Here is a 144179-nt window from a genome sequence, read left to right on the forward strand (position 1 = left end):
GGCATATATTAGATTTTACTTTCTCTTTCTTCTCTCAAGGGTCTATTATCCCTTTGTTATTCATTTCATGATAACTAAGTGAGCATAACGTGGTATCCTTCATCGTTTCATCTTCATTTCTCTATATATTGTATTATCTTATAGTACATTTTTCTTTTTGGCTATGAAAATATTTGTTACATGAAGGATTGTGTGTCTATTGCCTAGCAAATATCTTTTTATACCTTGGATAGTGATATTTCTTATTTAATGATCATCTATAGTTTACTTCATAAGTGATATCTTTTCTAAACATTTTATGTTTTTTAGAGTTAGGTATCCTATGATGTTTCTTTGATCATCTATGGTGTTGCTTTACTATATAATACTTCTTGTTAGATATGGAATGTTTGAATTTTGTGCACAACTCTCAGTTGTTGCTTACTATTCATCTTTATATCTCATGATATGTTGTTCTATAATATTACAATAGACTTTCTTTCTTGTCTAACACTTGGGGGGAAATGCCTTTTTTTATATTCTTTCTCTCTATTTGTCTAAGGATCAACTTTCCTTATTGTAGTGGAATTTGTTTATTATGAGACATTATTTCCTTAAGGAATGATGTCTTGACCAGGTCTCTCTCTTTTATACAAGGGGTGCATGTCCTTGATCATCACTTCTTCTTTATTTTCAAAAATATGTTCATTATAAAAATTTACCGTTACTATGCACTCTAAAACTTGTCATCCTTCTTCCAAGTATCCCTATTTTCACCTATACAATGGAGTAAATAGGTGCATCCTTGTTACTCTTTGAAGTTGTATCTTTTTTCACGACACTCCTCTTGAAGGTAGATGTATTGTATGCAAGATCTCTTTCTTTTAAGGTTCTCTTCTCATTTGTGACATATCCTTTCATAATTTATCTATTTCCTTAGCTTATAAGAGTTCATGCTCTTTGCTAAGTTTATGGTATACATTGTTGATAGAGGATATCTCCTTTTTGATACAAGTAGTTATCCCTAATTCTCTTCCTTTATCTATAGCTACATATTCATCCTAAGGAGGGGGCATATATACACCATCTTTCTACATAGTTTTCAAGAAGTACAAACACAAATTATGAGTATGGCTTGGAGTACTTCAGCCATAAGCACTTGGTATGATTTCTAGGTTTCCCTTAAATCTATGCATTGTTGCTTCGTGTATCTTTTGCACAATTAAGAAGATATGCTAAATCTCATACATATGGGTAATGCATGACGTTTTCTAAATTCTCTAAAGGTATCAATGACACGTCTCCATCGTGAGGCCACACATCTTGTTTGTTTTTGTTTTTACTAAATCCCTCCTAGGGTAACACACACATATTTCTCACTTTGTGGTGTCACCAAGAAATTTATCCATAGGTGGACATGCATGCATGCACAAGCCATCAACGAGCACACATGATTGACTATTAGGCACACAAACCTACTAGACCATTTGATCTAGGTTTTTTTTAGAATTGACTATTAGACACACAAACCTATTATACTATTCCATCCTTCCTCATTGTGATTCATGGTAAGGAACACAAACCTTGATAATCAATCATTCCCTCTCACTTCATATTTTCATGTTAATGGGACATAATCATGAGGGACACAATCCTTTGTGGTGCTCTTTCCTTTCCTATATGGTCTCTTATGTTTTGTAATAGCCTTCCAAATATGATATTAGTGAGCGAGACATTTCTATAGCCAAGGTCTCTTTCACTAGTTGATTTGGGCTTTAGTACTAACTCATTTTCCATCTTTTTGGCTTTGTTTTCTTTGACTTTCTTTTTGCTTTATTTTTGTGCTGTTGTGTATGGGAATGAAGTTAGGATCTTGGGTTTGGGGGCTTATATGTCCTTAAGCTTAGTGGTGTTCTACCTTGATGTGAAATTGTCTTTCTTCTCTTCCTTCCTTTATTGAGAGTATGACTTTCCTCATACTCCCGCTAAAGTGGGGCTTCCTTCCTTTACCGAGAGTATGACTTTCCTCATACTCCCGCTTAAGTGGGGGTTAAATGTACCATCTTAAAATGGACACACTTCATTTTGAGACCTTTTATCCCTCCTTAGTGTGGTTTTATTTTATTTTTTGCTCCCTTCATCTTCCATTTAATGCTCCTTCATCATCTCTTTCTTTCTAACATGGTCTTCTAGGTATCGTCTTGATACCCTTTTGACCATATCTCTCATGCTGTCTATTATCTTCCAATTTCATCTGCACCACATTCTAGATTTTAATGTGGCCTTTATGACCTATCCACTAGGACTAGGTTGACCTTGGTCGACCTAGTTTCTGGTGATCATAGAGTTTGGGGCCTCAAAGTTCTCGAGTTTATCAATTAATTTATTTACTTCTCGAGTCAATCTGAGTTATTTCAGATTTCTCAAAAACTAGTATAAAAGGAGGTGTGGGGGCTTCATTTTCATATCTCACACTCAAGATATCTTCTCTTAGGAAAGAAAAGCATTCAAGCCATTCTTCAAGCAAGTATTTTCAAGCATTTAAGTCCAAAGCATCTCCTTCTTAAATCAAGCTTCTTCATTCAAGGTGATAGTGGAGTTTGGCTCTAAGGAGAAGATCCATCATTCCAATCCATTCAAGATCTCATATTATTCATCCACGATGTGTCACATACCCTTCCATACATGAGGTTTCAGCTTCTTTGATTTCCTTATATTTCTTTGAGGCACGGCTATTACACTTACATACTTGATCATATATCAAAGGCGATTGCATCTACAGAGGTAATTGTATCTTTCACTTGATATTGTTCAGATCTACTACATACAAACATTTCTTTTACATTTACATTTCTCAATTACAGTTAATTCCTTAACTTAGAGCTTGACCAAGGCAACCCCTCATCATACCCCAACCCCAAACCTTTATTTTCTACATTGATTTATAGGTTGGGAGCGAAAAGGATTACAGATGTAGAACCTACAATTCACAAGCTTTCTAGAGTCATCAGTTTCAAAGTTGTAGATTGCATCAACCTAGTTGTAGGACATCCTTCCAAGTCAACCTAGTCCTTTAGTCTTGGGTTCTAGGGAGATTTATGGGTTTTGTTCCTTTCGTCGTTTCATTCCAAGATCTGTAGACAAAAGTTCAAAAAATATTTAGATTGGAAAGTTCTTGACCAAAAATACATATTTCTCTATGCATTTCAAGGTAAGTCTTTCATATTTCATTTCCTTTCATATCTTTACCCTAGATTTGCATCTTAATTGGGATGATTGTATTCACATAGCATCTAGATTTACATTTCCTAAGAAATTAGTCCAATTTCACATTCACCTTATCCTATTAAGGGCCTGAGAGAGTGTATTTCTTTGTATTGCATTCCTCTTTATGACCCAGATTTAGTATTAGTACTCGTTTTCCTTTGGGTCCTAGCTAAATCTATTTGGATCATAAGTGGAATCATACTTAGAAATTCCCATCTTTCTCTCACACACATATTTGAATGACTCAGTGTCCCCTAAAGTGGAAGTCTACATCATATTTAAAGTGCTTCCATTTTACCACTAAATAATAGTATTGCTTTTATTTTATATTTATTATATTATTATAATAATACCTAAGATAGAGAGTAGGGGACATAGAGTAGTAGAGAGAGATAAGGGGAGGTAGAGAGAGACTCTAGATCCTACTCTCACCCTCCCCCCTCCCTCTCTCCCTCTCTCCCTCTCTCTCCTAAGTACTCTCTCTCTCTCTCTCCTACTCTCTCTCCTAGGTATTATTATTATGTACAAATAATAATAAATATGATACGAATTTACTAATATAATTAATAATAATATATAAATGCTAATACTAATATCATATTTTATAATAAATATAAAACTAGTATTACTAAATATCATACTAATATTAATATATTATAATACTACTATTATAATATTATACAATAATATGATACTAATGCTAATATCATAATAATGAAATCTATAACAAAATTAAAAACTAAAATCAAGATTGAAAAAAGTGAAAATTAAAAATGTTGAAATTTGAAATGAAAAGCAAAATTGGTGGGACTAATAAAAAATCCAATTTGCTTTCAGATATCTAATCAGGCTTGGTATTTTCCTTAAGTTTTGGCTTTGGAATGCCAAATGTAGATGGTCAACTCAAAAAATGTCTTTAGCATATTTCTCTAATCTCTAAACTTTGACATTGTAGCTTACAACCTTTTTCACTCAAAATTGATGAAACAAAAAGGGTTTCTTAAAAGATATCATCATCTTTCCATCAATATAACTGTCATCAAATTTTTAGTTCAGTAAGTGATTATTACTTATTTTCTAATTGATTTTCCTCTAAAGTCTTGATTGACAAGCTAATTGAAATATAACTACAACTTTCAAACAGTTTAACCTTTTTTGAAATCTAAAGCATGTGTCATATTCTATGCTTCACAAAGTTTTTAATCTTATAAGTTTAGAATTAGTTAAAATTATTAGACATGTGATTATTTTATTCTGAAAAGATGTAGCATAAAATTCATAATTAATTATTAAGTTGGGAAAAAATTAAACAAAAATATGTGTCACATATGGGCACAAGTCTACTACTTGAATCTAAAATATTGTGAAAAAATATCATCATTTGATTCTAGTTAAGGTGGTCATACATACATGTACTTTTTATCTTTTTCCTAAAATTTATGTACTATTGTATTGAAATCTAAAATTTTCAGCACTTGGATTAATTTGTTTTTAGCAAGTAGATCAATTTATTTTTAGAAAAGGGATTATAGTTTAGATACTATGTATTCAATTTCTTACAAATTATATTTAATTTTTTTTTTACATAAGGCAGATAAGATGTTCAATGTTTTACATCAAGTTGAGTGACTTTTATTTTTTTTAATTTCCACTTTCACTTAAGGCCATAGTTTGGTATATCATGATCCCACACATACCCAAAGGTTACATATCCCTCTTTTTCATTTTTCTCATAGCGTTTGATATCATATTGAGTATTAAGTCCATTGCAAAAAAATACATGCTTTCTCTCCACATGCTTTCAAGTAGTGTAATTGATAGAAATCATGTATCCTCTCATTTTCTCTTTCCATGAACTATAGACAAAATTATCAAACATAGGAATGCTTACTTTTTGCACAATTGGATCTTCCTAAATTAGTTGAGATCTCCTCCAAAGATCCAAGATCCGATATCAATTGTTAAATGGGTTGAATATCTGAGATGATGGCTAAATTAGTTATTCACAAACATTTATAAGAAACTTATAATGGATGTAAACATGAAAATAAAAAATCATCCACAATGAACACCATAATTTACATGGAAACCCAAATCAGAAAAAACCATGAAAAAGCTAATTCTCATGAAATGAACATCGATAAGGTGACTTTTACAAGGGCTTATTGTCTATTTTGTTCAATGTAGCTTGGCTAACTATTGGTCTAACTACCTTGAAATACGAATATGGTTAACTACCAATACAAGTAGGATCATTGCTAGAAAATAAGAAATGAGATTAAATCCACCACTGAGATCACTTTCACCAACACTGTGTAATACAAAAACGTGATATAATAGTTTGCTACCAGTTGCATCCACACATAGATCTTCTTAATTGGATTCAAATTCGCTTTGCATTTACTCGTATACACGCATCACAAAACAACTGAGATAATCACTCTTCTTATATAGATTAATGCTAGCAATCAAGTTAGAATAAACCAATTTGAAAAGGCTCACATTGAAGCATTCCGCAGTGGCAAGGAATGAAATGTGGACCACATTTCCCAATATAATTTGCTTTGTGTAAGCCATCATGCTACACTATCTTCGAGACTTTCGATACCAATGGATATAAACAATTCATCACACAGTAATCGTTAGGATTGAAAACAGTGAAGTATCCAGATTAGACCGAAACTAAAACAGCATTCCATTACATGTTGCACGCTAAGAGGGACCATCACTGACAAAAGTAAGGATAAATATTTAAAGAACATCCTTCAATGAACACTTGTACCAAGATACATCAATACTAAGTGCCAATATGCCAAAGATTTTGATAAACCAATAAAATAAAACAATCAAATCACAAATGAAACAACATTCATGCATCGAATATGTTGACATCAATGACAATCAATAATAATAACACCAACTTCACATTCCAACAAACATGTCATAAATACATATTACATACTTATATATCTATATATGATATAATCACACAAATTTACCATTTATTAAAACCATAATCTAATATTATGACTATTTTATTGTATTTGATTATTAATTCTTATTAAAATTATTTATCAAATTTCTTATATAAATAAAATGATAGTATTTTTATTTATTAAATTTGTATAAATACACATAATAAATATACAACACTTAATGACCAAATTATTATTATTTTGACAAAAGGCAAAAGCCTATATATAAAAATAACATTTAAAGATTTTAAATCAGTGCTTATATCAAAATTGGTCACATACCCTAAAAGAGCATAACAACAGACGATAACTTCAACAAAGGAAGAAACTAAACTATCAACTCCTAATACCCTGCTACACAATAATTATTCAAAAGCCACCAGATATTTGGAATACAAACTTGTGGCAGTTCAAGTATTCCTACTAAACTAGAACTCAAAAACTAACCAAACATCACAACAAATGATGTCACACTTGCCATAAAAGTACATGCTTTTAAATAAGTGAATTAGGGAATACAATTTGAAATATTTTTGAAAAGTAATTCACCATACACCAAGGCAAATCACTGAAGAGATCCAATTAAATGACTTGAATCCACCTCATATACTCGTGGGAACCCAACAAAGACAATCACTCAATCTTCAAGTCCCCAACTTTTATAGTCTTAATTATTTGCTTCTGAGGCTATTATTTCGGAAAAAAAATTGATATATTCTTTACATGACCAATCTAACGATCCCATCTCCATTGCACCATGATCAATTGCATAGTTGGCAAGATCATTTGTTGTTGAGTTTCTCTTTGTATACAATCTATTTTTGTTTTCATTTGAAGCTAATTGCTTTGTAACAAGCATATATTAATGATATGTTTTCACTTGAATTTGGTTGGATAATAAAGGAATGTACAACATGTACCTTAAAACCCTCCTATAAAGAAATGTCAACAAAAAATATGGAGAAAGATGTTACTAAGAAATTAGTTACTCAAAATGGATTACTTACTATATTATTGATTAGCTCAAGCTATTTTTGAGAAATTGTGTTTGAGTTAAATGAACAAAGTTTAATTCTATGACTCTAATTGATGTGGTTCTTTATTATATGAACCATTGAAGATAAAACCTAGACAAATGATAGTACCCCATATGATATATGTAACAGTGTAATATCTCCTTTAACGTATACCTAATTTTTGCTTGAAAATAACAATTCTAGTCATTTAACTTATTTACAAATAGTATTCTATATATAAATTGCATAATAACAAGTAAACTTGGAGAGAATTATAATCAATTAACATGAAGCATTATGGTAAGAGATAGTCCCTATTGAAAATAAAGTATCCTAAATTGATTGGGTTCATTTTACAACATATTTCCAACAATCAACCATAATAGGAATTTGAAAGGAAAGTGTGGTAGGATGCTTGAAGATTGTCCCCTACAACTAAGCCTACAAGCACAAAACAAACATCCAAGTCAATTCGTCCCCTTGGCCCACAATAAAACCAACTTGGCATGGGCTACTTAATTTAGGGAACTAGTACCACAAGATTTCCCTACCTAGTTTCTTCACTAATCCCAAATATGATTGCTTGGAGACAATCAGATATATAATGTATCCTCATATGATTCTTATTGGGATGCCTAAAGACTGTCTTCCTCAACCAAGCCCAATGGCACAAAATTAGCCTCCAAGTCATTCGACCCAATGGCCCACAAGAAAACCAACATGGGTTGGGGTGCTTAATGAGGGAAGTTCAATACTATGGTATCTTCCTAACACATTTATAAATAAATAGTAAAATTGATATTTCATATCTATGGCTTTCCTTAGTACTTTAGATTGTTGTAATTTTTATGATTCATATTCAAAACAGCCTTCAAGCATTTGATTGTTGTGGAATAGTTGATATTTGTATGAACGACTAATAGATTGAAAGAATTCCTTTGATTGTATGATTTTAGGTTTTGGCAAGTGATGATTAAGTGGTTGTTCATTTAGATGATTGATGAGCAATGATGTAATGAATGTTGCTTTGTATATTGGTGAATGATGATTGAATGAATATTGAAATTTGATAGAATGGTTTGTTGGTTGATTGCTTGCTTGATTTGATAAGTGATGATTGCTTTTGTGGATTCATGAGTAATTATTGATTGTGATTCTTGAATGCTTGGACTGATTTCTCCTTTATAGTTTATTGGTGAAAGGGTCACCACCTTTCATAAAGATTGAGTCACCTCCTCTATTTCTATCTTTTGAGAATAATAAATTATTTTTCAAATTGATCTCCCTTTGGAGTCTTTCTCAAATGAAACCTTCTCCCCTTATATCTTCCAATATGAGGGAGAAGCCACACCTCTTCATCATGTCTACACTTTGGCAAGAATCATAATTTTTTATAGCCACCACCCTTTGAATAGTACAACTCTTCATAAATTTTGTCCTACAAAGGAGGCAACCTTTCTTCTCACTTATTTCTTCTTTCATTAGTCCTTTCTTGATTCATATACTCCATTCTATCCTCTTCATACCTTGTCTCAAGAAACAATTTCCCTTTTGCACTTTTAATCATTAAATAGTCATAACTTTTTATTTTATTTTATCATTCACCACACTTAATTGAAATTTAAGTTATGTATATGTAGTATTAAAATTTATTATTAAATCTAATTTCAAAAGAGGCATAACAATCTGTCCTATCAAAAGGTATTTATCGCCAAACAATCACAAATTAGAATATTTTATAGATACTAGTACTCCAAATAATTCTTAGGAATGTTATAAATCTATCTAATGATGTAGTGTATTTGGTTTACCTACTTGTTTTTTATATAAAAGCAACCAAGACTATGGGGCTGGCCCATTAGAACAATGGTGACACAACTAGCAAAAAGCTAGCCAACAACCAGTAGACAACCACACACAACACCCTTAATGATTACATCAAAACAAAAGTAGTAGAATAACGGTAATTAAAAGTACTAGGGATCTAACCCTTAAGACCAGCAGAGTTTAACAGTTTAACAACAAACATATAGGTGGTCATCGCATCATACCACCTATAGTGCAGAACTAAGTTTAACCAAGAAAAAAAAACCATCACCAAAAGATGGAGAGTGAAAACCAATAGAGTACCAAACACAACAGAAAACAAAAGACCACTAAGTGGCATATTGTTTCTTTCATTTTCCAGCTACGAGCACCTTGGCCCAATCTTTAGCAAGGAAGCCATAGAGAAGCTTTGAGTCCTCCTTCCCCAATCTATCCTCCTTCGACTCATTAGTCAAGAACTGAAGAGTAGTGGCAGCCGCATGAGTCACCTTAAGGGTGAACTTAGAGAATAGGGAGAAGCCTTCCTCCACAATATTGCACCTGTCTTTCAGCTCCTGTAGATCCTTGTAGATAACCTCCCCTTTTTCCTCTATTCCCAACTAAAGCCTTGTTGTTCGCTAGAGTTTTGCTGCTATTTTGCATCACAAGATTGTGAGTGGAGGGCTTAGGTTTACCAGACCATCTTTTATGACCGGGGAGGACATGGTGTCAGGGGAGTCAAACATAGTTTTGGAGTTCTCGTGGTTGTCAGTTGGAGGCTGGGTGATGGTGGTAGAGACATGGGTGGGGTCAAGGGACGAGTCCTTGATGGGATTGTCCGTCTCAAGAACCCAAGTACCTCCCAGGTTATCATCCCATTTCTCCACCTCTTTGTTCGTTTCATCTTTCCCCTTCTCCTAGTCGTCGCCTGAGTTCTTGTCACTCTCCTCTGAGTTAGTGTCATCCTCCTCCTCCTCCTAAGAGTGACAAGCCAGTTGCTTAAATCTTCCATGGGTCTTAGCAATTCTTCTTGACCTTCTTCTACCCCCACCAACTTCCTCATCCGAATCCCCAATTTCCACCTCCACCCTCTGTTTCATTTTAATTCTCTTATTAACAGTCGATTCTGGGGCCATCTTGTTCTTCCTACCCTTGACAAGGGTTTGGCTAGGGGAAGGTTGAGGAGTGGGGGCATAATGGCCACCCAAAAATTCCAAGCGCAGGGGGGGCCCAAAGGGGAGGACATTGTCAATTGCAATCACATGGGGCGGGCAAAGGGCAAAGTGAAATTGGAAAAGGTGAAACATGAGCCCTCAGTGAAGGATAGTGAAGTTGGCTCCTTTCTTCCTTTTTTCTCTAACATCCATCACAGTCTCTTCAAGCGCATGCATTAAAAAAAAGGAATGCAAACAAGCTCCTTGTTACGAAAATGGTTAAGAAGCGGAATGTGATAAAAGTAATACACAGTGTATCTTCCTTCTAGCGTTAGGTATTTCATTATCATCAAACAAACATTGGCCCAGGGTTCCAATAGTTTATTCCTCTTAAAACCACCGCGGTAATGGTCCGGGACCTTATTGCCTCTGAAGAAACTAGTCATGCTTGCCTCATCCGCCACCTTTGTAACCTTCTGCCATTTCCTATTTGTTGCTAATTCTTGTTGAACAACTTTTTCTTTCATATCTACGATTAATTCTCCCTCATCAACAAATAGGGTAACTATGATTCTACCGTGATTTGGGCAAGTTATATGTATACTTTGTAATGCGTAATAGAATACTATTATCATGTTCTATTCAACAACACTGTCAATCAAGAGATTAATTTGGAAAATGCAAAAAGGTTGTTTTTTTTAACTACGTGAATTTGTTAATGTGAATTCTAAAGGTTGTCCCTCACTTTAGTGTGTTTGGTTGATTGAAATGCATCATCATGCAGATTTAGTTAAATCATCACTAAACAGATCTAAAGCTAAAGGTACTCAGAATAATGATAATAGTTGTTATAGGCATTTCGATATACCACATATCAGCTATTAGTACACAGAAAAACATATTATGCCACAGTTTTGTGTGCATGAAGGAAAAATCCACTTAGTTTTTTTGATACGGACAGTTATAAAATCTAGTTACAAATATATGGGAATGCTAAATTAATTATGACTTTATAGAGCCAGCTGAGTCTTATTTTCTTGATCAGACCAATCTTATCTCAACTGTCCAACACAAATATCATAGCTAATTTTATGATTGCCCTTTATTAATTTCCTATAAATTGAATACTGAGTCTGTATCCAGCAGAGTTCTTTTGTAAGTTTCTCCTCGAAACCATTCGTATACATGAATGACTGACCCACAATAATAATGTAGGCTTTGCCTCCAAGCCATTTTACAACTAGTACCTATTTTAATAAATGGATCATCTATTATATAATATGCAAGGTTGTGATCCTTGTTGAGTTGTATGTAGGTTAATTGTTAAGATATTAGTTTTTATGAGCATTAACTATACAATGGCTTAGAATTCATTGTAATCACTTCATGCTTTATTGCATTGGCTTTGTTCAGTTATACTACAGAGAATACGTGCACGTCATCAAGATATTTGATTCCATTCTTCAATACAATCACAGTGATTATATTTTTGAAATGCTTGCTAGTATAAATCAAAATAATTACCACAACAGCTCACCAATTGATGTTTGTCTTTACATCGTCTAAATTTTGTCTGCATAAAATGGAAACTGTAACTGAACAAAATTGTAAGATTTCTGTGAAAATGTGAAAATGCTTCAGGTAAGGAACAATCCAATTTTTTTGTTAAATAGGTTGGAGGATTAAGCGCCAGGTACAATCAGGGAAATCAAATGATATGATGATACAAAATCGAGGGTAAGCTTCCAGAAATTTGTTTCAAACTTTCTTTTAAGTTATTATATTTTCTTGATACAGTATAATTCCCCTTGATCTTATTATATTTTTCCTTTGTCAGTTTAAAAATTTGTGTCTGTATTCGTAGAACCTTTGTGTCATGTCCCTTTGTCTTATTGACAATTTATCTTTTAAAATAAAGAATTGCAAGACAACCACCAAATATTCCACGAGTCTAGTTTAATCAATATAATGTATTAAGTGATGTTGCTATTTACAGTTTCTTCTTATGGTTTTGTAACTTATCACAAAAAGAATATGATATAAGAAGTGTAGTGTTTGGTTGGACATGTGTCGCTACTACAAAGATAAAGTACCCCTCATCCATATTAGAAATATGATAATTTTAATATGGTTGGAGGAGTTTCTCACTTGTTGTAAAAAGTTAAAAACAGTTTTAAACAAGTTTTGCTACAAGAAAAGATTGATGGATCAAGAGAATGCAGACAAGTATTTCAAGTTACGGTGTGCATTTTGTAAAGGTTTTGTTCATTTTGCTGCAAACAACATGTTAGTTTAAATAAGAAATATTATTATTTTTGTCTATAACTTGTAGTTCAATTTTCCTTTCATTGTACTAGCATAAAACTAGTTAGAGACTTTTAAGAAGCTTTTGTAGTTTCCGTTTGATCTACAGGCTGGTAGGATCAAAGTTCTGATACCATTTGTAAAGTCCCCTTTTAGGATATACTTAATTTTTACCCAAAAATAACAATTCCAACAATAAAACTTATTTACAAAGAATATTTTATAAATAAATTACAGAAACACAAGATGTTGAAGAAGATATCTTTAACCAAAAAAGCAATAGTTTGCACATCATTATAGCTTGGAAGAAAAAGTTGCAAGGCATGATTGCTCCCGCTTAATATGGTCACAAGAACTAAAATCTAATTCATCAGCTCGTGATTCTTGAGCTAATATAAATTATTTATACAGGTTAGTTTCCCGCACCAATAGCACAAGTATGATGGTGTTTTTTGATTTACAGCATATCCCTGATCAAAAAATTACTCTTCTCGCCTGGGACGGTTGCGAGCAGGTGAAAGAATACGTTCTTCTTCTTCCATAATGTCATCCAAACTATCTTCTTGTATTCCACGTCTTTTCATCTGCGAGCGCCTTCTCACAATCTGTGTATTCCAGTGTCCACAGAACAAAATAATTATATAGATTTGACACAAGTACTGTGAGTGATATTTGAGCTTTTTGAGTTCGATATACATCATAAGAATAATATTTGCAAACCCAACATATGCCTTGTTCATCAATACACTGCCAAAAATGATAATCAACTATGAAATTGAAATAACAACGATAAATATTCACAGTTCTCCATCAAAGACAATCCAGACAAATGCTGTGCTCAACATATTTTCAAAGTTGTCTAATATTCAAGCAACTTACTGTAATAAACAAATGATGCTGCAGATTTTAATTAAGTTATTTATCCATTTCATTCATTGTTCTCACAAAAGAAGTAGCTCATATGGAAAAGGGCACCAACCACTCAGTGCTCTTATATTTCTACATTAAGGGTTCTTAAATATACATGATTTTCTAAGGCAGTTTCAATTTAATAGATATACATGCTACCAAATTTCTGGAAGACTATCATACACGCTAACCAGAGACCAGATGTCCCAAATATGAGGTCCTCATAGCTTTGTGTGTATGCTTAGCCTTTTCATTAGCTCTATCGAATATTACCCTCTACTCGTAGTCTATAGTAATGTGTGTTGATGGCAATTTTTGGACAATACAAGATCCAAGTGGAGGGCTCTCCAGAGGTTTGGAGTGACTAAAAACAATGCAAATACAGAGTGCGATAGATATCATCACAAGCTATATAGGAACTTCTACTTGAGCATAGTCAAAAGAAAACTGACGCTAGTGCTAAAATAGTCAAGATGGCATTCTGATTCAACCCATCATGGGAAATTTTCATCTTCTCAAACAGAAACTTGAAACCATTCACATTCCTTGCTACCAACTGATCTTCATTCTCCTTATGATCTAGTCTTATGAAATGCTCATAGCACATCAGTTTTTTCTTGTATTATGTTTCTTTGGTCTCAGTTTTAAATGGTCATAAAAGCTTTAATGATAGTGCAAACACATGACTTCCCTCTTAGGCTTGACTGCCATTTTGTTCCAAAACCTTATCCTATCTTTCCATATCATCTCCTAAATTGTCCATTATCTTTGCAACTTCAATTCAATCTCTTGGGTCTTAAAATTCCTCCCACTCAAAATACCTATCTCATTTTAAGAGTTTTATCCATATTTCTTTCATCTTCCTCAATCAATAACTTGTGCCATCAAGTGACCTTGTATTCTTTCTTGTCTTCACGTTTTGACTCACTACCAACAATTCTTTGTGCAGCCTTTCATCCTCTAGTTCTACGAACTCCTCCTTGCACCTTGTATTTCTTTATTTGGCAGAAGCCAGGACTTGTTTCCTTCTCATTCCCTTGACTCTTAAATTTTAGATGATTGATACTTGATTATACAAGAAACTATTACTTTGAATAATCACAAGTAAACGAAGTGCAAATGTTGATTTTTAAAAATATAAAGCACTCATCACTAGACAAGAACATTCACCTAAAAGAAACTATCATCTGATGTTCCCAACTCAAGCCAAGAACCTTAAGAGTACATTAGCTGTCCTTCCCTGGATTACCCAAGAGAAAGAGGACATACAGCATTATTGTAAGTGTTGGAGCCTTTGGCTTGTATTCTATCCTATTCTTGAGTTGTAAAAATGTTTTAATGCAACTAAAGTAAACTTGTGATTTTAGGTTGTGGGCACATCTTTTTAGCAACTTAAGTGACTCAGCCTAAAGAGTTAAGTTGTCCCCTTCTTTAAGATTAATGACCTATAAGACATACTGTAAATGATTTTGTTAAGTCTCTGCCAAAAATGTCAACGAGGCACAAGATTTCAAGAAGCCTATTGGCTTATTTTTACAGATCTTATTTGAAGCATTAGATTTCATTGGTAAATGTTCAAAGGCTGAGTTTAAATCATCCTTTTTGTAGTCATTATATAGCATTCTAGGGTTTCTTTGTAGCTCAGTATAATATTTTTCTTTATTGCTGCTGTAATCTTCAGCTTGAGGTTTGAAACCTTTGAGTGGCCCTGGCTTTAAAGAAACATATTGGCCCCCCCTACTCAAAAGGGGTGTGTCTCAATGCAAGGGCTTTGGTATTTAATGCCCTAGCACAACATTTTCAAAGCTGAATTATTTTTATTGAGTTTGCAGTCCATTTTTGAAGGTGAGCCTCAACCATCATGTCAACATTTGGATAATCTACAGCAAGGTGTTTTCTTATTACTAAGCATTAATGAAGATAGCAAGAAGAAAGACAAGTGGAGCACACCTAGCACTGCTTTTCTAAGAGTTTTAGCAAGGAAAGCTAGGGTTTGAAGAGATTTCTGAGGTATTTGTGTCTAAATCTGCACACTGTTAATCATCTTCAGCTCAGAAGAAAAAATAAAATCAATATAAATCATTTCTGAAATTTCCAAGCAGATTTAGAGTGTTTCTCTGTAACTTTCCTATACTAAAAAGTAAAGACTATGCAAATTTATTTTAATTTGGCAAGAATAATTACAAAAATATACAAAAATAATCTGTGTCTAAAGCTGAGTTTGTTGAAGGATATCTTATTTGCAAACAAACTTCTTTCTACTCTACCCTATTTAGGGATATTACAATGGTATCAGAGCTACAGGAATTGACAGTTTGTTTAGGTTGGTTGTACACATGGAAAGGGTGGTCATAGCTTTGAAAAACAGAAGGGAATGATGTGTAGTCATAACCATCAATGTCCAGTGAAGAGGAAGCCAAACAAATCTTCGCAGAAATACTTAAACAATTGCAAAACATCAATCTTATTTGAGTCAGATGGCTCATAACACAGCAAATGGAAAAAAAATGGTGCATATAGAAAGAGAGGAAAGTAGCAAAGCTGCAGAAAACAATGAATATTCTACTAGCAAACCTTTGGGTTCATCACAATCTAGATCTTTTGTTTCTACCTTTCTATAAGAGGATGAACTTATGCAGGAGGAACCCAAGAATTACAATGAGGATGCAAATTTTTTGGCTAAGAATCAAGCTTTGGGGATAGATTTTAAAGAAGCTATCTCTTTTAAAGATTATTTGAACGACACCATATAGATGGTTTGTGATTGGATTTTCTTCATTAACCATTCCTTTAATGGATTTGACTGACGAGGGTACTTTTTTTGGGCGAAAGAGATCAAAAGATCATGGACCATCTTAAGAAGGTAATGAGTACTTGTCCCATTTTGGCTTTATCGGATTTCTCTAAACCTTTTGTGCTTTAGTGTGATGCATCCAGTATTCGTATTGGGGATGTTATGATGCAAGACAAGCATTCAATTTCTTAGGAGAACCGCAAATTGCATGATGTTGAAAAGAGGTTCTCTACATACTGATACAACAAGAAATTGTTGGTGGTCAAGTGTGCACATTAAAAGTTATTTGAGCGTGGAAAGTTTACAGTGAGACTGATCATAATAGCCTCTAGTATTACATGGAACAAAAGGGATTAAATCAGAGACAACATTGGTGAGTAAGCTTCAAGGATATGACTTCGATCATAGCTGGCTATTGTCCTCAAACATATGGTCAAACAGATTTAAAGGCTACTTGATAAAATCATGATTCAGAGTAGCAAAATGTGTGGAAAAGGTGGTTACATTTGGCAGAATTATGCTACAACACTACATATCATATGAGCACAACTATGACCCCTTACAAATCTTTATATGGTTAGGAATCTTCTACATTTGTAGATTTGGTTTTTCCTGATTCTAAAGCTCAAAAAGTTCTTGAGTCAGCCAAAGAGAATCAAGATATCCTTAAGATGCTTAAGGATAATGTGCAGTCTGCAAATGAACATCAAAAGAAAATGATAATTGCCATAGAGTGAGAGATCTTTTAAGGTGGGAGATACCATATTTTTGAATCGTCAACCTTATAGACAATCCTCATTGAAAGTTAGTAGAGCAGAAAAGATTGAACCAAAGTTTTATGGGGCTTTCAAGGTGATTAAAATAATTGGTGAACAAGCATATGGATTGGAGCTTCCCCCTACAAGTAAAATCCACACCATGTGTCGTACCTCAAAAAGGCTCATGCAACACAAGTGATTCTTTTACAAGTATGCCCCTGTGGGTGAAGAATGTAAGTTGATACTCATTCTGGAAACAATTTTGCAAGGAAGAAAAAGTTGAGGATAAAGTAATTGCTAAATATCTCAGATGCGCTATGGGAAGGAATTTTTGAGGACAAGCATTCTTTGGGTGAGGACCGTGATGTTCCCAACTCAAGCCATGAGGCTTAATAGTGCATTGGTTGTCATCCTTGGATTACCCAAAGGGGAGAGGACGTAGAGGATTATTGGTTTAAGTGTTGGACTCTTTGGCTTGTATTCTATTCTATTCTCAAGTTGTGGGTACTTTTTATGCAATTTAAGTGAACTTGAGTGATTTTAAATTGTAGTCACGTCTTTTTATACAACTTAAGTGACTCCTAACCTAAAGATTTAAGTTATCCTCTTTTTCAATTTTGATGACTTAAGAAACATGTACTTTAAGCGAGATTATTAAGCATGTGCCAAAAAGGTCGTGGAGCATGGATTTCAAGGGTCCTATTGGCTCATCCATAGGGATTTTAATTGGAGCATTGGATTGAGTTGGTAATAGATCAATAAGCGAGGTTAAATCATCCTTCTGGGAGTTATGAAATTAACATTCTAGGGGTATTTTGGAGCTCATGATTAGGCTTCTCCTAGACAAAAGAGTGTGTTTAGGTGGAAGGACTTTGGTCTTTGATGTTCTGACACATCATTCTTAGAGCTGCTATTCTTTCTCAGGTTTAAATGCCATTTTTGAAGCTGAGATTCAAACATGAGGTTCATATTTCGATAATCTACAGCAAGGTATCTTCCTGTTACAGAGTGTCATTGAAGATGGCAACAAAAAGGACAAGTGGAACAAACCTAGCACTAGTTTTATGGAAGTTTTGGCAAGGAGAGCAAGGGATTGAAGACACTGCTAAAGTATTTGTGTCTAAATCTGCATACTATTAATCATCTTCATCTCAAAAAAGAAATAAAATCAATGTAAACCATTTCTGAAATTTCTGGGCAGAATTAGCATGTTTCTCTGTAACTTTTCTATACTAAGAAGTGTTCAGATATTTATTTAGATTAGCAACAAAAACAGATATATAATCTAAGTCTGAATCTGTGTATGTATTTTCTGTTGCATATTTTTGGAAATATTGTTGTTCTACTTATTTCTCTATCCCTATTTGGGATATTATATAACTATCATAATAAGTTTGTAATGAACTCTTAGTAAAATGTATGTAAAGTTAGAAACTTTGATCCTTCTGAAATTAATGTGGAGGAGGAAAATAAGATAGAAGTAAAGAACCTGCTTCCATCAGCTCTATTTCTGTATCGTAAGAAAAAAAGAACCTAATACCATCAGCTATATCACCCTTATCCTGATTCCTAACACTTTCTTGCATGTTTATTTGGTATATTTACAGTAGTTGCCCAGATCTACAGCATTCCAGCAGGCATCAGCTTCTACACCCACAAGGACTCCCAAATATTCATCCCATGCAAGATGCTATCAACTTGGATAATTTTTGGGACTAAACTGTACTTTTGAAATACCTAAAATGTTTCTGGCAAAGTCTCTCACTGAATCTGAATATTTCTATATTTCTTTTGCAGTAAAATATAGTCATTTGGAATATGGCTTGTGAAAGCTAGTGGTTCATTGTTATAATGATGATTTTGGAAAAAAAATCTAGTACTCTTAATGTACAGAATTCTCAATTTTCTACAACGAAACTTCATATACTTCGAAGCACTGCAGAGGGTATTCTGAAACTGTAATAGATAATAAGATATTCCATGCAATATCATGTATGCTCCTCTGTCAAATAACCTGACACCATGTAATTGTAATACTCTACATTCTAGCCTAATCATCCCTTTCAACTTACAAATTATAAATGGATAAGAACTAATGTCATGATTGTTGTAAATGCTTGACTTTGATTGCAGGGAACCAGGGCGAAGCTTTCTTAAGCTATAGAGAATAAGAAAATGATTGCAATAGAAGATAAGACCTTGGTTGAATATATACTTATTGTATATTGATGATCCTCACAAAATGCCAATTTTACAAGTAAATGAAAATTCTACAACATGATTGAACATTGAGAATATAGTCAATCATGTTCTATATAAATAGATCATCAACCTATATAAAATGTCAACGTTTTAACAGAAATCATGTACCCACAGCTGGAGCTTGTAAATAGCTTTAATGTGGCTCGTCATTTCTCTTAAGGAAAACATCATCTAAACAAGTGACAAACATGTGTTCAATTATCAAACAAATAATCCCACATCACAGGGGTCTGTGTGTGTGCATGTGTAGATCCAGCCATCACTTAGTTGGGAATTGGTTATAGTCAGATGAATTGACTGCAAAAGGTACACATTATAAAAGGCAATTCAAACAAGGTCAAATCTAAATGCAACATCAGGCCCCATTAAGATCATTATTCTTTTGGATGATGGAGAAGAAAATAAATCTTTTCAGAGGACATTAAATTGGATAGAAACTTGGGTCCTTTAACAATTGTTTCCAGTTCATGTTCAGAACAGTTTGAAGATATTCAAGATAGCATAGTTGAATCAATGTCCATTGAAGAGCCATAAAGATGCTGTACACTTCTGGTCAAGAGTATTACAAAGTACCATCCTACAATGACCATAGCATCAGATCTTTCCATGTTTCGCCAGCTGCAATCTCAGTTACTTTATCATTTTCTTGCAACACTTCATAGTGTCGTTGGCCACTGAAACCTAGAAATTTTATAACAGAACAACTCTTAGCTCACAGATATCCACAGCTCTAAGTTGCTTGAGTGTTGTCACAATATGCAGTTGCAGATGCCATTATTTCCTTTGAGTTGCTCCTATCTGAAGATCTGATGATATCTACCATGGCAACCAGGGAGATAGTTTAGATTTTCTGTTGTCATTGGTCATCCATATGAGTGTTTTCCTCTATTTCTACCGCTTCTTTCTGAACACTTCCAATATATCCCCTAGAAATTTTATAACAGAACAACTCTTAGCTCACAGATATCCACAGCTCTAAGTTGCTTGAGTGTTGTCACAATATGCAGTTGCAGATGCCATTATTTCCTTTGAGTTGCTCTTATCTGAAGATCTGATGATATCTACCATGGCAACCAGGGAGATAGTTTAGATTTTCTGTTGTCATTGGTCATCCATATGAGTGTTTTCCTCTATTTCTACTGCTTCTTTCTGAACACTTCCAATATATTCTTCTTATCTTTGACTATTTAAGGAATCACACAGATCCTTTCGGGGAGCATTCCCTTGCGTTCCTCGAATTAAATTGCTTTGCAATTAAAACAAAGCTCTTCCAAGATTAAATCAGCAACTGGAGAATGGTTTTATACTATTCCTTTTCACTAGCAATATGAGTAAGATATGTTTAAAAAATTCATTTCTCCCTTTCACTGTTGTTTTACAGTTTGATGGCAGCACTTTGGGGAAACCTATAGTCATCTTTAATTATGCCTTCTACATTTATATGGCAGTCTCAACAGCAGTTGACCTCTGTTAATGATTTTATAGCTGCAAGAGAAATCATCTTACCTGGGATAATCTGTCATCATGTTCAGGCTATGTTCTATTATGGTCACTCTGTCTCTTATCTGTCACCGTGCTCAAAGTGCTTTGAGCTGGCATCATATTTGGTATCAGTTTATTGTGTTCATGCAAGTGCCAACTTGGCACCATTTTTTACATATTATGGCACATCTTTTATGTACCGCTGACTGGGCTTTGTATGTGCATCAATATTCTTAACGGAGGTCGACCATTTGTGTTTAAGTCAACAATCACCCCATGGAGGCTCTTCCTATTACTGTCATTTCATTTCTGAGCAGTGAATTGTTAATGTTTATGTTACTGCTTATTATCTTTGTAACTGTGGCACTTGGAGTATATCATCCATCTTGGCAAATATGGTCGTGTGTGATACCAGGAAGATCATTATTGAGCAGCTTGGTCACTGTCTACATGATTACACTTGAGTTGATGATGTTGTTTATGTGATGTTATTGTTATGACAGAGAGTTGTCTGTCTGATCTACTGATTGTCATTGGGAGCTGCTTGTATGGCTGCTAGGCTTATCAGGAAATGCCTGTGTGCATGCTTATATTTTTGTGATATTCAATCGTATGCATGAAATTATTGTAATTTTTTTGAGTATAGAATACAGATTTTTGGGTTTGGCTGGGTTTTCCCTCTAGCAGGAGGGTTTTCTCAGGATAAGTTTGTGTGTTCTCTACTCTTTTGTGTTGGTTATTTCAGCTCCTTGCATTCTTATATATTCTAGTCCGAAAATTAACATGGTACTAGAGCCAGGTTTAATAAAGGATCCAGAGCCAAAACTCTTAAGCCCTGAGATATTCTATTTATGGAGATGTTCGTTGGCATTCCTTGTGCAAGATAGTATGCATGCAGTGCTATGATCATCATATGTTATTGTTATGACAGAGAGTTGTCTGTCTGATCCACTGATTGTCATTGGGAGCTGCTTGTATGGCTGCTAGGCTTATCAGGAAATGCCTGTGTGCATGCTTATATTTTTGTGATATTCAATCGTACGCATGAAATTATTGTAATTGTTTTGAGTATAGAATAAAGATTTTTGGGTTTGGCTGGGTTTTCCCTCTAGCAGGAGGGTTTTCTCAGGATAAGTTTGTGTGTTCTCTACTCTTTTGTGTTGGTTATTTCAGCTCCTTGCATTCTTATATATTCTAGTCCGAAAATTAACATGGTACTAGAGCCAGGTTTAATAAAGGATCCAGAGCCAAAACTCTTAAGCCCTGAGATATTCTATTTATGGAGATGTTCGTTGGCATTCCTTGTGCAAGATAGTATGCATGCAGTGCTATGATCATCATATGTTATTGTTATGACAGAGAGTTGTCTGTCTGATCCACTGATTGTCATTGGGAGCTGCTTGTATGGCTGCTAGGCTTATCAGGAAATGCCTGTGTGCATGCTTATATTTTTGTGATATTCAATCGTACGCATGAAATTATTGTAATTTTTTTGAGTATAGAATAAAGATTTTTGGGTTTGGCTGGGTTTTCCCTCTAGCAGGAGGGTTTTCTCAGGATAAGTTTGTGTGTTCTCTACTCTTTTGTGTTGGTTATTTCAGCTCCTTGCATTCTTATATATTCTAGTCCGAAAATTAACATGGTACTAGAGCCAGGTTTAATGAAGGATCCAAAGCCAAAACTCTTAAGCCCTGAGATATTCTATTCATGGAGATGTTCGTTGGCATTCCTTGTGCAAGATAGTATGCATGCAGTGCTATGATCATCATATGAATGCCGGTCTGTGATTATTGTTTAATATTGTTAAAAGAGATAGCTGTGCATTGACCAATATCTATGTGCATGCTGAGGTCCTTCTAGAGGAAAATTAGACAACAAAGAGATAAGTATACTATGATTATACTGTCAAATACTGATCATGAATTTTTGTTACAGCACTGCGAATAGTGTATGCTTTTGGCATTAATCTATATATTTCTAATCATGATAGGTTAATTTTATGAATTATTATAAATCTCTCCTGGTTGCAATATGGATCGAGAAGCAATGGGATGATGAGAGATTACATGCAAAGTCATGCAGGCTGTAGAAATGAACATGGAGACGCTGCTAGCAGCCATGGGACTGAATTAGTTATACATAACTTCATCAAAGAGGAAGAAATTATATTCAGAGGGAGCTTGTGTGGTAGAGGGAGAATGCGAAAGTTCCTTGCTTGGTCAATCATTGAAGTCAATCAATTTATTAAGATATTCAAACTGTGAGCTTGCTGCCCCTCTTGAGAGGGAGTCTTGGCTGAGAGGGAGCCTTCGCATCTGGATGATCTTTATGTGCTTGAATGACTTCTCCACCAGAGAAGTTTGAGGTGAAATCCCTTGTTAATGAGTTATCTATGAGAGAAGTTCAAGGTGAATTCCTTTGTTAATGAGTTCTCTGCAAGAGAAGTTTGAGGTGAAATCCCTTGTTCCACTCTCTAGGAGTAGCTATGGTGGATCCACTCTTTGCGAGTAGCCATGGTGGAAGTTGTGTGTGTGACTCCATGACTTCATTTATGCTTTTTCTTATTCACCCTCTAAGAGTAGCTTTAGAGAATATTGTTAAAATTGGATAACAATTTATTGAGAAAACATGAGATGAGATTTTATCATTGACACTATTTGATTGCAGCAATGTGCACTTGTCATAATATGATAAACTAATGATTTCTCTCTTGCTAAGAGGGAATGTTAATGTTTTAAAAGCTGTGAGAGAAATCATCTTATTTGTGATAATCTGTCATCATGGTTGGGCTATGTTCTACTATGGTCACTATGTCTATTATCTTTCACCATGCTCAAAGTTGTTGCATCCCAATTTTTGCTTGAATTTTAAACTACTCATATAGCCATTGTGCTTTTCATGTGAAGTCAGTTGACAGTTAGAATTGGTTATGAATCATGTGAGATAGTAAGATGGTTAGATCGTTAGGATTTCATGCGAAGATGACATGTTAGTTATCAATTAAGATATTGTTATATTGTAATTTTGAAATATTAGAAAGTTGGTTATTCTTTCATGAGAAGTGAAATGGTAGTTAGCCGTTATGATTTATGATTAAAAGCTTGTTAAAATAATTATGAATATTTTGAAGAATATGATATTATTGTGGAGGATTTCTTCTTGCAGGAGCACATCAAAGGGGGGAAGCATTACCAAGAAAGGAGTTAGGCAAGGGACACCACTTCATCTAGGAATCGCAAGGTATGAAACCTAACCACCAAGGCTAGGGGGTAAAATGGCTAGGCAAGCAAGAGTATGTTAAGGACTACCATGAGCTACCCGGTCAATAATTGTGCACAAATAAGAAAACACTAAGCATTTAATTAACATTGTAATACCTTTTGTCATGTGATGATCTCAGAACATCAAGTAAAGGATTGCTATGCTTCGTACATTAGTGTTACATCATTTACCTATACTTGTATATATATATATGTATATGTATGTATATATGTGTGTGTGTATGCATGTATGTATGAATGCGTGGATTAGACGTTTGTATCAGTCCACATTATATATGACATGTACAATAAATACGTAGTTAAAACACCATGTATGCATATATATGTGTGTGCATACATACACAAATATAGATAGGTGGCGGATGACACTAATGTACTAAGTGATATTTCTTAGCAATAATTTATTTTCTCCTTGAGTGGCCACAATTCTATATTGCTCTCATCAGCCTTTAATTACTTTATTATTTTTTGGGGTCATCCATACAATCAATTTTACTATTACTACATGAATTGATGACCAAAGAATCTTGTAACTCATGCCACCTTGTATCTTGCTCATAACTAAGCTACGTTTTACATGATGGCTCATGATTGTTTATATCTTTCATTTTTGCAATTGTAGACATTATTATTGCCTTATTCTCGAACTTTGTTCTACTCTCAATATTCTTTTGCAATTAATTCATCATTCTCAATATAGCTTCCTTTTAAAAGATTCTTACACCAATACGTAGCCATTCATTGCAATTCGAGGCCTTTTGGAGAAGGCTTTCCACACACGCGGTTGAAGCTACACATATTTTGCAATTTGACCAATACCAGATCATGTTGTTAACTTTTGCATATGTATCTATTTATATACTGCACATAGATCACAATGCTTGACTGAAGCAATGAAGATTTTCCTATTCTTTTTATTGATTGAAAATGAATCAATGATCTTTTTTTAATAAATGACAAAACCAAGCTGAAATGCATTTCTATTTGTGAAAGCAATAGTGAAATATAAGTCAACACAAAGCAAACTTATACAGGAACATCATACCATATGTTCCTGCGATGACGAAGTGAAATCACTTGTTCCATCCTCTAGGAGTAGTTATGGTGGATCCACCCTCTGCGAGTAGCCATGGTGGAAGTTGTGTGCGACTCCATGAATTTATTTTGTTTTTTTTATTCACCCTCTAAGAGTAGCTATAGTGAATATTGTTAAAATTAGATAACAATTTTATTGAGGAAATATGTGATGAGATTTTGTTATTGACACTATTTGATTGCAGTAATGTGCACTTGTCATAAGATGATAAACTAATGATTTCTCTCTTGCTAAGAGGGAATGTTAATGTTTTAAAAGCTGCAAGAGAAATCATCTTATCAGTGATAATCTGTCATGGTTGGGCTATGTTCTACTATGGTCACTCTATCTGTTATCTTTCACCATGCTCAAAGTTGTTAAATCCCAATTTTTGCTTGATTTTTAAACTACTCATATAGCCATTGTGCTTTTCATGTGCAGTCAGTTGACATTTAGAATTGGTTATGAATCATGTGAAATAGTAAGACGGTTAGATCGTTAGGGTTTCATGTGAAGATGACATGTTAGTTATCAGTTAAGATATTGTTATATTGTTATTTTGAAATATTGGAAAGTTGATTATTCTTTCATGAGAAGTGAAATGGTAGTTAGCCATTATGATTTATGATTAAAAGCTTTATAAAATAATTATGAATATTTTGAAGAATATCATATTATTGTGGAGGATTTCTTCATGCAGAAGCACATCGAAGGGGGGAAGCATTACCAAGAAAGGAGTTAGGCAAGGGACACCACTTGATCTAGGAATCTTGAGCTATGAAAACTAACCACCAAGGCTAAGGAGTAAAACGGCTAGGCAAGCAAGAGTATGTTAAGAACTACCATGAGCTACCCAATCAATAATTGTGCACAAATAAGAAAACACTAAGCATTTAATTAAATTGTAATACCTTTTGTCATGTGATGATCTTAGAACTTCTCATAAAGGATTGCCATGCTTAGTACATTAGTGTTACATCATTTACCTATACTTATGTGTGTGTGTGTGTATACACACATGTATGTATGAATGTGTGGATTAGACATCTATATGCGTCCACATTATATATGAGGTGTACAATAAATACATAGTTAAAATACCATGTATGCATACATATGTGTATACATACGTACACAAGTATAGATTTCTCCTTGAGTGGCCACAATTCTATATTGCTCTCATCGGCCTTTAATTACTTTATTATTTTTGGGATGGCAATATAATCAATTTTACTATTACTACATGAGCTGATGGCCGAAGAATATTGTAACTCATGCCACCTTGTATCTTGCTCATAACTAAGCTACATTTCACTGGATGCCTCTTTATTTTTTATATCAATGTACAGGACTCGAACTTGCCTCTGACTCAGAAAGTGAAAATCCGACTCGGTGACCAAACTCAGCAAGGACTTAGAAATTTGAAAAACCCATGAAATTCAAAGAGTTTTAAGGATTTTAAGATTTTTTCATGCATCTTTTAATTAATTAACATCAAAACACAATAATTAAGATATATAGAAGCTACTTAATACACACAATATAAAGTAATAAACATAGTGCCACTACAGTATCAAATGTCTACAATATTCATGGATTATAAAATCTATGGTATCAAAAGTTTAAAACATATATCAAATAACAACTACAGTGTAGAACAGTAGAAGACTAAGGCTCATAGTAGCCTATGTCCTCCTACGAGTATGTCTAAGATAAGTCATGGAAAATTGCAGAGCCGTTCTCTCTCCCTCTATCTGCGGTTGAACCTCATCCTCATCCTCATCCTCACCCTCACCCACATAATCTTCATCATCAGACTCAGATCCATCACTCCTAGCCTTAGGGTCCTACACTCTGTCTCCTTGCGCTCTAGCCTCCTCAATTGCCATCGCTACCACCTCAGCTTCCCAATTCACATGATCAACTCACTCCACGTCTTCATCACTAAAGACAAGATCAACAATCTCTGTGTTCCACTGTGCATGTGGATCAACATTCTCTAATACAATCGGTGCCCAAGATTTGTCTATGGCGAAGGCGAAGGTTGTAGTGAACAAAAACAAGATCATTCAATTTGTGCACTGCCAACCTATTGCGCTTCTTTGAGTGTATATGCTCGAATAGACTCCAATTATGTTCCCATCCTGATGCATTAGATGGCTAGCTCAAGATGCGAATTGCAATCTTTTATAAATTTGACACCTTAGTGCCAAACATCTCCCACCATGCATCTGAAACAAGAAAATTTTAAATCAATTCAATACTTTGACTTTATCAAATTAAAATGGTAATAGAAATAGAAATTAAGATGTAGAATCATAGATTTTAATTTTTTACTAGGCATCAATTCAATCCTATTTTTTTTGCACAACTCCCATGCAAATAAGTCCCCTTGAGCTTTCTTAAACAACTCAATCTCACGGACTACAATTGTTCCAATTTTTGAATTAGGTGACATTATCTCTACAACATCATAGAGGCCACTCCACACCTCATCATTAGCCTTGAAATATGAGTTGAATTGGTATGCTAGATTAAGAAAGTAGGCCGCTGCATATATAGGCCTTTGTAGTAGATTGTGCCAACGTCTATCAATGACATCTCATATAGGCCCATACCTATCTCGATTCCTTGCAAAAAAGAGTGAATTGCCTCCTTCACCCTATCCATGCCCTCATAAATGTAGCACATTGAGGGCTTCTCTCCATTAGCAATTCGTAGGAGAACAACAAGTAGTTTTATGAACTACATTCATTATGAAAGTTCAAAGAGAAACAATCAGCTTTAAGTTTTTCTTTAAAAAATGAACAATAATTTATAACATAGTTTCATAAACAAAAAAGTTGAAAGGAGGACAAAAAGGAAAATTTCTTTCACAATCTTAGGGATCGGTGTCCAAAAGGAAGCCTCGTCATAAATGCAATCAGCTATACAGTTCTTGCAGTGGTCTTTCCATATGATGATGCAATCCACTTCTCACTTACAAACATGTGTCTCAAACCTCCCTTTGAATCAAGCAAGGATTGCAATGTGAGAAAATTGCTTGAAAATCTAGTGACCCCTGGACAAGACAACTTCTTTTGTTTTGTGTATTTTCTTTTTGAATGAGGTTGAGGACCCATGTATTGAATTTGCATACACTCCTTCCTTGCTCTATAATTTTTTTTTATCCAAAGGAGTTTATCAAGATCCTCTAACATGAGGTCAATGCAGTAAGCAACACAAGGGGTCCAAAATAAGTGAGGGTGTCTCTCCATAAGAAGCTTTCCTGCAACAACATAATTTTCTGCATTATCCATAACTATCTGCACCACATTTTTCTCACCCAAGTCCTTTATCACTTCATCCATTACCTCACAAAGATATTCAGCATTCTTTTTTTCTCAGAAGCATCGATTGATTTTTAAAAAAATGTCACACCTGAAGAAAAGGAAACAATTTAGTATAATGATCAATGATCAATCATAAATTCATAATTTATAAACTTAATCGCTTAATCAAGATTTTGAATTTTGAAGTACAAGTTCAACTTTTAGATTTTTAATGTCTACAATTACCTGATGAGGAGACAAGATAGTTGAATAGTGTTCTACTCCTATCAGTTTAACCATTAGTCATGATGGTGCAACCCTTCATCCTCCACACCTCACGCTGCTCTTTGATTGCACCTTCTACATCAGCCACCCTTTGGGTCAAAATAGGGCCTCCTAGCTTGTCAGCATTAGGGACATTAAACCCCGAACCACAAACAGTAATAGCATCGATTGCAATTTGCCAATAAAGGGACCGAAAACAAATTAAATAAAATTTAAAGTTAAACAAATTAGTATATTATATTATTACTATTAAATTTGAAAACAAATTAAAATAAACAAAATAAGCATATTATTGTCTCTTGAAACTTGAAAGCAAAAGAAGTAAGACATAAATTAAAATTTTAATAAATAAATACCTTGCTGCATTGAATGAAATGTTGTTGTAGATGAAGAAGTCTCCAAGTGCAAATTTTGCATTATCATGCTTCTCCTTGTTCCAACCCATGCTCTCAAGTGATGGTTGTGCACCTGGAGCCATGTGTGGAAGAAAGATGTAATCAAGTGTCGATCTTTGCTTACGAATGCGAGGCCCAATGGTCACACTCGTAGAAGCAGTAGCAGTAGTAGGTGGAGCAGGGGATAATGGAGAGCAAAAACTAGAAGATCCTTGTTGAGCTAATTGTGTCATTTCTTCTTGTTCCTTCTTTTTCAATTCTTTTTTGTCTATTTTTTCCTCTAGAAGAGCTTGCATGTCTTGCATAACATCCTGGGTACTTTACATTTTTTAGCATCATGCCTAGGTATATGTGCTAGGTGATACTTCAATCTATTTATGCCTCCCCCATTATATATTACACCGCAAAGCCAACATGTTACAACTCCCCTTTTGTGGCCCGAGATGGCATGTTTCCAAGCCCTATTCCTTGCTATTGCAGTTGGGTCTACATCAGGGTTACATGCAGCCCTAGTTCCACTTCCACAAGGCTCACCCTGAGGCATGATGTCAATATGGGTGTTGCTACAATATGAATATATTATAAATAGAAAAAAGTTAGCATCAAATCAGATTTTTAAACTTTAGGGCCTTCTAGTTCTTACTTATCAAGTTTGTCATAGAGATAAATTAGAATAAATATAAATAGTAGAGACTAAATCAAATGTAAACAAAATGGAAAGTAAAAAATATGAATGTAAAACAATTTACAAAACAGCACAAAGAAATGCAACTTGTTGCCTACCTCCTCAAATTTGCACAAACAATGAAAATGCAAGTTTGTAGAAGCCTTCTCTTAATGCTTCCTTAAGCTCCTCTCAATGCTTAAGTGCAAGTTACAAAGTTGCACAAACCATCAACAATCGATATGGGAGAGCCAACCAATTTGTTAATTTCTCTCTGAAAACCCCAATACTATTCTCTAACTCTTTCCTCTCTATCACAAGCATTAGCAAAGGGTGGAATGACCTTTTTAGGTCAAATGGATGTTATATATAACAAAAAGAAGTCAACCTTTTTTTTTATATTGTTTTTTGCTCTTTTTTGTTGCACCCGCTAGCCAGAGTTCTGAGCTTGGGACTCGACAAGTCCATGTGGACTGTGGTGGGGCCCAAAATTTTGGGCATCCATTTGAAATGCATTTGCTAATCTTTATATCTTATATATTTCTCTCATAATTTTATCATTACTAAATATAGCATATGTTCCCTATACTCCTTAGTCAGATGGTTCGTACTAGGTTTTTACGATCTCATAATCAATACTATTTTTGGACAGATTAGTGGATCAATTTGCTCTTAATACTTATTGGGTGTTTTTGTCCTCCAAATAATCATGTTTGGAAATTCATTATAAGTATTCATTTTAGAAAGCAACAGAAGTAGCTTAATTAACCTATTAAGAAGAAAATAATGTTGTACTAAAATGGAACATGATGCATCCATTATACAGGAGAGGAATGTAGTTATTTCTAAAGTGCTTGATTATATTTGTCCAAAACAAGAATATACAAGGAGGTTGCTCATTAATTGGGTTTTAGATGATCAGCAGAGGCTTACATACATTGTTCTACAATCTGGAAGAGTAAGCACTAGTTTAACACAATCATGAAGGAGGAATATCCACTTCACATATTTAGGATTGTTACATTGAGAATTCTTGTACCCATGTAGTAAAGTTGTTAGTGCCTTGCAAGCAAATTTCTCCAAACCTCTGTGCATAGTTTTGTATAAATGATCATTGTGAAGGGGCACAATTGCCAAGGAAATGAATTACAACTTTGTCAAGCCTATCAGTGATCTTCAATATATGTGAAATACTGTTGCAAACAAAGAAGTATTGAAAAGCTTTGATCCTTGACGTCATTTCTGAGTACAAACAACAACAATCAAGCCTCCATTTTTATAGAGTGACGGCTTCAAAGGTTTATGCTTGGAATAGCAGTGTACAGGAGAGACTTAACCCATGCATCCGGAAACTTATCAAGGGTTACTGTGAATGTTTGCAGAATTAAACATGTTTTTATTTGTGAACGTTTGTAGGATTAGGGGTTACTATGAACGAAAATAGTTCTAAGAAATATATTCATATATAAATCGTTTTAACTCTATGTTGTTGTGGCAGGAAGAGCCATCACGAGTATTGACATGTTTACGAGATTCAAAAATTTGATCATGGTTTTAGCGGAGGGGTCTTCATGCTCGGATTGCCCTATGTTTTAACACTAGAAATCATATGAGAGTCAACATGCACAGGATATCTTCAACACCAAAGAAAGAATTTGAAACCGATTCATACAGAGCAGAAACATCACGTGAAGAAATACCATTACTGGAAATAAGACTGGAAGAGGAGTATGAACCTGCAACAAGCATAAACATATTCTTGGCAAAATCTAAATAATGTTAGAGGAATATGATGGACCGCAGTTCCAAAGTCTTATCTGCCCGTAGATTTCTTCAGTTCCTTAAACCTTTGTAGTTTCACGAGATTTGTATGAAGAAATCGCAAGTAATATCATGTGGAAGGCATGGGTATATATGTGTGAGGCCGCCAGTTATATTATAACACAACCAAGCTATGTTTGAACTATATTAAAAGTTTAATATTGGTTAGTTTTGTTTGTGAAAGGTTGCAATGTTTGATAATGCAATTGACATCCTTTAGTTTTCTATAAATATATGATATGAAAAATCAAACAACTACCATATATTCATTCAAAAATTTCTCTGCTTTCCTAAGGCATACAAGTTATTACAATTCCTTTGCTAGAAGAGATCGAATTTGAACTAAGCTCCTGGATGTTGAAATATTGAGCATACGTTGCGATATTCTATGAGAAATAATTGTGTTGAGTGGAGCATCTCTATTTTGACTATGTCCTCAAACACGAATTTCTCCACAGTATAATTAGTAAGAATTTTATTTGCTTTAGAGTACAAATATTATATAGTTTGTCCTTTATGATTTATTTGTTTTCTATTAATAATTTATTATTGGAATAAGTGGATTAAACTAATTGTTGCTGTGATAAATACAAATATTGTGGAATATTATAATTGTTTCTTTATTTGTATCTATTTTGTCCTTTTAAAGGTTAAAACATTATAGACTGGTTTTAATATGCATGAAACGAAATAATTTGACGCATCCCAATAATTGAATTGTTCATAGATTTAATATCATAATATCCTAAAGTTGTATGTGAAAACTTATAATAAACTCTCTCGCCCATTTGAATTTCAGGACTAATCTTTGAATTGCTCATTTTTCTCTATCTATTTGCTAGCAATATTTTGATCTTTTCATGTTAAAGGTTTAATATCTATTTGTTTTAGTAATTCATTTTTAATCATATTTCAGCACTCACAACTCTATTAAAGTAATCAAATTTTGAAGACTAATACTCACCATTCACAATCTAGAAGTTTTCCTTAGAATCTTGCCATTTAAGGAGATTGTCTTTGCATTATATCTATTTTCTATAAAACGTCTTGGATACAAATTTTGTTGTCCAGGATCAAGTGTAGAGGCCTTGGTTTTGCGAAGCCAAAAGCGCAGAGGATTTAAATCAAATTGATTAATCCTGTCAAGTTGGCCACAACCGATTAGATATCCCAACGTCGAGCAGGCAAGGCTTGTAGGATTCTAATCAATGGTTTTGATAACCAACAGACTCTGTCGAGTCCGAGTCCAGACTCAGAAAGGCTCACTTTGCCTCAAACTCGCAGAGTCCCGTGACTATGATTTATATCACTCTCATCTTTGCAAATCAGAGACATTATTATTGCCTTATTCCCGAACTCTGTTCTACTCTTGATATTCTTCTACAATTAATTCATCATTCTCGGCATGGCTTCCTTTTAAAAGATTCTTACACCAATGTGTAGCCATTCATTGCAATTCAAACCCTTTTGGAGAAGGCCTTCCGCACACGTAGTCGAAGCTACACATATTTTGCAAATCCGGCCAATACTAGGTCATGCTACTAACTTTTTCATATGTATCTATTTAGATTCTACATATAGATTGCAATGCTTGGCTAAACAATAAAGATTTTCCTATTCTTTTATTGATTGAAAATGAATTAATGATCTTTTTTAATAAACGACAAAGCCAAGCCAAAATGCATGATTTCTATTTATGAATGCAATACTGAAATATAAGTCAGTACAGAGCAGACTTATATAGGGAACATCATGCCATATGTTCCTGCGATGAGCATTTTGTATCATAGTTGGCACAAATAGATTAATCTGTGATTTTCCAATACTCGCCAAGTTAACCAGTCGGGCGAGTTTTTGGTGAAACAAATCACGGTTTGAAAAACTCGGCGCCTAGGATAAAATCACCAATTACTTGCAAGGTTTTCAGTGAGTTTTAATCAAAAACTCACAAGTTTTTAATTTAAAAACTTGTCCATGCACACAGGCCAGAGATATAGGCCAAAAAATAGATTTTTTCTTCATCAATTTGCATTTGTATGTTTTAGAGGCTTGAGGATTGGAAACAAGGGTTCCAAGGCATTCTTAAGTGATTGCAAGTTATTGAAGGTGGATTTGAGTGGATTTGAAGAGGATTCCAACTAGTTTTCGAAGACAAATCTCTTTCCCAAGTAGGCCTTTAAAAAATGTTATATTGTTTTCTTGTTGCATATAAATGAATTCAAATCATTTGAAAGCATTTCAACTCTATGTTTGACAATAAAATTGAAGAATATGTATGATTTTTTAAAAACAAACCCTAGCAGTTTGCTTAGTTAATGTTTAACTTTGAGTGACGTCTAACAACAATCAAACTTATTTGCCTAGTTTCTATTTCTAAGTTCTAACTTTGTTTATTCATTTTTCTATAAATTTATGTATAGGGAAGTGATTAAGTATTAACAATGCATAACAAGTTCACAGGAAGAGTGGCCACAAACACCATGTCCATCTGGATATATAGGCACTCGGCGTAGAAATGCAAGAGATAATTCATGGCGGTATGCCTATGAAGCTCCAAATGATGTTGGGAAGGTTATATGCGTTCCAAGTGAAAAATTTATTTCTAGAGGGATAAATTGCTTCAAATACAAATTGTTCTCTACCACAAGCCAAATAACTAGGACACTTTTTATTAAAAAAATTCTCTATTCGTAAACGCATAAACAATAGCAATAACAATTTTGTATCTATCAGTTAACCATATTAAACATTCATTAGAAATTTAAACATGAAAGCACACAAACACTAGCACCGAGAACACCAATATTTGCGTGGAAACCCTAAGTGGGGAAAACCCATGGAGAAGCTAATTTTCATGAAATAAACACTTGTTAAGGTGACACCATTAAGGTGATTTTTACAAAGGCTCACTACATATTGGCTTACTTTCAGTTGGCACACTGCTTATCAAGCAACTACCCTTATACAATAGAGATATCAAAATTGGATATTAAAAAACATGAACTAATAAAATTGCATCAGAATATGCGTGAAGAGTTCAATAATTAGGCTTTGTTATCAGAACCACCAGTAGATCTGTATGATGAATTCTTCTTCATATGCAACTTGTTAATCCACTGCTATTAGTATGTAAGCCCCTTCTAAATCTTCAAATAGATGCCTCAAATATTTCTTCTCACATACATCATTGCCACAAATTCGAACTACGAATCACACCTATGAGCCCTGCCCCCTCAGATACAAAAGATCATCTTTTATTTATATAGGTATCCACTCATGTCAACTCACACCAAATGTGTGTGATAGCCCCAAGGCAAAAGATATTACATTCACATTTAATGTGTAACATCAATCCTAAATCTAGACACACTTAAGAATACTTATCCACATGCTACAACACAAGACACAGATAGGTCAAGCGTAAGATATTACAGTTACCAAGGACATCTAAACACTACAACTAAGTCCAAAACATGAGCTATAAAATAATTGAAACCACCAATAGATAAATCTTGATAAGACCTATCTACAATGCGATATAGCTGATAAACCAAAGACATCTAATGAATTGCACCATTGTCCAGATATCTGAAATATCTAGAAGAACATCCATAGCAATCACCAAGGATTGATAGAATATTCAATGTAATAAAAGCCACCAAAAGCATACAAGTGTACCAAAACAAATACGTCATGTGGTAGAATAATGTACAGTTGCCATGGATACCAGGAACATCAAAAATGTTCATAATAGCCCTGTCATGTACATAACCAAAACTCTTGTTGCATAACCAACAACCAACAAGCATATATCCAAAATTGCAAATAACCAACCGATACCACTTGAGTGTTGGTATGAAGGTTTTTGACATCAATGACAATCAATGTTGACAACAACTCGATAAGTCTAACAATCTCCCCCTTTTGCATTGATGGGAAAACACCAAAGCATAAAAAAAACAAAAAGATCTCTAGAACCCATAACTGAAAATTCCAATCACCAAGAACTCAAAAACTCCCCCCGAGTAGATGCAACATATTTCATTTTTTTGTTTTCTCTTTCTTCTCCTCTCTTTTTGCTGCAATGGCAAAGGGCCAAAAACTAAAAACAAAGTCAAAGAAATATTATAGATTTAACTGAAAATAATTTCTTGTACCTCTCCTTCAAAATCAGAAGCTCCTTCTTCCACTCAACAATGGCTGCCTCGATTAGAGAACACAAACTGTCACACTCCACCAATTTGTCAAAAGATATTGTCTAGTCTAAAGATTGAAACCGTTACTAATCATCCTCTGCATCGATTAGGATGCCAAAAATAAACTCCAACAAAACCTCAATCATGTCTTTCACTAGCCAAAATGTCTAAATTAGATCTCCTCTGTCTCTGTTACAACAATAGCTCTGCCTAAAGTTCATTGATTCTAATTCTCTACTTCACATCTCTTTCTCTAAAAATATCAGATGTTTTCCCAATTTGATTTAGCTTTGTTTCGATTACTTCACTCTGACCTCTAAAATTATCAATAGCTACAGGCCATCGAAGACAATATCGGTTAATGCTAGTGATATCCTTTATTCATTCCCTTGTTTTACCAATAATCTAAGGGAGTCTTTACTTCGCATTATCACATTTATTCTCTATCTTATTTGCAATTTTCCAATAATCAACACTTTACGACAACAAATTGTTCTCTATCACATTAACCAGATTATCAACATACCAGATATACCAGACACCATGGTCCTTTTATTGATCAAATGATCAGTCAACAATTTCAACACCAAAGACTTGTTCACCAAGAAAAATCAATCAACAAACCACCAAACTCAATCACATTCTCTATCATGTAACAAATTTTTGACTATACTAGAATCGAAACGCTCAAAAATTGTTGGAGAAAGAAAAGTTTTCTCCTTATCCCTTTAATCTTCTGAAATTTTCATCTCTTCTTCAACTTCTTCCTCTATCTTCTTAATAATGACTACTTTTCCTTCCTCAGTGGTCTTCCTCTTACATGGTTCAGGAGATGAGCCACTGAAATCTTCTTTCGTATTTTTTTGTCTCGAGGAGGGACCTTCTTCACCATGACTTTCTGGTAAGGCACCAACAACATGCAAACCAAATCCAATATTTTCCTATATAGACAAGAAATATACCTGACATGCATCTTACTTATTCTCCAATACATTCAAGTTTCTAAAAATCTTCTTACCAATAGGAATACCGAATATCCACTCATCATTTTCTTTTCCACACAAAGACCTCATGATACTAAGCACATAACCAAGGACCCAAAACTACAACCATATCAACTCTCAACTAACATCTTTACATTCAATAGAAAGTTATCCAACAACATCTTACACAAATCCATTTGTACATTATCCTTCACAATCTTGTCTAACATTTAAATAGCTATAGCATGAGTTGAAGCATCACAATTTCAAGACTATATCTTATTAGAAATGTTGTAAAAGACACAAGTTACAATCAGATCCTTGAGAGTGTTGTTCAGAAAAGCACACTGATCCTTTGTCAATCACTATTAGTGCTTCTACTTCCTGATAGCTAATTGACTTCTTCCCAAATTATTCGCTGACACTGCATAGACCAATAATTTCCTCAATTACTTCCTTCGACATGATATAGGGTTTTTCTAACACCTAGGTTTCACCATGAAACTGACTCAGCACAAACAAAATGAACTCAATGTCATCACACCACAAAAATTCTCCCCAGATATCAAGTCCAATATTTTTGAATCTCTACATATCCTGCACAAGCAATCTGAATTCCAATTGTTGGATAGGATTTTGGCCAAATTCCTTAGGCTCAATCTCCTTTATTTTCCTTTTCACAGATGCACCAACACTGACTTGGGTGTCATACTCTCTTCACAAATCTTTCTTCTTAAGCTCTCTACAAATTTGCAAATTTCCTCTTCGCGTTTGTAACAACCTAGCTGCAATCAATATCCCTTTGGAGTAAGGGAGGTGAAAGATTTGATTTGTTAAAACTCCCTCTAAGCCAAAGCGTTTTGCTCAATTGTCAATTGAACTAGTATTGGGATCCAGTACCAACAAGCTTTCCATACTATCAGATTTCTTAATCCATTCTCTATTTTGGTCATGAGATCCACTAGATCCTACAACATGATTATCATCCCAGTATTTACTAAAACGCTACTAGATTTGCATGATTTAGAATAACGACCAATTTGTCCGCACTTGAAACAGTTAACATTCCTTTTACCAGGACTCGTTGATTGAACCTTAAACCAAATTTCTCATTGCATTCATCCTTTTCTAATTTGAAACTTGACTCTTGCACCGATCTGCTTTGTCACCAATCTTATGACAATCAAAACATTGAATCTTTTGTTTCTTTCTCATCTTGTAATCAATTGCCTTATGACCAAATTTCTTGCAAATATAATAACAATTATTAAAAGATAAATACCCAAGGCATTCGATTGTCTTACCGGAGGACATCAAGTAGATGTGTTCAGCCTTTGCATCATCTTATGTTATCTTATCCTTGCCTTTATCATTATGATTTGAGCATTCACCGGTAAATCCTAGAGCTCTATCCTTGTGACTTTTTTGCATGATTAATAATTGATACAAGATAGTATTGTTTTCAAATGCCTTTTCTTTTGACCTCAACTTCTTCAGTTCCAATTTTCCTTATTTTGTACTAAACTCTTCCTGATAATCTCCTTGAAATTTTCTTCAGTTTCTTTCTATTCTTCCATTGTGATTTCCAGTTTAGATCTCACTAAACAAGCGCTCTTCATCTTGTATTTCAATACCTTGGATAAATTCTTCCATTTGTATCTTGTCATCCAACTTCTTCTCAAGATCTTTTATCCCTTCCTTTGAATCTTTTATTTCTTGATCCTCATATGCACCATTGTCTTTTGATTTCTTCATTTATTTTAGTTCCTGTTCTACATAGGTAGTTTTGTCTTTTGATTCCTTCAATTCTTGAGTAACTTTCTTGTGTCTTGTTTTGAACTTCTTGATCTGATCTCTTAGCTTTGCAATACAAGCATTTTCTTCCTTCAGGTTCTCTTGCAGCTCCACTTATTTTGATTCAGTACCTTTAATATCACTTATTCTTATCTGCCAATCTTCTTCAATGTAGTACCCTCCTTCCATTTGTTCAATCATCCAAGATCTCCCTCGAGTAGTTAAGTTGTAACTGCAAAGGACCAAGCTCTGATACCATTTTTGTAGTGTACTGATAACTGGGGGAAGTGTATTAGTTATTTCCACACACTTTATAATACATTGGCTGTCAGTAAAATCATAAACAAAAATAACAACTTTTGATTTCTCAATTGACCATATTAAACATTCACAATAAATGCAAACATGAAAGTACAAAACTATTGACACAAAGAACAAAATTTAAATGGAAACCCAAACTAGGAAAAACCATGAAGAAGCTAATCCTCATGAAATGAACGCCTATTAGGTTGACAATGAATAAGGTGATTTTTACAAAGTCTCACTGTTGGTTTTTCTCATTGCAGATTGGCTCACTGTCTGTCACGCTAACTACCCTTATATGATAGGGATATCAAAATTGGATATAACAAAAAATGAACTGTATTGGGTGGACATTTTGCAACTAACATTTTTGGGTAAACTCCAGTCGCAAAATAGGATGCCCAGCCACAACATGTGATACAGAGTCTCTCCTACATTAGAGGAAAGGCTCCCCATTCTTACCGTTTGTTGGATCAACTCAAGGTAAGCAAGAAGTTAAGAGATTTTGTCAAGGGCGTTACCAATATTCTTTCCTCTTATCTTTCAAAAAAGAATCGACTTACCCACGAAGCGAGTAATGGGCAAGATAAAACCTCAAACTACACTTCTATCTAAAGTTGTAAACGGTGATATTGATAAACTATCACTAACTCAAAGGCTAGTTGAAAGCGTACCAATTTGGCTCTAAGTCCCGTGTTAACCTATTCTATAAGAATAACCTCTACCATTAGGGCACAAAGACTTCCAGAAGTAGGGAATTCTAACTATTTTTCATGAATTTGAGATGGTAATACAAGCTACAGTCAAAGCTTCTAGTCTATGTATTGCCACAACCGCTCCCAGTCAAAGCTTTGGCTCCGATTGTTTCTTAAATCACTATGCTCTAGTATTGAACACACAATAATAACATGAATCAAAGACAATAGGCAAAAATTATAGTCAAAGCTTCTAATTTTCTCTATCACAATTGCTTCTAGTCAAAGCTTCGAATCCAATTCCTTATTTTTTTCACTTTTCTCCCTAATTGGTACTACACAACCAAAGCTATGCTTGCACAAGTTTGGCAGAGCTTTCTTGCATACAACAAAAGATGATTTTTACAATGAGGGGGCACTCCTTTATATAGGAAAAGGAGTTGAGAAAAAGATGGATGAAAAAGTGGGAGCAACTCAACCAACTTTGACCTGGTCTAACTAATGAGAGAAATTATTGGATTACATGTAATTACACATTTTCATGTAATACATCCTCTTCAATCACAAACATGAAAGAGGAAGAAAGACGGAAGAGAAATGAAACAATCCTAGGGATTGTTCTGAAGGGCCTTGTACTTGGTAATGCTATCTTGGATGATCACAGGATCGGGAGTTCCTATATTTTTGTGCCACTACATTCACCTTCATAACTACGGTGTTATGTCTTTTGATAGCCTTTGACTCTCTTTAATGAATTGTTTGTTGTCATTTGAAAACTTGATGTGATTAAACTTTTTCTTGTTCGAGTTGTCATGAATTCTCCTTTGTAGATTGGCACATTCTAGAATCTCTGACACTTTGAAAACCTTCTTAACAGTGTTTGGATATAAATTTTGAATAACTTTCCATCAGCACCTTTAACCCTCTTTTTTTTAAAAACAAAGTGCTTGGCACATTCCCACACGGACTTAGGTTGAAGATCAAATGAATTACTGCTTCTTGAGAATCAAAACATGCCTTCTTGACGAGATATCTCTATTCTTTGAAGAAGTTTTGACATATCTTCAAGAGTGCGCTGCAACATGAAGATGATAGCATCTTCCAATGAGATTGAATCCTTGAGAATTTTGGGATTTGAGTTACAATGACAAATCCATGAGGAGTGGGTATTCAAAGTATGGATTAGACATTTATGGAACACATGTGATGGTTGTAACTCAACCGGAAAGCAAATGTATTTGGATGGAAAATGATAAATGGAGAGAGAGAAAACATGAAGTGAGAATGGAAGGAGATGGATATGGTTCAAGACATAAAGGTGGAACGCATGGGAATGCGTTTGAATGGAGACTCTTGACTTTAAAAAGTGACTTAGGCTTTTAAGATGTCATTACATGGAAAGTGGGTTTCATGTATATGCTCATGTAATGAGGAATGGAAAGTGAGATGACATGAGAATGCGGATGAACTTACATGTAAGTGGATGTGAAGGATGAGATGAAATGTGTTTTGACAAGGAAAGTGGAATTACATGTATTTTGCTCATGAAGTGCAATTACATATGGAAGGAATGAAATGATGCTCTTGTATGAAATGGAAGGTGGAGTGAAATGAAACATGCTCAAGTTCTTTAGAACATGCAACTTCTTCAAAATGAAGAAAAACTAAAATGCAAACAAGCAAAACACAAAAACAATCACAAAAGAAAATTGTACCTTTGGCAAAAGAATTAAACATGTGGCATAAAAATTCGAATTTGGAGTTTGGGAAAAAACCAAAAACATGAAAATGAACCATTTCATCATTTTTAAAGGAAAAATGCACTTTCCATGGCATCAAAATCAACAAGTGTGACGCATCAAGTTAAAACATGTACAAAATCAGCAAGATAAGTACAAATTAATTAACAAAAAGGAAAATGTGCACTTACCTGATGATTGTGTACCCTAAATGAAGGAGAAAGAAGCTCCAATGTTAAAAAATTCTCAAACTTGGATTTTTTCAACCTTACAAAGAGGAATTTGAAATGAGCATCCAATGAGGCGTTTTTCATGCCCAATATGAAAAACGTGCCTTAAAATCTCTCAAGCTTCCAATGTTAAATGCAAGTTTATGGGACGTTTTTGGGTAAATGTTAAATGCAAGTTTATGGGACGTTTTTGGGTAAAAATGTGGTTTCCCAAGTGCATTGCATGAGACGTTTTACACTCTAGAATGCAACAACGTGATTCTTAATGCTTTGAACATGGATAAACATGCCAAAATGCCCCTTCTCCAAGCAAAAAGGTGATCTTTTTCACTCTAAAATGGACGTTTTTGGTCAAAGACATGGCTGCATTATGCCATAAAATGCATCATTTTTCACAAGGAATCCAACGTTTTTGACAGGAGAATGCATGAAAATGCAAAAATGCCCCTTGTGGAAAAATTTCAAGCCATTCCATGGAGAAATCTAGGAGAAATCACCAAAAACAGGTTCTTGGCGGCCAAAGTCATATAACTTTTCAAAAACGGGTTTTGGAAGAGCAAATGCATGAAGTTGAATGCAAAATGGACCTTGTTTGTGTGATTGCATGTTTTAAAAATGCATAATAGGCCCAAATGCACCTTTTAGACGTCATTAGATATTTTTAAAAACATGTAATGCGCTCTCCCAAGGCAAAAACACGCCTTATAGGTGCATTTGCATGTTTTAAAAACATGTTTTTTGCCCAAAAACGGGTTTTAGAGATGTGTTTGCATGTCTTTGGTGCAAAACACACCTTTTTGGTGCAATTGCATAAAACATATGTAACTCAACTTTTTGATGTCATTGCACATTTAAGTTGGGTTTACATGCATTTGCATCAAAAACGCACCTTTTAGGTGCTATTGCATAATTTTCTCATTTACATGTTGCACACACTTAACTGATCAATTAAGCACATGCGAATTTAATTTTAATGAAATATCACTTAAGTGGGACAAATAATATTTACATTATCATATTAACAATATAATGTGCAAATATCATTTAACAAGCAATATTTACTAGAGCATTTGATTTAAATATCAAAAATTAAATTGACCTATATAGTTAATATAGTCACTTAAATGAAAAATCAAAAAGCAAACTCAACTTAAAAATATAACATAAAGTGCACTATAGTTACTTTAAGTGAAAATTTAAATGATAAAGTAACTTAAAAACATAACATAAAGAAGAAAAAATGAAAGATTTTTTAATGACGTCCATGAGACCAACAGTGTTACATCCCAAATTTTGACCTAATTTAAATTTATTTATAGCCGTTGAATTGAATGGATTTTCTTTCATAAGAATGTGAAAAGGGTAGTTAAATATATCCATTGTATTCATTATTTGTTTAACTATTTAATGATGATGGTTGTTATCCATTGTTTGTCATATGATGATGATAGAGGTTAGTAGTTGCTTGGTTTCGGAATTATGGTAAATAATTAAATTCCTTGCTAATATCTACATTAAATGATATTATGGATTTATCATGGAACTTGTTATTATCATGGAAAATGTTGCACGGGTGATTGCAGAAGAAGATGAAGCGGAGAAACATTGCTAAACGGGATCAACGGAATGGGATTCTGTCTTAGTCCACTTATTTGGTTGACAGGTATGATCTCTAACTATCTTGGTAAGGACCTAACGACTTGTATAACAGGTACATCATTTCGACATGCATGAGCTCTTAAATAAACATTAAAAACATTAATGACTTTAACTTAATTAAAGTTCATACCTTTATCAGCTCATGGTTGGCATTTTCATCATTTCATTGTAATACATATTTATGTACGTGCACATAGATATAGAAATAAAGGTGACACCATAATATAGTCTTATACAAAATTTTATCTAATACATACATTTAAATACATGTACAAGAAGATAAAATAATCTTCCAAATAAAGCATGTATTTAGATATACATAATAAGAAATACAACCTTGGATAAAAACATATAATATGATGTCAATCTTACACATACATCTACGTGCAAGTAGATAAATTTATAATAATTTATCCTTGATTCATATCCTTTGAATTATTTTCCTTATTTATTCAATTCTTTACTTGAAACCGAAATGTACATTTGGCATTTGATTCTCGATAGATCAACAAAACAAATCTTTTAAACCGATCATGAGTTACGACTAACGATCTTGGAAAGTCTTTTATTATGGAAGCCGTGAGAGACCAAGCTGAAATAAGACCATTGAGTCTCATTCCTCACAATATATCCCTCTACGATTTTCCTTACGTTCTTTCCCCCACATATTTTTTACCACGATATTCCCATTTCATCTATACTTTTGCTAAAATATGTGATTGGTAATCACACTAAGACTATGTTCGGAGTTCTTTCCATGAAGTTGGTTGATAGCATCCAACCAAGACTCAAATTACTTTCCAAATTTACCAGGTTATGTGGTTGCCTCCCCATATCCCAATGATTATAATATGTTTTATCAAATACTACTGCATTTGTAATTACAATAGTAAGATACAGTTCCAGGATATATCGTACATCATCCTTGTTTTAATATCATCAGATAGTTCCTCTTTAGGAAAGAACTTCTTATGATGAGTCAAGATCAAATATTCATGTCATGATATCATATCTTTATTCTACCCTTGAATGTTAGAATCAAATAGTATTTATTTTGCAAGTCTTAAGATTATATTTCTCAGGTCACCGAAATGTGATATGCTGAAAAACATGTAATATTCTTATATCAGTTGAGGATCGAAAGAGCTGGTGCTCTGAAATTCAAACACCTTGGACTCACCCGGCTGTATAGCCAAAGAAGAGGTGAAGAGGTGAGATAGAAATCTGCAATAACATGGAAATAAAAATTAGACACGACATAACAATTCTAAATTATTTTAAAAAGAAAAATCATTGAATAGCTCATGCATGTTCATACTTATTATTCTCTTGTTGTCAAGTTGAGTAGTGGTGATCGGGTTATTGAATCCATCTGAAAACCTTGGCCAAAGTCGTTAAAGGCATGTTTGTCATCTATGATCGCTTGATGTCAGCAGTGCTAGTTATTCAGACATGTCTGTCCATAACTGAGCGCACATTCTAAACACCAAAGATGCTCAAGTGGCTGAACTAAAAGTATCCCAAGCCTGGTCCCGGGGTAGGGAGGACTTTTCTATTCAATAGATTGAGTGGGGATGAATATGGTCCGAGGTTGGGAGGTTAAACCTAAGTCAATGCTTCTCCACTTACCGAAAGCCAAAGCTTGCACAACTCGTTAAAGACTTGCCAATTACTTCTTGTATGTTTCTTCTTACCATTCCTAATATGCATCTATATTCCTTTTGTAACCGATCATGTATTTACTTTATTTTATCTAAGAAAGTAAAGTTAATTGTTATTTCAATTACTTGAGTTAATCGTTATTTCAATTACTTCAGTTAGTCATTATTTTGGTTAATTCAGTTAAATGGTTAACTCAATTAATCGTTAGTAGTTAAATCAGTTAATGTCTCTTGATAAGGATTTAAGATGTTTTGTTTCGAAAGTTGGTTGAAGAAAACTCTTTCATTTCTATGTGAAACTAGGTTATAGTTCTTTATTTTGTTATGAAATCCGATTGTTACAAACAGTCTATGGGACCAAAAGAATACTTAGTTAATCTTTTGTGATTTCTCCAGGCTGTCCCTTTTGTTGTGGATCTGCATAAGTAAGATTGCCCCCTTGTGGAGTCTTGCCCTTTCGAAAAGTTTTTTTATGTTGGTCACCTGTAAAGTGCCCTTGTGCTGGTTGCGAATGTCCTCGTATGCAGTGCAATCTTTCACATAGTGCCCTTCTGTTTCTATCACTCCATCTTTGCAAAACCTACAAATTTTGTCCTCTCACTCTTCTTTAGGAACCTCCCATCTGCCCATTTCACATCACAACCGATGCAATCCACACCTTAGTTGGGCAATTACAATTTTTTCCTCTGATCTCAGCCCCAAAGTATTCTTTGTCACCATGTTCATATGTGGGATTAAATTCTTTGACATAATGAGCCTTTTTTCTATCTAACTGATTTGTCCACATGGCAGATCTGATTTTTTCTACCACCCATTTTTTAATTTCTAAGTTGGATTCCGGGCATTCTTGGTGGTCGATGTTCCACTTGTTGAACCATTTGCTGTTTTATTTCTTCCATGTCTTCTTCCGACGGTCAAACTCTTTGTCAACCACCATTTTAGGCCAGCGATGTGTATCCATTTTATCTTTTTTTTTTAGGTAGCTCAGCAGTCGAATAAGTGTCATGGTCTCTATCGAGAACATGCCTGCCTCCGCCAAAAGAATCTCATATGGGACCATTGACTTGACTTTGAGGTTAGTGGTGATGAAATGCTTTTTGTATTCTTTTGATTTGCCGCCATTTGTGGTTTGATATGCTGCTCCCCCAAACTTCGTTGCCGTAAAGAACAACCAGAATCACCAACAGCCCAAAGAGGGTTTTCCTAGTTTTCCAATCCCATAACTCAACTTTCCTACATCTATTCAATAGAAGGTACAAGGCCTTCCACCGTCCCTGTATTCTTTTTTATCAGCATGTCTCCCAACCTAGTCAATAGTGGAAATCTATTCCCAAATACTTGTATTCTTCCACAATTTCTAAGGCTTCACCTTTGAATATGAAAGTAAGTTGTTGTTTTCTTTTCTTCGAGGAAAAGACCAAGATCTTGATCTTTGATGTGTTGACTTCCATCCCGACCTCCATACAAAATGTTTCTAAATTACTCAAATGTTCCTTTAGTCCCTGGGCTGTATTAACAATGAGTATAAAATCATCAGCATAAAGAAGTAATCTAATCACATAATCTGCTAGCTGAATTTCCTCTCCATTGGCTTTGTTTAGCCATTCTTCGAACTTATCAATATAAAGAACAAACAAGGTAGGGGAAAGTGGGCAGCCTTGTTTGACCCCTGTCAAAGCACTTTGACATGCCTTCTTTGGTTCTGATTTTTGCTTTAACATGCTCATAAAGCTTATAGACAACATCTCTATACTCTATTGGAACCTCCAAATCTTCTAGTCTCTTCCATAGTTTGTCTCTAGGTATGGTGTCAAAGGCTTTCTTAAAGTCGACAAAACAGTAAAAAGCTTCTTCTCCCTATTTCTCCCATACTCTCTCAATGAGGTATTGTAGAGTAATGCAGTGATCAATGGTGGAGTGTTTGGGTTTGAAACCCACCTACCCTTTAGCTCTTTTTCCCTCTTTATCTGCCCAACCATTGATTCTATGTTCTAACATACTCCCGTAAAGCTTGCCTAAGAGAGGGTTCACCATAATGGTACGGTAATCGGAAGGATTGTTGACATCCCCACTTTTATGGAGAGGGATAACTACGCTAGTTGTCCATTCTATGGGAAAGCCGCCTTGTGTGACCCTATTAAAAATGTTCTTGATGTGTGGAGTCAACAAATCTGGCCCCCACTTAAGAAGTTTAGCTTGTAAACCATCAATATCCCAAGCCTTGCCACTCGCAAGTCTCTTTATCCTCAAATTAATGTCTTTGTCTAAGAATAATTCAACCGAGCTGCTGATTGTGGGAAGTTTTACTTCCCCTTCTCATCTTTCATAAAGAATTTTCACATATTCCAACAATTGAGAATCTGTGATTTTTCGACCTGTTTTTTAACTTGTTGCAACTCCCTCCAGAAACCTTTAGGGTTATGCTTTCCTAGCTTGATTAACTCTTTTCTTCAGTTAGCACATATTCATCTTTTTTGAATTTAATCATATGATTGCCTTGTTTTCCTATTTCCCTTCGAGGCCCCTTTTTGTAGCCTTGCATTCCTTGTCATACCATGGGTTAGCCAGAAAAGTGCTTGTGATACGCTTCTTTGTTCTTGTTCTCTTACACTCCTTTAATGCTCTCTATATTAAAGGGGATCATTGAACTGCTATTAATGTGTTCATTCTTATCCTTGTTGACATTGAGGTTCCTGTTGCCTTGAGTCAATTGGATCTGTTGTTCAGCGACAATGTAAAATAACTCTTTATTTGCATTGTTTAGAAGAATCTTGCCCTCTTTATGGCCTTTTGTGCTAACCTCTTGGACCCAATCGTTTTTCAGCCTTCTAACTCTCATGTTGTATTTAATAAAGAGAGGCATATGATCTGAATTTAGCTCCATACAACATCCTTCAATTCTGAAATCAGCTACCTTGGTGAGGGATGATTGAGAACAAATCATATAATCAACCACGCTTTGCCCATTATAAGTTTTGCAAGTGATTATGTTTGAATTTGGCCACTTCTTCATGCCATTCCAAACAACCAACCTGTGTAGGCTATATAGCCCTAGAAGTTCAGCCCCAAAGTGAGAAACCCCGCCTTTTTCGTCCTATGAGGTCCTTTTATTGATATTGTCTTCCTCCTCTTTTAGCCACAAGGGGTTGTTGTCCTCCGTTGAGTAATTGCTCAACTAAATCAATTGATTACTCATAGTCCTAGCATTAAAGTCTCCCATAAGAATAATGTTTCCGGTAGGGCTAAAACAGAGCACATCTTTTTTCAGGGCTGCAAATGGGTCTTCATTATCTAAATTTCTTCTTTTGTAGAGTTTAGAACTTTTAGGTGCAAAATAGCATGCTGCCAACCACGTGATAACTTCATCATCCTCAATCTTTAGCCATATAAATTGTTTATTTGAGTCCTCTTTCTCAACTTTTATGTTTTTGTTCCACATATCTTTTATCAAGATAGTAATCCCTCCATGACCTTTACCTGTCTTCGTTTCTTCATTCCATACTGAAAATTTATTGTACCCTTCAAAATTTGGAATGCTACATCCTTCGTGTTCATGTGTTTCTATAAGGCAAATGATGTCTTGCCTGTCAGCTATGGGCCCCAACCTCAGTTCTCTTCTCCATGGGTAACCTCTACAATTCCAACTCACCATGCCTAGGTACTCTCGTGGGGCCCTAAGTTCCTATTTCTGAATTGTTGGTTTATCAATAATATAAGCTTTACCATTTTTCATCCAAGCCCATTTGCCGACAGCCCTTGCTGATTTTACTTTCTCCCACTCCTTTCTTCTTTGCTCTTTTTGGTTAATGCTCAAATCTTCGTCTAAATATATTTGGGTGTCTTTTAGTAGCCCCCTATTCTTCAAGATTGTGCTCTTGTCCTCTATGTTGCTTAAGGTAACTCTCATATGTCTATTTCTCCCCAACCCCATACTCTTGCCAATCCTGTGCGCTTGTCTAATTTTCTCCGTCCAATTTAACTTGTCCCTAAGGAAGTCATGTACCAAAATTTTTGACTTTTCACATTCCCCATAATTTTTTAAACCTTTGATGATGAGGTTTACTGCCTTCTCTTCTCTGATTTGTTTCCTAATTTTCTTTTCAATCATTTCCTTTTGCTCTATTGACGGTTCATTTGCCACTTGGGCCCATGATTTGGCCTCTTTTATTTGCTCTTTTAGTTCATTTTCTCTCATTACCATGTTCGCTAGTGCTGCTTGAACCTCCTCGATTTTTGTTGTAGTATCTAATTTTGTCGTTTTCAATTTGATTTTTGTTGTTGCTTTCCCTTCACCCAAAATATGTTTGAGACTGATTATTTCCCGCTGCCCTCTCTCAATGTTGTCTTGAAGACATAGAACCTATTTTTTTAGCCATTTGTTCTCTCTTTCAAGCTCCCACCTAGTAATTGTGACATCTTGCAGCCTGTCGTTGTCTTGTTGTCCCTTTTCCTCCAGGACCTCTATCCTTCCTTTCATGTCTGTATTTCACATACAGTTCCAATGACCAAAGCAAAGGAGATGAGGAGGGGCTATGAGGTTCTTGTAGGAAGACCCCCTCGCAAATTTCTTTGTTTGCCCCAACCTTAATTTTAGGGAACTCTATCACAGTCTCCTGGATTCCCCCTTGGATTGTTGGACCATCAGTTGTTTGATCCTTTGGAGCAGTTATTGAAAGTGTTTTAGTTGCTCTCAGAAAAATCATTATAAGTTTCCTCTTTTGTAGTTGTTTTTTCTTCTTTCAAATTTGCCTCCTTTTAAGTATCCCCAAGTATTGGTTTTCATTCATGAAGATGCATTTAGTGTTCATGTTGTGATGTTCCTTCTGTTGCATCCTTGTAGGGCTGGATTGTCGATCTGGACAAACCTCTGGTTGTAACCTCCTCAGATGCGGGTTACCAAGTGACCACTGAGCCAACCGGAGGTTGTTCAGACAATGATTTAGGCTGCCATATTTCTAACTATCCTGGTCTTGAGTTTCCAATGTGGGACCCCCGACTCTTAACCTCACTATGTTTTGCATGGCTTGGGAGGAGCTAGCAGCCAACCTTCTTGTTTTCTCTTCAATCTGATATCTGCTCAAACCCTGCACCAAATCTTAGAGACACAAACTCTGTCTGAGAGAGCTATGTGTTCAACCCCTGATATCGGTGAAGTCACATTATGTCTTGTTATTGGGTACTTCTCACAGTGAGGCTTTTGTTTTCTCTGTATGTAATGAGTTCTTGTTTTGTTGTTTTAGGTAAAGAGATACATTTTTAGAAACCAAATAGCTCTTTAGACAAAGAACTGTGAAAAGAAAAAAGGGGAATTTATTAGATCCAACCTGCTTTATTTGTCGTTTGATAGCCAATCAGGAGCACTAAAACCTTGATTCAATCTCACCTCTCTCCTGCTGAGGAGCTCGTGCCCTGGGTTCGCTGCTGTGTTTCTTTGCTGCTATGCCCTAGCTCCCAAAGACAAAGTGAAGTAACTAATGGAGATGTATGCATTTTTCGAGTCCGTCTAGGATATGCGACAGAAAGTGAACTTAAGTTATATTTTTCAAAAAGTGAATGTCAAATTAAAAATATAACACTATTTTTAATTCGTGCAATTGCATAAAAAAGGTCCACTTTTTTGGCACTAAATTGGTCATATCTTTTGATAGCCAACTTTGATTAAACCCTAAGATATATCAAATTGAAGGGAAAACCGAAAAAAATGACTTGAGCAAAACCAAAGGACTAAAAACCAACAAACATATTCAAAAATGAAGAAAATGACGTTGAAGGCCTCAAAAATGAAGCATAGGCTCGACAATCAGAAAAACGAAAAAGACTGGACGAAAGCGTTTAGTAAAATGATTCATTATATCAATTGTTGTCATTTGATTAATCAATACAAACCAATTAAATAATAAAATAAGCTTAGAGAAATACGAAACTAGCTTGGAAAAGTTTCGTACTGTTACCTATATTTTGTGGTGACAAAATGCAAGACAACGAATTAAAAATTTTAAATCTGAATATGCATGAATAGATCAACAATTAAGCTCTATTAACATAACCACTAGTAGATCTATACGATGAATTCTTCTTCATATCCAACTATTTGACCTACTGCTATCGGTATGTAAGCCTCTTCTAGATCTTCAAATAGATACCTCAAATATTTATGCTCACAAACATCATTACCTCATATTCACGCTATTCACCACACCTATGTGCTCCCCCTTGGATACAAAAGATCTTTTACTTCTATAGGTATCTGCTCATAAATATGTCATCTCACACCAAATGTGTGTAATGGCCGCAAATAAAAAGATATTACAAAAGATATTACATTTATATTTAATGCATACTATCGATCCTAAATCTAGGACACACCAAAGAATACTTATCCACATGGTACAACACAACCCACAGATAGGTCAAGCTTAAGATATTACAATGCTTATTACAGTTACCAAGGACATCTAAACACCACTACCAAGTCCAAAATATGAGCTATAAAATAACCGAAACCACCAATAGATAAGTTTTGATAAAACCTATCCACAATGTGATTTAGTAGACAAACCAAAGACATCCAATGAATTCCACCATTTTCTAGATATCTAAAGTACCTGGAAGAACATTAAAGCCATAGTAATCACAAAGCATCGATAGAACATTCCATGTAATACAAGCCACTAAAAGCATACAAGTGCTCAAAAATGAATGAACCATGAGTAGAATGATGTACGCTTGTAGAACACGAAGAACATAATAAATGTTCATATTGAACTTGTCCTATACATAACCAAAACTCTTTTTGCATAACTAACAGCCAACAAGCATATATCCACAACTGCCAACAACCAACCAATACCATTAGAGTGTTGGTATAAAGGTTTTGACATCAATTACAATCAATGCTAGTAATAACTCAATTAATCTAACAACCTCTTGCTTTGGCATTGATATCAAAACACGAAAAAATATCAAAAAGCAAAAAGATCTCTAAAACACCATAATTGAAAAGACTAATAACCAAGAACTCAAAAACTCCCCCTAAGTAGATGCAACATATTAAATCTTTTGTTTTCTTCTTTGTTCTCCCCCTTTTTGCCACAATGGCAAAGGCCCAAAAACCTAAAACAAAGAAAGTCAAAGAAATGAAGTAGATTTAACTGACAACTTTCTATTACCTCTCCAAACTTGGAAGCTCCTTTTGTTAGACTTAGTAGAGTAGTGTTGGCATTGATCGTCATTGATGTTAAAACATCCATACTCATACTCTAGCAATATCGATTGTTTGGTGACAAGTTCTGGCAGGGTTACTAAATTGTGGTTTATTGGTAACTAGAGCTTGGCAGATGCTTTGGATATGTACATAAATGTTCCAGAATGTACATATCTCACACTTCCTTTTATTATTGTGTGTGTGCCCAATTCCACTTATTGATACACTTGTTGATCAATTGGGTTTTGGTGATTGTTGTGGCTGCAACATATCTAAGCACTTATGCAGATCATCACTTTTTGTTTTGGTGCATTGGCCATAGTGTGTGATGGTTTCTAGTTTCATTGATTATGGTGGAGATCCTTTGATTCCATCTTTTGGTCTTGGTTGTCGTTTTCTAGCGATGTCAACAATTGTGATAAGCATTCTCATATCCTAATATGTGACCTATATTTCATAGTGTAACATGGTGATTATATAATCCTAGATTTAGGTTTGATTCTTTAATTTTAAATGTAATACCATAGCCAATGCATCAATATTATCATACATTTTGTTATGAAGTTGACACATGCATGCTTGGATACCAATATAAATAAAGGGTTACTCTATGTCTCACAAGTATGGTATAGAAGTGGTGAATGATGATATAGATGTTTATGGTGGTTACGAGTATGACAAGATATCTATAAGACATGTATATGTGAGGAAAGTGTGAACTTACTTAGGTAGTTGATTCAAGGAGGTGCAAATAGCAACATACTATAATTGTAGAGGCTCCACAACTATAACTTGTGTCGGTTCTACTTCCATCTTATTGGCAATAAGCCTTGTTATATTTTGGGGGCATGGCCACTCTAGTAGTGAAGCCTATCGACAATACCCTTTCATATTGCATTGAGCATTTCATGTAGTTAACCTTGTATAAAATTGCCTTAACCAGTGTCACCCTAACCGGTGTTGTTCATTTCATGAGAATTAGCTTCTCTGTGCTTTTTCCCATTTTGGGTTTTCAACATAATCCTAGTTTTGATTGTGTTGGTGTTTCTATGCTTCCATGCTTATCTTTGCGTACTGATTTACATTTCTATAACCGACAGATCTTATGTGGTGGTTGTTGATTCTTAAGTATTCACTGGCAGATCAAAAGATTTTATAAGTGTGTAGGAATAACTGATTTACCCCCCTCTTAGTTATTTGGCTTTGTTCAACACCTTCTTTGACTCAACAATAGTTGCCTCCATTCGAGCACACAAATTGTCACACTCTAGTTTGTCAAAAGATTTTGTCTATTCTGAGGACTAAACCACTACTCATAATTCTTTGCAGCAGTGAGGATGCCAAACACAAATTCCAATTGAACCTCAATCATGTTCTTCACTAGCCAAAACATTTTAATCAAATCTTCTTTTTGTCTCTGCTGCAACAACTCTTCTAAAATTCACCGAGTCTAATTCTTTGTTTCTCATCTCGATCTCTAAGAATATCATGTGTTTTCTAAATTTCATTCACCTATCTTTTAATCACTTCACTCTAACCTCTAAAATTATCAATAGTAGCAAGCCACCAAAGATAGTATCGGTAAATGTTGGTGATATCCTTTATACATTCCCTTGCTTTACAAATTAACCTAAGAGTCTTTGCTTCACATTATAACATCTCTTCTCTATCTTATTTGCAATTGGCCAATAATCAACATTATACTACAACAAATTGTTCTCTATCATATTAACAAAATTATCATGTAACATACCTAATACATTGGACGTTGTGATCCTTGTATTGATTAAATGATCGTTCAGTAATTTCAACACCAAAGACATGTTGAACAAGGAACAATCAGTCCACAAACCACCAGCTCTGTCATATTCACTGTTGTGTAGCAAAGTTCTAATCATTACCAAAATCCAAGCGCTTCGAAACAATTAGAGAAGCATAGTTTTCTCCTCATCCTTATCTTCTTCCTCTAAAACTTCCATATCTTCTTCAACTTCTTCGTCCTCTTCATCTTCTAAAACAATGACCACTTATTTTCCTTTCTCATCAGTCTTCCTCTTCTTCAGTTCAAGAGATGAACCACCAATATCTTCTTTTGTACTCTTTTGTCCCAAGGAGGTACCTTCTTCACCATGACTTGTCAGTAAGGGACCAACAACAACCAAACCAGATCCAATATTTTCCTATACAAACAAGAAATGTGTCTAACAAGAATTTGCCTTATTCTCCAATAATCTACTTAGTACTAGGAACGTTGGTTCTCCACTCAACATTTTCTTTGCTAGGCAAAGACCTCGTGAAATAAAATACTAAGGACCCAAAACTGAAACCATAATCTATAGTCATTGACATCTTTACATTCAACAAAAGGTTATCCAATGACATCTTTGAAAAATCCATCTATACATTATGCTTCACAATCTTCTATGACATATACACAAATAAAACAGAAGTTGAACCATCACAATTTCGAAACTATATCTTATAAGAAATGTCGTAAGAAACATAACTTACAATCAGATCTACAAGAATGTTGATCAAAAAAGCACCCTGATCATTTCCAATCACCATTAGGGCTTCTACCTCCTGACACCTAATTGACTTCTTCGCAAGAAAGTCGCCAACAATGCACAAACCTGTAATTGCCTCAATCACCTCCTTCAACAAAACATAGGGTTTGTCTAGCACCAAAGTTTCACCATGAAATCAACCCAATAAAAACAAGATGAACTTGCTCTCATCACACCACAAACATTCTCCTTAAATAAAGTCCAAGATTTCTGACTCTCTGCATGTCCTCCACCAATCAATCCAATTCCAATTGTTTGATACGATTGTGATCAAACTCCTTTAGCTCAATCTTCTTTATTTTATTTTTTACAAATGCACCAACATATCGAACAATTGAAATGGGTGTCATACTCTCTTCACAAATATTTTTACTTAAACTCTACAAATTCACGATTTTTCTCTATGTTGCAGTGCCAAATGATTCAAATATTTTCCTTTTAAAGCCATGATCAACCAAATATGAAATTCCCACTTGAATCAATTATCATTGACACAATCATATTTTATTTCACACATCAATCAACCAAAAACATCTTGCCATCATTAATACATCATCATATCTATTGGTGACACCCTAGTTGCACTTGGTATCTATTTAGAGCAGGGGAGGTGTAAGATTTGATTTGTTAAAACTCCCTCTGAGCCAAAGCTCTCGACTTAGTGGTCGATTGATCTAGTACCAGGATCCAGTACCACCAAGCTTTTCATACCATCAAATTTATTACTCCATTTTGTATTATGCTTCTTAAGTTTTGGAACACAATTATTGTTGGTGTAGTTAAATATTCATTAATTACACTTTACTTAAGCTTACTTAGGATAATGCATTGCATAGTAGTTTTTCATTAAGACACTTAGGAGTTTGCACCTCAATTAAGCACATGGTATTGGAGAATTCCACTCTAGGTGGTGATAGTTGTTATCTCAATCCACTTTATGTATAAGATCCACCTTTAGTACACATCACATTATCATCCTTATCATGACACATACTTCATTGCATAATAGAGGATGATCCACCATTGATGTACACGTGATTCCACCTTGTGTAGGTGATAACTTATCAGTTCCTTATCATTATCTCTTATAGCCTTTCCTATATAAGGAGACCTATTATGTACATTTTAATATCAATCCATTGATGTCCATTATTAATAAATATCACTCTTGAATCTTAATGCAATAATCTTGCCAATCTCTTATGGAAGTTATCTTTGTCTTTCATTTGATCCTAAGGGTGTTGTAGAGTCACCTGAAACTCTAAGATGGTAGCAGAGCAATTCTACCATGGTATCAGAGCTCTCAAGGTGTGAAGACCTCTTCTCAAGATAGCAAGCTTAGCATGATTCAATTGTGCGTGCAGAATTTGACACTTTGGGCATCATTATTGCATATCTATTTGGAGAAAATTAGGGGTTTTGTATTTTGTAGCTTTCTATTGTAGGTCAAAATTGGAACTTGTTGGTGCAATTAGAGGTTGGTCTCATATAAAGGATGTCCAACTACCCTTAAATTGAATTTTGTTTCATCCAAATCGGACATCTAAGGCCAAATTAAGAGCCATTTGAAATTTGCAAGTTGTGAAGACCTCTTCTCAAGATAGTAGTCTTAGCTTGATTCAATTATGGGTGCAGAATTTGACAATTTTGGCATCATCATTGCATAGTTTATTTGGAGAAAGTTAGGGGTTTTGTATTTTGTGGCTTTCTATTGTAGATCAAAATTGGAACTTGTTGATGCAATTAGAGGTTGGCATCATATAAAGGAAGTCCAAAAACCCTTAAATTGAATTTTGTTTCATCCAAATTGGACATCTAAGGCCAAATTAAGAGTCATTTGAATTTTGCAAGTGTGGCGGCGGGGATTCAAAAAAAATAATTCTAGAGGCGATTTTCAAACAATGATATCTCATTCATTTGGCCTCCTTTTTTGGAGCAATTTTTTTGGTTTTGGAGCAGCATTTCACAATCTACACAAAGTTGCATGTAATTTCAAGTCTTTATTCTTAAGCTTTTTTGAAAATTGCACATCCTGTTTTTTGCAACTTCCAAGGCCTCATTCGAGCTCACAACTCCTTTTTGTGTGCAAATTTTTTAAAAGTGCATAATTTTTTCTGTATTTTCCAAATTTGTATAAATGCTCTAAGATCATAGCTTGATCACAAAAAGTAAATCACTCATATATACCATCTCGTATATGGTACTCATTAAATGAGTAGAACATCCTTGTGGGCTCAAAGATCACCCAAAATGGTTAGTGGACCCTATGTATCCATTTATATGACCTGGGCCTTCATGCCCATCTTATTACTAATATTTCAATAGAATTTTAAATCATTACATGTTAGAAATGTATTTTCATCTCTATAACAATATAAGTTCTAAGAGTCTTTAATCTTAATATAAGCATTCACATTTCATCAATGTATTACAAGTGTGCTTAATATAAACATAAGCATTCCAACACATCATGGTACATTAATTACCATATGAAATCAATACAGCATGTGTATCATTCATCTATAACACTACATCAAGAAGCATAACCATAATACACCACAAAAGATCGGAATACATCCAATCAAGACCATCGAGGTCATAATAGACATGGTACCACACTCTCTGTATCCCAGTCTCATAAGCCATTGGACTACACGTCCACATCAAAATCTTGAGATGGAAGTGTGGCCCAGACACTTGTATGATATATCCATAAAACGTTCCAACTATGGCTTTGACCCTAGGTCCAATCTATCCACAAAACTTACATTCCTTTGGAGTTCTACCTATACAAATCCTAACCATAGGGTGGTTGGCTCCCCTTGCTTATCCACAATCAAGTTCATATTAATATGCTTTAAATAGGTTTCATGTGATGTCCCATATCATAAAAAGGTTCATATAGCATCAACTCATATCATATATCTTGTTCAATATTATTTATTTCATACATTGCATTTCCAATCTATGCACCTATGTGCATACTAATTTAGTTTGATCATTTTATAGCAATCGGGACATGATTCAAATATTTAGATGCAAGTAAAAATATTTGTAAGTTCTTCGTAATCTATTCCATTAACATTCAATCAAGTTCCATATTGAAAAACATCACCTTTTAAGCTGAAATGTCATGAGTATCTGAAACAAGTTAATCATATGTGCTATCTAAGAAAAGGGTTCTCGTCGAGCTGGTAGATCCTCTAGGCATGCTTGCCAAACACCTATAAACATTAGGGAATCCACTTTTCCCCGTCATGTGACCTAGGCTCTCATGCCCATCTAGTCACCACAATGTTTCAAATGAGAAATTTAAATCAAACAAAAGTTACATCTATAAACAAGAATTGATAGTTTCACTTATGCAAGTGTCCTTACTCCATGCAGGAGCACAAAATGCGATTTATGGCCTTCTCACCATTTAATCATCATTAAAAAAGATCGTCACTTTCAATATCAAAAGAAATCTCAAAACCATGGTTCACAATTTTCATTTCAAGTCCAAAAATGGTTAACAAAATCTTAACTACCTTTTCACACGAACAGGAATGTAATTACATAAAGTATGATGTTGAAATTGAGATAAACATGCAATTGAAAGAAATAACTAGTTACTAACATGGTTTAGATCACATCACATCAAGAGAAGTAGAAACTAGTATGTATTGTGCAAGTTTAGGCATATGGACCTAGTGTAATCCTCACTCATTCTCTATTGAGAATGGCCCTCCCTACCTTGGGATAAGGCATGTGCAAACCATCTAGTCCTGCCACCTGAGCATCCTGGTGTTAGAGTGTCAGCTAAACAACCAGCAAGGCTATAGATACCTTCCATCAACCTATCTGCCAACTGCTAGCAACCCCGACCGCTAGTGATCATTGCAGCAAGCATACCACTAACCTACCTTGGCCAAGGATTTGCAAGGGCACTATGTACCCAATCACCCACCACTCAACTTGATAGACAGACTATTTTCCAATTATGTTATTTTTAATAGTTTTGATTCATCTTTTTTACTTTTGCAGGTTTATCCATCTGTCCAATTCATATGGAATACACCACTCATTGTAGCCCTTCTTGGCTATCCAGGGTGATCATTGGTGTCTTTTTCCAGCTTATATTATAAAATTATTTAGTTATGCAAAGTAATTACTCATCATGTCTCATTCAACATTACATTTTCAGCTTCCTTGAAATAGCATTGGGCCCAAAGTTCGGTGTCAAACCCATAGCTCTAATACCATATGCAACAACCAATTTTTCTAGCCTTAACTATCAAGTATTGAATCGTGGAACATAGTTACTTTTCCATATTCATGAGCATGAGAAGGCAGTTATAATAGTTATTTTACACATTCATGTGAGAGGGATTTTATGGATAGAACCGAATATCTAGAAATCTTAGCTAACAATTGATGGAGCATTTTACCAACAAATGCGATATATATAATTGCCATTGTAACTAACCATTACTTAATAGAAAAGGGATATCTTTTCCTACTAAGTTCAATTGATCAACACCTTACTTTCCATAGTCATATGAAAATAGTTAACTACTTTATAGGTTCAGATGTAAGGGATCAAGGGTTATGGCAGTTTAATTGAATGCTAGTCAAATAAAAAGAGATTTGACTTCTTTAACAGTATTAACCATATAAACATATCTTTAACTGAAATTGCAAGTACATAAAAGAGAATTACCCATTAAAAAGAAGATGACTTGAATGCAGGTCATATCTAGTGTAAACTTTGGCATCTAATGAAGAAGATAAGCATTGCCAAAGGCTTAACCTCCCAACTGCAGACCCTTGAGTATCCCCACACAATCTCTCTACTGGGAAAGACCCTCCCTACCCTAGGATTAAGCTTGGGACACCACTGCCCAACAACTGATCATTGTGGTGTTAAAGTTTCAACCCACTGCTTGACTAGACAACCAAACCTATACAATGGACTGCCATGAGTTGACGCAGATTTTAAACATCTTTTAATTACTTTCTTAAGTTACTAATTGTTCTTTTCTTTTATCATGTAGGAATAAACCATAGTCTAATGATTTCCATTTCGCACCCTTCATCTCCACCATGTTGGTCTTCCTGGATGAATCACTAGGTGGATGTATAAGCATTTGTAATCACAACCAATGTATTTTCCTACCTGGCCTTGGCATTATAAAAAATAATCCGAATGTTTAACCATTTATATTCACACCCATTGCATCTGTCGATCTAGCCTTGGCATTATTAAAAAAAATTGAATGTCTAAGCATGTATATTCACAGCCAATACATTTGCCATTCTGACCTTGGCATTGTAAAAGATTATTTGATTATCTAAGCATTTATATTCACAGCCAATGCATCTGTCGATTTGGCCTTGGCATTATAAAAGATAATTTGAATGTCTAAGCATTTATATTCATAGCCAATACATCTATTGTTCTGGCCTCGGCATTATAAAAGATAATTTGAAATCTGGAATAAAAAACTATTCTTGATTCGCAAGGTGCAGTTTCTTATCTCAGAGAATATATCTCAGATATCCTTGTATAAGTCACACTCCAGTTATTCGTGATTCTGAAAATTAGAATTTCTTAAATGAGAAAAGCTATAGTTCTGGAGCATTCTTACAATGTATACATAAAAAAAGAGAACATTGGAGCATATATTGATCAGTTCTAAACAACATTCCTTGAACTTTCCAAGCAAGCTTCAGTTGTGCCTCACTATCATTTTGAAAATAAAATGTAAAAAGTTAAGCAGTGGTGATTTCATGACTTGATTGGAGATCGCCCTTGCACAAGCTTGAATAATTCTTGAACAATGCTTGGAATGCCTGATCACTGAATTCTATGAAACAAGGTAACAATCGGCTACTATCATTCTGATCCAGGAAGTTCGACAGTGAAATATTGATTTTGATTTACTCAACGCCTATAGGAGGTGTGTATGGAGCTCACAGAGATAAATGTGAAGCAAGAATGAGAAGTAAGAAAGAGAAGTAATTCTGATTGCAGGTGGTATGTTTTCTGCCAAAGGTAAGAATGTTGTATTATAAATAAGCTTTTGCACCATAAACTTTGCCTTCTCGGTTGCATGCTTAGTTATGAGCAAGATTGTAAAGGTGGCAAGGAGTTGCAAGATAAAAGGCCATCGGCTCAACGTGGCAATAATATTAAAGTGGTGACCAAAATATTATAAGACCCAATAAAAATACTAGCAAAGTGGCCGCTCATGAAATAATATCAAGACTATAGCCAAGGTTGGAAAATATTAAAACATTATAATAGTATTGCATGCTTAGTTATAAGCAAGATTGTGAAGGTTGCAAGGAGTTACAAGATAAAAGGACATTGGCTCAACGTGGCAATAATATTTAAGTGGTGACCAAAAATATTATAAGGCCCAATAAAAATATTTAGCAAAGTGACCACTCATGAAATTATATTAAGACTATAGCCAAGGTTGGAAAAATATTAAAACATTATAATAGTATTAACACATAAGATATAGGGGCTGGTGACATAAGATAATATTAAAACATAAAATAATATTACTTGAAAGTAACCATTATTATCAATTTGATTTATGCTTGAGTAATTTTTTAATTATATAAGTTAGATTGGTTAGCTCATGGTTGTCCCTTAGTATACCCTTGCTTGCCTAGTCATTTTTCCTTGGTCGTGGTGGTTTAGGACTCCCTGCCTTTTTGCTCAATGGTAGGTGGTGCCCCTGTGCCCAAATCCTTCTTTGGTAATGCTTCCCCCCATTCATTGCATTCCTACAAGTGAAAAATTATCATGATAACAAAATATTGCTCATCATTTTTTTGAATTGAAATTACAATAGCATATAATCATATTAGCCATCCATTTCCAATTCATATATCGTCATAACGATTGACCAATATTCCATTTTCCATTAAATCATAACGAGTAACCAACACTTTATTTTCACATGAAACCATAACGAATAACTAAGTTAACCAATTACTCTCTTCGCATGAAGCCTCAATGGCTATAAAGGAATATTTAAAAATTGAGCCAAAAATTGGGATGTAACACTTTGCGACCAATCTTATGACTTAAAGTATTGAATCTTTTGTTCCTTTCTCATCTTGCAGTCTACTACCTTATGCCCAAAATTCTTGCAAATATAACAACCATTGAAAGATAAAGCATTTGGTTGTCTTACTAGAGGCCTTCTTATAGATGTGTTTTGGTTCATGACCTCACTTGTCACTTCAGCCATTGCATCATCTAAAGTTATCTTCTCTTTGTCTTTCTCACTCTAATTTGAGCATTCATCAATAGATCATACCCCCTTATCCTTTTGACTTTTTTGCATGGTTAATAATCAAGGTTGCACGGGTATGTGGGTATGGGAACGGGAACGGGTACGGGTACGCATATTTTTCAAAATAGGGGACGGGGGTATGTGTGTATGCCTATTTTTTCTATATAATTAATATTTTATAGAAAATATAAAAATCAAAATATATGTCATGAGTCATGACGTTGAGCATTCAAAACAAGAAATTTGAAATATATATATATATATATATGCTATTGCTGAATGTTTAATGTTTAAAGTATTTTTCATAATAGGGGATAGAGTTAATTGGGTATGTCAAACTTATTTAAAAATTATACCTTTATATTTATAAAAAATCTGAAATTATGAGTCATGACAATGGTTTTTCAAGACAAGAACAGTGATAAAGTTTGCAAATGTAATGTATTGTTTTCAATTTCAGATTTGCTATATGTTTGAAATAATAATACATGATAAATGCTTAGATGCATAACAAAGAAGGCAGACTTTAAACATGAACAAGAGGATCCTAAATCATATAACAATGACATATTGCAATTGATAAACTTATGACTTGAACAGTGATAAAGTTTATTGTTAATGAGTATCAAAGTTTCAAACTGATTTGGTATTGAATTAAGTGTGATAAACAACAAGCTAATAAAAAAATAAAAAACCAAAAAAAAATCAGAATCTTAATCAAGGTCCTTAGCTATGATGCTCTCCACCAAGTACCCGGTACGTGGGATACGTGTACCCGGTACTTGGGTACGTGGGTACTCGGTGGGTACGAGTACCAGGGGTGTGGGTACGAGTACCCATGCAACCTTGTTAATAATTGATCCAAGCTAGTACTACTTTCTGACGCCTTTGTTTTTTTACCTCAGCTTCTTCAGTTCCAATTCTAGCTTCTCACTTTGTTCTAAACTTTTCCACATAATCTCCTTGAAGTTTTCATCAGTTTCTTTCCATTCTTCTATTGCAATTTCTAGTTCAGCTCTGCCCAACCAAACCCTTTTCAACTTTTATTTCAATGAAGCTTCAATAAAATCTTCCCTTTATATCTTGCAATCTAGCTTCTTCTCAAGATCTGCTATCCTTTCCTTTGAATCTTTTAGTTCTTGATCCTGATCTGCACCATTGCCATTTGATTTCTTCAATTATTTTAGTTCCTGTTCAAATTTGCAATTTTGTCTTTAAATTCCTTCAAATCCTGACTTCCTTCCTTGTACCTTGCTTTGAATTTCATGATTTGATCTCTCATCTTTGCAATACAAGCATTTGCTTCCTTCAAGTTATCTTTCAGCTCCTCATTTTCTGATTCAGTACCTTCAATATCACTTGTCATGATCTGCCAGTCTTCTTCAATGTAGTATCGTCCTTCCACCTATTCAAACATCCAAGATCTCTCTCAAGTGATTAAGCTCTAACTGCAAAGGACCAGGCTTTGATATCAATTGTTGAACAGGCTGAATAACTGACAAGGGGTGAATCAATTATTCCCACACACTTAATAAACATTTGCTCTGTTAGTAAACTCAAACAACAACAGTAACAACTTTCAATCTATCAATTAACCATATTAAACATTCATAATAAATGTAAACATGAAAGCACAAAAACATTGACACAAAGAACACCAAGATTTACGTACAAACCTAAACTGGGAAAAAGCACGGAGAAGCTATTTCTCATGAAATGAACCTGCTAAAGTGACAACAGTTAAGGTGATTTTTTCAAAGACTCACTTCCAATTTTGCTCACTATCAGTCAGCTCACTGTCTGTCAGGCTAACTACCCTTATATAATATAGATATAAAAATTGGATATAACAAAATATAAACTGATAGAATTGCATTTGAATATGCATGAACAGTTCAACAATTAAGCTTTGTTACCATAACAACTAGTAGATATGTATGATGAATTCTTCTTCATATGCAACTGATTGATCCATTGCTATTGATATGTAAGCCTCTTCAAGATCTTCAAATAGTTGCTTCAAATATTTCTGGTTACATATATCATTGCCACAGATTCACAATATGCAACACACCTATGCGCTCCTCGTATGCAAAAGATTTTCTTTTATTTATCAGCTTATACATATTGGCTCACATTAAATGTGTGTGATGGCCTCAATGAAAACAGATATTACATTTACATTTAATGTTGAACATCAATCTTAAATCTAGGACACACTTAAGAATACTTGTCTATATGCTACAACACGACCACGAATAGGTCAAGCTTAACATATTACAGTGATTATTACAGTTACGAAGGACATCTAAACATCACAACCAAGTCCAAGAGATGACCTATGAAATAACCGAAACCACCGATAGAAAAATGTTAATAAGACCTGTCCACAATGCGAGGTAGTTGATAAACCAAAGACATTTGATGAACTGCACCATTGTCCAACTATCTGAAATACCTTGAAGAACATTGAAGTCATAACAATCACCAAGAACCAACACAACATTTCATGTAATACAAGCCACTGAAAGCATACATGTGCACCAAAACAAATGAGCCATGAATAGAACAATGTACACTTGCAATGGAACACGAGGAACGCAAAAAATATTCCCACTAAACCTGTCAAGGTACTTAACTGAATCTCCTGTTGCATAACCGACAGCCAATAGACATATATCCAAAACTGCCAACAATTAACCAATATCGCCAGAGTTTCAGTATGAAGGTTTTGACATCAATGACACCCAATGTCAGCAACAACTCAATAGGGCTAACAACATTTACATATCTTTAATATTGTCTCACATGGTGAATTTGTTCTCGATCAAACCGCCTCCTTTAGGTTCCATGACCTTTGTCTCACATGGTGACCTTTATTCCAAGGACTCTTCAGACATTCTAATGTCATTTCTCCATCTTTAGGAAAATTGCACCATGCCAGACCTAGAGGATCTAATTGATAATTAATACTTTAAAGTTAACTATTAGAAGGCATCCAAGGACAAAATCCATCAGTAGGTAGGTCCTATTGGTAGTTTGATGATTTTGAATAGTGGTTTTTGTTAGGGATTGACAGATCCGGAACAAAATAAGAATAAACAGTTATATGCAGAAACAAAAGAAGAATACTCAAAGAACACAAATTTAATGTGGTTCACCCAAAACTTTGGCTATGTCCACCTAAACAACCTTCAACCTTTCTATTATCCAACAAAAATGTACACCACCATTACAATGCATTATACATCTCAGCCACTTATAACAATGTTTTAGGGAAACCTCTTAAATTGACCATTTTAGGGTTTTACAATATTCTCAGTTTTCTTTTCCCGAAAAAACACGTGGTCAAAGGATCGGGGCTACCGCCCCTCACCTCCAGCAACATCAACACCCACTACATGATCAGTCGCCACAATATCAACAATCTCCTGCTTGGAGACTGATTAGGCTCCACACCAAACAATCTCCCACTTGGAGACTGAAACTAGATGACAATGTAATACATGCAACTCCCACTAGATAAAAGACTTTGCTATGTATTACCTCCACAATCATCAGTCAAGAAGCCCAATAGAAGTTGAGCAAGAAACTAGCTTCTCCTTGGGGATAGTCTTCATGAACGTGCTTGCAAGATTTTCACTTGTGTGAATCCTTTCAAGCCGCAATTGGCCATCCTCCAAAACAAACCTTATTAAATGGTCCATAAGTTATATGTGCTTTGTCCTTGAATGAAAAGCAAAATTCTTTGCAAGATGAATGACACTCTAGCTATCACTATAATGGGCGATCTTCCTGCTTCTGACCCAATTCCTCCAGAAAACATTGTAACCAAATCATCTCCTTGCTAGCTTCCATAGCAGCTACGTACTCAACTTCAGTGGTTGAAAGTGCATTAACCTTCTGCAATCTAGAAATCAAACTGACTACAGTGCCTCCTATAGTTAAAACATACCCAGTAGTACTCCTCCTTGTATCAATATCTCCTACCAGATCAGAGTCAACAAATCCACTCAAAGCAGAATTGAATCCTATGAAACATAATGCCTTTGTAGTAGTACCTTTCAAATATTGAATAATCCATTTGACAGCATTCCAATGTTCCATACCCGAATTGCTCATATACCTGCTGACAATTCCCACAACATGAGCAATATCTGGCTATGTGCATACCATTGCATACATCAGACTGCCAACAGCTGATGGCACATTTCCTTAGTCAATTTGAAATGTCTAGCCAAAGGTGTATTGACTGCTTTTGCATCCTGCATATTAAATCTTTTCAACACCATCTTTGTATTCCATTTTATTGACTGATTCTGGTGACTCACTTTGGGACAAATTCAAGGTTCTATTTTTCTTGTCCCGTGTAATCCTCATACCAAGGATTTGCTTAGCAGCACCCAAATCCTTCATAGCAAATGACCTTGCTAATGTATGTTTAAGTTCATTTATTTGTTGCATATTAGACCCAACAACAAGCATGTTATCAATATAGAGTAACAAGATAATGTAACTCCCATTATCCAATCTCTTAAAATATACATAGTGATCAGAATGACATCTATGGTACCCTTGTTCAGCCATGAAACTATCAAATTTTAAATACCATTGTCGAGGTGCTTGCTTAAGGCCATATAGACTTTTCCTTGACCTGCACACCAAATTCTCCTTGCCCTTGACCTCATATCCCTCTGGTTGCTGCATGTAAATTTCTTCCTCCAAATCTCCATGGAGAAAAGCTGTCTTGACATCTAGTTGTTCAAGATGCAAGTCCTCTGCAGCCACAAGACTTAGTACAGTTCTAATTGAAGTCATTTTTACAACACAGCTGAATATTTCATCATAATCTATACCCTTTTTCTATGCAAAACCCTTTACCACAAGTCTGGCCTTATACCTTTACTTTCCTCCATCTTCCTCCTTCAACCTATAAACCCATTTGTTAGGCAAGGATTTTTTTCTTTCAAGTAGAGGGACCAAGTCCCAAGTCTTATTTTTCAACAAGTCCATCTCCTTTTTCATGCCCAACTTCCACTGTTGTTTGGCATCCACCTACATTGCTTCTTCATGTTCTTCTAGTTCACCAGAATCAATCAATAAAATGGAATACAAAGAAGGAGAAAACCATTCAGGAGGTCTACTTGACCTTGTAGAACGTCTAACACTTATAGGAGTTTGTGGGATAACCTGTTCTTGTTGAGCATCAGGTACCAGTGGCTTTTCAGTTTTAGGAGTCTCATCCAACACAACATATCTTGTTTGACCTATTCATGCTTCTTTTCTTGCAACTGTTCTGTATACATGACCTTCTCATTGAATATAACATCTCTACTTCTGATTATTTTAAGATTTTCAAAATCCCATAAGTGATAACCATAGTCATCTACTCCATATCCAATGAAGGTAAATTTTAGAGATTTACCATCAAGCTTGGTTCTATTTTCTTTATCAACATAGACAAAAGCTTCACAAGCAGAAATTTTCAGAAACGAATAATTTACCTTTTTTCCAATCCACGCTTCCTCTAGAATACCACCATCCAAAGGGGTTGAAAGTCCTTTGTTTATCAAATAGACAGAAATGTTTACAGCATCTGCCCAAAGATGAAGGGGCAGACCAGCATGCAATCTCATGCTCCTTGCACGTTCCATGATTGTCCTATTCATTCTTTCTAACACCCCATTTTCTTGTGGGGTTCCTAGAACTGTCTTCTGCCTTCGAATTCCATTAATAGAATAATAATCTTCAAAGGTTGTGTTGCAATACTAACCTCAATTATCAGATCTGAGACACTTCAACTTCTTTCCAGTCTCATTCTCAACCAAAGATTTCCATTTCTCAAATGTTTCAAAAACATCGGATTTTTGTTTTAGGAAATACACCCATGTTTTCCTAGTTCAATCATCTATAAAAATAACATAATAACGAGAGCCAATAAGAGATGATACCTAAGCTAGTCCCCATACATCTAAATGCACTAGCTCTAACTTCTCACTCTCTTTTTCAGTCCTGGCAATAGATTTTTAGAGTGAAGGATTTTCATCCCTTTCTCACTCGTGTGCCCGAGCCTATGGTGTCATATTTTGGAATTTGTTCTTGCAACATCTATAGTAGCTTTCCCTGCATTAACATTATCTCAAGCAGCTAAGGTAGAATAAGTGTTACCAGTACACAAATATAATGTGCCTACCTTCGCACCTTTAGCTACTACTAATGAATCTTTAGTAACCTTCCAGTTATTGTCTGAAAACATGACTATGCAACCTTCACTACCTAGTTGTCCAACAGAAATTAAATTTCTTCTTAAATTAGGGACATGCCTTACCTCTTGCAGTATCCAGTCATTTCCATTTGGCAACTTGATCTTTATTTTTCCTTTCCCAACAATGGCTCAGAGCTCATCATCACCCAGAATATACCTATCCAAAATCACCTTGAACATAATCTTGAAAATATTTTCTATGGGGTGTAGCATGGAATGAAGCCCCAGAATCTTTTACCCAGGAATCAATAACATTATCCAAACATAAGATTAAAGCATCTTGCAAAGTATTACTTGCAACATTAGCTTCCTTACTGTCATCTTCATTTTCATCTCCTTGTTTGTTTTTCCAAGACCAACAATCTTTCTTCAGGTGACCAGGGTTTCCATAGTACCAACAATCCTTCTTTCCTTTAGATTGAGATCGTCCTTTCTTTGACTTCCTTCGTGACTTTTCAAGCAAAGGCCCTTTTCCTTATTCCCTTGTTCTTCCTCTGTTCTCCACGTTTAAAGTGGAACCTGATGAGGTCGAAGTTTCACCTGTGTTTTTCTGTCGCATTTCCTCGCTTAGGATAACACCAACAACTTCATCAAATTTAAAAGTATTTGAACCAAAGACAGAGTTACTTACAGCCTATGTTACCCCAAGTTTCCGGGACGAGGGGACGGGGGGATGGGGAAACGGGTTTCCGGGACGGTTTTTTTTGGGCCAAAACAGGGGACGGCAGGGGACGGCTATATATATATATATATATATATATCTGAATTTTCAAATATATTCATCAATTCTACATTCATCATAGCAACATAGTTTAAAATTATCAATTTCATTCATCAAATAATGATTCATCAATGATCATAGAGCATAGCAATCATCATCTAATCAAATCATCGTAGAAAATTCTAAATAGCATCATTTTCAATCATCATTTAAGTACTTAAGATACCATTAGCACATAATGAAATGAGTCAAATAAGAGAATGAAAAACATCAACTCTCAATAAAATGGAAACATTGAATAGATAAAGACTCAAACTTTAAAGTTTTAAACTTTTGAAGTATCGACTATAGTGTATCAATTATCATATAATATTATAATTTCAAGACAGAACACTCCAAGTCTAAAACATCAAAGTCAAAATGAAAACAAAAGATACTAAGGCAGCTGCCCCTAATCATCCATATCAAAGTCACTATCACTATCATCCTGAGCTTCAAAATGAAAACAAAGATGGTATGATAGTTGCCCCTAATCATTCATTTTATAATATATTTTATAAAAAAATTGACTTCTACATGTCCGAGCCTGCAGATGACTGGAAAATCATTTTTTTAATGGTTTTTTTGAGTTTAATAAATTTTAATAAGAAACCTTTTATGCAGTCCCCGGGACGATAGGAAACGGAAAAACAGTCCCCGAAATGGTCAACGTGGTTCGGAAACTCGTTGACCATTGCCGAAGTTTCGGGGACGCGTTTCTTGTTTTCTTCTCCAAGTGGGGACGTCTGGGAAACATCCCCTGCCGTCCTCCCGTCCCCGAAACCATCCCCGTTTCCGAAACTTCAGGTTTAGGGGTGGAAACACGTCCCCGAGTAACATAGCTTACAGCCATAACCAAGCTATTCTAGTTTTTTGGCAAAGAACATAAGATTAAGAGAGCCCTAACCTCTTCATCAAATGAAATTTGTACGGATGACAACTAACTAGTAACTGTGTTAAATTCATTTAAATGATTTGCTATAGATCCACCCTCACCCATTTTCATATTAAACAAACGCTTCATAAGAAATACCTTATTCGAAGCTGAGGGTTTCTCGTATAACATAACCAATTTTTCCATCAACCCTACTGTCATTTTTGCCTTTGATATGTTGAATGTTACAAACGGTGCAAGGCATAGTTGAATGGATCCGAGTGCCTTCCTATCCAAGATCTGCCAATCTTCATCTGTGATGGTTCCCTATTTCTTGGCTTTTCCTTCTAATGGCTTCCACAGATCCTCTTGGTACAGATAATCTTCCATCTGCATTTTCCATAACTAGAAATTCTAGCCATTGAATTTTTCAATCTTGAATCTGGAATCCTCCATTGCTCCCACTCAAATCTGAAGTCCTGTAAATCTACAGCAACAAACCTTGCTCGGATACCAATGTTAGGGTTTTACAATGTTGTCGGTTTTCTTTTCCCAAAAAAAGCACAAAAAAATTTCAGCGACCGCCCCTCACCTCCAGCAACATCAACACCCACTACATGATCAGTCGCCACAATATCAACAGTTTTCATGACATATTTTTTGGAAAAACCATTGGCATACCTCCAAAGTGATGACAAATGATGATACAGATATACTACAGATATGGTAATACTTCATTGTCTATAGTTCCCACTCTCGCGTCAACATGACAACAAGTGTTTGTATCATTAAATATCTCTCTTTTAAATCCCCATAATTTTTTTACTTTTTCAATCTTTTTTATTGCTTTGAACTTTTTGAAACCACAGTGATACAACTGATTGTGACTGTTATATGCTGTGACTGTAGTCTTTTGGTGGATTTAATCCAGTAATGCAAAGATACTATCAATCTCCCAGATCTCAATTGTAATAAATACTATCAGGATTTGGAGCTAGCAGTCAATAGTAATCATTACTATAATCCAGAGAATTCTCCAGTGAGAGACCATAAAGGCAAATCTTGGCTATATTTGGCATCCTACCCACACGATGATATTTCATATCCAGACTTTTAGCTAGTATTGAAGCCCCGTTCTCCTACACAAGGGGATATCATGGCCCAATCAGACTGATTTGTCTAATAAAAGGATCTGATTACTCCAATCCTATTATTAGTTTACTTTTTTATTATTTATACAAATGATTATTGTTAAAGACTCGAATAGCTGAATTGTCCCTAGAGGAAGAGAGCTTCCCATATCTGCTAGAACCATATATGTCATTCCTCATTATCTATGTCTAAAATAGTTAGCAACTCACAGTACAGGGAAAGGAAATCATGCATCAACCTAGCTTTGTATTTTTTCTGAAAAGGAAAGAAAAAAACTCTGCTTTTTGCTATAGGTAGGTTAAATTATTTTCTTTTTCTTGTACTGCACACAAGAACACACTAGCGATCCCAGCAATTGTAATGGTCACAACCCTTCCCAAGTAGTCTCTCAGAGCATCCAAATGATAGACAAAACACCAGCGATGTAAGATATATTCACTCATGAGTAAGTACAACAATTCATTTCTTCATATAAAGATTTCCGATGGGAGTGAATCCATAATGGTAAGAAAGGCACAAGAAAAAGTTTCATGTAAAGGTATACATTGAGAAAGGGTAAAACCCCAATGTTTTGGCCGCAAGAACCTCATTTAGGTAAAATCCTGATGTATGGTTCTCAAGTTTGAATAGCTTAGAATAAAATTCAAACACGCTGAAGTTTAAGACTCTTTTAAACTGAATTTGGGACCATTGGAGTGATTCGTAATTGCACATAATTAAGTCATATACTACAAAGTTAGGCAAAATCTTTTAAGGATGAAGATGATGAAAATTATGTAGGTTCTGCGTTTTTAAGACTGAGTTTGAAATCAACTCAGTGTACCTTGGTCCTGAGAAGGTCAATAGAGAAATATTATAAAACCATTTTACAGAAGATGAATTCATCTTAAACACATCGGGATTTCAATCTCTGTGATGCAGCCCAAGTCTTTAACATTGCCCTTGCAACATTTGCACAACTGATATAATTCTGAGAAGGTGACTGCACTTCCCTCCTACAGAAAAAAAAACCCAAAACGAAAAAAAAAAATGGATATGGAACGTAAAAAGTCCTTGCTATCTGACATGAATAAGTTAATTGGCTGCTAGGCACTCCACCATGGGTAAATTCTGATAAAACAATACAGCCCTTGACATGTTAACAAGGATAAGGCATTGCAAAGTGAACTCTTGAGGTCCGTGAAGCTGTGATAGAGAAGACATCGGTGCTACTTTCCATGAAACGGCTGAGGACTTGAACCTGGAAGCTTACTTTGCTTCTTTGTGGTTTGAGGCACGGCCCGTTTTCTTCAATAAATCAGGAAACTAGTAAGAGTGTGACCCCAGTTCAAATTCCCCCCACCTTAGCATAGTAGACTATATCTTTAACCTTTGTGTGGCCAGGTATTGGCGAAGAAACTATGGGATGATTACAAATGTTTAAAAAGTTCCTCATGTTTATCCCACAATCCATCAATAATTTTTAACAGAAATAAAGTAGCATTAATTACAGGACGAAGGAAAACTAATTGAGAAATAAAAAGATGATAGTATATACTAGAATTTCAGTGCACAACAGATAAGAGATGACATTTACCTCCTCCTCAAACTCACGGTCGAGTTTCTCAGAGATAACGATGGAAACTATGACTGTTATCAGCACTAGCAAGATAGGAACACTAATAGCACTGACGACGACAACCATATTTCTTCCTCCATCTGCTGTTATTGTTCTACTTCGCCTTGTGGAAATCATTCTTTTAATTCCAAATCCTGAATATGGACCTGAAGGTATCTGTGTATTTACTTTATAACATGGACTTGGGTGTGCCAAATTAATGCTGCCGCACCTGTTTATACGCAGGTTGTTCTGTTTGAGTGAAGTTATTTGGGATGGAACCAACGATTGTAATAGTCGACCATTAAAATTGCATATGCAACCCATATTGCATGGTATCATAGATTTCTTACCAAATTAACATTGCGACAGAATAAAGTCTTATAAGATGAGGTGCTACCTATTCTAGCGCGCCCTGCTTACTGCAAACTGAGTGGGATGAGGTGGCCACTGCTAGAATGAACCAAATTTAATCGAGTTCCCGAAGGATAAGATATAGAGAGATTGTGACCCAAAGATGATGAGAAGATAACTTGATGCCCGTTTTAGGAGAAATGGGACAAATTATGACATTAATGAAGAGTTGAGAAGATATTTTCTTTTTAAAGTGGAGTGCTTTCCGTAAAGAAATGTGGGGAAACTGATGGGAAAAAAATAAAATAGACAGATAAGCATGTAACATATAATGATATATATTAAAGGTATTTGATTTAATAATGCAATTATCTTTTAAATATTTAGATAGTGTTGAATTCAAATCTTTTACAATATAAAAAAATCAATTAAAAGAAAGATATAAGTTCATTTATTAAATATTTTTACATAATTAAATTGTTGAGCCTCATATGCATATGGCCAATGTTATTAGCACCATTGCATTTTGAAGAAGCTCTTGTGAAATTGTAAGAAATGTTGTTGTATACCTTATAACTTTCTTATTACACTGTTGTGTCATTTTTAGCTCCTAGTTTGTTTGTGAACGTCTTTTAATTTTTTTACCCATTTCAACTAACTAATTGTTTGTGGTCATCCACATCCATGTTCATATATCGTCATCTCTTTTACAGTTTTTATGTACTCCTTTTTATTTAATTTTTATCCATGTCCCATGTCTTAACCCCACTTTTTCTTTTTCTTTGATTTACTTTTTTCCCCATCTTACACCCTTGACAAACCATCAAATGAATTTCCTTGTCCAATTCTATATGTAAGCACCACTTTATCCATTGCTATCTTTCCTTGATGAATATATAATTGATGGAACCACCCATTGCTCCATAACACCCTTTCAAATTTGAGGTCCCCTTAGGAATCAAGCTAAAATTTCACTCACTAATAATGACCATAACTTGCCATGTGAAATAGGGTGACCTTAACATTTCACCATCCAACTACAATCTTTTAATAAAATAAGTAATTGTTATTTATTCCCATCTACTAAGTTTCCATCTTTTAATTGTTTAATGGTAAAATGGAAGCACTTAAATAATGTGTAGAAATATAAGACTTCCACTTTTCACTAACATTCAATACAAGGAAAACAAGGGCTTCCAAATATAACTCTCAATATAACCCAAGTTAGATTAGCAAAGCCCAAATATATGAAAGGATGTCAATTCTAAACATATGTTATATCAAGCAAGTAGCACTTAAATAATGTGTAGAAATATAAGACTTCCACTTTTCACTAACATTCAATACAAGAAAAACAAGGGCTTCCAAATATAACTCTCAATATAACCCAAGTTAGATTAGCAAAGCCCAAATATATGAAAGGATGTCAATTCTAAACATATGTTATATCAAGCAAGTACACAAGCAAGTCCTTTTTCATGCAATGTAAATGTGAAATTGAACTAATTGATTTAATGACAAGTCCTAAGATAGATCAAGGTGCTAAATATATGTAGTTGGCCAAATTAAGATATAGAAATAGGTCTATACTAAAAGATGAAATAATTGATAAAGTATCACAAATACCCATTAGGGAGTGGCATATAAAGGTAAAATGTAAATATGTTTCCTTGGGATGGATAAGTGTACTAATACTCATTAGGGAGTGGCATGTTACAATGTAAAAGTAAAAGTGCATAAAAAGTAAACTACATTACAAGGAGGGTGTATGTATTCCTTCCTCCTTATGATGACTATGTAGCCATAGACATCACGAGAAAGAGAATCGAAGATCACTACTTCTAGCAACAAGGAGACATCATTTAAATGATAATGTATGCCACAACTTAGCAAAGAGCATTGACTCTTATAAGATAAGAAAATAGATAATTATGAAAGGAAACATGTCTTATGAGAAGAGACCCTTGAAAGGATGAGATTGTATTGACATGATGTCTACCTCCAAGAGGAGTGTCTAAAAAAAATAACATCTTCAAGACAAAAGAGAGTAAGAAGAACAAGAATGCACCTATTTAGCCTCTCGTGTATAGGAAAAAAAGGATCCTTAGATGAAGGAGCACAAAGTAAGGGAAAATATTTAAAATGAACATGATTTTTCCAATAAGAAAGAGGTGATGATCAGGGATGCACCTCTTTTATATAAGAGAGAGTCATGATCAAGACACAATTCCTTATAGGAAAAAATGTCACAAGATAAACAAATGTCATTGTACTAAGGAGAGTTGAGCATTAAAGAAAAAGATAAAGAATGTACAAACAACCTTGCCCCCCCCCACTCCATAAGCAAGATGAAAGAATGAGAAGTCTATGACAGATTATAAAATAAAATCATGTAAGATAAAATAAAAAAAATTGTAAGAAGCAACCATAATCTAGCCATGCAACAAAAAACCATATATCAAATAAGATTTATCAGAGAATAATGCAACATCGTATCTAGCAAAAGAAGGAAAGAAACATAATAAGATACAAAATTCCAAATAGCATAATGTGCTAGAAAAGATATCATATATGAAGTGAAACATATATATTATTAAATGATAAACAATAAAATTGATGGCAAGGAAAGACATTGTTAGGCAACAATAATCATGTGTTACGTGAAACAAAGTATTAGATACCCACAGATAAGAATGTGCCCTAAAATAATAATAAAATATAGAGAAGTAAAAGATGTAGATGTCGTGATACCATGGTATGCCTACTTTAGCAAACATAAGAGGAACAATAAAGAGATAACATATCCTTAAGAAAAATGAAAAATGAAATCCAATATATGCCCCAAATGATAGATACTTTATAATAAAGATGCACTTATAAACACAAGATTGTACTAAGGATACTAATCCTTATGTAACACAATAAATGCATGCAAGAGAATGAAAATCCATAAGGGATAATTGATACATTTAACAAAAGGACATATTACATCTCCCTTAATGGTTTCAATTTATATTGTACATGTCATTTCAAGAAAACACAATATTTCACTTGGGATGTTAATCCATTTGCAATACAAGAAATGAATGCAATAAAAGATGTCATCATATAAAAGTAGAACAAGTCAATAAAGGGAGAAAATGGTTTTGCTATATAGATAGGAAAATGAAATAGGGTCCTTTCCCCCCAAGTGAGGAGACATGGAATCAAACTATTATGTTGCTCATAAAGTAGGATAATGAGCCCATAAAGGATGGGATAACAATGTCACATAGTGAGGAGAAACATAATAGGGACGTAGAGACATCAAGTATAATGATCGTGAAAAATATAACATGCATCATTAAAATTCATTGAAAGTGTACCATAAGAAATAAATAATTTATATTAAAAATAATGATAAAGTGTAGAAAAAGAAGATATTTTAGGGGTAATAAGATTGAAAAGTAAAGAGAAACATATTTTTGGATTCATGTTAAAATAGGTTTTGAGGGGACATGTAACCCCATACAAAATCTATCAAAAGATAGGCATTAAATCCATAGTGTCAAAGTCGAAGATAACCACGGGTTTTACAAGGACTTGAAACCTTAGTGAATAACACATAAGAGAATAGTAAAAAATCCAATAAAGGAAGACACCTAAATACTGCTAGAAATAAAAAGGAACAATAGACACAATTAGGACCACAGACTAAATACCAGACATCTACAATTAAAAAACCAAAAGGCTAAATATAAAAAGAAAAGCATTGGTCTAACTCTTTCATAGCCTTAGCTAGGTCCTTCCCAAGGTTTGCCACTTCTTCAATTGATTCCTTCGTAGTTGAACTAGGAGCAACCTCAATTGCCTTCTTCATGCTCAACCCAGTATGCTTGTTAAGACCTCCTCTTAAGGAGACAATAGTAGGGGACACAATTTCCTCTGCACTTCTCTTACTCAAACTAGTAGCACCATCAAAGAGGCTAGAAGTCACCATATTCATGTTCTATTCACTATTCTTAATAAGCTGGAAAAATTTAGCCTCATAATCCAAAAGTTTACTTGGAATGCCTCCAACCTAAGATTCTGGCTCCAACCTTTTATTTTTTCTTTATGTCCAAGCTAGCTTACAAATCCCTGATCATTTTCTTTAAAAAAATCACCTCATTATACATCCATGTATCAACCATGAAAGAAATATTAGCCCACATTTTAGCTTTGTGAAGAAATTCAAGATTTCCCTCACATTCCTCCCCAATCATATCATTAAGTTCATCAATAACATAGTTTCCCTGCTCCTTACCTTGCTTTGTATTAATTTCTTCAATCCTTGCAACTTATGGACCCACAAAAAAATTATTTTCCTCCACAACATCTACACCATCTTTTGGCTCACCAAAATTATGGTCCTCATTCAACAAATTCATCATATGCTTGTCTAATTGACAAACCTAGACATCCTACAACTCTTTCTCCTTACCATCATGTAGAGCCTCCTTCTTCCTTGAATCCCCCTCCATAAAAATCTCCTTCACATGCTCCTCTTTATTTTTTGTGGTCCCTTCCTCATCGCCTTTATTAGTATTTTCAATAGAAGGCTTATCTTTTTTAGCCCGACTTTTAGTTTCCTTAATATTTTTGTCCTCAATCCCTTCCTTTTTCTTTTTCTCAATCTTAAGAGTCTCAACAATATCATCCTTTTTTTCAGATTCTACCTTAGAACCCTCACCAATTTTGTACATAGATTTAGCAAAGGTGTCACCATGGCTACCAAAATAGCCATCATCATTGGAACTACAACCTCCATTGTCAGTGAGATTCTCTTGGACCTGGTCACCTTTATGTTCCTTCTTTACCTCTTCCCTAGACTCTGAATAATTATTAGATTTAGTCTCTATTTCCCATTTTTTGACCATCTTCTTTTACATTCCAGAGACCAACTTCCTATTTTTTCTCAAAAGCATTCACCTCTTATGTTAGAGAATAAAATCCTTCAAGATAACTAAGAGGGGGCGGTGAATGAATTATTAGATCAATATTACTTTTATCAACCTTATTAAACTTCAAACATGTTATCAATATAAACATCAACCACATGAATATACACATACACAGTAACACAAAATATGTTAACTAGGAAAACCCTTGATCATAGGGAAAAGCAAGGTTGGGATGGTGCCCACAAAATTATGTACTAATATATAAGTTCATTGTAAGAGGATGGACTTCTTAGGAGCCAATGAATTACATTCAATACATATTAGTCCATGTTAGGAGACTTTAAATGCATGTGAGAAGATTCCAACCCTGTCAAGAGTTGTAGAAGGTAGAAGGACCCACTATCCAAACAACTTCAAGGGAAAGACTACCTAACTCATTGTCCAAATGGCCTCTATATTATTCCTTTTAGATTAATAAATATATATCTAAATTTAGAAACTCAAATTCTTTCTTTGTCCTCTTACCGTGTCTCTTCTGCACCAAGACACTTTTCAAATCTCAATACTAGAACTACAAATTTGCATCACAATTATCCCTTTGATCACTTACATGTATCAATCTTCTTCACTTATTGCATTCACATTTGCATACATCCTTTGTCGTAAGGAAAATAAATTTCCTTTATACCAAGTCCTCCAAATAATTCATTGAGTCAGCCTTAAGGATTTCCCAATTACAATTACAATAGGACCTCATTAGGATAACATGCTACATTACATCTTTTCATAATTACATAATACTGTCAGCTCACAATAATTACAACTTCTCACACATGCAACTTTAGACTTCACATGCTTGTTTACATCATCATCAACCAAATTTTATCCATGTTAGGAGATATAATCCAAACATCAAAAACTACTTCTTAAGAACTTTTTCTACAAACTTGTTGGAATGTCCAAAATGGGAAGAGTACTTCTAAGAGCAAGGGGGGTGGTGGGGGGGGTTGAAATAGAAGTATCACACTATTAACCTTTTTCAATCCTTTAAAACATATAACTGAAAAGTAAATTGCATGCATGTAAATACATTACATAACCATAAAATAAACACATGCAATAACACATAACACTAGATTTGGTAACCCATAAACCCTCCATGAATAAGAAGGTAAAATTGGGGTGGTGATGATACCCACAAAAATTACTGCAGCAATAAATGTTTGACTATTTCTGATGGTCTGTCCTATGAAAGGCCTACCTTGTTAAAGGCTTTACACTATGTCAATAGTGACCTAATTAGAGGATTTACAAACACTTTATATGAAGTGTCACCCTATTAAAGGATTTCTAATAGGCTATTAAACCCACCTAATACAATAGGATTTTCAATCACCTTCTCAAAAGGTTGTCCTTCCTAACTGTTAAGCTAACCTATCAATATAGGATTTCCACCTTCTAATGCAATGGCAAGAAAGTATTAGAACAATGAACCTGATAGTATGCAATCTTTAATTGCTAGATTTAGGCACTTGATCTGCTCTCTTTGATCTTGATCCTCTAAGATATGATATCTGGTCGTGTCCCTTGTGCTATTCTAATCAACTGGATATATAATTACTGCTCTGTTCCTCTAAGTCTTACTCACTTCACACTGAATTTTGCTATAATCTCCCCATACACTATTCTCATCCATACACACAATGGGGTTTTGACCTCCTTTTAAAGATTATGAAGACTTAGGGTTAGGTATGAATCTATGATCCATATTGAATCTTAAGTTACCACTCATTCCTTGCATTTTCCTCATTGATTGCATGCCTTCTCCATTTTTCTGATTGGCTGCATGTTGATTGCCTAGGAAATGTAAAAGATTCGTCCTTATCCTTTTTCTCCTTTGAAATCCTTCTATGTCAACTCTAAAAATGGTTTATATCTGAGTTTGTGAGGGCACAAACTCATATGTTGATTCTGTGTTACTCAGCACATAATGGACTACTGGTGCTCGACACTTATACTATCCTAGTTTCCTCAACACCTATTACACTTTGTCTTGCTCAGCACATGTAAGATCCTGGATTGCTCGGCATTAACTATGACTTGGCACCTATATATCACTTGACACTTATACACTACTCAACACCTGAAGTCACTCGACACCTATTGAAAATCTAACTCGGCACACACTGTGGCTTGGCATACATAGTGTGCTCGACTTCAATCTAGAAAGTGGTTAAGCATATTGACACTCAAATTTCAAAACCATCTAAGACCAACAAAACTATCTTTTGTAAATCCCAAATAACTCTTATCAGTCTTGGACTTTTTATATGCACACTTAGGAACTAAATCAAGACACTCCTTAGAACATGTTCTCAACTGCACTTGATCTCAGCTTCAATCCTTGATCCATACAATTTGAATCTCTATCTTCTACTCTGCCAACAATATTCTCAATATGATGACATCAATGACAAATAGTCACGAATGCAAAACATAGTCATGGTGTTAATCTCTTCAATGCTCCAACAATGCTAGAATACTCCCCCATAAGAATTTCATCAACATTCATGCTAACTCTCATCATCCTTAGTTTCAAAATCATTATCAGTCTCTATCGCCATACCTCGAGCCTCCATACCTTTTTTACCATCTCTGGAGCCTACCTTGCTATTCTTTACAGAGCTCTTATATGTTGAGTCATTAATGAATTTACATTGTCTCTTTAGAGAAGACACCAACACCCCTAGAATCTTATCCCTACAGTACTTTGCAATCAACAAGATTTATCCTTCATGAAGAACATTACAACTTTCTTTTTTACGATGAGCCCAAAGCTCTTGTAAGAGGGAATTCTTAAGATAGTAGGGAAAAGAAATCCTATCCTTAAACCTAAAAAGGTTAGGGCAAACAAAATGATAATTATGCACCCTTTTATAATGACCATCCAGGTAAAGTATTCCCTCACACAAGATAAAACTTCTTTCCATATATCCTTAAGCTTCTCTAGGTCAAGAAAATCCCCCACTTTAACTAATTTCTTCTCCTCCTCTGGTGTTTTAGGGAACTTCTTCAATGCTTCATTAGAAATCTAAGTTTCCTTGTTGATTAGAACATGGTCCATGATGATCCAAAGGAGGCTAATAGAAGTATAAATGGGAAAATATCAAAATCTTAATTTTTGGTATTTTCTATGTTCTAGTAATTGGTATTTTTAGAGGTCTTCAAGGCATTTGCAGTATGTTGAAAATTAGAGATAGATAATTTGATTATCTTTCCAACAATGTAAGCAGCGTACATTTTTGAGCTATGTGTTGAAGCTCTTCTATAAGTAGACATACAATTTAAAATAGTATGTTTAATATTTTCATAGCTTTGATATTTTATTTGGTGATAAACATTATGTGGATTGTTCATTTCTTTTTGAAGGGATGTTGGTGGTCCTTTAGATTCATTGTACTTTGTATAAACTTGAATTCTAAATTAAATGAACCACTTTTTGGCTTGCGTAATCTATTGTCCAAAAAATGTTCTATTCACATTAGAATTAACAATATCGTAGGTATCACACTAGGTGTTGTAATCCGAGATCATAATTTGGATCACTTATTAAATTTTATCCCACTATTAGGAAGCCCCATAATTCTAGCTAAAAACTCCTCATCAATTGTAATAGTAACCCCATAAAGACAAACTTTATCCCCAATCTAGCTTCTAAAAAATTCCTATATAACATGTGGCTTGAATCCATGGAGTTTCTTAAGGAAACAAGTGAGATTGCCTTTAGAAAGTTGATCCCATGTTGGGTTCTTCTTCTTCCAAAAGTTGCAGTTTGACAACTCCTCCTTCCTTGGCTCACCCCCCAATATATATTGTTGGTTCAAATTGATCTTAAGAAGAGAGATGAAAAAACCAAAGACAACATTGTTTAAGAAAGGTAATAATCTTTTCAAACCACAAAAATCCTTCAACAATACCCAGAATACGTGCCAAATAAAGATGGAAATAATGAAAAGGTACAACCTCAAACAACAAAATGTCCCATCATAACTACCATAGCACCCTCAATATGAAAGGAAATAATTAACAAGTCCTCCCCACATTTGCATTAGTCACATAAAAATTGATTAACTCTATAAGGTTTGATTGGATGCCTGAGTCATCTTCCTATGTCATCTACTTACTTAAGCTTACAACCATGTTGGTATTCCAATCCACCACCCTATCAGTTCCCCTGTAACTATGGGAAATATGAAATCTATAAAAGTTTTGGAGGAGCTACTTAATTTCCAAAATAATAGATTCAATAGTCTAGAATATAACATTTTTATTATTTAAATTATCAATAATATTAAGGGATTCTCTTTCCAACTAGGGGTTCCCAAAACTAGCTTTCACTGCCATTCTAGCCATAAACAACACACCAGATGCCTTTATAGTATGGCTAGAATAAATAACAAGGGAACTACAACAACATCCACTACTCTTCCATAATGATCCCTTCAAACTCTGCCACATCCAACTTTACTAAGGTTACCTTTAGCAAACCCATCAAAGTTTTCTTTAATCCACTCATTGGGAGGTGATAACCAACTTCCACATCCCTTTTTGATTGAGGCTTCACAAAAAGTTCACAATAGGATTGCTATTTTTTTGGAAAAAGTGGACAAGCTGCTATATATATATATATATATATATATATATATATATAGCTAATTCAAGAGCTCAACTGGGAAAGAATTAGAAAGAAAACCCAAAATCTTTGCTAAATACAAAAGATTAAAGCATCAATATATACAAAATTACTATATCGATAGGATAAAAGTTCCTTATTTACAAGTTGGAGCTGATACTTCCCCCAAGACCAAAATCAAGCAACAATCATGAAGTTATCAAAATTTCAAAAAAATGATAAACTATAAGGAACTTGATCTCATTCCTCCATTGTTGCATATTCAGACTTAGCACATGAGGCTGAAGCATCTGCATCAAAAACATCACATCCCTAGCCAGATTCAGGTAAGGGTTGAGGAGAAAATGCCCAACCTAGCCCATGAGTCACACCCCAAGTGGAAGAAGATACATAAGTATTTACCACATTCTACCCAAAATCGAAAGCATCATGAGTAGACTGCAACCGATTCAAACATAGAAGATCATTGGAGGAACAACCCCCCAACAGACCTGAGACCAAGTGTTGACCCTACAAACCAGTGGTATTTACATCCTAAGACCCATCAAACTAATGTTGAGAGTCAAGGGTTGGCCAAGATGGAGGCCAAAGACTAGGCAGTGATGAGACAAATTTATTTGGAAGCTCCAGTAGGTCCAAAATAACATGCCCTATTCACTTAACATGCTCTTCCAGTTAGAAGCCCAATGCCCTCACAGCGACTTGCAAAGTGTTCTTCATAAACTGAGGACTATGCTTTTCAAAGGATTTTTGAAGGGCCTCCTAAGTTTTCATGAAATCATGCTTCTACATGAGTTGGGACCGTGAAAACAAACCACCCACCAGAGCATTACCCACCCAGAAGTCATAATGTTGCATTGAAACTGTCAGTTTATTATCTCCCTAAAATTTGTGGTGAACAACCTTAGCAGAAAGGATCTCTAAAAGAGAGATAGATTGCAATAAGTCCATTGCATTAGACAGGAAGATCGACACCATGTTGGATGGGAAGAGGAAATGTTTGGAGGAAGGGGAAAGAATATCATCCCCAATTACATGTCTAATTGCCCATTGAATAGAAGGAGAATGAATGTAAAACATAACATCCATACTAGAATCAATGACATGTAAAGGAAGAACTTGTTCCTCCACATTTGGTTGAAGCCAAATCTGATAGTTTTTGGGTAGAATTATTCTATGGAACTGAGAGCAAGAATCACATTTGACACAGATCTCCATGAGAGACAACAACTCCAAGACACCAACAAAGAAATGTGCTAAAAATAGAGGCTTGAAAGGAATAAATATGATGGGTAAAAAAGGGATTGCAGAATCCTATGTAAATAAACTTCTATCAGAAGCCAGCACACACAAAGGATATGAAGGACAGATAACCATGTGAAATGAAACATAATAAGATGAAAAAATGACTTCAAGGTTAATGAAATAAACCACATGCCCATCCAAAGCACATGAAGTATGATTATGATGCCTATTTGGCAAAGATCTCGATGGCTATAACTAAATGAACCTGATTATGAAAAACCCAAAACCATCATGACATATAGCCCGATTAAAGATAATTAGTTTTGGCATTTATCAATGTTTGAACTAATCAATAATTTCAACTCCTCATATTGATCAATGAATAAGGTTAGTTGAAAAGTGGAGATCATGATGCCATCACACCCAAGATTTGAAAGGTAAGTTGCAACTTTGTTTCGCTCCCGTAGAATATGCGAAATGCATATATCTTGAAATTGATTTAACAAATTCCAAATCTAAAGGAAGATATACTTCAGTTGTTAGGAGAATGTTTGTCTTTTAATGCAAGAATTAATTATTACTTGAGAGTTACCTTCAATCTATAGACATTGAAAATTACCTTTCTTGGCAAGAACTAAACAACAAACAAGGCTTGAGCTTTTGTTGAATTGTTGGTACCATTTAGTTAGGGGGTAGCTGTAAATGCTAACACTTTCCCATTACAGTCTCGAATACATGCCCCTAACCCTGATTTACCTGGGTTGCCTCTAGAAGCACCATCAAAGTTGATCTTCGCATACCTTGAATTGGGAGGATGCCAGTGTACATTAGAACAATTTGCTTTATATTGCAATTTGTCGGTTAATCCCCATCCTGTAGGAATAAAAAGTGTTTTCCAAACATGAAGGATATTGGCATCCCAAGAAGTAATAATAGGATTGATCTTACATATTCTTAGATTTGCATTAGTTACTTCCACAATTGACTTTTCAATACCTTCAAGCACCTTATCAATAGAAGAAAAATCTTTCCTCAATATTTGCTTATTTCTTTCCCACCAAATGGCCCAATGACTAATGTCAAGGAATACTTCTGTAAACCAACAACAAGACATGAGGATGAATGATTGGCCATGCCTAGAAAATATCCTAAATATTTTTTTGAAGAGGGTAAAGAACCTTAATTTGTGAAGAGTAAAGGTCTAGCAATGATAGGCAAAAGGACACGACACAAAAAGATGACCACCTATTTCAAATTCATCATTGCATAACACACATTTGAAAGTTGTAGCAATATTTAATCTTACTAGTATATGACTTGTAAGAATCCTATGCTTAATAGCAAGCCATGCAAAACACACTAGCCTTTGATAGTACTACATTGTTCTAACAAAATGAGTATGCTCTAGAAGGAATCATTTTTGAAGCAATCCTTTGAATGAGTTTATATCCCTCTTTAATAGAATAGTTACCATCCTTGGCAGGGGCCCACAACAAATTTTCTTTAGAATTTGATAGGAAGGCATGTTTCTATTCTAAGATGGTACAAAGATACTCTCAATCTTGATTAGGAAGAGGAAGAAGATTTGGATCCTTCCAAAAAACTTTCGTTGAAAAGAGACAAATTGCAGAAATAAAGTGATGCACTTGAGTTCCCCATAGAGATTCTGAGATTAAAATAAGACCTTGTGTATTGGGTAGTGTGATCAAAGGAGGTTGACCATTCTAGAAATCTCTCCAAAAGCTAACTTTGTCTCCACTATTCACTTCCCAAGTAACATACTTAAGAACAATGTCTCTTGAAGAAACCATAAAATCCTAGACCACAGACCCCTTTGGAGGATCAAGCATTGAGAATATTCTCTATGGATCATTATTATCCAAATACTTTTGCTACATAATTTGACACCAGGTAGTGTGAGACTTGGTATACATGTTCCAAACTAGTTTACTACCAAATGCAACATTCCTATTTGATAAATCATGAACTCCCGTACCCCCAACAATAGGAATATGTGTCAAGTCTTGAAGAGAGATGAAAGGTATTTTCTTGTCTTCTAACATACTACTCGTCCAAAGGAATCCTCTAATCAATTTTTGAATTTGTAAGATGATTGAAGGTGGAGCATTAAGAATAGCAAGATAATAATTCATAATAGCTGCAAGTATTGATTTAATGAGAAGAATTTTGCTTGATAGAGAGAGCCATCTAACTTTCCATGTAACAACTATGGTTTTAATTCTATCAAGAACAAAAGTCCAATAAATTTTCTTGTTTGATCCCATGAAGAAAGGTATTCTAAGGTAATTAGAAGGTAAAAAGTCCTCTAAAAATCCCAAAATCCACACAATTTTGTCTAAAATAACTTTGTTAGCATTGAAAAGAATTTTATTTTTATTTTTGAGAATTAATGTTTTTCATAGAAACATTAGAGTATAACTGCAAGATGTACTTGATCCTCCTAGCCTCTAAAACTTGAGAGCTACCAAACAATAGTGTATCATTAGTAGATAATGAGGGGGTAATGGATAGAGAAGTACCTTGAATATGCACACCCTTCCACTTGCCTAATGAGTTATGAAGATTAATGGTCCTGCCAAAAGCTTTAGCCATAATAATGAATAAAATTGGAGATAATGGATCACCTTGTCTAACATCTTGTGTAGAAGAGAAGAAACTTGAAGCTTTCCCTTTGATGATAATTGAAAATGAAGCTCCAAAAATACATGCTTTAATCCATTTACACTAGTTTTTTGAAAACCCATTTTTTGAAGAACTTGAAAAAGAAAAGTCAAAAGTCCAACAAACTCTGTCATATGCCTTCATCATATCAAGTTTGATCACAAAATTTGGAGACTAAGAAGTATTGGTAGAATGGAGAACTTCATGAGCAACCAAAGCACCCTCTATAGTTTAACTACCTAGAACAAAACCTCCTTGCTCAGGAGAGATAATGTTTGGGATAAGATGTTGCAAATGCAAATAAATGGCTTTAGTGACAATCTTATAAGTCAAATTGCACAAAGAAATGGACCAAAAATCTACAAAGGTTTTAGGCTCCTTAGATTTTGACATCAATGCAATATTGGTAGTATTAAAGTACTTCAACATAGATCTATTTTTTCTGGATTCCTCAATAGTAGCAAATAAGTCCCAACTAATGGTGTCCCAACAAATTTGATAAAAGATCAATAAACCCATCAAGGCCTGAAGCTTTGTTTGGAGGGAATGAAAAAACCACCTTAATAATCTCTTGAGTGGAGAAGGAAGCCATAAGCATAGAATTCTCCGAAGGAGACACCACTGTAGGAATAACCTCAAGAAGATCATTCACTTGGGAGTCCAAAGGTGTTGGATAAACAATAAGGGAAAGAAGATTTTTGAAGAAATTAACACCAGAATCCCTAATGTGTTGTGCATTGGTTAAAATATTCCTGATTCGTCATCCTTAATTTGGAAGATTGTTTTAGTAGCACTCTTTTTTTTGGCTGAGGCATGAAAGTATTTAGCATTCTTATAACCTTGCTGAAGCCACAATTCCTTAGACTTTTGTCTCCAATATTCTTCTTCCCTACTTCACAATTCTTCCCATTCAAGTTGAAGGCTCTTCTACTTATGATATGTATCATTATTCATACCATTGTGAATGATATTATTGTATATATCATTTAACTGTGCTTTAACAACCTCTTTTTGTTTAAAGGCATTCTTGAAAACATGATGATTCCAATTCTTAATAGGTACCTTGATATGCTTTAGTTTGCTAGCAAATTGATGCATCTTGGAGCCTTGAAAAAAAGGTGCACTGATCCACCACTATTTAATCAATTAAAGTAAATGAGGATGGCAAAGCCACATTCTTTAAAAATTGAAGGAAGAGTTGACTGGTTATTATCCCCATTAGTTACCTAAGTGAGAGAAATAGATATTGGAAAATGATCTAAACCTAGCAAAGATAGGATCTCTAACTAAATATGGAACTTGCGTAATTTCTAGTCTTGAGAAATGAGGAACCTATCCAAGTGAACAATAATTTGTGCAAATCTAGCTCTTCTATTTGTCTAGGTAAAGGACCCATGAATGGGATGAATATCCATTAAATTGTTGCTTTCTTCAAAATGAGAGAAGTCATGAATAATTTTAATTGGTGGAAAAATTCCTCCAACTTTCTCTAATTGGTTGAAAATTGCATTGAAATCTCCTCCAAGAATAACATTATGAGAATCTTGAATTTGAATCAAGTGAGTGATACTATTCCAAACTTTTAGTTTATCTTGCATGAAGGAAGGCTCGTAAACATTAATACAAATGAAAGAAAGGTCAAAATTAGACATCTTAATTATTTGCCAATTGAGATGTTGTTGAATGAGTTGACCCTGAATAGTTTGGGGATTCTAAAGGAAAACAAGACCTTTAGATTCTCCTATCCTAGGAGAATGTAAGGAAGACCACTTAAGCCATTTAGCAAGTGTCTTATCAAATGTGTCATTAGATAACTTACTTTCTTGTAACATGATAATAGCTACATTCATAGAATCAAGTAATTGCTTGATCCTGCATCTCTTCTTAGAGGCATTGATGCCTTTGATATTCCAAGAGTTAATCTTCATTGTAGACAAGGAGAACCTTTTTTCCTCCTTGTCACATGATTGGTAACAACAAATCTATCATCCAAAGTAGTTTGAATACCTATTGAAATTTCAATTTTAGTCTTGGAGCCTTTAGGTCTACCTCTAGATTTGGGCATTTTAGGGACCTATTGACATTGGGAAGGAGACTAGGTAATTGAGAGGATTTGATGATGATCAAAAATTCCAACTGCAAAAGAACTAGCAAACTCCTTAAAAGAAAGAGCATTATTATTCTCAGATTCATCAAAGTGAGCATCCAAACATTGGAGATCTATATTAATTGTCATGTTTTGAAACTATTGGTAAATACAATCTTCTAAACACAAAGAGTCCTCATGAATGGAAGAGTTATCCATAGATTGTACTCCATGTAAATTATCCTAGACAACTTTCACAATTTTTGTGATTTGACAAGCATTTTGATTTTTAAAAGAAGACTGATTATTCCAAAATTAAAATTATTTAAGAAAGACATCAATCGAAGTGGACTTCTGATGGTTTGGAATAATTCCTTCTTCCTCTACTAATTTAAAAAAATGATAGAAGATACAATCTCTGAGAGAATTTGATCATTGGTCTATCGAGCCTCCCAATTTGCAAATTGAGAATTAATAAACAAGCTCTACGGAATAGGAGAGGAAGCAAGGGAAGCCAATAAAATAGACTTTTGCCTTGGGGCCTTGAAGATCAGCAATAAAGTAGCAAGTGAAGATGGAGGAAGAAGATCACATCCAAGTTCGCCAAGAAGCATATTTTGAATATGAGACAAAACTGACCAAAGCATTAGGAAAAAAATAAGATTTGACAACTTCTTAGTATTTAAAGACCGAGAATCTCCCAAAGAAGAGACAAGGGGCAAGGCAACATTAAAATCCATGTGGGAATTTGAGGCCCATTTAAAAGTGCATAAAGTTGGGTCAAAATTTTGATCTAGACAAACTTCTGTAGAGTCTTGCACCAATTCTTGACATTGGGAATTAAAATGACCCAAACTATATTGAAATTTTTGCACTATGACCTCATCTTGAATCTTAATGGACTAATTCCATACACCCCATTAAGAGTTGATCACAAATTGAGTAGGGAAACTTTTCCTCATTTCTAATAGCAAGAAAACTCTAACATCCAAAGGTAGATGATCAAAAGGGATAAGATCATTTTCAGAAAAATCCCTATTTTGTTAGCAAAAATTTCAACAATTTGTGGATCTTTGTACTCAAGCAGTAGAGAAAGAAATGGAATCCAAAAGGGGAAAAAGTGAATATCTACAAATTGAGGCTTAAATTTGGGACCCAAATCTTAGTCAAGAGCCCTGAGCCTGGGCAAAACCACCCTTTTTGCTTATGGATGGAATTGCTAAACTCCTTGGATGTGAAGATGGCAGCAAAATATTGGGAATCCAAATCTAAGTAAAATATATCTTTTAACCCTAACCAAGAAGAAAATAGCCATTCCTTAATAGCAAAGAATAGAAGTGTGGAGCAAGGAAAATTACCTATAAGTGCAGATTGATGGAGAAGGCCAATCGAATGTTGTAACAAATGACCTGGGATAGTGATTGACAACTGATTAAGGATATGGTCATCAAGCCCCTGCAAGACTTCACCTTGAATCTGCTTCTTTTTCCAAACTTGATGAGTCTTTGTAGGGTTGAAGGGGGCCCTAGAAGGGGTAGGAATTATTAGTTTAGGGGCAAAATCATTGGCTGATTTCTTTGATTTTGTGTCATTAGATCCACCCAGCTCATGTGAAGGTGTAGGCTCTTTCTCTCTCATCTCTCACAATATCTACTAGCCCAGGCAAAGTACCTTCACATATATCAAAGATAGGTTGTTTATGGGGTCATCCCCAACTACTCATTTATCTAGGCTTCTTAAATATGTGATTTTGGAAAGCACCCCTGCACCTCTGATCCAACAAATGAGAAGGAGAGTTAAGAAAAATTAAATTATTTTCTCCCTGCCCAAAACCATTTTCACAATGCTAAGTGTAACATCCCCAATTTAGCAGTTGTCCAGTTATGTGACCATTAGCCTTTTATTTTATTTTATTTATCCCACATTGCTTATGAAAAGAGGTCAACCCTATGAAGTAGGAATAAAAGGAGATCTTGTGGCTATTGTTAGGCAGGTTGAATATGAGAAGAAATTGGATGCGTGAGTTACGGATCTACTCTTAGCATTAGAGGATGTCTATCCTCTCTTGTGACATTCTAGACAACATTCCCTTAGGTTTTGGCCTTTGGAATTCATTGCTATTAGCTTCATTAATAGGCAGCTTGGGCACATTTCTAGCTATAGGTGGATTGGATGTTTGCTCATACCATTCTCATTCCTTGTCCGATACTTATGCCATTGTGGAGGAATATTTTTATGAGGGTCTTGGACTGATTGAAGGTAGTTTTTACTGTACCAGCACTATAGCGCAACACTATTCATATTACTATAGTAACAAGTTGGGAAATCATGTCTGGAATAACATATTATGATGCTAGAGTAATTTGTGAGTTGGAAAGTTTGCTATGTATTTGATTTTATTAGCTTGAAAACTAATATTATTTCAATAGTAGTTCAATCTTCAGTTTTGCATAAATTTTTTCTTGTTCATATTATGTGGTTTCAAATCTATGCAAAGAAATTAAAATCACTATTAGTAGTTGGTTCAGTTTTTTGTTTATTTCTAGGGTGCCCACTACAGTGGTATCAGAGCTATAAGTCTTGCCATCTTGTGGAGGTCTTATAGGGAATTTGGAAGAGCCAAATAGAGAGAAAAGTGTTTGACAAAATGTCAAAACACTAAAAGAAAAAATTAAATGGGCTAAGAATTTATGTTTGAGCATGCAACAGGGGCTTTATAATTTCCACAATGCCAGAGCAAGATAAAGTAGGAGCTCAAACTTGCAAAGTAAATAGTCTAGTTCATCTGTGTAGAAGGACATACAATCCAGTCATATAGACATAGAGGAGATATTCTTTGAACAAGATAGTAGTATAGGTAACCAAGATGACAAGAATACAAGATTAGGTGGAGGCAGGAATACCGATCTAGATCAAGAAGAGGTAATGTTTAGAAGGTTACTGGGATACATTAGAGGAGGGGTAGTGTATGCAACAGGAGTAGAATAGGTGAATGGATATAATGTTGCAACTTATGGCTAGATAGATGGGCATTAATATTAATCCAAGCGATGCCAACAATGGAAACAATAACAATGGGGGAAATGATAACAATAAGGGCAATGATAATAATGGAGGTCGAGGCAGCAACAATGGTCCTGAGAATAACATTAATGGTAAAATAAACATGGCAACAAGAGGAATGAGGCTAATAACTTTAGATATGTTGCACACCCAACTCGAACAACGAGCTCGAGACCTCTTCTACCCACCTTCCCACCTAGAGATCTAGTTTAACCAGTAAATGAATCACATATTACCGAGTTATAGGATCAATTCAAGAGGGACTAGGAGGCTAGTGGATTGGAGTTTTAGGCAGATATTTCCCTCAAAGATTATATAGACTTAAGGATGAGACACATGCCCAAATCAAGAGGGAGAAGTCAAAAATTTGAGCTGAGAAAGAAAGTTGGGAAACTTTCTTTACCTTATTATGATGCTTCAGGGAAGATGATTGCATGAGATTGGGTGCAGAAGATAAATACATACTTCTAGCTAAATCCTATGCCTCAGGAGGAGGCTATCAAGTATGCAGCTATTCATTTGGATGGTCCAGCACATGAGTGGTGGCACCATAGAATGGTAACCATGGGACATAATCAGATCACATCTTACAAGGAGTTCACTGAGAGACTTAGAGAGATTTGATACCAAAGATCCCAAGTTATAGTTTAAGGAGTTAGCACAACTCAAGTAGTGGGGATCAGTTGAGATGTATATTAGTGAATTTAAGAGGTTAGTTGTGTTGGTCACAGATATTCTAGAGAGGAGGTTAGTAGTGTTGTTTATGGATGGACTATCAGATCCCTTGACCCAGCTACGTTATAGGAGGCCACTAAAAAGGCTCGTGACTTAGCACCTTCTTCTTTTAGGAGCAGATTTTAGCATTCATATATGAAGAAGGACAAGGAGAAGGACAAAAAATCTTTTCACAAGGATGCTCAACCAAAAAAGGATAATAAGTTGGATAATGAAACCTTGAATGAGTTGAGGAGAAAGAAGCTAGTTTTCATTGTAGAGAACCTTGGGAATTATATCATAAGTGTCCTCTTAAGGCCAAGGCAAATCAAATGGAGTATTTCTTAGCAGAGGAGTCACAATTAGAGAGGGAGGATTAGCACTTTGATCCAGATGAGGATAGCACTACGAAGGAGAGTAGTATTCTTGAGGATGAGAAGTCATTGGCATGATTAACGGGGGCTCAAAAGGCAATCACATTTAAGGTTAGGGGTACTATCTAGGGTTAGAAAGTGATCTCACTCATTGACACTGGGTCTACACATAATTTCATAGATGCACAATTGGTAGCCAAGAGAGCTTTACAGACCGAGGAGCACATCGAGTTTAGAGTGATGGTAGCTAATAGTGACAAATTCTTATGCACTTGGAAGATATCTAATCTTCGCACCAAGTTTGGAGATGGTTATGAGTTGGAGGATGAGTTCTATGTAGTAGACATGGGAGACTATGATGTTATCCTCAACATGACATGGATGGCCTCGCTAGTTGAGTTCACACTCAACCTAGCAAAATTGGAGATGAAGTTCCAACATGGAGGTAGAACTATTATGCTTAGAGGACTTTTAGATGGGAGCTATAGAGTAATCTCCTTGAGGAGAATGCAGAGACTATTTTTGCATGATGATGTATAGTGGTAGCAGAATGTTTCACTATGCTAGCCTCATAGGAGCCATAGGTGGAGATTCATCCACTAGGTATCCAGGAGATACTTGATAGGCATGCAAAAGTTTTTGGCAAGATTTTGCATGGGGTTCCTCCTAACAGAGGGATAGAGCATGTTATTGAGCTCGAGGAGGGAGCCAAACCAGTTATTATTACTACCTATCGTCATCGTAAGAACACAAGGATGAGATAGAGAAGGCGATGAAGGATTTTTTGGAGATGGGGCATATCAAGCTTAGTAAGAGCCCCTTTGCTTTAATAGTAGTATTGGTAAAGAAGAATGATGTGATGATGTGCATGTGCATTGGTTATAGGGCATTAAATAAGAAGACCATTAAGAAGAGATATCCCATCCCATGGATAGATGAGATGATTGATGAGCTACATGGTACATGCTTCTTTACGAAGATTGATTTATGATCAGGGTATCATCAAATCAGGATGAGGGTGGAGGACAATGAGAAGACAACCTTTCGGTGTCACTATGGCTACTTCAAATTTTTGGTTATGCCATTTGGGTTAACCAATGCCCCTGCTACATTTTAGAGTCGCATGAATCAAGTATTCAGGGGGTAGCTTAAGAGATTTGTCCTGATTTTCTTTGATGAGATTTTGGTCTTCAGTAAGACTTGGGAGGAGCATTCACAACATCTTGAGATGATGTTGTCCATTTTGGAGAAAGAGTCACTATATGAAAAGAAATCTAAGTGTGAGTTTGGGTTGACTGAGTTACTATACCTTGGGCATATCATTAGCATATATGAATTTCGAGTAGATCCTAAAAAGGATAGAGGTATTGTTGAGTGGCCTACTCCCACAAACCTCACATAGCTTAAGGGGTTCTTTGGTCTCTATGGGTTTTATAGGAGATTTTTTAAGGGATTTTCATAGATTGTTGCACCCTTGATAAACCTTACCAGGAAAGGAGCCTTTGTATGTATAGGGGAAGCTTAGAGATGCTTCGATCATTTCAAGAAAGTGATGTCATCATCCAATATTAGCTCTACCAAACTTCACAAAGCCATTTGAGCTTCATTGTGATGCATTAGGGGATGGGATTGGGGTAGTCTTGATGCAAGAGAAGCATCCCATTACTTTTGAGAGTAGGAAGCTTTGTGGAGCAGAGAGGAGCTATTCCATCTATGATCAGGGGATGTTGGTTATTATGCATGCATTGGCCAAGTTTTAGTCCTACCTAGTTGGGGGGAAGTTTTTTATCAAGACTGATCACAACAACATCAAATACTTCATGAGTCAGTGAGATTTGAATGGTAGACAACAGAAGTGGATTATGAAGTTACAGGCTTATGACTTTGACATTGAGTTTGTCAAAGGGAAGAAGAATGTGGTGGTAGATGGTTTATCCAAGAGACCTCATATTTGTGCTCTCACTAAGATTATAGGAGATTGGAGAAATAAGATTATAGTATAATATATAGGGGACACTTGGACTTCTAGAGTGATTACAGACACCATACAAGATGATCATTATGTGGTGATGGATGGATTGATCAAGTTCCATGCTAGGATATATTTGATTCCTTCATCACAGTTTAGGGAGGTAATACTGAAGGCATTTCATGCTGCACCTATAGCTAGACATCCAGGGGTCTTTAAGACCTATAGGTAGATCCGTGAGTAGTTCACATGGAGAGGGCTCAAGGATGATGTTCAGAAGCATGTCAAGGAGTGTGTAGTTTGTCAATAGAATAAGGGAGAGCATACATATCCTACAGGGATGTTACAAACTTTTCCCATTCTAGATAGGAGATGGGAAAGTATTTCTATGGACTTTATCACTGTGTTACCACATGTATAGGGGAGAGATTGCATCTATGTGGTAGTTGATTGAATGACAAAGTTTTCTCACTTCTTTTCTATTCCATCCACCTATGCAGTAGCACAAGTGGTCAATCTTTTCCTCAGAGAGATATTCAAGTTACTTAGGCTACCTAGTTTCATTGTCAGTGACTGGGATAGTAAATTTATGAGTGTTTTTTGGAAGAAACTATTTGGATTTTTTGACACAGATCTTACACCTAGCACTAGTTATCATCTGCAAATAGATGGGCAGACATAGATTGTGAATAAATGGGTGGAAGGATATCTAAGGAGCCATGTGACTGCACAACAGAGACCTTGGGTGAAATGGCTACATATGGGAGAGTACTATTATAACACCACTTATCATATGTCCATCAAGATGACTCCATTCATGGTACTATATGGTTATGAAGCACCTAGCTTCCTGTATCTAGTTTTGTGGGATAGCAAAGTGCCTAAAGCCAAAGACTTCTTGCAAGATAGTTAGGATATTTTGAGGGTGCTCAAGGAGAATATACAACAGGCCCAAAATTAGTAGAAATTGTATGCTAATCAACACCAGATAGAGCACAATTTTGAGGTTGGGGATATGGTTTACTTGAGGCTACAACCATACAAATAGTCATCACTCAAGAAGAGCAGAGCAAAGAAGTTGAAGCCTAGGTTTTATGGTCCCTATAGAGTGATTCACAAGGTGGGTGAGGTTGCCTACAAGATTGAGCTTGTAGAGGGTAGTTGGGTGCATAATGTGTTTCATGTGTCGAGGCTTAAGAAAGCCATCAGTCAGAGAGTTGTGCCTTATGTAGATTTGCCACCATTAGATGAGGAGGGGAAGCTTGTATTGATTCCCGAGGCTATTCTGAATACTAGGGAGAGGACTCTATGAAACAGGGTGATTAAAGAATATTTATTTAGATGGAGAGACCTTCTTGAGGAAGATGCTACTTGGGAGAGTGAGCAAGTGTTATAGCAAACATGAGTGAGATTGCTTGAGGACAAGCAATTTTGAGGGGGGTAGACTATAATGTCCCCACTTTAGTAGTTGTCCAGTCATGTGACTGTTAGCCTTTTATTTTATTTTATTTATTCCACATTGATTGTGAAAAGTGGTCAACCCCATGAAGTAGGAATAAAAGGAGAGCTTGTGGCTATTGTTAGGCAGGTCGAATATGGGAAGAAATTGGATGCATGAGTTATAGATCTATTCTTGGCATTAGAGGACATCTATCCTCTCTTGTGAAATTCTAGAAATCATTCCCTTGGGATTTGGCCCTTGGAATTTATTGTTATTAGCTTCATTAATAGGTAGCTTGGGCACATTTCCATCTACAGGCGAATTGGGTGTTTGCTCATACCATTCTCATTCCTTGTCCGATACTTATGCCATTGTGGAGGAATGTTTTTATGAGGGTCTTGGACTAATTGATGGTAGTTTATATTGTATTAGCACTATATAACAACACTATTCATATTACTATAGTAGCAAGTTGGGAAATCATGACTGAAATAACATGTTATAATGCTAGAGTAATTAGTGAGTTGGAAAGTTTTCTATGTATTTGATTTTATTAGCTTGAAAACTAATATTATTTCAATGGTAGTTCAATCTTTAGTTTTACATAAATTCCTTCTTATTCATGTTATGTGGTTTCAAATCTATGTAGAGACATCAAAATCACTATCAGTAGTTGGTTCAATTTTTTCGGCATTTCTAGGGTGCCCATTACACTAAGCATGTGGAGGATGAAGTAAAGCTTGATCAGACAATTCCCCAACTTCAAATGTAGAAAGAACTAAGGGGGCCTAGGTTTATTTGTAGTCTCCTTTGAAATAGCCACCATTTTAGAATCAGCTAAGATCCTTGGATGTGAACCAGGATTATGATGAACATGAAATCACGAATTCATGAAAAAGGGTTTGGTCGATTGAACAACTACTTTGCCACAAAAGATCAACTTCACACCCTTATATTCTAAGTGACTACTATTCTTTTCCTGGAAAGGGCACCATTGAAAACAAAGATCAGAATGAGGCCTTGCAGCAAGTTGTATAATGGGCATAAAAGAAAAAATGTTAGTAAGATTGTGATGCCCTAGAGGATACTGTTGTGATTGAGAACTGTTGTTGTTTCCATGTCCAAGTGTTCGTACTCCAGGACCTGCACCAAAACCTATGCCTGACCCTACATTGGATGCAACTCCTACACCTATACATGTCCCTAAAAATCATTGAGTTCGTACTACTATTCCTGCTCCAGCTCTTGTCCCTATAAATCCTTGAGTTCCTGCTCCTGTTCCAACTCCTACATGCATCACCATTTTTTTAGGATTGCTAATTTTAAAGTCCTATTTTCCATCAATATGGGAATTGAAGTTCTTCTTGACAACCCTAATAATCTTAAGACCCACTACTCATGAAGGAGTATCTTTATCGCTGAATATCTAATGGTTTCTCTCTTTTTATATGCCCCAACACAAATGGGGAAAAGAGAAGTTCCAAAGAGCTTTAGCTTTAGGGCTCTTTATTGGGAACTTCTAGCTTTCAAAACAATCAACCAATTTCTTTGCATGGACCCAAGAAAGTGACCAATAATCCAAAACAATCTTCCCTACCTCTCGGTTAAAGCTATAGTGGATGAAGAGATGACCAATATTTTCATTATCTCTCTTATAAAGAATACACCTATTAACAAAGTGAAAGCCCATCTTCTTCACATTATCAATGGTGAAATTTTTTCTTTGCATAGCAACCTAGAAGAAATTTTCAATTTTAGGAATAAGACCTTTCATCCAACCTTTTTCCAAAGGGGAGGTATATTAGCAACTTTGGCCATAAAGACTGTGGCCACATTACATTTACCACTAGGATGAAGACTCCAAATAAGAGAATCTTTACAATTCATAGTAATATAGACAAAGTTCAGAGAATTTTGAATAAGCCCAAAGTCTTGATTAATATCCATAAGATTCACCCACTTCCCATCTCTCCATTAATTAAACACAAAATCCCCAAATATTTGTTTACATGTTTCAATAGAATCCCTATAATTGAAGGCACTTTATAGAGGGTAGTCCATTAGCCAACAATCCTCCCAAAACTTCACTCTTCTTCCATCTCCCAATTTCTATGTACTTCTCATAGAAACAATATTCTTAACCCTTACACCACTTTCCAGATGGAGCAAGCATTAGCCACTAGAGGAGAGTTAATTAAATCTTGAATTGCAGGGTTGTTAAACAAATATTTATATTTCCAAATAGTACTCCATTCCTTACTATCCTTAAAGACCCTCCATCCCTACTCTGCAAGAAGATTTTTTCTTAGTAATCTAATGGGTTTCATACAAAGACCTTTACTTTTAGGCTTACAAATGGAATCCTAAGCTACCAATAATAATATTTTCTTCTCCTTTATCCTAATCTAAAGAAAATTCCTTTGGATTCTTTCAATAGAATTTGCATATTTAGTTGGGATTTTGAAGAGACTAAGATCATAAGTAGATAAACTTTGAAGGTAAGACTTAAGTGGCGTATCTTTTCTAGATTAACTAAGCAAATTACCCTTCTAGCCAACAAGCTTCATATTTAATTTATCCACCAGAAACTCCCAAAATAAATCTTGAGGCTTTAAGCCAAGGGGGAGACCAAGATAAGTTCCCAACAACGAGGCTATAGAACAACTCATAATATTAGAAATCTTAATATGTCTATGCATGGGGGTATTTATGAAGAATATGGAACTTTTCTACCAATTAACCTTCTAACCATAAGCACTAGAATAAAGATTAAGCGCCTTCTTAAAGTTTCTAGCTTCCCTAATAAATGAAATACCCATAAATATAGTATCATCTACAAATTTATCATGGGAAAAAGATAATGGATTAGAGGAAGGTATAATACCAACAATGTATCTACCCAAAGATTCACCCATGATAGTAACCAAGATAGGAGAAAATTGGATCCCCTTGACTCAATGCCCTATAATGTTTGAAAAAGAGGGAGGAGGCCCAATTAACAAGGACAACCAAATAAACTATAGTAACCACTTGGGATATGAGTTGGATGTGTAATGCCTACCCTTAGTTTACTTTTTATATGTTATTGCTGAATTCTTTTAGGCTAGTTTTATGGTTATGTTTTATGTTTTAGTGGTACTTGATTACTTGATTTGATTGGATGTTATTTCATACTTAGTTTATATATTTTATGATCTACTTGATACTTAGTTATTTCATGTGTTTATGCTTATCCTTTCGATAATGATGATTCGTATGTTCATATAGTGATTTTAGTTATTTCATGATGATAGTTAGATGGATGATTTATATGTAGTTTCAATGGATAATTACCCCATACTTGCATGTGTATGGTGTAAATGTACGTTTGAGATTTTTGATGTGGTTGAGGGAGGAATTCATAGTCATCTGCTTGTCGGGATCTACACAATGCACCACTCCCTATCATAAGTGTGTGTGTGTGCACGCGTGCATGCGCATGTGTACATGCTCAACTTTTATGTAGATTATAGGCACCAGGTATCAACTTCCCTGAATTTCTAGGATGAGCACATGCTATCATAGTATCTCAATGGTAAAGGTGGAAGATAGTTCTTGAGTCCAAATCCTAAACCTAAGCCAATTGTCCTAGAAGGTAGGACAAGTATTTGAGTTATTTATGTTGGAATATTTAGAATAAATGAGAGGGGGGGGGGGGGGGGGGGGTTGGTGGTGAATCAATTATCCAAGGTCCAAATGTACAAATAAATCTTTTTAGTACTTCAACTTATACTTATGCATGCATTGATCATTCAATATCTTAAGCTTTTGCATATTGTTGTCCTAGGTCAACATTTTTTTGTAGAAATGTAAACATAAAATACCATAAAATCAATCACACATTTTAATCACACATTTTAACACAAAGATTTTATGTGGAAATCCAATTTGGGAAAAACCACCAGTAACATGCTAACAATTTTCACTCTTCTAAAGTGAGCCTTGTGAGGAGTCAAACCTGTTAAAGGTTACAATGCACACTATTAAATGTGACATTGATTAAAGGATTTCAATCACGTATTAGGAGTGGGCCTTGTTAGAGGACTTTAGAACACTCCATGAGAATGTCACCCTATTAAAGGATTTACTCATGAATATTAGGTCAACCTTAGTCCAAAGGATTTATCCAGGCTGATACTATTGTTAGAAAGTAATAGTGGGACTTGATCTGATAATAAAATAACTCACTTGCAAATTACAAATCTCACATTCAGTCCTCCATTCTACTTGACATTCATCCTTTTCATCTCTAATAGCTTGTTCACCCTTCAAGCCTTCATCTCCTTAAACCTTCTTTCTTAGATATGCCAACTGTAGACTCTTTCATTTGGCCACCACATGAAGCAACATACTAGAATCCTTGTCTATCTCTAGTTCACACTATGACAAATTAATTCTCGCTTGTTATCTCATTATATAGTGAATTTAGATCTTTTTCTAGTTAACCACAATTTTCCTTCTTATGGTTAGGTCAGATTCATTAAATCTTCCCACCTTTCCATTTTGTTCCTCCTAGAAACTTCCTTTACAATCCTTTTTGAATTCATCTCAAAATGATTTATCTAGAATTTTGTGTCACTAGCTCATTGTACTAATCTTCCACACACTTCACATAATTTAAGAAATTAACTTTGTCAGCTCAGATTCATCAAATATTTGATCAAGCTCATTTTACCATCACTTGGCAATAACATGTTGTTTGATCGACAAACACTATCTTTTGATGCTTGGTCAACACTAGGTTGCTCAACATATACTAAGTTTGACTTAGCCACTACTGCCATCTTCTGATACCCTTCACATGCTAAGATTTCTTCACCCATAACCTATTAGATTTATCTTTACTTGACACATACTAAACTTACTTCGCTTGGCTTCAACTAACTTTTTGCTTAGCCTGCACTGACTTTGTTGGCCTCCACTATTTACTCGATCAGGCTTGGTAGACATATTTATTTACTTAGCCTTCTTTCAGTCTTTGCTCAAGTATCATTTTATTATAGACTTAAGTAGATAAAAAAAAGATTATATCATCAAAGTCTTTCTTGGTCTTAGTGCTCCTTTTATACACCATATAAATCAACCTTTCTCTAGGTTCTCCTGTTATCATTTCTTTTCAAATCCTCTTCATCAATCAATCAAACAATAGCATTCAAACCAAAGTAAGCAATTATCATAAGAATAAGTAGCAGGTTTGACATCAGTGAAAAAATAATGATTGTTCCATGAAAGTTTTCATCAATCTTATTCATTTCAACAATCTCATTTCAACAATTTACCCTTCCAAATTCGTCAAGTGACGTGATTTCGAGATTTTGATCCTTGAGTTTGATTTAGTAGTTTGTCTTTCTGTTGTGATTTTTAGTTATAATTAAATCAAATTAAAAGAGTATTAAATGATTTAATTTCATGTAATTTTTATTTAAAAAATCAATATTTAATTAATTGAGAAATTAAGTGAATATAAGAATGAAATTTAAAAGATTTAATGAAAGTTCTAATTTTGGTGTAATTATATTTATTTAATTTAATAATAATTTATTTAGGAGTTTTATTTTAGTAATAAACTCTAAATATTATTATTGGTTGAGTTAATAAATATATTATTAAAGATGTCTTGTGATTTAATAAAGGAGAGAGAAAATAAATTTAATAAAGTTTCTTTTAATTAAAAATGCAAAAAAGTTGCATGAATTTAAAATAATAAAGAAAAAGGGTTCACATGATTGCAAAACCAAAATCCTAAAGGGAGAGCTCTCTTTATTAAGAAATCAGAGCTCATTTCTCCGCACACAAGTTTGGAGGAGCAAATTTTTGAGAAAGAGGATTTTTGAGAAGATGGGAATTTTTTGCGAGCTTTGAGCATCTGACTGGTTAGCATCAGATCAAGGTAGGATCTTGTTGAGTTTTGCACAATAATTTCCTCTTTGAAATCTCTCTGTCTTCTCCATGTTTGTATGGATCCATTTTCAAAATTTAATTTAGTTTGAAACCCTTGTGTTAAAATTTATTGTTCTTTGAAAACATCTGTGAACAAATTTAAGATTGGAAACCCTTGTTTGAGAAATTTGGTGATTCGTAATTGGATTGGTTGGATACAAGATGGAGTTTGGAAAAGAATGCCAGTATTTTAATTTAACAAATTTTGATAGTTTGTATTTGTTTTCCTAGTAGATCTATACTGATAAATTTGTTAATATATAAATATATACTAATAAAAGTTACCATGATAATTTTTACTATGATAATTTTTATGTCAAAACAAAGATCACATATTTACTTTAAAAATTTGAAATTGTGTATGAATACGGGGGAGCATTATTTATTTTGTTTTTTTATAATAATAAAAAATAATTTAAAATGGGATTAGGGGCCATTATCTCTGCCCATCCCTTGTTACTTCGCAGCTTGGCTACGAAGGCAACCAAGGCTACTGATAGTAGCTTTAGCTGCTACGATAGATGAGGTTGCCTAAGCAGCCAAGGCTACTTATATTAGTAGCCTATAGGCCTTGTTATATTATGCAATGGGGATTTATTTCATAATAATTATTTTAATAGTTTATTTATATATAATTAATTAATTAATAATAATATTATTAATTATAGTTAATTATTATATTATTTTTTTAATGTTTATTATTATTGATAATTTAATATTATATATTATTTTATTAATAAGTTAATAAATATTATAATTGATAATTAATAATTATTATTACATTATGATAATAATATTTAATTACATGAATTTGTTAATGATAGTATTTAATTGAAATTTTTTATTGGTTACTTTATTATTAAAAAAAATTATATAAGGTAAATTGAAAATCGTAATTCAATTTAGGAGGATTGATGAGTTTTTATAAGCTCAGATTTGGTTATATGGTCTAGTTTTATATAAAAATAATTTCTAATACTAAGAAATTTTGAAATATTTGTGGACTCGAAAACCTTAGCAAACATGATCTTGGAAAACAAAAACTTGAACCTTGTTTTTAAATCAAAGTCTCATGTTTTCAAAAGAAAACAAATTTTGAAACTACACTTGTTGTGATGTATGTTTACTTTGTGTTGGATTTTGGGTTGACTTAGTATGTTGACCAATTTTGGATGTTTACCAGAAGCTTGGGAGATTTTGTTCTATGATGATGTTATGTATATGATCTTTTATACCTGACCATTGTGATGTATTCACGTATTTCTATGATAAGTTTTAATCAGTTGCTTGTTAGTGCTTTCTAGTTGCTTGTGTTAGGACTGAGGTGAATGGTGTGATTTTCCTGGTGTAACCTTTGGGTTTCGATCAGTTATCTTTTGATGCTTTCTAGTTGCTTATATAGGAATGAGGTGATTATTGTGACTTTCTTGTTGTAACCTTTAAGTTTTCAATTGGTTATCTTTTTCCTCTAGTTGCTTGTATAGAACTGAGGTGAATATTGTGATTTATCTTTAGGTGCTTTCTAGTTGCTTGTATAGGACTGAGGCGACTATTGTGATTTATCTTTAGGTGTTTTCTAGTTTCTTGTAAAGGACTAAGGCAAAAATTTTCACTTTATGAGTTGTACTTTTCATGAGATTAGGGTAGGTAATCTATGTGTATGTTGGGAAGTGGCTTGCAATAGAGGTCAGAGCCCTAAAGAGGCTTCTTGGGTAACCCATTCTAAGTTATTTTAATAAGTGATAACATTTCAATAAACAGTTTTAAAATGAATTAATACAAGTCAGTATTTTTCCTCTCCCATGCCTTGAGTGCTAGTATGGGCTAGAATGGGAGTAGTGAGGATGCTTAGTTGCATCCTTGCTTCATTAATATGCCTTGTCTATATGAAGGGATACTAATGCCTCATAGAGACACTATTGGCCAGAGTCTAGAGAGGCTACTAGGGTAACCTTAGAGTTGCCTCATGCAATGACACTTTCCCACTTACATAGTAGATTTCCTACATGTCTTTGTTGCCTTTGGGTTTAGATATTACTTGTGTCTTGGTAACTTTGAGATAGATTGCTATAAGGTTTTTCATGACCTAGATGTTGGTTATGTCTTGTGGATTGATACACATATAGGACTTGATATTATTTTCTCAGCATGGTGGGAGTGGGCCATTTAGGTTCCATGAGGTCGGGTGGTAGTGTTTCTTATACCATTGAGATCTCACATATGGATGTTGTTACTGGATGTACTTGTGCAATTATTCCTTTCATTCTAATCTTGTATTCCTATTGGATGGTCATATTCTATTGTATTGTATTTGATTGTCAGAGATCTTGTGAGATGATGTATTTTATTCTTGATGTATGTTCCTTGAGCTTTTCATACCCTATGACTTGTACAATGGATGATTATGCATTCTGATTATGCTAAGTGACATCTTATGTAATTTTTATATCATTTAATTGGATTTGTACTTATAGTTATTCTATGACATGGATTTTTTGCGTATTAGATTTAGTATTAATAAAACTTAATATGTGATTCAATGTCATGAAACCCTTAAGAGATGTACTTTGTTTATGCATGGTTGTATATATGTGAGTTATTTCTTCCGTTATGTTATCTCTTGTTGTTTAATCTTTTCAAAAAAAAAAGTTTGGAAAACTTAGTGGAACTTAAATTAATTTCTTTTGGGTTCCCTAATGAGGCATTGCATCTGGTATTAGAGCTCAAGTTTCTACATTGGGAGCTCTACGTATATTGGAATGCTGCTAAATGACAACTAGTCAAACAAAAAAAAAACTAAACAACTATATGTATCTATTCCAACTTGAACACTTTGATTTTTAGACTCGATTAGTTGAACATAGAAAAAGGGTAAAACTTGAATAACTCTTGAGTTCGATTTCAGACATATTTTATTATGATTGTGCTTTATTGTGGTATGTCTTGTTGACTTGTGAGCATTTTTGTTGTTTTTGCTTAGTTATTGTAGGAAGATGGTGTCTAAGACTAGATTAGTTGTTAGAGGTCATAGTGTAGGTAGAGGTAGATGTCATGAGAGAGGTAGACATGGTAGTCCTCTTCTAACTCATAGAGAGATTTCAGTTCAGGAAGAAAATAGGGAAGAGAGCTGTACATAAGAGAATGCTGACTCATAGGGGACTAATTTGAGCTAGATGATGAAGATGATCTTAGAGCACCTACCTCCTCCAAAGGATGTTGATGAGGAGGAATCACATGATGCTAGGAATGAGGAGAGGTGGAGATCCATTAGTCCTCAGGGAGACCTCCATGGTGATAGACAGAGGTTAGCTAAGGCTGCTCAGATGAGAGACCTACAAAGGTCCAAGATCAAACCTTTTAATGGGTTGGGTACATGATATGTGGTAGAGAAATGGTTAATTTCCATATATAGATATTTTGATATGCATGAATCTAACTCTAATGTCAAAGTGAGGTATGCCATCACCCACCTAGAGCTCTTTGGGGCTAGGTGGTGGAACATTGAGGAAACAAAACTGGGTGTGAATATGAACACTATTACATGGGAGTTATTCCTTGAGAACTTTTGTGAATGATTCATACTAAAGGAATGCCACCAACATAGGGTAGATGAGTTCCATAATCTAAAGTAGTATACTATGACTGTGGCAAAGTATGGGCAAAAATTCTATGATCTCATGCCTTATGTAAGAACCAATGATAGTTCACCACTAATGGTTCAACACTTCATTCAGGGTCTAAACAATTATCTGATTGGGGTGTAAAGGTTTTCCAACCTAAAATCCTCAAGGATGTAGTACATCAGGCTATCCTTGTAGAGCTAAATTCACCTTGGGACATGGTGATTTTGTGGGAGCACCTGCAGCATTAGGGTCCAAAGGTAATCAGGGAGTGGGTAGTAGTAAGAAGCCTCCTTCTTCTGGAGGCAATCAATAGTAGCAAAAGGGAGGATCTTATCCTCCAACATAGAGTAGTGATGGTAGTTCACACTCTAGGGATTCTCAATATTCTTAGTGCAATAGGCACAATCAGTATGACCAGCCAACACTTAGTACTCATTCTTTTGCTAGTGGAGGTAGTTTTCAACATTCCAGTGCACCTAAAGTGTAGGGGAGTTTTGATGGAGAATTTTTTTCATATGGAAAACATAGGAACAAGTCATCCCATTATCCTTAATAGAAACCACAATTTTTGAATTAGAGACCTACAGTTTCAAAATCCACAGTTGGAGATATGGGTAGATCACAAAAGGTGTTTTTAGTGGATTCTTATCCTCCTATAGGGGGAAAGGGTCCAATGGGACCCACACAATGAGTACTTGAGTTTCATCTTGTTTGTAGGCTTCCAGGAGTAAGCCTAAGTCTAGGGGGTTGGATGTAATGCCTACCCCTAGTTTACTTTTCATATGTTATTGCCGAATGTTGTTAGGTGAGTTTTATGGTTATGTTTTATGTTTTAGTGGTACTTAGTTACCTAATTTGATTGGATGTTATTTCATACTTAGTTTATATATTTGATGAGCTACTTGATACTCAGTTATTTCATGTGTTTATGTTTATCCTTTTGATAATGATGCTTCATATGTTTATATTGTGATTTCAGTTATTTCATGATGATAGTTAGATGGATGATTTATATGCAATTTTTATGGATACTTACCCCATACTTGCATGTGTATGGTGTACAAGTATGTTTTACTTTATTTTTGATGTTTCTAATGTGGCTAAGGGAGGGACTCGTAGTCCCCTACTAGTCGGGATTTACATAATGCACCACTCCCCACCATTGCCTATTTAGTTTACACACACACACACACACACACACACACACACACACACACACACACACACACACACACACACACACACACACATATATATATATTGTAGTGCTTGCCCTAGTTTACATTTTCGAGCTACATTTCTGATATCATTGCCAAACTCTTTTAGGCCAATTTATGTTTGATGATTAGTATTATTATTTTAGAGATTATCAGATGATGTTTACACTCAGTTTATTATATGATGAGATTACTTGGTACTCTATATTTCATGCATGTATGATGATTATTCAATGGTTTCAGTTATCGATGATGATTAGTTAGATGGGTTATTATTCCAGGTGCTTCTTATGGATACCTACCCCATACTGCATGTGTATGGTGTGCGTGTTGTTTTATTTATGTATGGTGTTTCTGATATGGTTAAGGAAGGGAGTCGTAGTCACCTGCTAGTCGGGATCTACATGATGCACCACTTCCTGCCATTGTCTGTTTAGCTTAGAATATTGTGTTTGTACATGCGTGGATTTTATGCAGGTTGCAGGTACCGGGTATCAACTTCCCTGAATTGTCAGGATGAGCGTACCCTATCGCACTGTCTCAATGGTAAGAGAGGGGAGATAAACTCTTAAGTCCAAATCCTAAACCCTTTAACCAATTGTCCTAATTGATAATTAGGACAAGTATCTGAGTTAAGTACCCTCCGAATGCATCAAATGATGTAATTTCGTGATTATAACCTTTTTGTTTTGATTTAGTATATGCTTTTCTATGTAGGGTTTTCGTATGCTATTATATGAGTCCTTGATGTGTTTTCTATTAATTAAGTCTAATTAAAAAGATTAATTAATGATTTAATTTAATAGAGAATTATTATGATATCTTTATATTTAATTAATTAATTAATTAATTAAAAGAATTAAATTTGGAGATTAAAATTCAAAGATGAATTTAGAACAGAGTAATATTTATTTAATTTAATAATAATATATTTGGAGTTCATTTTTAAATAAATGCTAAATATTATTGTTATTTAAATTAATTAAATATGTTATCAATTAAGTTCTAAAATAAATTAAAAGTTGAAAGATATTAAATTATTAAGAATTCTAGATCGCATGATCTAAGCATGAGTTTAAATATGAGAATTAAATTAAAAGATTAAATTATAGAAATTAATAATGTTATTTTAATTTCTTAAAAGTGCACATAAGATTAAAGTAATAAATTAATTAAGAATAGAAGTCAAGTGGAATATTAAATAAAGTTATTAAATAATTCAACTTAATGTGCATGAAAGTTGAATGCAAAAAGATAAGAAAAGATAGTAAAGGTTAATTTGGAGTTAACTGAGTTGTGCAAAGAGTCTTCTTGGGTAAATGCACAATTAGTGCCCCGATTTGAGGAGAAATTGCTTATCACAACTTTGGGGGTTCATTTTTGGCATAGGAAGTTGGACGAGAATTTTTGGGGAGACAATTTTTGGAAGTGAATTTCAGAAAGCTGATACCAAGAAAGTTTTCCAGAGGAAGGTTATTGAGAGGAGCGAATTCTTTTACAATTCCTGGAGATTGCATAATAGCATCAGGATCAAGTAGGGTCTTGTGTTTTCGATTATCGATTTATTACGCAATTATCCTTTCCTGTCTTCTTCGTGTCTGGGGTTTGTAAATCTGAAATTCTCTGTGAGGAATACTTAAACATTATGATATTGGAATTTATCAGATGCTTGTTTATAAACTTCTGTATACAAAATTTAAATGGTAAGGGTTGAATCTTAGACTGAAATTTTAAATTAAATGTTCGGATGATTGACTATATTCTCTATATCAATATAGAGAAAGAAACAAATTTTCAATGTATATATTTATATATATATATTGAAGGAAATTATTTTAATATATATATACTTATAAATTTATATATATATCCTTAATTAATTAGATTATTAATAAAATCTTATTATAAAGAAATTGTATTCTATTTAAAAAAACAAAAATAAATATTGTATAAAATAAATTTAATATTTTAAGTGGGGGGGGGAGGGGATCACCCCCTACCCACCCCCACTGTCGGCAGGGCCGACAGAACCTGCGTCGCAGGTACTGCGATGGCAGGTATAAAGTACCTACCGCCGCAGGCCCTGTGACCATAGGCCTGCGGCCAAGCCGACGGGCTATAAACGTTGATTAAATTAAAAAAAAAAAAAACTTTGTTTATTTCACTTTTTTTTTTTAATATATAATTTTAATTTAAAAAAAAAAACAAATTTTATTATTTAAAATTTTTAATTAATAAAATTATAATATATTTTAAATTAATAATATTTTTAACTTTATTAATATTTAATAAATAAATATTAAATGCATAAACATAGTTTGTAAATATTAATTCATTAGTAATTTTGGTATAAAATTAATAAATTAACAATTAGTGAATAGATTAAGATAAGTAAGTAGAACAGGCAATTATTGATTAATTTAATTAAAATTAGTTTAATTAAGCTAATTAATAATGAATATTATTTGACTAAATTATAGATTTGGATTATTGATTTAATGAAAGTTATTATAGAAATGGGTTAATCGTAAAGGGTAGTTGTGAAAACCTAGTTACTTGAATTCGACATTAAACTGAAACATAAACCTTACCTTAACTCAAATAATATACTTTCAGATCCAATCTCTGAGACTTTGATGTTGTCTTTGTACTTTGAATGTTTTGGGGTTGGTTTAGCGTTGACCAGTTTAGGTTGTTACCAGAGGCTCGGGGTTGTGAATGTGATGTCATGATGAATTGGTCTCGATCTTTCTTAACCCGACCATGGTAATGTGATGAAGTGCTCTATGACATGATTGTGTTTACTGTTTGTTATTGCTTTCCAGTTTCCTTGTTTGAAGCTGAGGTGTATGTATTTGAGATACCTAACTTAACCATTTTTGAGTCTCGATCAGTTATATTTGATAACCATTTCTGAGTCTCGATCAGTTATACTTGTATTACTTTCTGGTTGCTCATTGGAGAACCATTGGATTTAGTGACTTATCATTGATGCCTTCAGTTGCTGATAGAGAACTATCATGATCATATGATTACTATTTGATATTATCTGTTGCTCATGAAGAACTGATGTAATTTTGTGGATTATCTTTTATGATGTTTCTCAGTTGCTTGTATAGGACTGAAGTGGTTTTATTACGATTCTTTGATTTATGATTTCATAAGCCTAGGGTAGGTTATCTATGTGTAGAGTCGGGAAGTGGCTTGCAATGGGGGTCGGAGCCCTAAGAGGCTGCCTTGAGAAACCCATTGTAAGTCATTTTTAATAAGTGAAAACATTTACACTAAATGAGAGAAAATCAACCTAACAAGATAATTGTATGTTCTCTCCCATGCCTTGAGTGCTAGTACAGACTAGGATGGGGTAGAGAGAATGCTTGGTTACGACCTTGCATTCCATAGTAGGCCTCGTCAGTACAAGAGGATACTAATGGCCGTAGGATCAGTAGGGACTCGAGATTCCTAAGGGATTGCTCGGGTAACTTCTACATGACTTTTGCGATGACACTTTCCCGCTTGCATATTAGGTTTCCTACGTGTCTTGTGGTACCTCTGGGATTTAGATGTCGATCTTTTTAGGAACCCTTGAGTTAGCATACTTATAGGATTTCCTGGACTTAGAGAGTATTTATGATTATAGGTTTCATTATCCTATTTGGGACTTGAGACTATCTCCTCAGCGCGGTGGGAGTGGACCATTTAGGTTCCACACGGTCGAGTGGTAGTGCTTTTACTCTTACCATTGAGATCTGTTCCGTGGTCACCGTGGCTGGAGATTTCGTGATTGGCATTTACCTTCACTATGTTCTTGGATTATTATGATGGATGGTTAGATTTTATGATAGATGTTTTATCATTATGGATGTATCTTGTATGGTGAATAGTTTCATATGTTTTACTTTACTTTGTAATATGGATTTGAGGATGTTGTATCTTGATCTTTACATATGTATATTCTTTTAAGCCTTTCATACCATGTGACTTGTACAGTGGATGATTGAGCATTCCGAATTAATTTGCCAAGAGGCATTCGGAACAAATGTACAATATGGACATGGGACTTCTGATTATTCTTTCATATTTATGTGATATTTGTTAGACTTACAATTAATTAAATTTAAATGTGACTCAACGTCTTGGGATCTTTAAGAAATGTAACTTACAATGTATGTTGTCGATGATTACATGTTATTGCTTCCGCTACTATGTGTATGTTATACTTTCTTACTTAAAATAAAATAAAAATGTTTAGCTAACTTAGTGAAACTTTAGGTTAATTCTTTTGGATCCCTTGGCGGGGTGTTATATATATATATGCACATACTCCACTTTTATGCAAATTACAAGTACTAGGCATCGACTTCCTTGAATTGCTAGGATGAGCATGCCCTATCACGATATCTTGATAGTAAAGAGGGGAGATAGTTCTTGAGTCCAAATCCTAAACCTAAGCCAATTGTCCTAGAAAGTAGGACAAGTATATGAGTTATTTACCCTCTTGAATTCATCAAGTGATGTGAATTCAAGATTTTGACCCTTGAGTTTGATTTAGTACTTTGTCTTTCTGATGGGTTTTCTTATTTGGATTTGCGGGTCTATTGTGATTTTCAGTTATAATTATATCAAATTAAAAGAGTATTAAATGATTTGATTTAACAAAAAATCAATAATTAATTATATTTAATTAATTGAAAAATTAATTAAATATAAGAATTAAATTTAAAAGATTTAATTAAAATTCTAATTTTGGCATAACTATATTTATTTAATTTAATAATAATTTATTTTAGAGTTTCATTTTAATAATAAACTCTAAATATTATTATTAGTTGAATTAATAAATATATTATTAAAATCGTCTTTTGATTTAATAAAAGAGAGAGAATTTTTTTATAATAAAGTTTATTTTAATTAAAAATACAAAAAGTTGCATGAAATTAAAATAATAAAGAAAAAGGGTTCGCGTGATTGCAAAACCAAAACCCTAAAGGGAGAAGGCTCTTTATTAAGAAATCAGAGCTTATTTCTCTACAAATAGGTTTGGAGGAGAAAATTTTCAAGAAAGATGATTTTTGAGAAGACGAGATTTTCTTACGAGCTCTAAGAATCTGATTGGAAAGCATCAGATTGAGGTAGCATCTTGTTGAGTTTTGCGCAATAATTTCCTCTTTGAAATCTTTCTGTCTTCTCCGTGTTTGTATAGATATGTTTTCAGAATTTAATTTGAGTTGAAACCCGTGTGTTAAAATTTACTATTCTTTGAAAACATCTGTGAACGAATTTAAGATTGGAAACCCTTGTTTGAGAAATTTGGTTAGTCATAATTGGATTGATTGGATTCAGGATGGGGTTTGTAAAATATTACCTATATTTTAATTTAAATTTTTTTGATAGTTTGTATTTGGTTTCCTAGTAGAGCTATAATGATAAATTTGTTTATATATATATATATATATATAGATTAACATAGTAATTATTTACATTGGTAATTTTTATGTCAAAATAGAGATCTCATATTTACTTTAAAAAATTGAAATCATCTATGAATATGGGGGGGCATTATTTTGATTTTTTTCTAATAATAATAAAATAATTTAAAATGGGATCAGGGGCCATTACCTCTACTTGTCCCTTATTGCTTTGTTGCTAGGCTGCTATGATAGTCGAGGTTACTTACAATAGTGGCCTATGGGCCTTGTTATTTTATGTGATGGGGTTTTGTTTTATAATAATTATTTTAATAGTTTATTTCTATATAATTTATTATTATTATTTAATTATTATTTATTATTAATAATAATTTACTATTATATACTATTTTATTAATAAATTAATAAATATTATAATTAATAATTAATAATAATTATTAAATTATGATAAAAATTTCTAATTATCATGAATTTGTTAATAATAGTATTTAATTGAAGTTTTTTATTAATTAGTTTATTGTTCATTTTTATTTTATTTTTATATAAAGTAAATTGAAAATCGTAATTCAATTTGGAAAAATTAATGGGTTTTTATAAGCTCATATTTGGTTATGGTCCATTTTAATATGAAAGTGATTTCTAGTACTAAGAAATTTTGAAATATTTATGGACTCAAAAACCTTAGCAAACATGAACTTGGAAAACAAAAACTTGAATCTTGTTTTTAATCAAAATCTTATGTTTTCAAAACCAAACAAATTATGAAACTACACTTGTTGTTATGAATGTTTAACTTTGTGTTAGGTTTGGGATTGACTTAGTATGTTGACCAGTTTTGGATGTTTACCAAAGGCTTGGGGGATTTTGTTATATGATGATGTTATGTATATGATCTTTTATACCTAACTATTGTGATGTATTCATGTATTTCTATAGTGAGTTTTGATTAGTTACTTGTTAGTGCTTTCCAGTTGCTTGTTTAGGATTGAGGTGAATGGTGTGATTTTCTTGGTGTAACCTTTGAGTTTCAATCAGTTATCTTTTGATGCTTTCTAGTTGCTCGTATAGGAATGAGGTGATTGTTATGAATTTTTTGTTGTAACCTTTGAGTTTTCAATTGGCTATCTTTTGGTACTTTCTAGTTACTTGTATAGGATTGAGGTGAATATTGTAATTTATCTTTAGGTGCTTTCTAGTTGCTTGTAAAGGATTGAGGTGAAAATTGTGATTTTATGAGTTGTAATTTTCATGAGCTCAGCATAGGTAATCTATGTGTATGTTGGGAAGTGGCTTACAATGGAGGCCGAAGCCCTAAATAAGCTACCTAGATAACCCATTGTAAGTTGTTTTAATAAGTGATAACATTTCATAAAATGGGTTTAAAATGAATAAATAAGAGTCATTGGTTTTCCTTGCCATGCCCTTGTGCTAGAATAGGCTAGGATGGGAGTAGAGAGGATGCTTGGTTACAACCTTGCTTCATTAGTATGCCTTGTTTATACTAAAGGATACTAATGCCACATAGAAACACTAGGAGGCCAAAGTCCAGAGAGGTTGCCAGGGTAACCTTAGAGTTGGCTTATGCAATGACACTTTTCAACTTACATAGTAGATTTCCTAAGTTTCTTTGTTGCCTCTAGGTTTAGATGTTACTTGTGTCTTGGCACCTTTGAGAAAGATTACTATCAAGTTGAGGTTATCTCCTTAGCATAGTGGGAGTAAGCCATTTAGGTTCCATGAGGTTAGGTGGTAGTGTTTCTTATGCCATTGAGATCCGACAACTGGATGTCATTGCTGGATGTACTTGTGCAATTGTTTCTTTCATTCTGATCTTATATTTCTATGTGATGGTCATATTTTGTTGTATTGTATTTGATTATCAAATATCTTATGATATGATGTATTTAATTCTTGATGTATATTATTTGAGCTTTTCATACCCTATGACTTGTACAATGGATGATTATACATTCTAGTTACACCAAGTGGCATCCTATGTAATTTGTATATCATTTAATTGGATTCATACTTATGGTTATCTTATGATGTGGATTTTTTGTGTATTGGATTTATAATTAATAAAACTTAATATGTGATTTAACGTCATGAAATCCTTAAGAGATGTAATCTGTTTATGGATGGTTGTCTATATGTGAGTTATTGCTTCCACTACATTATCTCTTGTTGTTTAATATTATAAAAAAAAAAAGGTTTGGAAAACTCAGTGAAACTTTAGGTTAATTTCCTTTGGGTTCCTTGGTGGGGTGTTACAAGATGCATCTATCACTAAACCCAAAATCCTTGAGAACTTTGAAAAGGAAACTCCATTCCACCCAATCGTAGGCCTTAAATACATCCACTATCATCACAAAGCACTGTGAATTGGAGGACACCATAAAATGGATATTCTTACGAACCATTATAATAGAATCTGAAATTAACAAAATTATTTTGTTGCTGAGATATGAGGTTAGGAAGCATCTTAAGAATCCTCAGAGTGAGAACTTTTGAAATGATCTTATAGATCTAGTTACAAAGACTGATTGACCTAAAAGAGTCATGAGAATCGACACCAGCCTTCTTATGAATTAGATAGAGGAAAGCATAATTGATCTCCTTTAAAATCTTCCTTGCCCCAAAGAATTCTTTAACATTATTAAACACATATCTTTACAATCACCTCCCAAAGTTGCTAGAAGAAAACCATTGGAAAACCATCCAACCCAGGGATTTATCCTCGTTAAAGGAAAAAAAAAAAACCTTCTTAATTTCATCATTCAATAGAATCACCACAAGCATTTATTCTGCACTTTTGAGATAAAGTAAGGAATAGAATCTCATATTTTATTCTGGCTCCCCTGAGAAATGTTAGGATTAGCAGATACCAAGGAAGAAAATAAAGCCACCATCTCTTTTGTAGTTTCCTCCTCATTCAAAATCTCTTTTGTATCTATCTTCAGCATAGAAATTTGGTTATTTGGCCTATGCTTCATTGCTATTAAGTAGAAATATTTATAATTTTTGTCTCCTTCCTTTAGTCAAATAGCCCTAGACTATTGTCTCTAGAATACTTCTTCTTTAGAAATAATATCATGATAAGAAACTAGCTTGGAATTTTCTTCCTCAACAAGATCAACATAGCACCCTTCAATTTTCATTTTATCTTGAATCTCTTTAATTTCACCTTTAAGGGTCAACTTTACTTGAAAGATGTCCCTAAAGGAATTCATATTCCAGACTTTCAACATATCTTTGACTTGTCTAAAATTTTTAACAACTCCAAAAAGTGTAGGATTTGAGCAAATATGCAAATCAAATCTATGAAGCCCAAGAATACCTGCATGTCGAAAACCTATCATGGAGAAGAAAAAGACAAGAAGAGGCAAGGGTTTGATCTGAAAACATGCAAATTATATATTCAAATGGAGAAGAGATTCAAGAGATAATAATTACAAAGAGATCAATCCTTATAAAGGTGATCAAAACTCGAAAAGGGTAACCTAATAAGTTACAAAGGGTAACCTAAAGGTGAAAGAAAGCTAAAAAATGTATAAAGCAAAATCTTAAGAAGGGAGAAAAGGTAATTTAATAAATGAAATGAAACTATCCTTTTTCTCTAACACCCCCATTAAGATGAGAAATAATGGAGTTACAAACAATGTAGAAAGAGCAAGGAAACTACAATGCAATGCTGAAAGAAAAATTGGGTCCCAACAATAAGGCCTAATGAGGTACCTGATCACCAAAAAATATCTATGAAATAGAGAAATAGAGAAAACCTAGTGGAAAAAAATCTCCTCCAAAAAGAGATAGCTGAAAACCTAGTGAAGGATAGCATAAGCTTCCAACTAGAGGAATGTTCTAGAAAATAGGAACAAAGAGTGATCATGAAGAAAACTACTAAAGCATGAAGAAGCCACAAACACTATAAAAAAGAAACTACTAATTTGTGGAACCTTCTCTAAAATAGAACCTGACCAAGTAGAGAAGACTATAATTTGCATCAAATTAGAAGGCAAACAAAGGTAAACAACTAAACTTGAAAATGCAAATGGCATAAAATACCAAAGCTTGAATAGTTGATAAATCAAACCAAGGAAGGATGCAACCAAAGTAGGAACAAAAAAGAAGTGTTTATATGGTAGATGATCCATCTTACCGAAATGCATAGGTATCTAGCCACTGCAATTGCCTAGTACATAGGATCAAATACTGAATACATAGCTCACTCCAAAAAACCAAGGAAGCATTAGAAACAACAAAAGAACCCCCACTTAATGCAGATAAGGGTGAGGTGACAAGAAACTGAGAAAGTGGGCCAAAAATCTCCTACAAAATAAAAAGAACCAAGAACATTGAGAGTGAGGAAGAGATATGGACACCTATAAGGCACGTGTCACTAACACATCATGGGGCTAATGTCATGAAAGGTACACTCACTTACAAAGGAAGAGAGCACTAAAAGACAAATAGCAATCCCCCATGGCACTTTATAATATAGTGCGTGTACAATAAATAACAATGATGAAAAAGATCCTAAAAAGTAAGGAGTGACACTTTATCTTAGTTTGTTTGCATAAAAATGCTTACAAGTGATATCAACAATAATAAGAATGGGCAAAGAGCTAATACAACATAAAGTACAACCCAAAAGAAAAGATCCCATGCCATGAAAATGATCCCTAGACTTGAAACACCCAAGATATCCACCACAGTGCAATAAAGCAAAAAACATGATAAAAAGAGCATGGAGCACAATTTGGAAGAAATTATAGTATTTATGAAAAGTAGATAGAATCATCTTTCCAAAAATATACATTTTCGAAAAATGGAGATGGGATGCTCAAGATATGCCCTCTAGAGTGAAAAACTGAACATCCAACTTTGATTGCCAAAATAGGAAACCAAACTACATCAAAACCAAAAAACACCTAACTAATGTCTTTGTCTTGGAACTAGCATTTTGGTGCATTTTTTAGATGGAAAAAATACGTCTGTATGCTCAAGTTACAGAGAAAAAACCAACAGGGCCCCTAGAAAGACAAAAAAAATTAAAAAACACTACCGCCATTGGTAGGCAACTAAGCGATGGTCGGGCAGAGGGAGGTGGGTTGAAATGCCCCGCTCGGGAACCCAAGAGAAATAAACCTAACATGTTACCATGTTTACTGAACTATTTTAAAAAAAAGTTTAAACAACATCAAGATAACATTAATGCGGAAGCAACATGAACATACACATCAAATACACATAATCGATTACAGATATAGTTTCAATTCCTCAAGGGTTCCTTTACATTGAGTCACATTTAATAATTTTAAATTAACTAGTTTAAGTTCCAAGTACAATGTCTCAAGATCATAAAGGAATAACAGATACATAATTGCATAAGCAAATGCATAAGTATAAACAATACAATGAAAGTACATCCAATTATTAACATCCACTGCACATGTCATAGGGTATGTGAGAATAAATACAATACATCAGAATACATGATAACATATATACATCATCTGAAAAGAAGTCTTTGAGATAAGAAATAAGAATGATAAAGGTACATATTTTGCAACGAACATCCAACAGCTAGCAATGTGAAGGGGAACCCAAATGGTAAGAAGACACTACCTCTCGACCGCATGGTTACCTAGTCAGGCTTCCACTCCCACTGTGCAGGGAAGATAATGAACGATCCTCATACGACAAATCAAACATAAAACATTCTTAGAAAAAGTACCCCTAATAGCCAAAACTACCTCAAAGGTAGCACATGCTACTCAAGAAGATAAAATAATCCAAAAGTAAGAACTCTCAATCCAATACCAACTCCACATAACCAACATCATACACAAACCAAGTATAAACCAAATACCAAGATCATAAGATAAAGTCAATGAAAGATAATCACCTCAAGTCAAAAACCACGTATCAAGAGTACATCATCCATGAATCACCAATCATCCTCAATGAAAGTAATAACCACAATAAACGCATCCAACAATAAGTACACCACCAGAGGTACACAAATCTACAGAGGAGACTCAGGCTACATGCTAGGGAGTGTCATCACATGGCTGCTTGAGTTACTCTGGATTGATCTCTTAATAGACCCTGGACCCTCAAGCGTTGAGTTACCCTAGACTGGTTACTCTGAACCTCGGACCCTCAACCTCACACATGTGGAAACCAGAAAGCCCTCTCAAGAAGACGAGGCACTCATCCCATTCCCATCCTTAGTCTATACAAGCACTCAAGGCATGGGTGGATCAAATATCTCTAACTTATCTTTTTAGTGTGGTTCCCCCCATAAATTTTAATTACTAGATTATCACTTATTACATAACTTGCATTAGGTTACCCTGGCACTGACCACTTTGGGTCCCGGACCCCTATGCAAGCCACTCCCAAGTCATGTACCTAGACAACATTTCCTAAGAACATAAAACACGGTTGTGTCCCATACCACAACACCCATAAAGATCAAACTCGGTTCCTTAATACGCAACCTGATAGTAAGATGGTTCTCCCATCCAAGTACACATAAATGCTCCACAAGTAAATCTCATAAATATAATCTCAATTTGAATCACAAGACATATCATGACATCCAGCCACATAAATGGTGTAAAAGAAATCTCACAAAACCTCTGGTGTACATCCTAGACTGGTCAACACCTAATCGACTCTAAAATCCAAAAGCATAGATATTACAAACAAACACTACAATTCATAGTTGGGTTTGATTTGAAAAGACACAATAGAGTCAAAAATAACGTTTTCAATTTGCCTTTCAATGAACGTTGAAGTGTATAAGATCCTCAATTTATTAAGGTCGTTTGCTATCGATAATTAAATAAGTTCAATACTTGATTCAAATATCATTCTTTTATTAATTATCCTTAGTTAAATAAGATTTTAACTAATTTAATTAATACATATATATTTTAAACAAAACCATTCTAATATTATTTAATTATTTATTAACTAAATAATACTAATGACAATACTTATTAATTAATTAAAAAAATAAATAAATTTTAATAACATTTATTAATCAAATTCATTAATTAAAATTTTGTTGAATTTAATATAATTATAAAAGAAATTTATTAATAGTTATATTAAATACCAAATAAAATTGATTATAAAAATTATTATTAAAATCTTTAAATTTTTTTAAAAAAAATATACATATAACATATATGCGTGATTAAAGGCCCGCCGACTTGTTACCTGCAGCAGCAAGGTACCCTGCTGTGCGCAGTAGCAGTACAACTACTGCCTGCGGCAGCAGAGGTACCGGCTGTCGCGGCCCATTAAAGCCATTGGCGGGTACCATGCAGCAGGGGTTAAAAAATATATATATTATTATTATTTTTTAATATGAAAATTCCCTTTTTTATATAAAAATCACCCATTACTTTTTTTTAAAAAACAAATTCAATTTATTTATATTAATTCCATAGTTAATAAAAATAACCAACACAATCTTTTATAATATTTTTAACAATAAATAATTTTTTTAATTTTACTTTAATTTATTATATATATATATATATATATATATATATATATATATATATATATATATATATATATATATATATATATATATATATATATAAACAATTGCCATCTTAATCTGATAGGACGAATATGGGCAAATGATCAAAATTTTTCTTTCTAAATTAGAATTTACCTTTCTTTCAAACCCTACGTGATTTAAATTAATTTCTCTACAATTTTCTTTGGTAAATATGAATAATGAGAGACTAATTTCAATCAATCAGATCTGAACAACAATCATAATTTCAACCACCCAAACAAACACATAGCAAACAAATATTTTCCAATTTGAAAATGCATTCACGGGATTTCAAACCCTACCTCGTACTGATGCTAAACTTTGACAATAAGATGAAAATTCCTATACAAAATCCTTCAAGCCATGAGAAATTCCTTTCTTTCCCAAACCCTTTGAGTTGCTCTCCAAAACCTGTGTGTGCAATAATGACTCGAAAACCTCTAATATAGAATCTAATTACCTTTTAGGATTTCTATCACCACCACTTCTAAAATTATAATTATTTTATTTTATTAATTCTTTAACGCACAATTAATTTTCTTTTAATAAGGCAAATGAATTATTAAATTACTTATTTAAATTCCACTTGACTATGCTTAAAATTAATTTATTAACTTTTAAAATCTCATGCGCACTATAATAAAATATCTTAAATCAAGTTCACATATATTATCTTTTAATTAATTTTCTATATTTTAAACTCATTCATGCGAACTTAAATCTTTTTCCATAAATTAATATCTTTTCACTTCTTAATTTATTTTTGAACGTTTAATTTGATAAATATTTATTAACTTAAATAAAAATAATATTTAGAATTTATTTAAAAATGAACTCTAAATATTATATTATTAAATCAAATAAATATTATCACGTTCTAAATTTATTCTTATAACTTTTATCTTCGAATTCAATTGTTTTTATTTAATTAATTTCTCAATTAATTAAATATAATTAAATATTCGAAATGTCATCATAATTTTTCATTAAATTAAATCATTAATTTAATCTTTTAATTAGACTTAATTAAAAGAAATTCATCAAAGACTCACAAAACAACATATGCACAAAATACTCACGGGTTTAAAAAGGGTAGACAGTCTGTTACGAGTCCTCCTTGTAGGACAAGTATTTTAGGCTATGGCTAGGACTGAACCTGATCATTATCTTCACATTCTCACCATTTGAGTATTTGTAATAGGGCACGCTCATCCTGGCAATTCAGGGAAGTCAATGCCCGGTACCTGCATCCTGCATAAAAGATGAGCATGTACATGTATATAATATATCTAAACTAAACAGACAATGGCGGGGAGTGGTTCATCGTGTAGATCCCGACTAGTAGGTGACTACGACTCCCTCCCTTAACCACATCAAACACGTCAGACAGAAAGATAAAATAAACATGCGCACCATACACATGCAAGTATGGGGTAAGTATCGTAAAAATCACAAGTCTAACATCAAATGCGTACATATAATAATGCATCTCTATCAATACAACATAATCATCATTAAAGACATCATGTTAACATTTTTATGAAAGAAACCACATTTACTAACTAGGATCATCAAAATATCATTAACAATACATGAATGAAATCAACTAAGCAATAATAACTGATACATTTGTAATCAAAGTCATGAAATAATATCATAGTATTATAAATCCAATATCTCAAAAACTAATCAATGCATAAAATTGGCCTAAGAGAATTTGACAATGATAACAAAAATGTGATCTAGGTGCAGGCACTACATGGGCCACGATGGTAGGAGGTGGGTGGTCTGCTATAGTGGAGCCGTTGGTGGAGCCACTAAGTGGGCTGCTAGTGGTGACCACTACAGTTACCCGCATCAGAGCCGCTAGTGGTTATGTAATCGCGATAGACCAAAAATGTTGACTTTTTAAATTTTTAAATTTTTTTTGCAAAAATCTACCTTGTAACATGTGTTAATGGTCATATGGCCTTGTTGGCTAAAAACATTTTTCCTCCTAGATCAATGTTGTCCAAAATGGACAAACTTTACATTGAAATTAGAGTTTTGACGCCTTCTAAATCCATCCGTGAGGTCTATTTGGCCTCAAACTACTCCAAAAATTAGTGACCTAGTTTCTTAGGAAATACCCAAAAACTCCAAATCTAATCCATCAAATCCTTGTTCTTTCTTTTTCTCCAAATATTGAACAAGCTACAATAGATCTAGCTCTGATACCATGTTGAAGTTGATAAAAGATCAACCCCATAGCTTCCAAGAATCACCTACATGCAAACACCTATCATAGAAAGAGAGAAGAAAAAGCTATGGAGGCAAGAATTGCTAGATCCATAGATGAGACATTCTTGATGAGAAAAAAGAGATTCAAGAGACCATAATTACAAAGAGATCAATCTTTATAAAAGGAGATCGAAACTTGAAAAGGGTAACCTAATAAGTTACAAAGGGTGACCTAAAGGTGAAAGCTATTTAATAGTTATAAAAGAATTATTAAGTAGAGAAAGCTAAAAAATGCATAAAATTAAATCTAGAAGGGAGAAAAGGTAATTTAATAAATGAAATGAAATTATCCTTTTTCTCTAACAAAAAGAGTTGACCCTTCCACCTTGATATTCCACCACCCTTCAAAATCATGCACAACATTTGGACACTAGATCCAAAAATTTTCAAATACAAAAGGAAGTTCTTTTTCCTCAAGTAGAAATAAGCCAAAAATACCAAAGGAGAATGATTAGAAGCCACCTTAGGAATGAAAGGCAGAGAACAAGAAAAATTCTAAATCCAATCACGTGCAACAAAAACTCTATCAAGATGAGCTTAAATACAATTCTTGTCAACTTTCTTATTAATCCATGTAAATCTAATCCCTTGGAGATCCATGTCCAGTAAAGCCTCTTTATTAATGAACTCCATAAGATCAACTATACCTTTCAAATGACTCATTTTCCCCCATTTTTTAATGATCATAAAGAGGAACATTAAATTCTCCTAACATCAGCCAACTATTGGCATCCATGATACTCTTTAAATAAGAATCCAACTAAAGTCAAATTTGGAGTGGTGAAGATTGACAACCATAAAATTCTTGCTAGAATCTACATTTTGACAATTTAGTCAGGATTGATTCCAGAGAACCAATGTACCTGCTAAAGCCCCTTCATAACTACTAGTCACCACCCCATAATTTTGGAAAGGCCTAATATTCTCCACCTTATCCTTATCCATTTTGGTTTCTTGAAGAACCAAAATATCCAACTTATGGTCATGAATAAGATTTCTAGCAATATCTACTTTATGGAGGCTATTAATTCCCATTGTCTTCCATTTTATGATTTTCATTTATTTTTTGGTGTAAATTCCAAAATAGTAGCTTACTTTTCATCAACTATATTATGTAAGATCTCTTGCTCTCTTATTTTTTTAGCTTTTGCTTCCTACTTTACCTATAGAACTTGATGAGGCCAATTATTGCCTCTATTTTATGCTAATTTTTGTACTCTATTTTTAATACTACCAAGACATTTATGAACTTATAACTAGCCGAACTTATGATAAAGTCTAGATAAAACCGTTAAACCATAGAGATAGTCATGTCATATTTTGCCAATATTATACATATAATGCAATCTTTTCTAATATTTGGATTTAATTTGATTATGCTTATTTGCATAAATATTTTTGCATCGCAACTAACTTGTTAGAAAAGGGAGAAGCTAGAGAATGATCAACAACATTCAAAGAGGAGTGTCAAGGCCCAGTTGCAGTGGAAGAATCATGATGGCACCAAGAGAAATGACTGCTACAAAGGAGGAGCTATTATTCTAGGAATGTAGAGATGAAGTGTTTCTATATTCCCTTTACATTTACTATTGTGCTAAATTGGTTACCCAAACTTTATTGCATATATCACAACTTGTTATATTTCCTTCTTCTTCTCTAGTAGATTTTTAGTCAGTTTGTTTTCTTTCTTGTTTTAGACTAAGTGTCAATCCTCTATTTATAGGGATTGGATCAATACTTTTGGAGGTTGAGAAAGTTTATGGAAAAACATTATTGACTCTTGTAGTGAGTTATTTTGTAGTTTCATGTATTGTTCTTATGTAAGGAGTTTTAAAATATAATGAAGTAATTCTTGGGTTATATTTTGTGTTAGTAGATTAGCATAATCCAACCAAGGGGGCCCACTTGGGAGATGGATTAAATTAGAGTAGTGTAGATTTACTTCTAGCATTTCTAGTATTTCAGATAGAAGTTATAAGTCTCTTCCTACAACATCATACTTTGTGAATGTTGCTGTGACATCTGCAAGAACCGTTATAGTGGATGGTTTGAGTTGAATTATAGGTTAGCATAGATTTGTATCTCCAACATTCATTTCAATAAAGAGTTAAATGTGTTACTTTGTGTAGCATAAGTATAATGAATCTTTAAGTAACCTAGTGCACATACAGTGCTGAACATTTCAAGTACACGTCCCTGGATTGACAAATTAAATGCACCTCATGGTGGGATAAGTAATCCTTAGATTGAATAAACTATTCCTAAGTAAGGCCTTGGGCATGATTATCACACACCCATTGTGAGGTCAGCCATTTTTTGGCACCATTTATGAGGATGGTATCAAGCTAGGAACATCTTTTTTGGGTCATAACTTTTTTAAGCTAGTTTTTTAGAGATTTGCAGTCCTAAAAATTGCTTCATAAATATGAAGAATTCAATTACATGTATCAAAGAGGAAGACAATGAGATGAATATGGTAGATTTCTTCCATGAGGGTTTGTTAATTTGAACAATGAAAGTGAAGAATTTGAGTTTCCTTTTGAAGATGCAAGCCTTGATTTTCCTATAGCATCTTCCTCTAGAACAAAATCTTTGGATACAAGCGGTCTTCAACCTTTTGCTAGGATTTTGGCTAGCTTTCTTGATAGTTTTGGTCCAAATCCACTTATTTTTAATAATCTCGTAGCCAATGCTCCTTTTCAGCAACAACCCCATAATCAAATACCTCCAATAATGGCACACTCTACTTTTCCATTTCCTCTCTTGAGCCTCATAAACAATGTTAATCTCAAAAATATACCCGCAGCTATGCTTCCAAAATTTTATGGCCTTGTAACTAAGGATCCTAATACTTCCTTATTTGAGTTTGACATACTTTTTCATAGCTTTGACTATAACACCAATGCCCACAAGCTCAAGTTGTTTCCAGTAACACTAAAAGAATCAACCTTATGATGATTCATGGGTTGAGGAGCCAATGCAACAAGTACCTGGGATGAAATGTAGAATCTATTTTTGGAGAAATACAAAGATTATTGCAAGAGGACTAATCCGAGAGGAGATGACATTTTTAAAATATCACAAAAGGATGAAAAAATATTGGAAATCTATATTTCACATTTTTTGTACACAATGCAGAAGAAACCCCCAACATGTACTAGCAGAGGATTCACTGAAACTAGTCTTCTTGAGAGGGGTAAATGATAATTGTTTGGAAGCACTAGACCTGATGGCTAGTGGTGATGTATACCGATCTTCATAAGATGATCTCAAGAAAATCTGTCTTAACTATTCAAGGTCAACTATGAAGAAAGGAAGAGGATACCGGTCCATAGCCACTAAAGGGATTAGTTAGGGCATTTCAAAGCTCAAGATATCTAATTTAATCTCATATTTCAAGTAGGACATCATAAATGATGTCATTACACATCTCAACATCATGACTACAAAGAAGAAGCATGCAAAAGATGAATCATGATTGGTGGAGTACTATCCTCATGGCCACAAAGAAAAGCAAGATTGCACATGTAAGTTGGTAGCCAACTTGGAGAATCAACATTTTCCAACTGAGTACATAAAGATAGATGGGGACAATGATCAACAAAAAAACTAGTGGCCTAACCAAGAAAACAACCAATGACCCAATCAACAAAACAACTAGTGGAAAAATCAACAGAATCAATGGCAACCACCACAAGGAAATTGGCAACAAAATAACCAATGGGGGGGCCCTCCATAATGGCCTAACCAAAATCTTGGTAACCCACAACTACTACCTCTAGTGCAACAACCTACAATAATGCCACTTCCTACAGCAAATAATACTAATCCTAAGCCAACCCAATTGCCTGCTCAATCTTAGCCAAATCCAAACAACAAGTAATAGAAACAACAAATGTATACAACTAATACTCAACGGTGCCCTACACATTCACTATAGATATTTGATATCCATTTGAGATTTGGTACAACTTTGCCTACACCAGAATACCCTATTATCATAAAAGTTGCAGACACTCTTGCAACACCACTTCTAGAAGCTACATTGCCGAATACCAACCTGCCAACTAATGCACCTAGTAGGACTATTGACCATACCTCCATGAATACTCCCTTTTCACATAGGCTAAATATAAACAAATCTATATCCCAAGAGGAAGATACATTGGATATTGTTGAGTAGTTGAAAAAAATGCACATCCAAATTTCTTTGTTTTAAGCTATCAAGGATGTCCCTTTGAATTGAAAGGCTATTAAGGAAGCATGCCTTAAGAAGCTAGGACAAAAGAAGAAAGATCCTCAAATAGTCCATGTTGTTAGGAAATTAGAAGATATCATGTTAGGGAAGGTAGTGATATCAAAGTATTTAGATCCTGCTAGTCAAGTAGTTAATCTAATCGTAAATGGACAGGCTGTGAAAAATGCTTTAGTTGATTTGGGAGAAACAATAAATGTGATGAGTAAAGATACAATGCATAGGTTACATATGGAAGGCTTAAGAACAACTCCCATAGTGTTATAACTTGCTGATAATTCAACTGTCACTCCAGATGGTCTCATAGAAAATGTATAGTGATTTTAGATTCATGGGAATACCCTACTAATTTTCTTATCCTATCACCCAAAGTAAAACTTGCTGGCTATCTTGTTATATTAGGGAGACGCTAGTTAGCAACCAATGATGCTAAAATTAGTTGCAGATTAGGTAGTATGATAATTTCAAATGGTCAAACCATAAGGAAGCTAGTGCTATATCCACTTGCCCAACCTCAACTAGACATGGGAGACCTTATTTGGCTAGCTTTAGGGGATGAAGAAGAAGAGCTAAATTCTATAGCTTAGTGTTGATCTCAGATTGGTTTTGACAACTGAGTGTCAACATACTTAAGAAACTTTCTAAGTTGATGCTGAGTATAATATATACCAAGTTACAATATGTGCTGAGCCAAAAATTCAATGTGTGCCAAGTCATTTAGATGCTGAGCAAATAGATAGTGTTGAGTAAGTTTCAATTACCGAGTGACTAATAGATGCTAAGCTAGTATATGTGCTGAGTAAACTATAGGTGCTAAGCAAGAAAAAATTTCTATATGTGCTAACCATCATTAATTAGTAAGTGTTGAGAAACACAGAATCAACATAAGAGTTTGTGCCCTCACAAACTAAGATGTAAACTATGTTTGAGCTGACATATGATAAATCTCAAAGGATTAAGAGATAAGATCGAATCTATTTGATTCCCTATGAAATCAACATGCAACCAATTAGAAAAATGGAAAGAATTGAGTGGGAAAGATGGATGAATCTCAATCATAGATTCATACCTAACCCTAAGTCATGAAACCTTTTTTAAGTAGGTCAAAATCCCATAATTCAATAATGTGTGAGAGAGTATGCAAGAAGGGAATGCATCTAAGGAGAGAATAGTAGCAAATTTTGAAGGAAGTGAAAATGGTGAAATGACTTAGAAGAAGGAAAACATTGTAGTATCAGTTAGTAGAATAGTGAATCAAGATCATAAAGAATTATATTAGATAAAAAAGGATCAGATCCGAATGAACTAAACATCAATCTGAAATCAACAAATGAAGATTGTAAGTGATTAGGTCAACGCATTCTACTATACTTTCTAGTAATTGTATTAGGAGAATGAAAATCCTATGAAGATAGGTTGGTTTAACAACCATTTTGCAAATCCTTTAACAACGTGATATTCCTAGTGAATGTTTTGTAAATCTTTAGAAAGGTACACTTTTAATAGGGTGTTGGAGCCTTTAATAGGGTAGGCCTCTCATAGGGTAGACCATTGCTGATGGTCAAGCTTTGTAACCTTGAAAAGTTACATATTGCTGCAGTGATAAGTTGTGGGTGTCATCCCCACCCTAATTTTACCTTTTCATTTTGGAGGGTTTCTAGATGATCAAATATTGTGTTATCTATTTTCATGCATGCCTTTACTTTCATGTTAATTAGAAATGTTACATGCATGTAATGATTTTAGTTAAAAAAATTTATAGCTTAAAATTTGATACTTCTGATTCACCCCCACTCTTAGAAGTATACTTCCTACTTGTAAATTTCAACAATTTGTATCAGAGCCTAGTTCTTACAAGGAGAACCCTTACAACTTGAAGAAAAGATCTAGAAATGGAAGTTTACAAGCTTGGGAAGATCATACAGAACCAGGAGATTGAAATACATCTTATTCTACATTCTCTAGAAGAAGCTAGGGAGGAATTGACAAAATCCCTAAAGAGAAGGAAAGATGTAGCCATAGCTAAGAATGCTACACAATACAAGGAGATTGACACCTCAAAAGTGTTTCCCAATGGAGATTCTAAGGAGTATGATGTAGCAATTGCAAACCTAATGGAGAAGAACAGAGCTTAAGCAGAAGAGATCAATTCTCTCAAGATTGAACAAGAATCATAAGCCATGATGCTTTGTGAAGTGATTGAGTAGAAGAAGAGAGCCATTGAAGATACAACTATGATAGAAGATGACAAGAGAAACCTTGCCAACAGACTAGAGGAAAAGTCAAATGAGCTTGCAAGAGTTTCCAATATGCAGCTAGACACCCTAAGCCAAATGATGAATGCCCATCATGAGCTAAATGTCAAGGATATTGAGATCTCCACACTGACAATGCAAAATGAACAACTGCAAAATGACTTGAGAAGAGAAAAAGAAATTGTAGAAAGCTTCAAAAAACCTAATGAAGCCATCAAGTACTTTAAACAACTACTAAAATCACCAAGATCTAGTAATGAAACTTTAGGACTAGGATACACCAACACTGAAGAAGGAGAGTCATCTAAGACTATAGAGGAAAAAAGTGACAAAGGTAAGAACGCAAAGCCCACTTGTCATTTTTGTGGCAAAAATGGACATACCTCTAATGTGGGCAGGAGCAAGAGTGCTAATCAACATGACAAACCTAAAAACATGGGTCACTATCACAAATGCAACAAGCAAGGTTATCAAGCACATGACTACAGGACTTGAACCATTAGGACACCTAGATTTGAAGGTCACTACTACAATGGCAAGAAGTATGGACATAGAGCCTTTGAATGCATATCTAAGCCTATCTGGACACCAACCCAACTAGCAAAGACAAATAGTCATGGACATCACTACAATTGGGACTACAACACTAGGCAGAGCTATCACTATTGCCAAGAATATGGACACATTGCTGAGAACTATATAAGAAGACACTTTAGTGGCAAATATAATAGGTAGTTGAGTCAGACCACTTGTTTCAGCTGCCTAAAGATAGGACACATCAACAAGTATTTCCCAACAAGATCAAAGGCACCCAACTCTATGTTCAACAAAGGAAACGGGAAAGTTGATGTTAAACACATCAGAAGAGAGATGAATAAGATATGGAAGAAAAGAGATGGAAGTAGCACATCCAATGGAGGGATCACTTCACCTAAAAGGTCAAGTGATCACACTTCATCCAACTAAGAAAAAGAAGGTATGAGGAACTGATATACAATGCTTTATCATACATCAGTTTCAAGACAAGTTAGTACTACAAAGGATATAAATAGCATGAATAAAGATGCAAGTTTTATCTTGAAAAGATTCAATATTGTTTCCAAGTATGAAAATTTACCTTTAGTTGCCAAGTGAAATCATAGTATTAGCCGAGTTGTTGGACAGAACTAGTGGAAGCCAAGTGATTAGTTGCTACCAAGTAAAATTGTGTTAGTTGATGCCAAGTAAGGGTAAATCCTTCAGCTACCAAGTAATGTAGGAAAATGCATATAAGCTAAGTTAATAGCTATATAAGCACTAAGAATTTAATGCTAGGTATTGAAGGGTATTTGTTTGATTTTTTTGACCATTTTTGTCATTCAAACACAGAGCAAAGAACGAGCAAAGTGAAGAAGTGATTTCAAGTGAAGGCAAAACATTCAAAAAAATTTGAGTAGAGATTCAGAGCAATTTCATTAATCTAAAGATATTTATTTGAGTGTCAAGCTACATAATGTTTTAATTCATAAAACCCTAGTTTATGAAAATGGCATCTAGCTCTAGAAACCCCAAGGATAAGGAGTCGTTTGAAGTTCAATTGGTTAGTAGGGATGTAAGAAAACCAGAATTCAAACCAATCCTTGAGGTAGCCTAGAAAAATGATCCAACTAGTGCCCTATCCATCATTCCTCCTAAAATAGTCATAGTTCAAGATGTTCAAAAATTCTACAATCACAAAGTAGGTGGGATATGAGACATGGAGATTAGGGAAGCATGTAATAAACTATGCCACAACAGAGTGTTGAAGGAATAATACAACATAGTTGAGAAAAAGGGACTTACCCATGCCCTAGACTTCCCTACAATCTTTAAAATAGAATGGATCAAACTTGTTCTAAGTAGAATTCATGATGGTCGCTTATGGCTAGAAGGAGGACTAGTAAAGATAACCAAGAGAATCATTCATTGAGTCACAGGGTATCCAACCCTAGATCAGCCTAAAACCTTAAGAAGTGACTCAAAGGAGGTCATTGAAAAGGACATTGGTGCTCAATGGAATAAGAGGGGTATGATAATTGAAATAATTAAGGACCCTCTCATAGAATTTTTTGTTAGAGTTATCTCTCACAAATTCTATCAATCAAGTAGATTGAACAGTGTGCCCTGCATTGCAGTTGATATAGGATATAAGATTGTAAAAAAGGGTCATACATATGACCTAGCTGAGCTACAACTGCAACAAATCATGGAGAACTTGGGAGCCATAAGAAGGTCCAAGAGTGCCGTATGTAAATTTGGATCATTTTTTATATGCATATTATTTTATGTTCAGAATGAATTCCCTTCCTTTGACAAGATAGGCTAGAAAATGAATAGATCAACTTCTATATAAATCAATGAATACATAGAGTAGATGAGGAAAATTTTGAAACAATATTGACAAGCTATTTTGAAGACTTTAAGAAGTCTATGAAATAGAGGCTTAGGATACCTATTTCGTTAGTTGAGCAGCACATCAATGACATCTATTTTCTAGTTGACATTGATTATACATATATTCAAGCTGTAGTGCCAAGAGTTAGATGGCTAAGTCCACTTGGCTATGAAGTTAATATTGATGAAGCTTCAGCTGCAATAACAACTTTACTTGTAGAGAAAGTAGATAAAAGTGCTAAACCCTTTGGCACTTATGATGTTGTCAGATCCAAGGTGGAGATGGAATTGAAAACAACATCTTTTTTGAAAAAGAAAGATAGATTAGTAAAGAAGCTAAAGGTTTTATTTGGTGAAGGCATAACAAAAGGTAAAGAGGATGATGAAGAGGAAGATGAGGAAGAAGAAGAGTAGGATCAAGGGCCACTTGCCTTGATGCAAGGCATGGGAGAAGACATAGAAGAAGGTGTCAAGGAAGAGGAAGCTGAGGAAGTACATACTAAACCTCAGCCAAAGAAAAGAAAAGCTACCACCAAACCAGCTGCAAAGCCCAATAAAGTTGCCAAACCAAGCCCTACCAAGCCCTGCCAAGCCAACAACAAGAACAAGCACTAGGGCAACCACTCAGCAAGTCAAAGAACTTGCTAAAGAGAAGAAGAAGGCAACAAAGCAACAAGAGTCAACAAAGAAAAAGTTGAGAAGGAAATATGTTGCTCAACCTGAATCTGATGAAGAGAAGACCAAGTTAGAGGACATAAGCCAATTCATAGTGGTAAGTCATGCATCTAAATCTGATTTAGAGAATATTTGTGATAATATTAAGGATAATGTTGACTTGACTAGCTTGAAAAGTGTTCATTTTGGTAAGTTGAGTAGAGAAGAGCAAAAAATGGTGGAAGAATATGTCTACACCATGATGTCCAAGTTCAAGACAACTCCATTTGAACTTGACAACTCAATACCAAAAGATTTGTATTCAATTATTGAAAATTAATGGCATTACCACCTGAACATGGAAAAGGAAATAAGAGAATCTACCTTAGCTAGGGTAATGCCTGAGCTAACGAAAGGTCAGATCACTAAGGCAAGCAAAAAGCATGGGAGTAAATTTTATCCCAAGTATAGAGCCTTCAACATTCTTTAGAATAACATTGAAGATGTTGTAAATAAATCAAAAAAATATGAAAGTTGATATATGGATTGACAACAATGAAACTAGGAGAAGAGGATCCCCTTGAAGATAAAGACAATGAAGAAGAAAAAGAGAATGACAAGGAGGAGGAAGCAAAGAAAAAGTCAAAGGAAGATACAAAAAAGGATAGATAAAGTGGCAACTGCCGAGGAGTAGCAACAAGAATAGAGTGTGCAAGACACACATTTTCCACCCTTGAACCCTCCACATGATACCACCACACCTCCAAATACAACAAATGTAAAGGATTTCCATAAAAAATCTCATTAGAACATCAATCCATTGACTACAGAGGATCTTAAAAAGATTTTTGACCAAACTACAGTACAAACACAATTGTGTACAAATCCAGTTTTGGTCAGTGTGGAAGAACTATAAAAAGCTATAGTAGATATAAAAAGGGATAAGGTGAATCCAAAAGGATCACCTTCCCACATCCCTATAGCCACAAGTGGACAACCAATAGTGCAAATAGTAGTAGACACATTTGTATAGGTTGACTCCACATTGAACAAACGACACAGAGTATAGAGGAGAAAGAGCCTATAAGGGAGCAAACAAGATAGATGGATACATCAGTTTGTACAAAATAATAACAAGGTGGAGCCCCATAGATCATAGTAATATGATAAGGAAAGATTTGCAGAGGACAAGGAAAGTTCTAAGGAGAAGGAACAAGAGACAATACAAACATTGGTAGCTTTGCCTACAATAGGGACTCCAACAACACTTCAAAAGCTGAGCACTAATGCCATGCCACTACAAATATCTACACCAGGCTCGAGCTCAACAAGAATAGAAAAGGCACTTGACTATGGAGACCCTGCATTAGATGAGGACATAGTCATCCCCAAGTATGACTATGATAATATTACTCTTGAGCAGGTCAATCTAATGCAAGAGGCATTAGAGAAGAAAAAGAAGCAGGAAATACTCAGAAATGAGTACAAGCAAGGGCAAGCTTTACATGAAATCAAGGACATCTTTCTAGATGCCTTCAACTTGCAAACACCTGATGAAACTAAGCCCATTATGGAACAACTATCCAATATAGTGGACCAAGTGCAAAATGAAGACCTTGATACAAATGCTAAACTACTAGAATGGTCAGAAAGGAAATTTCAGGGAAAGGTAAATGAGAAAATCTCTACTAAAATTGCACTTTCACAAGTTGAACTAGCTAAGAAAATTGAAAAAGTGAAGGAAGTACTTGAGAACATTTTTTCATTGTACACAAAGCTATGTGATCCTTCCATCTTCACATAGGAAAGTAATCAGAGGATTATGAGCTTGGAAAGAGACTTGAAGTTATCTGCTATGAAATTACCAAGAGATCCAGTTCAGAGTGAGAAGCATTTTCACACTATGCTTCACACTTAGAAGGAACTAGTTGTGTTAATAGTAGATGAGGAAAATATAAAGGCAAAACTAATCTAGATACAATTTTCCATAACCCCACACATGGAAATTTTGCAAAAAGAACTAGCCTATTCTGAAAAATGTATTAAAGAAAGACCCCAATCTTTCTGCATTAGAAGGCCTAGTTCACCTTGCAGTAGATTCAACCATCCAAATGAAATCATTGGAAGTGGCACTACAAAACTGGTATGCTGCTCTGAGGATAGTAATTGAGGTAAACAGATCCTTTTTGGAAAAATATTCAATTAATGTATAGATCCCTTTGACATAAGTGTCAAAAAAGGGGGAGATAAATTTTGAGGGGGAGATATAGAAAAGCCAAAAGGAAATTATAACTACAAGGGAAGATATGTGAAAGGGGGAGTTACAAATTTTGAACAGTTAGAACAGAGTAGATAGAGAAAGAATAATAAGGCAAGACATAGATAAAGAGTATCATAATCAACATGAGACAAATCCAACATGAGAAGTTTTGGATATAGAAAAGGCACATCAACTCAGGGGGAGTCACAAATTTTGAGGTATAAAGTTCTTCACAAAATTTTGAACAATTTTGAAGTTTTGAAAATATGCCAAACAAAATATATATTCAAAGAGATTAAATTCATCATGTATAGTTAAGTGTTTTTGACACTCATGTCAAAGGGGGAGATTGTTGATCTCATATTAGTTTTGACAATTGAGTGTCAACACACTTAAGAAACTTTCTAAGTTGATGCCGAGTATAATATAGATGCTAAGTTACAATATGTGCTAAGCCAACAATTCAATATGTGCCGAGCCAGTATATGTGTCGAGTAAACTATAGGTGTAGAGCAAGATATAATTTCTATATTTTCTAGGCATTAGTAGTCAGTAAGTGCCGAGTAACACAGAATCAACATAAGAGTTTTTTCCCTCACAAATTAAGATGTAAACCATTTTTGAGCTGACATATGATAAATCTCGAAGGATTAAAAGATAAGATCAAATCTATTTGATTCCCTATGAAATCAACATGCAAAAAATTAGAAAAATGGAAATAATTGAGTGGGAAAGATGGATGAATCTCAATCATATATTCATACCTAACCCTAAGTCATGAAACCTTTTTTAAGGAGGTTGAAACCCCATAATTAAATAATCTATGAGAGAGTACGTGAGAAGGGAATGCATGCAAGGAGAGAATAGTAGCAAAGTTTGAAGGAAGTGAAAGGGGTGAAATGACTTAACATTATAGTATTAGTTAGAAAAATAGTGAATCAAGATCATACAAAATCATATTAGATAAAAAAGGATCAGATTAGAATGGACTAAACATCGATATGAAATCAACAATTGAAGATTGTAAGTGATCAGGTCAACACATTCTACTATACTTTCTTGTAATTGTATTAGGAGAATATAAATCCTTTAGAAAGGTACACTTTTAATAGGGTGTTGGAGCCTTTAATAGGGCAGGCCTCTCATAAGGCAAACCATTGCTAATGGTCAAACTTTGTAACCTTGACAAGTTACACATTGCTATAGTGATAAGTTGTGGGTGTCATCCCCACCCCAGTTTTACCTTCTCATTTTGGAGGGTTTTTGGGTGATCAAATATTGTGTTATCTATTTTCATCCATGCCTTTACTTTCATGTTAATTAGACATGTTACATACATGTAATGATTTTAGTTAAAAAGTTTTATAGCTTAATGTTTGATATTTCTAATTCATCCCCCCCTCTCACAAGTATACTTCCTACTTGTAAATTCCAACACTTAGCTCATGATGTTGCATAGGCACTCTTTTTTGAAAATGTAGGAGGAAGATGATGTAGTACGGAGCGTTCTTACCAATGAGTGTATCATAGCCAGAGATATTGTTGAAAGTTCTGCCTTACAACTATGCACCTTTGAAGACTATGTCTACCTAACAAGCTCTGAGATAATTGACCAATTACTAACAAGTGAAGTAGCTACAAGTCCAGTACCAGAGGTCTTAATGGTAGAATTAACAACTACTATGGAACTTTCTCCTGGTCATAATCTCCATGTAAACAACAAACTATCCCTATGACAATTGGATTACTAACCAAGCTCCTCAATCAGCATGAAAAAGCCTTTTCTTGGGATTATAAGGACATGGTAGGATTGAGCCCTAAACTTTGTACCCATAGGATCTACATCAATGATGGAAGCTTGCCACTTCGTTAGCCTCAAAGGAGAATAAATCCAACATTGCATGAAATAGTTAAGACTAAGTTATAGAAGTTGTTGGATGCTGGATTCATCTATCCAATCTCTAATAGCAAATGGGTATCACCATTAGTTACTGTACCTAAGAAAGGAGGAAAGTGGAGAATATGTGTAGATTATAGAGAATTAAATAATGCCACAAAGAAGGATCACTTTCCTTTACCCTTTATTGATCAAGTTCTAGATACCTTGGTTGGAAAGAAACACTTCTCATTTCTGGATAGATATAATGGATACAATCAAATAAATATTGCTCCAAAAGATCAAGAGAAGACCATATTTACATGTTTTTGGGGTGCCTATGTGTATTCTATATTACCATTTGGCTTATACAATGCACTTGCTACTCTCTAGAGAGCCGTAATTAACATCTTTGCTAACATATCACATGATTGCATGGAGATATACATGGACGACTTCACCACATTTGGTATCATAGTTGAGGAAGCCTTGGAGAACTTGGAGAAAGTACTAATCTAATGTGAAGAACACAACCTATCTTTTAATTGTGAGAAATATTTTTTGATGATGCAAGAAGGTGTGGTATTGGGATATTTTATCTCTGAAGCTAGAATCTAGGTAGACCCTATGAATGTAGAGGTAATTCTTACACTCCCTACTCCCACAAAGAAAAAAGAAGTTAGATCTTTCCTAAGACATGCTAGCTATTATAGGAGGTTTATCAAAAAAAAAAATTAGATAGCTAGTCCTCTAATACTTTTCTTACTAAAGAGGCTAAATTTGCTTGTAAAAAGGAACATGATGACTCCTTTTGATAGCTCAAGTCACTGTTGACAATTGCACCAATACTTAGGGGTCCTGATTGGACTTTTCCCTCTTAAATACATATAGATGCTTATGACTATGCCATAGGTGTAATCCTAGGACAAAAATTTCAACACCTTGAAAACGCAATCTATTATATTAGTAAGAGCCTTAATGGACTAGAGTTAAACTATCCAGTGATTGAAAAAGACCTATTAGCATTAGTTTATGCTCTGAACAAATTTTAACATTATATAACTGGTTATCTCTTATTTTTTCATATTAACTATGCAACAATTAAGTATCTCATGAACAAACTTGCTATTATAGGTAGGTTAGCAAGATGGATACTTCTTTTGCAAGAATTTGATATCACAATCATTGACAAACTTGGAAAAGAAAATGTGGTAGCTGATTATGTATCTAGAATCCACCATGATGAAGAAGACACTACTTTGATAGATGATACATTTCTAGATGAGCATTTCTTTCATATTAGTATCCAAATCCCATGGTATTCAGATATAGCTAATTAGATAAGTAGCTAATAAAATGCCAACACATTTCTCTTACAAGGATAAGAGGCTACTTGTAGAGAAAAGCTTCCAATTCTCTTGGATTGATAACATGCTATTTTACACTAGACCTGATCAAGTTATGAGGAGATGTGTATGAGAAGATGAAACATATGACATTCTACATGCATGTCACAATGAAACATGTAGGGGGCACTTTGCAACAAAAAGAACAACATTAAAGATTTTAACAACTGGTTACTATTGGCCTACACTTCATAAAGATGTAGCTAGTTATACACAAAAGTGTTATAAATTTTAGAGGATGGGCTGACAAATAAGAAAAGATGAAATACCTTTCCATAGATAGTGTTAACACCATTTGATTTATGGGGCATGGACTTCATTGGTCCAATAGGTCCTCCATCGAATGGGAAATGATATATCCTTGTATGCACTGACAACTTGATAAAATGGGTCAAAGTCAAAGCAATGAAGGATGCCTGTGACCATAAAGTTGCCAAATTTTCGTATGAAGAAATCTTTACTCGATATGGCATACCCAAAGAACTTGTGTGCTCAATTCACTTTGAATCTGATCATGAAACTCATGATGGAATATAATATCAGACATTGGAAATCCAACCCCTATCATCCTTGAATTAATGGACAAGAAAAAGTTACAAATTGGGAGATAGAAGCTATCTTGATGAAGACAATTCATTTGCACCACAGTGATTGGAGCAATAGATTACCAGAAGTTGTCTGGGCATATTGAAGAACATGGAAGACCACCATAGGATACACACCATTTGAACTATTTTATGGAAAAGTAGCAATGCTACCCATTGAATTTGAACACAAAAATTTAAGATCAACAGTAGAGTTAAACATTGATCTTCCCACAACACAGAGAGAATGCTTACTGCATCTTAATTCTTTTGATGAAATGTGTAAGTCTACCCTGGAACACACATAAATGATACACAAGCAAAGGAAACAATGGAACAACTCCCACATTAAGAATAAGTAATTTCAAATTGGATATTGGGCATTACTTTATGATATTGTATTTAAAGACATACTAGGAAAGCTATACACACAATGGCTGGGTCCCTATGAAATAAGCCATGTATTTGTAAATGGAGCTATCCAATTAAGCACAATTGATCTAGTACACTTCAAGTTATTAGTAAATGGACATTGGCTAAAGTTTTATAACCAACCCCAAATAAAAGAAGACTTCCTGCAATAATTTCAATAGCCAATTTCCAACAACTAGCAGGTAACACTTCCTGTAGCAGAAGTGCAAACCTTCTACCTGCAACTCTTCAATAATAATTCCTTTGAGCATGCCCATAATGAAAACTTTATGTTTACATAAAGTTCAATTCTCCATTCAGTTTCTAAATTCTTCTTTTTCAACTCATCTCATCTCTTTTTTTACCACCCACTCACCTTCCACATCATCATTTTACAATGCTTTCAATAAAATAGTGAGTTCACTAACATATGATGTCATTGCCATTCTTCTACTCTCATCACCTTTATCTGGCACGTGCAATGATCAAACTGATAGTTATAAGATTTTCAAATTTTATTCATTTTTAGCACATGGATTTTGTTGGTTATATATACTACTATATTTAATACATCATTGCAGCCTTATGCCAGTTTGTACCTTGTGCCAAGTATGACAAGTGCAAACACTTGTCTATATTTCATAGGGGGAAGGGAAAGTTACTAATTCCCAATGAAATTTCTATTTATTCATTAAAGATGATCAAATATGTACATTCTCTTTGATTAAAATCTAGTTGCCATAGTATGCAAGTGTCAAGTGTCATACCTTTATTCTTGAATAATTCCTCATTGTTAGACTAAGATGTGACCCAAATTAAAATCTGAAGCGATTCTCACATATCTATGATTTATTCTCATTAAAACCACATTAGTATTGTTCATGATAGAAATTCATAGAAAAGAAGGTGAAAAGGGTCCATGGTTTTCAAAAGAAAAGGAGAGTCTGAAATTCATAGGAGGGAAGAAGGTAATTGTTGCAAACAAAGCAAAGGTTGAAATTAGTAAGAAAAAATGGGAGGATAGTTGCAGTGACTTGAACTAGTAAAACATAGTATTTTACTTTCTAATGTAGAAGTAGTAAGAAGATTTAATGCATGTGGCTAGCTAGGATATTTCTTGAAATTAATGGAGTTTGATGAAGGAGCAGTTACTAAATTTACACATACATTTGAGGAGGTGAAGCAACAGTTTGGGGATTGATAGTTGTTTCCATAGAGGAATGAATAGCATAAGTAACTAGGCTACTAGTAGTAGGAGAACGGTACCCCAATGTGCACGATGCTAGATTAGCTAGGGCCCACTTTTTCCTACAAGGTGACCCTTGATTGGATATTACTAAGTAGGTATGCAAAATAATGTCTCTTCCGTTGTTGTACAATGAGTTGGCCATGCATATTATTAGCTATTTTACCTATGAAGGAAGATTTTCTAATTTTCATGCACATAATTTTAAGTTAGTTATGTAAGGCATTATTTTCTAGTAAATGTCCCCAATTTCTTGTACAATATGCTATGCATTAGTGCTGAGGAAACCCAGAAAGGAAAGGATAATTCTATTACTAACCATGCCCTAATCAAATTGCTCATAGAAATATATATTAGGGATGTCTCTCCTATGTCATGGGTAGAATTTGTCTAGCATAAAACCCTAGAACCTTAGATTGCTCCTAATGTACAACCCAACCAAGATAATGCAGTCCCCATTGACACAGTTACTAAGCAAGGCACCCAAGGTGTGAAAACTAAAAATTTGAAAGAAAATATGCCTTTACCCACTCAAATGAGAAATATACCTACTTCTACCTAGGTAAAGAGAAAACAAAAGTTATACGAAGAAACTTTAGTTTTGACAACAGAAAAATGAAACCCTATAGTCTCAAAACAAAAGAAAATGAAGTTGGTACCTACAACAACTACTCTTGTAGCAGAGACACCAAAAAGGGTTAGCAAGAAAAAGGTTGTGGTGCTTGAAGAAACCCTTGTGTGAAGAAGCCCTAGAATGAGAGGGAAAATTCCTAAAATGCCCTCAGAAACCCAATCCACTTCACCTAAATAGTATGATGAAGAATCTCTAGTACAAGTTTATCCCAAATGATTCCCCCAACCAACCTAAAATTCTAGACATTCCTCAAAATCTTGATGAGGAATGTAAGGCTGAGATGAATGAAGGAAAAAATGATCCCCAAGTAAGCCAATAGGATACCCCACATTGTAAAGATGAAGAGGACCCAATAAATCACCAATTAGCCTATTCAAAAATTGTCCTAGTTTCCTATAAGCGAACATGGTTTACAAGCTTCTTCGAATGTTCATGGAAGGAAGAGAGGAAGAAAAATAACTAGGAAGAGGAAAGTGGCCCAATTACCTTACAAATGTTTCAATTATATAATAAACATGTGTTAACAACAACCCTATGGGAAGAAGAGAAAAAGAAGATGAAGAAGGTAATAATAGACCAAGGTGAAGAAATTGTAGAATTAAAAGAGCAATTAGTGAGATAGAAGCAAAAGATGGATCATGTCCTTAAACTGGATGACCAAATAATTACTTGAAGGCTGCCACCTAAGATCCATGCCATCTGTTTAAAAGAGCAATTCCTCTTATTCCAATTGATGATGACCCTTAAAGATATAAATACAAAATTCAAGTTTGGTTAGGAATTTTATGGTTTGTACCAAACTCTTCCATCATGGAAGCAAAATTTACTCTATGAATTGTATGTGCATAATTTCATTATCCCTACAAAAACTCAACGAAACCTTCTACTTTATATAGGGGATATACACCTTAGGGCCCTAATGTCTTGGATACACAATGACAATAATTATGATAGACAATTGAATAATTATAGAGATGAGGAGAGAAAAAAACCCATGCCATTAAGAGAAAAAAGAAATAAACTAGAAGAAATCCTTAGGGATTGGTTCAGGTTGACCTATGGAGATGTTCACAAGGAAATAAAAAAACAAATCTTTGAGGCCAAAACAAAATTATATACAGAGCATGAGAACATGTCTTACTTTTTCTTTCAAAGAGCCATGGCCAGTGTCAAAAGAAGATGGGGTAGACTGCCTGAGGGAGTCAGAAGGTCAAAACCACACAATCCTATCAACCTAGAGGAAACCCTTCACCGAGCACCAAAATACATGCGACTGGGAAGGTAAACTAGACTAGAACTTTGGTGTCCATTAACGATGCAACCACCTATGCTCCTTTGGCCCTTGTATGACATCAACTTTGAATATTTGACAGGTTGTAGAAGGATCACAAAAGGGAATTCTAGGAAAGAACAAGAGGATTCTACTACACTTTCAGGATTAATAGGTGAGGGAGGACTGAGGTTAGAGACTTTTGATCAATGGCCAAAAGATGAATTGCTTGAGGACAAGCATTAAACATACTAGGGGGAAGATGATGAGGCCAATTATTGCCTCTATATTATGTTAATTTGAGTAATCTATTTTTAATACTACCAAGACATTTTTGAACTTATAACTAGCTACACTAATGATAAAGTCTAGATAAAACCATTAAACCATGGGTAGATAGTCATGTCATATTATGCCAATTTTATACATATAATGCAGCATTTCATATAACCATCAGAATGTGTTTTCTAATATTTGGATTTAATTTGATTATGCTTATTTGCATAAATATTTTTGCATCACAACTACCTTGTTAGGAAAGGGAGAAGCTAGAGAATGGTGAACAACATTCAAGGAGGAGTGTCAAGGCCCAACTGCAATAGAAGAATCATGATGGCACTAGGAGACATGACTGCTACAAAGGAGGAGCTATTATTCTAGGAATGCAGGGATGAAGTGTTTTTATATTCCCTCTACATTTACTATTGTGCTAAATTGGTTACCCAAACTTTATTCCATATATCATGAGCTATTATATTTCCTTCTTCTCTGGTGGATTTTTAGTCAGTTTGTTTTCTTTCCTATTTTAGAATAAGTGTCGATCCTCTATTTATAAAGATTGGATTGATAGTTTTGGAGGTTGAGAAAGTTTATGGAAAAAAAAACCGTTGAATCTTGTAGTGAGTTATTTTATAGTTTCATTTATTGCTCTTATGTAAGGATTTTTGAAATATAATGAAGTGATTTTTGGTTTATATTCTGTGTTAGTAGATTAGCAGAAGCCAACCAAGGCAGCCCACTTGGGAGGTGGATTAAATTAGAGTAGTGTAGATTTACTTCCAACATTTCTAGTATTTTAGATAGAAGTTATAAATTTCTTCCTACAACATGGTACTTTTTCAATGTTCCTACAACATCTATAAAAATAGTTATAATGGATGGTTTAGTTGAAATATAGGTTAGCATAGAGTTGTATCTCCAACATTCATTTCAATAAAGAGTTAAGTGTGTTACTTTCCTGTAGCATAAGTATAATGACTCTTTATGAAATCTAGTGCATGTATCATGCCAACCATTTCAAGTATATGACTTGGGGTTGAAAAATTAAATGCACATCATGGTGGGAGAAATAATCCTTAGATTGAAAAAATTATTCCTAAGTAAGGCCTTGGGCATGATTATCACACACCTATTGTGAGGCGGACCAGAACCAGCACCCACTTTCACTACAGGGGGTCCCAAATCAGTTTTCTTTCTTCTAGTTGAAACCCAAAATGAAGAGGAAGATAAAGATCTTCCTTCCTTATTTTTCTTCTTCTTATTTATAGTTTTCTACATCTTTTCTTCCTCTATAGCTATGTTCTTTTTCTTAAGCTCTTTGTTAGCTTATGGTATCTCAACTCTAGCACTTTCTTTTAGATAGGTTGATTTAACTAGATCAACTGAGGGTGACTTAGATTCCACATTTTTGAGCCTTAAAGTAGGGTTTTGTCTCCTTATAGTTACCCCCTTCTAGTGGAAGATCTTATAGTTACCCTCTTCCAATGAATCTTCCACTTTGCTAATTAGGACCTTAGAATGAGAGTTGTATTCATTCTCATTGATTTGTCCTTCCTCAAAATCATTTACCTGACTCTTATTAGTACCTAAGTTTGGGGACATAAACTTAACATATTGATCTTTTTCATGGTGATTATTCCTTGATTAGGAGTCCTTAACTTCCTTATCATTCATAGTGTCTTCCTTTCCAATATTCCCATCTAGAAAGGGGAGAGGACTTGACCCAGCCTAGATTTCAACATTAACCTCATTCAGAGCTACCATCTCCACTTGAACAAGAATTTGATTTTATGCATCAACATTGATAGTTTCTTCCTCATGCTCCTTTTTTGAATCTCCTTTATGAGCTCTATCCTACCCAATCTTAGGTTTTCATAGCATTTTTTGTTCCACCTGGGATTCCTTCTTCTTTAGAGCATCCTTTGCACTTATCTTTGATTTATTAGGACATTTCATGGCCTATTACCCTACCTTTTTACAATAAAAAGTAGTATTTTAGTAGATCTACAAATTTAACTTCCTGAGACCATTTACCAAGTCTAGAAATAATGTTGATCTTTTGGGGAAGATCCTTAACCTGATGAACCTTAACACAAATTCTAACAAATACCAGTCTTGACCTAGTTATCATTCTAGCATCAATAGCCAACAAATCAGTAAATGAACCAACTAATACTTTAAAGACATCTTCATGCTAAAATTCTAGATGAATACCTCGAAGTTTTACCCAAATAGGGTTTGTAGGAAAAAATAGTCTGATAGATCCATATTAGGTTCCTACTTATTCATAGTCAAATTACTTTTCCTAAAAGAACAAGACCCCCACTTAAAATCATACTCAAATCTTCCTTATAATTAGAAAGAAAGGAAAAAAAAAGACCTTTAATCATAGTCGCAATGTCAACTTGACCACAGAGGGCCCATTTCCTTTTGAATAGAGATCTCAAATTTTCAATATTTGGCCTCATC

The 144179-nt window shown here is 34.4% G+C and overlaps 1 protein-coding gene across 2 annotated transcripts; it reads right to left on the bottom strand.

Annotated features, from left to right (window-relative positions):
* Nucleotides 1–12703: 12703 nt before the first annotated feature.
* Nucleotides 12704–73056, bottom strand: HCF153 (high chlorophyll fluorescence 153). Of its 2 annotated transcripts, XM_089798138.1 has the most exons (3): nt 72913–73056; nt 72492–72744; nt 12704–13106 (listed from the first exon to the last, which is right to left on the bottom strand). In XM_089798138.1, the coding sequence occupies exons 2-3, from the start codon at nt 72648–72650 to the stop codon at nt 12984–12986; spliced, it is 282 nt and encodes a 93-aa protein (XP_089654264.1). In that variant the 5' UTR covers nt 72651–72744; nt 72913–73056; the 3' UTR covers nt 12704–12983. The 2 variants fall into 2 exon arrangements, with proteins under 2 accessions (XP_089654264.1, XP_089654263.1); XM_089798137.1 differs by lacking the exon at nt 72913–73056 and having other exon boundaries at nt 72492–72905.
* Between the last annotated feature and the right edge of the window lie 71123 nt (nt 73057–144179).

Source organism: Cupressus sempervirens, chromosome 8 (assembly GCF_028749045.1).
Source record: "Cupressus sempervirens isolate cs-2001-9-10 chromosome 8, ASM2874904v1, whole genome shotgun sequence".
Lineage (NCBI taxonomy): Eukaryota > Viridiplantae > Streptophyta > Pinopsida > Cupressales > Cupressaceae > Cupressus > Cupressus sempervirens.

Coding starts and splice junctions, on each gene's coding strand:
- HCF153 (XM_089798137.1), bottom strand. CDS start 72,854: ATGATACCATGCAATATGGGTTGCATATGCAATTTTAATGGTCGACTA. Junction 13,107..72,491: donor ACCGTGAGTTTGAGGAGGAG/GTAAATGTCATC, acceptor TGGAATACACAG/ATTGTGAGAAGGCGCTCGCA.